At 56.1% G+C, this 128,998-nt stretch overlaps 7 protein-coding genes across 36 annotated transcripts; 4 read left to right on the top strand and 3 right to left on the bottom strand.

Annotated features, from left to right (window-relative positions):
• Positions 1-7,728: 7,728 nt before the first annotated feature.
• On the bottom strand, positions 7,729-12,809 carry PTGES2 (prostaglandin E synthase 2). 2 transcript variants are annotated; one of them, XM_046022343.1, is made up of 7 exons: positions 12,508-12,809; positions 11,127-11,262; positions 10,371-10,429; positions 9,867-10,016; positions 9,394-9,594; positions 8,936-9,053; positions 7,729-8,292 (listed from the first exon to the last, which is right to left on the bottom strand). In XM_046022343.1, the coding sequence occupies exons 4-7, from the start codon at positions 9,977-9,979 to the stop codon at positions 8,170-8,172; spliced, it is 555 nt and encodes a 184-aa protein (XP_045878299.1). In that variant the 5' UTR covers positions 9,980-10,016; positions 10,371-10,429; positions 11,127-11,262; positions 12,508-12,809; the 3' UTR covers positions 7,729-8,169. The 2 variants fall into 2 exon arrangements, with proteins under 2 accessions (XP_045878299.1, XP_045878300.1); XM_046022344.1 differs by having other exon boundaries at positions 11,127-11,324; positions 12,508-12,808.
• An 884-nt stretch (positions 12,810-13,693) lies between these two features.
• On the top strand, positions 13,694-26,687 carry LCN2 (lipocalin 2). Its single transcript, XM_046023450.1, has 8 exons — positions 13,694-13,927; positions 23,033-23,216; positions 23,771-23,907; positions 25,101-25,180; positions 25,314-25,433; positions 25,672-25,773; positions 26,454-26,487; positions 26,611-26,687. The coding sequence occupies exons 2-7, from the start codon at positions 23,079-23,081 to the stop codon at positions 26,474-26,476; spliced, it is 600 nt and encodes a 199-aa protein (XP_045879406.1). The 5' UTR covers positions 13,694-13,927; positions 23,033-23,078; the 3' UTR covers positions 26,477-26,487; positions 26,611-26,687.
• A 3,940-nt stretch (positions 26,688-30,627) lies between these two features.
• BBLN (bublin coiled coil protein) lies at positions 30,628-34,033 on the top strand. Its single transcript, XM_046022704.1, has 2 exons — positions 30,628-30,849; positions 33,563-34,033. The coding sequence occupies exons 1-2, from the start codon at positions 30,771-30,773 to the stop codon at positions 33,733-33,735; spliced, it is 252 nt and encodes an 83-aa protein (XP_045878660.1). The 5' UTR covers positions 30,628-30,770; the 3' UTR covers positions 33,736-34,033.
• CIZ1 (CDKN1A interacting zinc finger protein 1) lies at positions 31,385-50,994 on the bottom strand. Of its 9 annotated transcripts, XM_046022702.1 has the most exons (19): positions 50,837-50,994; positions 50,225-50,342; positions 49,871-49,986; positions 47,779-47,850; positions 46,003-46,232; positions 43,736-43,829; positions 43,440-43,548; positions 42,775-42,946; positions 42,372-42,555; positions 42,052-42,170; positions 41,264-41,461; positions 40,441-40,565; positions 38,277-38,364; positions 37,872-37,985; positions 37,524-37,679; positions 35,965-36,034; positions 35,633-35,754; positions 35,137-35,292; positions 31,391-32,615 (listed from the first exon to the last, which is right to left on the bottom strand). In XM_046022702.1, the coding sequence occupies exons 2-19, from the start codon at positions 50,335-50,337 to the stop codon at positions 32,520-32,522; spliced, it is 2,334 nt and encodes a 777-aa protein (XP_045878658.1). In that variant the 5' UTR covers positions 50,338-50,342; positions 50,837-50,994; the 3' UTR covers positions 31,391-32,519. The 9 variants fall into 9 exon arrangements, with proteins under 9 accessions (XP_045878656.1, XP_045878658.1, XP_045878651.1 ...); XM_046022700.1 differs by having other exon boundaries at positions 31,385-32,615; positions 42,133-42,170; positions 42,372-42,946; XM_046022695.1 differs by having other exon boundaries at positions 42,372-42,946; positions 43,736-43,814.
• A 4,839-nt stretch (positions 50,995-55,833) lies between these two features.
• DNM1 (dynamin 1) lies at positions 55,834-101,668 on the top strand. 15 transcript variants are annotated; one of them, XM_046022582.1, is made up of 23 exons: positions 55,834-56,089; positions 70,206-70,279; positions 70,572-70,721; positions 71,002-71,205; positions 71,414-71,512; positions 71,609-71,769; positions 72,690-72,832; positions 72,958-73,093; positions 73,278-73,345; positions 74,463-74,601; positions 82,979-83,065; positions 86,131-86,201; positions 86,410-86,461; positions 86,667-86,678; positions 89,209-89,322; positions 93,261-93,370; positions 94,012-94,123; positions 94,560-94,571; positions 94,928-95,098; positions 96,374-96,615; positions 96,983-97,198; positions 99,485-99,521; positions 101,072-101,157. In XM_046022582.1, the coding sequence occupies exons 1-22, from the start codon at positions 55,929-55,931 to the stop codon at positions 99,504-99,506; spliced, it is 2,556 nt and encodes an 851-aa protein (XP_045878538.1). In that variant the 5' UTR covers positions 55,834-55,928; the 3' UTR covers positions 99,507-99,521; positions 101,072-101,157. The 15 variants fall into 15 exon arrangements, 10 of the variants coding, with proteins under 10 accessions (XP_045878538.1, XP_045878530.1, XP_045878534.1 ...); XM_046022580.1 differs by lacking the exon at positions 74,463-74,601 and adding an exon at positions 76,219-76,357 and having other exon boundaries at positions 55,835-56,089; XM_046022583.1 differs by lacking the exons at positions 74,463-74,601; positions 101,072-101,157 and adding exons at positions 76,219-76,357; positions 100,388-100,416 and having other exon boundaries at positions 55,835-56,089.
• A 692-nt stretch (positions 101,669-102,360) lies between these two features.
• GOLGA2 (golgin A2) lies at positions 102,361-120,715 on the bottom strand. 7 transcript variants are annotated; one of them, XR_006820757.1, is made up of 29 exons: positions 120,590-120,714; positions 119,603-119,813; positions 118,502-118,621; positions 117,301-117,381; positions 114,404-114,520; positions 114,102-114,145; positions 113,919-113,982; positions 113,246-113,302; positions 112,970-113,050; positions 112,130-112,168; positions 111,780-111,842; positions 111,599-111,692; positions 111,394-111,500; positions 110,373-110,431; positions 109,942-110,083; positions 108,541-108,630; positions 108,326-108,433; positions 108,034-108,121; positions 107,355-107,692; positions 106,999-107,112; positions 106,314-106,559; positions 106,148-106,223; positions 105,834-105,922; positions 105,317-105,532; positions 105,117-105,219; positions 104,882-104,988; positions 104,648-104,801; positions 104,118-104,540; positions 102,361-103,360 (listed from the first exon to the last, which is right to left on the bottom strand). XR_006820757.1 is itself a non-coding variant. In XM_046022470.1 (28 exons), the coding sequence occupies exons 2-28, from the start codon at positions 119,681-119,683 to the stop codon at positions 104,317-104,319; spliced, it is 3,102 nt and encodes a 1,033-aa protein (XP_045878426.1). In that variant the 5' UTR covers positions 119,684-119,813; positions 120,590-120,714; the 3' UTR covers positions 103,157-104,316. The 7 variants fall into 7 exon arrangements, 4 of the variants coding, with proteins under 4 accessions (XP_045878426.1, XP_045878428.1, XP_045878427.1 ...); XR_006820755.1 differs by having other exon boundaries at positions 103,157-103,360; positions 103,608-104,540; XR_006820756.1 differs by having other exon boundaries at positions 103,157-103,810.
• SWI5 (SWI5 homologous recombination repair protein) lies at positions 119,833-126,156 on the top strand. The gene is made up of 6 exons (XM_046021799.1): positions 119,833-119,881; positions 120,010-120,118; positions 120,414-120,462; positions 122,347-122,468; positions 124,160-124,254; positions 125,816-126,156. Exons 1-6 carry the CDS (start codon positions 119,833-119,835, stop codon positions 125,878-125,880), a joined length of 489 nt encoding a protein of 162 aa, XP_045877755.1. The 3' UTR covers positions 125,881-126,156.
• The last annotated feature ends 2,842 nt before the right edge of the window (positions 126,157-128,998 follow it).

Genomic DNA, 128,998 nt, shown 5'->3' with positions numbered 1-128,998 from the left:
GCTGCCCTCCCCAGCCTCACCGGTGCACGTGCACACTTAGGGATGTTATAGGGTCCCACCAGTCATTCTTTTTTTGTTTTTAAAGATTTTATTTATTGGGGCACCTGGGTGGCTCAGTGGGTTAAAGCCTCTGCCTTCGGCTCGGGTCATGATCTCGGGATCCTGGGATCGAGCCCCACATCGGGCTCTCTGCTCCGCAAGGAGCCTGCTTCCTCCTCTCTCTCTGCCTGCCTCTCTGCCTGCTTGTGATTTCTGTCTGTCAAATGAATAAAATATTAAAAAAAAAAAAGATTTTATTTATTTACTTGAGAGAGCAAGAGTGCATGAGTCAAGAGAAGGCCAGAGAGAGATGGAGAAGCAGGCTCCCCGCGGAGCAAGGAGCCCGATGGCGGGGCTCCATCCCAGGATCCTGGGATCATGAACTGAGCCTGAGGCAGATGCCCAACGGACTGAGCCACCCAGGCGCCCACAACCTGCATTCTTGATTTGCTTTCTGCCTGTCTCCCCCAGAGAGGGTGAAGCCCTCTGGGGCAGCGAATGCGTTTGCGGTGTCCCTCCAGCACTTAACAACGGTGCGGGGTGCCTTTTCATTAACTGTATACACTCTGTCCCCTGATGGCCCCAAGTACCACAGGTCAGGGCAGCAGGGGGTAGTAGGAAGCAGCTTGGGGAACCCACCAGGGGGCTGCGGCACTCAGAAGCTGTGGGGAGACCCAGAAGTGTGCTCAGTTTGAAACTGGTACGTATACCATTTGTGCGGGGTCAAAGAGCGTCCCCTCAAAATTCATGTCCCCGGGAACCTCAGAATGTGGGCTCCACCTGGAAAGAGGCTTTTGCAGGTGTGATCAAGTTAAAGTGAGGTCACGCTGAATTACCGTGAGCCCCAAGTCCAATAGGTGGTGTCCTAGAACAGAGGACTTTGGACCGAAATGCCCGGAAGAGAGAGACAGGAAAGGCCATGTGACCACGGGGCCGAGAAACGCCAGGGATTGCAGGGGGCCACCCAAAGCAAGGGGAGTGGCAAGAAGTTTCTCCCTCAGATTGTCCAGAAAGACCCAACGTCACCAACACCTGGATCCCAGATTTAGGCCCTCTTGAACGATGAGAGTGAAATTTTGTCTTTCAGGGTCACTAAGTTTATGGTGATTTGTTAATGGCCGCCTGGGCCACCACCCCTGCCTCCCCTGCCCTGGAAACTAACACGCCACCTGCTTGAGCTGGTCATTGCCAGGGTAACAGGCAGAAACAATTTCCCAATGATCAGGGCTTGCCAAATAGACCCCTTTACCCCAAGCCTACTCTCCCAACCGTCCCGTAGTACCGCAGGCAGAGTTATGCCCCCTCCCAAAGATGTCCCTGTCCTAATCCCCAGAACCTGTGAATTAGGTTACGCGGCACAGGGCAACGAAGCTTGCTACTCAGCTGACCTTAAAAGAGGGAGATTATCCTGGATTATCCCGATGGGCCCCAGGTAATCACATGGGTCCTTCAGTGGGGGGAGACCGAGCAGGGAGAGCCAAGCAGAAGGCGGGGGAAGGGCTCAGCCTGAGAAGGGCTCAGCCTGAGAAGGGCTCAGCCTGAGGTCACTGGCTCTGAAGATGGGAGGAGGCCACAAGTCAAGGAATGTGGGTGGCCCCTAGGAGCTGGAAGAGATGAATGGATTCTCCACCGAGAGTCTGTAGGAGGAACACAGCGCTGTTGACACCTTGATTTTAGCCTAGTAAGATGCACATGAGGCTTCCGACCTCCAGAACTGTTAAGATAGTAATTTTGTATGGGGACACTGGAAGTCCCTGCCCCAGTGTGGCTGAGGTGTGGCCTTGGGCAACTCACACCACCTCTCTGAACCTGTTTGTCCATTAGACGAAGAAAAGACTTTCCTGGGACGACGTTAGTGGGAATGAAGGGCACCTGGACGGTTTGGGCGACGGAGCCTGTGACTCTGGATCTCAGGGTAGTGAGTTCATTGGGTGTAAAGATCACTTAAAAATAAAATCTCTCTTTTTTTTAAAAAAGATTTTATTTATTTATTTAACAAAGAGAGAGACAGCAAACAGGGGGAACACAAGCAGGGGGAGTGGGAGAGGGAGAAGCAGGCTTCCTGCTGAGCAGGGTCCCAGGACCCTGGAATCATGACCGAAGCGAAGGCAGGTGCTTAACAACTGAGCTACCCAGGCGCCCCTTAAAAATAAAATCTTTAAAAGAAGAATGTGGGGTGCCTGGGCGGCTCAGTCTGTTAAGCATCCAGTTCTTGGTTTCGGCCTAGGTCATGGTCTCGGGGATGTGAGATCAAACCCCGCATCCGGCTCTGAGCTCAGGGTGGGTCTGCTTGTCCCTCCCCCACTCCCATGTGCACACTCTCTCTCAAATTAAAAAAAAAAAAGGAATGTGAGGCATAAATTATTTTTTAAAAAGTTGGAATGGAATGTAAAATTGTGTGTCCACTATACTCAAATTTAAAAAATAGTAAGTTGTTTTTTTTTTTAAAGATTTTATTTATTTATTTGACAGTCAGAAATCACAAGTAGGCAGAGATAGAGGGGGAAGCAGGCTCCCCACTGAGCAGGGAGCCTGATGCGGGGCTCCATCCCAGGACCCCGGAATCATGACCTGAGCCGAAGGCAGAGGCCTTAACCCACTGAGCCATCCAGGTGCCCCCAAAATAGTAAGTTTTTTAAAACGTCAAAATGAGAAAGGAAATTGAAAGGACTGGTCCTCAAAAACCAGCTCCCCTTCCCCGAACCAGGATTGCAAACACACAGGAATTTCACGGTCAGTGCTTGTCATTCTAGCCTCCAGTTTGAGGAAGCTTGTGCACGCCGGGGGTCTCCAACCGGGGGTTTGGGGTGGGGGAGCCCTTTGTGCTGCTCGATCAGGCAAATCCTCTTTGTGTCTCTTTCCTGAAGCTAGGCCCTTCCATCTCTAATCCTGAGGGCACCAGCTGGGGCACGGCACACACAGGACTTAGCTTAGCCCTCAGAAGATGAAGGATGGGTTCCTGCCATCGTGACCCCATTTTTCAGGTGAGGAAACTGAGGTGGGGGCCGGGGGAAGTGACTTGCCCAGGGTCTCACCGTGAGTAGGTGACAGGGCCTGAAATGCAGATCAGCAGACCCCTGGGCTTTGTTGGGGCCGCCCACCAGGAGGCCCAGGAGACAGGGACCAGGCTTCCACCCACCTGTGAGGACTTTTACCCGGGAGTAGGAGCTTTTTGCCTCGACCCAGGCAGGTGACACCTGGTGCCTGGCTACTCTCCAGGGCTGGGAGGCCACAGAGAGCCTGGGAAGCATTGGGCAGGCCTGTGCTTGAATCCTGGCACCTGGCTATGTGATTCTGGACAAATCTCCTGCCTCTCTGAGCCTCCTCGAGACGGGCACAGTACCTTCCTGACGGGCTCAGCGAGGAAAGCATTTGTCTGGGTTCATACAAAGGCTAAGTAAATGTTGAACTGAGATTCAAACCAGTTTTGTTGACTCTGAAGCCATGTTCTCAACCTTGGCTCCCAGCTGCCCCCTCGCCCCCCCTCCTCCCCCTCCGCCGGTCCTGATCTCACTGGTCTGAGCAGATTGGAATGTAGGGGAAGGAAATGGGGAGCCCCTGTATGTGGGGCCCAAAGGCCTAGCCGTGAACCTTGGTCCCTGCCCTCCAGTGCTGACGAGGAAACTGAAGCAAACCAGCAAGGACCGGTCACACCAGCTATAAGGGCTGGCCAGGGCCAGCTACAATGGGGTAGGCCAGGCAAGAACCCAGCATGAGTAAACTGAGGACAGAGAGGGCCAGAGGCCTGTCCTCTGAGGGGGTAGGACAGACCTGGGGCCTCCTGCTGGCAGTTTCCTGGAACAGCGGCTGGCCACGGCAGCCACCAGCCATCTCTTTTGACCATTTGCTGTGGCCCATCCACACGGCCCCTTATCTCCCCACAGCACTTGTGGATGCTGACGAGAGAGGGGGCGGGTCCCGCCCTTGCTGGCCAGGGTGGGGCACCCCCTCTGTACCAAAGAGCCCAGCCCCACCCCTCAATTTCCAGAGGTGGAAACTGACAGGACAAGGGACTCACCAGGGGTCACTAGACCCCTGTCTCGGATTCTCTTCCCCAAGCACACTGGCTTCAGTCATGTGTGTTGGTGTCCTACGACTGCTGTCCCACAAACGTGGTATCTTTTTTTTTTTTTTTTTAATTTGAGAGAGAGAGAGAGAATAAGAGAGAGAGAGCATGAGAAGAGAGAGGTCAGTGGGAGAAGCAGACTCCCTACTGAGCATGGAGCCCAATGTGGGACTGGATCCTGGGACTCCAGGATCATGACCTCAGCTGAAGGCAGTCGCTTAACCAACTGAGCCACCCAGGCCCCCACAAACGTGGTATCTTAAGACATATCTATTCCCTTCCAGTGCTAGAGGCTGGAGGTCCGAATTCAGTTTCATTGAGCTGAGATCAAGGGGTCCTCTGGGCTGGTTCCTTCCAGAGGCCCCTGAGGACAGGCCATCTCCTCGCCCCTCTGGGTTCTGGAGGCATTCGTATTTCTGGGACCTTTCTCAAACTCTCCCAGCCACTGCTTCTCATCTTCTCCTCTGGAATCATCCCTCCCTCTTACAAGGGATTGTGATTATGTTGGGCTTTTTAATTTTATTTATTTACAGGTGCCTGGGTGGCTCAGTCATTGGGCGTCTGCCTTCAGCTCAGGTCGTGATCCCAGGGTCCTGGGATCGAGCCCCACATCAGGCTCCCTACTCAGTAGGGAGCCTGCTTCTCCCTCTCCCACTTCCCCTGCTTGTGTTCCCTCTCTCACTGTGTCTCTCTCCATCAAATAAATAAATAAAATCTCTTTAAAAATATTTTATTTATTTATTTGAGAGACAGAGCATGAGCAGGGGAGAGGGAGAAGCAGGCTCCCTACTGAGCAAGGAATCCGACGTGGGGCTCAGTCCCAGAACCCTGGGATCATGACCTGAGCCGAAGGCAGACGCTCAACCAACTGAGCCACCCAGACATCCCACACAATCTAAATTTTTATTTAAAAAAAGGAAAAACTTACCTAGAGAGAGGGAGGAGCAATAAGACACTGTTAAGACACTGGATGCTAAGGATGCCCGGGTGGCTCAGTCGGTTGGGCATCTGCCTTTGGCTCGGGTCATGATTCCAGGGTCCTGGGATCGAGTCCCAGATCAGGCTCCCTGCTCAGTGGAGAGCTTGCTTTTCCCTCTGCCCCTACTTGTATTCTCTCTCTCTGTCAAATAAATAAAACAAACATTTCTTTAAAAAATACATATATGCACTATAATCTGCATAAAAAAGAATCTGCAAGGCTGTACTCCAAAAACCTTTAAGTGGTTGTATCTCTAGGTTGGTGAGGCTGTAATTGGCATCATCTTTCTGCTTATCTGAAAGTTCATGCACAATAAATAATTATTGGCATAATCAAAATGAAGCTTTAAAATTTAACAACCTAACAAACAGAAAAAATCAGACCAGAATCTTCCCAATTCTTGAAGCCCCAGCTTTGTCTTGCCCTCCCCAGGGAAACCTCCCTGACTCCCAGGGCAGAAGGCTCTCGCTGTTCTCACAACTGCTGTCTTCTTGTTTCTTGGAGCTCTTGACCATGAGCTCTGGGAGCCTGGTTGGGAACAGAGCAGGGAGTGTGTTCTGAGGACAACAGACCCCACCAGCTGCATAAGACACCCATCACATGTCAACCGTGCACATCGACTCTGTGCAGTCTTTCCGTCACCGACCACACCAACCCACTAAGGTTATCTGATTTCCAAGAGCTTGCCCAGGGGTGAGCAAAGATGGGGCTTGCCCAAGGTCACAGCAGGTATTGGTGTGGTTCTCACCTCTGGCCTTCCGCTGTCATCAAGGCCACAGGCACATGCCCTGATCTGAGCACGACCGAAAAATGGGGCAGAGGTTCTTGCCTTTCGGCCAAGAGGTGTGGCTTTTCCTGCCTGCCCATTTTCGGACCCTTACCTGCTAAACCCATTTTACGGATGGGCAATTAGAGTCCCTAAAGAACAAAGATTGTCCAGACAAGCTGCAATGCTGAAGTTGGTCACAAGGTGGCAACATGAGGCGGTTGTTTCGCGGTCCCTACTGCCCTCTAGCGGTTATAGGAAAATACACCTAGGGGCTGGTCCAGCAACATGTGGGGAAACTGAGGCAGGGTTGTCCCCTGGGATGGAGGAGGGGGAAGCACACTCAGTCGCTGTCCCATGGTGGCCTTGGGTTGACTAGCCATTCTCCAGCCCCACCTGGGAGCAGGTCTAGCTAGCACAGTCCTTGGGCTTTTCATCACAAGTGACCATTCACTGGAGGAGGGTGTAGAGGGTGCAGCCGAGTGCCTTTCTGCCTGCAACAGCCCCAGGGAAAAAGCCCCAGTCAGGAGTCAGGTGCGTGTCCCCTGCCATGGCTCAGCCACCAACAGCTCTGTCTCTGCAAAATGCAGAGACAGAAGAAAACCTCAGCCTGTGAACACAGGGAGAAGGTAGGTGGCTGGGAGCTGGGGCCCCGCCTGCACCTGGACCTCCTTAGCCAGACCAGGCCTCAGTGGGGAAGGCCAGGGGCTGGGAACCACAGTCGCTGGACTGAGCAAGAGGAGCCTAATGTTTGGAAGTGGCGGTCTTGGTTTCTCCTGCCATCAGGCCTTAAGTCCTGAAAGGCCTTTGCTCCAGGGACCAGGAGTGGCCTGTGGCCCAGTTCCTATGCTGCTGAGGGAGGCTCTGGGACCAGGACTTGAGGCCTGATTCGGGGGACTGCATTCTGGACACGCTGGTGCTCCCCCTGGCTGGGCCGCTGGGCCATGCTCATCCATGTGTCCCGTGAGGAACGAGCCAGCGCGGACAGAAGCGGGTGATGAGAATGAGAACAAGCAGGTAGCGGGCTGGCTCTGCAGGAGAAACTGAGGCTGCTGCTTCCGAATGTTAGGCTGTTGGCCTCCAGCGTGCTCACCAGGCTTCTACTTTATTTGAATGTCTGCCATCACCGGGAGCATGAATTATTTTTATGTCTTAAAAAAAATGAAGTAATATTTTCAGACTCTCGAGAGGTCTGGGGGAATGGGAGAGAGCGGCGAGGAGAATTGGCCCACTGGCCACCTGTTGGGCCTCTGGAGACCATCTAAGGGAGCTGGGGGAATGGGAACACCCGATCCTGGGTGCTCTGCTCAGGACAGCTCCACTCAGAGCCCCCACCTCGCTCCCAGAGCTGGCTTTTCCCTGTCCCAGAGTCTCCATCCCCAGGCCTGGGACTGAAGCCCAGGTGCCCACCTGCTTCACAGGTTCCGAGGTTCTGGAACCCTGCTCCCCTGACCCAGGAGCAGGACTGGAGCCAGTCCAGCCCCTGCTCTGAGCTGGGCCTCCTTCTCCATACTTGACCCGCATGTCATGCTCAAACCCTCACACTCTCCCCTTGAGGTGGAGGCTATCATTATGCCCATTTCACGGAGGAGGACGCGGAGCCTCAGAGAGGGGCATCACGACCCAGAGTCCCAGAGCCAGTGAGGGCCTGCGTCCTGGGACATCTCAGGCCTCCCCGCTGCTTATCCTGTGGTGCGGTCCCGGGGTCCCTGTGACACAAAGCCTGCCAAGTACTTCTCCCCAGGCCCGACACCCAGTCAGCACCGGACAAACTAGTTACCACCAGGGCGGGTTGGGGCCTCAGTCCGGAGCCTTGCTCACCAGCAGTCCCGCACGGGACCCTCCACGCCCCACCACAGCGCCATGAACGGAGCAGCAAACGTTTTCTTTATTGCAAACGTGACACACAGTCCCAGGGGCACCTGGGAAGAGCCGGGACCAGGAAGAGCCAGAGATGAAACCCTTCATAAACCAGAATATTCCTCCTTCCCTTGTCCAGGGCGGGAGCCTGAGCCAATTCCCACCCCAAGGTGTGGACACAGAAGGCCACAGAAAATCACAGAGAAGGGGGCAGGCTTCTGTGCCCCTCAAGGGACTGTGGGCAGATATCAAGGCTGGCTTTTGTCCCCCAGTGTCCCAGGGCTACAGCAGGTGCTCAGTGCTAGAAGCCAAGGAGCTGGAGGGGCGGAGGGTGGGAGGGCGAGAGGCACAAAGATCCCATCCCCCACCCACCGCACAGCATCAGTCGCTGACCCAGTGGTCCTGGTCCCCGGCAGCCGGCGGCTTCTGCTGTGTCCCACCACTCCGGGGACACTCAGGTCACTGGGGGGCCTCAGCAATGGCTTTCTCCATCCGCAGGTACCAGGGCTTGATGCGGGTGTGACACATCAGATCGTCGAAAGCCTCCAGGCCCTCCATCACGCGCAGCACGCCGTACACTGCCTGCGGGAGGCCACAGCGGGGCGTCCACATCTGCCCTCCGCCAGCTGTGCGCCCTGGGGCCCGGCACCTCCCCTCTCTGAGAGGGCTCACTAGACGGCCAATTGTGCACATGGGGCTCAGAGTGAAATGTGGGGGGTTTCTGTAGGTTTTGTCTGCCGTGCATCCACTCCCCCATCTGGGCGACAAACCCCACCTCTAGAATTTCCTTCGGGAAAACATCCTGCCCCACTCTCGGGTCCTGAGATCTGAGGAGAGGCGACCCCACCACCCAGCTCTAAGACCCAGATCTGGCAATCAACATATCCCATCCCAGCTCGAAGGACTGCTTCGGGGCTGGGCATTCAAGCCAGGCCAACAAGACACTGTCCCAGGACTTTTGCTGGGTGCAAGCAGCTCCAACGGGTTGAGATGTAACAGATGAGCCCGAGCCCTGGTAATACCACTTGGATCCCTGGATCCAGCTGGGCCTGAAGCCAGCCCCTCCCCCGAACCTGTCAGTGATGTGAAGCAAGACAGTTCCTTGGATGGAGCCAGGTGCCTCCAGAGCAGGAGAGCTGTGAGACTAGGTATTGCCTCCATGTGGGCTTCCTCTGCCCAGACAGGCCCGTCTAGTCTGGGCAGTCCCTGCCACCACCAGACTCACCAGATCAGCCAGGTTCGGCTTCTGGCCCCCCATGAAGGGCCGGTCCTTGCCCACGGCTGCCACCCACTTGTTGGCAGCCTCATAGAGGTCCTCACGAACGTCATCCTGAAGGTGGTGCCTGGTGAGGAAGGGGGAGTCCATTAGGGAAACTCCAACCCTTGGCCCAGGTGGGGAAAACGGGAAGGCTAGGGGGCCAGGTCCACTCCCCTAAGGGACATCACACCTGCAAAAATCACTTATCATCCTCCCCAGTCAGAGAGGCCATGACCAAAGGAAGACAAGAGACCCAATCCCAGAGAAAGCAACAGGAGGCATGGAACAGACCCCCAGGCCAGTCTGCTTCCCCTGGGGAGGCGGAGGCAATTGGGAGTTCTGGCTGCGGGTCCTGGCGTGGCATAGACTAGGGGCTCGGGGACAGCAGGCCCCCCAGGCACACACGCGCTCTTGAGTCCCATCACCTGCTCTTGAGCCGCTTGCTGATGAGGTACATGGCCGCCGCACCCATGTACTTGGCCACAGCACCCTCCACTGCCCCGAACTTGCCCTCCCTGACGATGTAATCGAAAGAGGCCAGGGCCTCAGCAGGGGTGCGGTACACGTTGGGGGAGATCAGGTGCACCAGCCAGTCATCCGCCCACTGCCGCCACTTCATCTCCTCCCTGTGGGCAAGACAGGGGGGACAGAGGGCAGGTAGGCTGGGTGGGCTACCGAAGCCGGGGCCTGGGAGGCGCGGGAGCAGGGGCACTGTCTAGACCGCGCAGCGTATGGATGGGAAGCCGAGGCCGGAGCAGCCCTGGCCATAGCCCCAGCTCTCCTGGTCTCCCCACCCTGCTCCCCCATCTCAGTGTCTCACTGAGCCCGTCTTCCCTCATCCCACCTCCAGAAGACCCTGCCCCCTCCACCTCCCGGAACCTGCCCCCGCCTCACTTACGTCCTGGCCTCCTGCCCACCATACATGCGCTGGGCCTCCTTCTCATCCAGCATGAGCCAGTACTTGTTACAGAATTCCGTCACCTCCTTCCCCTGGTCGTTCACAGCCTTCATGGGTGGATAATAGGTGATGATGTCTTCCAGGGGCTGCCTTTGGGAGACAGCCAGAGTCTCATCCCAACCAATTCTTCCTCTCGGAGGCCAGGTCATTGCCTGCTCAGCATGGACATCTACCCTGACCTGAGCCGGCGCCGGAGGGGAACCTGGACCAACCCCCCAAAGCTTCCCGCCCTCTTCTGGGAGCCAGAGGGGGTCCTGCAGCAAGAGGGCCTTGGGGCAAATACAGAAGCATCTCCCTGACAGAGGGAGACGTGCAGAGCTGGGGGGGGGTGCGGCTCAGAGTAGAATGCCCACCCTGCTCCCCTGGGGGAACCCGGGTGAGGCCTCCTGGGAGATAAAAGGCATGAAATGCAACGCCAGCCCAGGCCTCCGAGGGGCTCCTTACCCCGACACCAGGTAGGTCTTGAGAGCGCTGATGATGACAGAGGAATCATTCAGTTGTTGCTGGAGGACGAGAGGTTAAGTTGGGGGAGTGGGTCCTGGAGCCACCAGCAGGATCACTAGGGCTCTTTTAAAATAAACATGCAGGCATCCCAGGAAACTGGTCCAGGGGAACCCTGGCATTGTTTGTCCATCCCTGGGGGTTCATCCCCAAAACTGATGCCCATGGAGCTTTCCCCGCCCCACAGGACCTAGTCCCACCCTTCCACTCCCCACCCCCACCGCTGCCCAGGCCCATCCTGAGTAAGAGAGGCCCAAGTGTGGCTAATGGGAAGGAGGGTGTGGGGAGGACCTAAAGTCTGGGCCCTGACCACTCACCTGCCTGGCCTCCCGGGCACTGAGGGGCAGGATGGGCTCTAGAAGCTACAAACTAGGAGCCAAGCACGGGCCAAGCATTCCCTACCACCTGAGAGTATGGCCTTCTGTTGATTAATGAAGAAGCAAGCCCAGAGAGGCTAAGTGACTGGCTCCCAGTCATGTAACCAGTGAGCGGCAGAGCCCCACCTTGAGCCCGGAGCACCCTGATTTCAGAGCTCACACGGTTGAACTCTGGGATGCTCAGCCTCCCTTGGGCCCAGCTGGTTCATAACCCACAGCAAGGTCCAAAGAGCCCACACTGTTCCAGAGTTGCAGAGCAGGGCCTGCCTAGGGGGTACTCCAGGACAACCCGGGCTGGGGGCGGTCGCTCCCTGAGGCTCACCAAGCTCTCTCCTTCCTGGGCCAGCAGGATGGGCACCTTCCTGTAGGAAGAGAACTTGATCTCGGCCCTGCGCACGGGGTTCACTTCTACCACCTGGTAGGGCAGGGCGTGGAAGTCGAGGAAGGCGCGGACCTTGCTGCAGAAGGGACACGTTTTGTACTGGTAGAGGGTCAGCTGCAGGCGGCTGGGCAGGGAGAGCTGGGCGGGGAGCAGAGGGAGGGGCTTCTGAGGCCTGGTGCCCAAGCCCCACCCCCAAGCAAACTTCTCCCAGGGGAGACTTCTAGGAGGAGGCTGAGAACATCAGGAGGAATGGGGGTAGGTGGCAGAGAGAAAGGGAGACACAGGGAGGTGGGGAGCAGACCCGGGCAGTGGACGGTCCATCCTCAAGCGCCCATACAGCATCCACCTCAGGCAGGAATTATGGGTAGGATGAATCTTCCGGTCTTTGATGAATATCAGACAGACCCCTCTCCTCTCCCTCCTGGTCCAAGAGGACAACACACACACACACACACACACACACACACACACACACACACACACACCCCACCCCACCCCCTGCCGGCCCCAGGTGGGCTACCCAAGATGCAGAGCAATTGTTTCAACCTGGAGTGCCCACCCAAACTTCCTCAACCCAAGGGACCCTCTGGGTGAGGGGCTGGAGCCCAGCCTTTGCCAGAGTGGGATCAACCTCAAATCTCCAAGGCGGGGAGGGCCTGGATCTGCATGTTCAGCAGGTGAATGAGCCTTAGGGACGCTCACTGCGTATTAAAAGCCAGAGCAGCAGCCCCCTCCCTCACTGTTCAGATGGGACACTGAGGCTGGACCACATCGGGTGGGCAGAGAGATACAGAGAACTCCACTCCCTCCTATCACCCTGTTTCCCTGAGCCCAGGAAAGGGGCACCTGGGCCACAACCCAGCTAAGGGACACCTCCCTGCACCTCTCTATCTCAGGGCCTGGAATCTAAGGGTTATCGGTTCCCTAAAAATACTGAAACTAATAAACAAACGCACAACCTTATGATCTGAAGATGGTGGGAGGGTTTAGGGAAAGTTTATTACTTTCCAAACGACAAAATGTTTAGAAAGTAATGAAGCAGGCTTGCTTTTCCTTTCTTGTAATCTCCAAATCTTCCCATTAAAAAGTCTAAAAACACGTTAGAAAATGACTTTACGACAAAGTCAACAATTCTAGTTGGCAGGCAACAGCGGCGACCCCATTGCACAGATGAGGACACTAAGTGCTCAGATTTAAATCCAAGTCACTTGCCCAAGGTCACGGACGGACGGAAGAGGTGATACCTGACCCCGCCAGAAGTCCTCAAGTTCGGCGCAGACCGCAGCACCCCTACCCGCGGCTCGGTGCGGCCCGGGCTTACCTGCGCGGCAGAGCGCTGGGCGCGGAGGTCCTGGGCGCGCAGGTGCCACCGCGCCGTGTGGTACAGCCCCAGGACGCCCCCCAGGGCCAGCGCCGCCGCCCCCAGCAGCCGCGGGCTGCCCTTGCGGGCTGTGGCCGCGGGGCCTGGGCCTCCCGCCGCTCCCGCGAAGCCGGCCCGACTCTGCGCGGGGAGTCCCGACGGAAGGCGACCGCCCAGCCTCCAGGCCAGAGCGTGCCCGACCGGCCACAGCGCCCGTGCAGCCTGGGCCATGTTCGCTTCGCCGGTGCCGCGGGCGGGCGCGCAAAACGAAGACGGCGGGGAATCAGGTTTCCCTTAAAGGGGCGGGTCTCCATCGTCCGAGGGTTGCTAGGGGTGACAGTGACGCCGAGCGGGGAAGAACTTCCCCGGAGGAACTTGAGCGTGCATCCTGGGCGCCCGGTTTCCACGCACCCGTGAGAGCCACAGAAACACACTCTGGGATGTCTGGGAGTCGCTAAATGCCGGCTTCTGAACATGAGTTATAACCCTTCTCGGTGGTGACCCGGGGCCGAACGCAGGAACTCGTCGTGAGGACTTTGGGTCCCAGCGTCGTCCGAAATGTGTGTTTATTAACTTCTACCTCATGCAAGAGATTGAATCCTGAAGGGTGTCACAAAAAGGGTCACTGCACTGGGTCCAGGAGGTCCACACCTGGTGCCTGCGACTCGGGCTCTTTCTGCCCTCCCGCGCCGCTGCACCGTTTCTTCTGTGCCCCGAACCATAAAATTTTCCATACACACTAGGGGCCTTAGAGACCACGTGTCTCAGATTTCAACCACGCGGAGGCGCTGGCTCGCTGGCTAGCAGGTGTCCAGCGGCAGGATGGGCAGAGAGGAGCTGTCAGGCTGCCCCGCCCCTCTGCCGGGCTTGCTCGCCGTAGCTGAGGGCCCAGGTCCCCAGCGCCTAGGCTGCGCGGCGGGCAGTCCCGGATGGCCCCTCCCGGAGGCCCGGAAAGGAGCGGGGCTCGGATAGTAGGCGGAGATCCAAAGACAGGTCAGGATGTGGGCAGGGAGGGGCGGAGTCTGACGGCGGGGCGGGGCAGAGCTGGGCTCGCAGGAGAGAGCGCGAGAGCTGGGCTGCCTTCGGGACAGAGTTCCGGGTGTGGTGGGCGGAGCCTGACGGGGCGGGGCGGGGCTTGCGTCGGGCGGATCCCGCGTTCCGGTGGCATTCCTCCTCCCGGTTCCACTCGGAGCGCTCCGCGTACTATCCGCCGCCTCCACTTTCCGCCCGACGCCGGCTGTCAGTGCGACGGTCGCCGCGGTCCACCGTCGCGCTGACATCGCGGCAACCGAGCCCGCAAAGCCGGACCCTAATAACGGGGACCTGGGCATGCAGGTGGAGGCGGGCGCGGAAGGAGAGGACAACGGCTTCGGGGAAGCAGGTGGTCTGGAGAGTGGAGGGAGGGATGCTGCTGATGCGACCTTTGCTTTTTTTAGGGCTGCCCTCCTGGAAAGGGGAAGCGGGGCCGGGCTGGGGGCTTGGAACCCTCCCACCCCTCGCCCCCCGTAGATTGCAGCTGCAGGTGACGCCCGGTGGTTCAGGGCGAGCACCTCCGAGTGGGTCCCTGGAAACCGCAACCGGAGAACTGCGGGCAACCGACCGCGTTTTGCAGATGGGGAAACTGAGGCCGCTTCAAGATCACTCGCCCTTTTGGCATTTACTCCAGCCACTTACTGCAGCCCCTGTGGAGACGGAGGCTCCTGAGGGGATGGGGCGGGTGGACCGTTTTGGCTCAGCAAGAGGGGCTGTCTGGGTGGGAGAAGCCGCCCTGCCAAGTCTGCACTCCAGCCACCTTTGCTGGTGTGACCCGGAGCCTTGGCGAATGTGACCTGCTTACAGAGCAGCCTGTTGCCTGCCCAGCACAGGGTGGGGAGTGTAGGGAGGGATATGGAAAGAGAAGCATCAGCTGTTTTTCACCTTTTCCAGCCTGTTTCCATATCTGTAAAATAAGACTAATGATTAGTGTCTCCTGCATTGCGATGTGTCAGGATTTAATGGAAAAATGAATGAATGGGGAGAGGCTGGAGGCTAGAGAGGCTTGTACCCTAGAGACTCGTATTTTTTGCACACCCGGCATCTGCTCCACCTCTGCCAAATAGAGAATGGAAACCCAGTGACCAGCACCTCCACCAAAATACTTGGCAGAATTTTCGTTTGGTCCTCTTGGTCAAGACTAGGCAGGATGTTAGGGCAGGCTCACTGCCCTTGACCCCTATACTGCTGCTTTCTTCATTCATTCATTACAGCCCCCTGTTTCTGGATAGCATTGAGCAAAGAGCCCTGCTTAATGCCCAGGGGACCTCAGCGTTTGGATTTGATATTCCTTTTCTATCTTTGTTTCTATTTTCTTAATTTCTGCACTCCGTATTCTCGTTCTGGTGGTGTTTTTTGTTTGTTTGTTTTTTGGTTTCTGGGTTTTTTTTTTTTTTTTTTGCATTTATTTTATGGTTCCTTTTCTAAACCTTTACTCAGGACACGTCGCTCATTCCTTTGCAGCCTTTCCGTGTTCTAAAGCACACGCTTAAGACTGCGCACATGCCATGTTTGTTGTGACCCCAGCTGGGGATTCAAGCTCAGCTTCATGCTACATCTGGCTGACAGAAGGAGCACTCTTCAAAACGGCCAGGCTGCTGTTCAGCCAGGATTGCTTTTTCTCTTTTTTTTAAGACTTTATTTATTCATTTGAGAGAGAGGGAGAGCACAAAGGGAGAGTGAGAGGAAGAAGCAGACTTCCTAATGAGCAGAGAACCCAACGTGGGACTGGATCCCAGGACGATGCTAGGACCCCAGGACGCTGAGATCATGACCTGAGCCATCCAGGCACCCCACAAGATTGCTTTGTTTCTTTATTACTACTTTTTTAAAATGTCTTAATGGTTAATGTACTAATGTCTGATTTTCAAAGTGTATAAATTAAATGTGTACATTACACTTCAAAAGCGAACAAAACAAATCTTGGTATAGCCCAGATTTTTTTTCCTTTCTTGAAGACTGACAGCATTCTAATTCCTGATTCATAATCTGACACAGTGCCTTCAGTTTTCAACTTTCTATGAGAAGAAGAAAATTATTCTCACAACTCACCAGTATTTTAATAGTAGAAGGCAAATATTCAAAACTAATGATTGGTCTTTCGCTTCATTTTCTTCTTTTTTTTTTTTTTTTTGATCTTATCTTTGCCTCTTCTTATTGGACCTTTTAAATGAGTTGGGATTTGGGGGCGCCTGGGTGGTTCAGTGGATTAAAGCCTCTGCCTTCTGCCCAGGTCATGATCCCAGGGTCCTGGCTCTCTGCTTGACGGGGAGCCTGCTTCCTCCTCCCACTCTGCCTGCCTCTCTGCCTACTTGTGATCTGTGTCTGTCAAATAAATAAATAAAATATTTTAAGAAAAAATGAGTTGGGATTTGGACAGGAGGAGGTCATCCCAGATTATCCAGATGGGCCGTGCCTGTCATCACAAGTGTGCTCCTTAGAGAGGCAAGTGAGGTCACACACATAGAGGAGAAGGGGATGTGAAGACAGGCAGGTTGGAGCAGACGGGCCACAAGGCAACGAAAGCCAGCAGCCAGCAGAAGCTGGAAGAGGCAAGGAACAATCACCTAGAACATCTGGAGGGAGAGTGACCTTGCCCGCACCTTGATTTTGGCACAGTGAACTTCTAATTTTTGACTTTGGGTCTTCAGAATGTGTTAATTTCAGCCAAAAAGTTTGTAGTGATTTGTGGCAGTAATTTGATGATTTAGGAAATAGTCTTTCCGGAAGATGCTAAAAGTAGGAAATTCACTGTTCAGAGAGGGCGCTCTGGAGAGGTCAAGGGTGTGGCTGATCAGGGGACCTAAGGATATGGAGGACGAGGTGGACCAAGACAAAGGTCTCCAGAGAGGTACAGAGGAGACAGCCCAAGATGGTGAGATCCAGCAGTCTGGGGAGGTAGCTATCTCAGCCTGTAACAGAATACCACAGACTAAATGGCTTATAAACAACAGAAATTTGTTTCTCATGCATCATAGGGAATATAGTCCATGATATAGCATGAGACAGAAGGAGGCTACACTTGGGGCAAAACATAACCAGAAACTGAATCACTGTGTTGTACACCTGAAACTCATGTAACATGGCGTATCAACTGTACTCAAATAGAAGTTGTTTTAATCTATTTCTCACAGTTCTGGAGGCTGGGAAGTCCAAGGTCAAGGCGCTGGCAGATTCACTGTCTGGCAAGCCCCCGATTCCTGGTTCGTAGGTGGCTGTTGTCTCGCTATCCTCACATGGGGGAAAGGGTGAGGGGGGTCTCCAGGGTCTCTTATAAAGGCACTAATCTTTATGAGGGCTGCACTCTCATTATCTAATCGCCTCCAAAAAGTACCCCCCCTGCAAATACTACTGCCCTGAGAATTAGCTTTCAACCTAGGAGTGGGGGGGGTGGGGGAGTGTGACAGAAACCTTCAGCCCAGGACTCAGGGACCATAGAACAAGGAACCATGGGACAGTCCAGTCCTGGCAGACCTGGCCGAGCAATGAGGGAGGGACACTTGCAGCTGCACTGACCTAGGGGGAGGCCAGTGTCCACCCAAGACCTAAAGGACCCTGGGCCCAGAGAGAGGCACCCAGACCTGTGCCCTGTGTCCTCTGGCCTCTGTAGAGGGCTTGGTGCATGCTCTCGGCATTTCCTCCACCCCCTCACCTGCCTCCTGGCCCCTCACCCCACTCTCCATTGGTCCAAGTTGGCCCCTTCTCCTCATGAAGCTGGACACACTCTCCCTTTGGGGCCTGACCTCATCCTTTGCCTGTCATAGCCTGTCTTATGACCCCCTCCCCCAGGGAAAGGCTCAGTCACAGACCATAGCTCATGTGAAATAAGCCCAGGGTGAGAGGAAGAGCCACTGTGACCCCAACCTGGCATGAACGGGGAGGGGCAGAAGGGCTGGAGCCCTATACTTCTAGGAGGACTTCAAAGGAGCCTGAGTACCTCTCAGATATCTGTACTCTTTTCACCTTTCCAGAACCCATTCCCCTGCCCCCTGGACTGGGCACTCTCCTGGTGGTCCTGGGTTCCCAGGGTGCAAAGGAGAATCAGTCTTTTTTTTTTTTTTTTTTTTAAGATTTTTTATTTATTTAACGGAGAGAAAGAGATCACAAGCAGAGTGAGAGGGGGAAGCAGGCTCCTCACTGAGCAGAGAGCCTGATGCAGGGCTTGATCCCAGGACCCTGAGATCATGGCCTGAGCTGATGGCAGAGGCTTAACCCATTGAGCCACCCAGGCGCCCCAAGGAGAATCAGTCTTTTGGGAGAGCCAGACTAGTCCTCTCACGCAAGCCACTTTGGATGGTGTCCCTCAGAGGCCCAGCCAAGGGCCTGGCGGGCAGGGCTCATGGGGGTGCTTGACTAGGAGTGGTCAAGGTGTAGATGCTCTTTCCTGGGGTGCTCAGGGCTGCAGCCCAGGCAGGAAGGGTGCAGAGCTGGGAGGAGCCGGGTCTTGGCTAGCACCAGGACCCTGCCAGGTAGAGGTGTCTCCTGCCCAGCCCCACAGGAGCCCAGTATCTACCCACTAACTGTCAGAAGCCTGGTGCCCACGGCAGGCCCTGCCCAGAGCAGTGGCCTCCAGTCCCCACTGAGGTCATCATGGCCCTTTTAGCCTGCACAGGAGCCCAGGCTCCAGAGTGAGAGGCAGGGGCACCCAGCTAGGAGGCATGCTTGGGCCAGGTACCTGAGGGCCAGACTGAGGTGGAAGCCCTGGGCCCAGGTCTCATATGGCAAGGCCTGCTGCCCCCTGCCCAGTGGGCCCAAAGGACATTTGCAGAAGGAGGAACCCAGTGGGTGCTTGTGGGAGGGATAGGGAGGGGCTGCCTTTTAGAGCTTTTCCATAGGCAGGGTCCCAACCAGATGGAAGGGGCAGGAACCAGCAGATCCTTGAGGCCCCGTTGTAAGCCCTAGCATGACAGATGGGGGGCCTGGGGATTGGAAAGCTGCTTCTGGAAACTAGAGACTCAAGCCAAGGCTCTGGACAAGCAGACCTTCCTCCTCCAGGGTGTTTGGACCCACAGTGGCCAAGGAAGGCTCGTCTCTGGACACCAAGAGTTCCTGCAGCAGGGATTGGTCTCCTGGAGGCGTCCCCCCAGCACTCAGGGGGACCATGGTGTGGACCTGCTGTTTGGACTCTAGCCAACTCCAAGGGCTCCAGGGTAGACAGGACCCTGAAGGCCACAATGCTCACTCATTTGAGTCCATAACACATCACACAGAAGCCTTGGGGCCAAGTCCCTCCTGGGAGAAGCCAGGGCTGGGGCCTTCCAAGTCCTGCTCTGGACTTTCATTTGACACAAGGAGAGAGACAGTGAGAGAGGGAACACAAGCAGGGGGAGTGGGACAGGGAGAAACAGGCTTCCCACCAGGCAGGGAGCTTGATATAGGGCTCGATCCCACGACCCCACGACCCTGGAATCATGACCTGAGCCAAAGGCAGATGCTTAACGACTGAGCCACCCAGGTGCCCCTGTCCCCTTCACTCTTACCCTTCCCTCAGCTTCTGAGCTGGGCCACCAGAGGGGAGAGATAGCTAGGCTAGGAAGGGCCGACGAGGTGGCGATCACCAGTCGTCCGCTGAGGCCAAGTCCACACAGAGATAAGAATAGACAGATAAGGCCCAGACCCGCCTGGAGCCGGCACCCGGAGAAGACTGGGTTTGCTTAGAAGCTCCGAGTCGGCCTCAGGTAGAGACGCCGCCCTGTGTGCGTGCCCAGCCTCTGTTAAACAACACAGATTGGGCTGAGTAATTTAAAACATCAAACTGGATTTATGTACAACTCATGAATCAGGCAGCACCCCATCTAGCAAAAAGAATGGAGCTTTGTTGAGCTGCAGAGAAGGAAAGGTTTTTAAAGGTAGAGAAGGAACAGAAAAAAGGAAACTATTATCAAGGAATCCATTGTTTTAGGCAAGGTCACCCACGTAAGGGAAATGGAAGGGATCTGTCAGTAAATTTCCTGGTGCTGGGCTGCCTGGGTGGCTCAGTCGTTAAGCATCTGCCTTTGGCTCAGCTCATGATCCTAGGGTCCTCGGATCGAGCCCCACATCAGGCTACCTACTCAGCAGGAAGCCTGCTTCTCCCTCTCCCCCTCCCCCCCCCCCTTGTGTTCCCTCTCTCGCTGTGTCTTTCTCTGTCAAATAAATAAATAATCTTTAAAAAATAATTTTTCATGGTGCTGACCTGGAAATTCCATGTGGACTGGTCAAAGGTTACATGGGGCGGGGGGCGGTGCAGGGGGGTCAGAGCTACGGTTGGGTTAGGCCTTAGGTCTTGGCTTTGCTGATGTAGGGCCCTTAACATAAGTGAGTCCATCTTGGGCCTGTGGTTTTCCTTTCAACACCTCACAGCATCTGCAATGCAGCTGTCTTTACGGAGGGAAAATCTGGCAAGGGTGGGGCGGGCAAGGGTGGGCAGCTCCTCACCGAGTCAGGATTCAACTAGGGGCCCCTGAGCCGGGCCTTCTCCCTTCTTGCAACTGGCTCTGGTTCTCTCAGGCTCCAGACCTGGCCCTAACCCCTCCCCACCTCATACCCTCATGAGCAGGAGTGTGAATTCGTACCAAAGGAGCGTTGGCCATGCTACCTCATGACTTCTCAAGTCTAGAATATTCTGTCCAGTGGTAGGCTCTGCCTGTCCGTCTCCCTCTGATCCGGCAGTCCCAGCAAACTCAAAGATAACCTTTTAAGGTCAAAGGGAGGAGCAGGGATGACAGAGGTGAGAGGTGGCCCCTGGTGACTCCAGGGGGCACGTGGTCTTTGGTGGCAACATCATTTCCCCAAAGCTTTGCTCATCCTCACTTTCTGCTTTTTCATCACCCTGAGAGGCCTGAGTAGGCGGGGGGTTTTCTGGGGGCCTTTTTGGCATCAGGGAGGTAGAGGCTACCCTGACTCCCCATCTCAGGACCCCCTGAGTCCCTTCCCTCGGGGTCTACCACCCAAAGCCCAGACTAGGGGAGCTGGTTCCCCTGTAGCAGCTAGAAAAGCCAAGGAGGCCCCGGAAGTCATCTGAGGCCAGTGAGCCCTCGGTTCCGCCTCAGGCCAGGCGGCTCTTCTGGTGACTTCTAGGAGACACCACCCAGGGGCTAGGACCCTGCACTGCCTCCCGTTGGACAACCAGGCTCCCATGAGGAACCTGCTTCCCTCCAGGACAAAGCTGGGATCATCCGTGGCAGAAAGAGTCCCGGGGGCCCAGGCCTAGGCCCCTGGGCTCCACAGCCCAAGACTGTGGCCAGAGCCAGCAGATGGTATCGATGGTCTCTCAAGAACGAGGCCGAGTCCTTGCACGCACTGTGACCCAAAGTACCTGGTGTCCAGAGCAGCAGGGTAGAGAGCCCACTGTGGGCCCCAGCCCACTTGCTTCACCCAGTGCAAGGCCATGTCCTTCATTGTCCCCCCACCGGGATGGAGCTGGGACTGCTGCCCCAGAGCCCTGCTTTGTCAAGCTGTCTCATTTGCAGCAGCCAGGCCCAGCTTGGGGGTCTCTGTCCCCTGGGCCTACAGGAGGGGCCAAGTCCCTTAGGGATCAACTGAGGTCCAGGGCCACCTCTGCCAGCTGGGGAGCCGCAGACTCACCATGAGAACACTGCCTAGTGGGCCTTCATTGGAGAAAGGGTATCTCACCCCAGGCCAGGCCCTGGTGTGGGGTCCCTGGGAGGGCCAGGATCTGGGTCGATGAGCGCAGGGTACGTGCATTCTGTCCTTCCCTGCCAGGAAGGTCCACTTTCAGCTGCCTCCCCTCCCCTGGAGGGAAACCAGGAAGCAGTGATGGGGTTTTGGAATATAAGTGAGGTTCAGTGGGGACCAATGACCAAGAAAGAATTCTTGAGGGCACCTGGGTGGTTTGGTCAGTTAAGCGTCTGCCTTGGGCTCAGGTCATGATCCCAGAATCCTGGAATCAAAGCCACACTGGGCTCCCTGTTCAGCAGGGAGTCTCTTTCTCTGCCCCTCTCCTGGTTGGTGCTTTCTCTGTCTTTCTCTCTCTCGCTCGCTCATTCTCTTTCTCTCTCTCAAATAAATAAATAAAAAAATAATTTTTGGAAAGAATTTTTGAGACGTCTTTGATGCAAAATGATGTTTTATTAAAGCGCAGGGACAGAAGCCTTGGGCAGAAAAAGCTGCCACCCCAGGGTTGTGAGCGGTGACTAATTATATACTTGGGAGTTGTGCAGGGGTAAAGAGGAGGGAGATTTCTAAAGGATTTTCCTAGTTAAAGAAGACTCACAAGATACTGCCTTTGTCGGGGCGCCTGGGTGACTCAGTGGGTTAAAGCCTCTCCCTTCGGCTCAGGTCATGATCCCACAGGCTCCTGGGATCGAGCCCCGCATCGTTCTCGGTTCTCTGCTCAGCAGGGAGCCTGCTTCCTTCTCTCTCTGCCTGCCTCTCTGCCTACTTGTGATCTCTGTCTGTCAAATAAATAAATAAATAAAATCTTTCCAAAAAAAAAAAAAAGATACTGCCTTTGTCAAGTTAAGGTTGTTTCTCCCTCTAGCAAGATATTAATACGAGGGTAGTTGGGAGCCTCCTGGAGGAGCATACGCTCCACCCACTTCAAGCATCTGTCAATGGGCTGCAGCCTATAAGGACATTTTTTTTTTTTAAGATTTTACTTATTTATTTGAGAGAGAGAGCGCGCAAGAGGGAGCACAAGCAGGAGGAGCAACAGAGGGAGAGGGAGAAGCAGGCTCTCCGGTGAGCAGAGAGCCCCACCCCGCCAGGCTTCGTCCCATGTCTCCAAGATCATGACCTGAGCCAAAGGCAGACACTTCACCGACTGAGCCACCCTGGCGCCCCTTTATAAGGACATTTCATTGTATCTACATTTCCTTCTGGAAGCTAGGTTGACAGAAATGCTTTGTTCCTGCAGATTGCTAAGACATTTGTAAACTGAGGGAGATTCACTTCTTGCAGGATTGTGATCTCTCTAAGTTAACTGTTTTTCCTTTCCTTAGCTTTGGGGCATCCAGGAACCCCTGAGGAATGTCACATATGGGGGGTGGGTTGTGGGGAGTCAGCTTGCCTTCTGTTTTCCCTCATCAGTGCTACAGTCTGTTGGCGCGAGGCACTGTCTGGTTTCATCAGGTGCGGGAAAGGGCCTCTCTGCGCTTACCCCACCCTGGACTTGAGCTGAGTCGAGACTCCTAGAGGTCAGGGATGACAGCTTGTCCAGATAGGAGACAGTGGATCACACACAAAGGATTCCTTGTCCCTGGCAGAGATGTGGAGCTCTGGGGAATGCCCCTCCCCCCAACCCTGGCCGTCCTGCCCCTCACCTTGCATAATCCTGACCTGGGGGAAAGGGACCAAGAGCTTGCCCAATGTTTCAGCCTGAGTTGCTGGCAACTGCCTCACCCTTCCTGGATTTGGCAAAGGATAAATTCGCTCCACCCTGGCGTGAGCCACTGGTCAGGGGACCATAAATAGGGTCCCCGGGGCAGCCTTCTCACTAGCTTCTCCTCCTTAGCTGCTGTCCGGCTGTCCAGCACGCCAGTTTCCTAAGCCCTGAAGTCATGGCCCTTGGTCTCCTGTCTCTGGGCCTCGTCCTGCTGGGGGCCCTGCAGGCTCAGGCCCAGGACCTCCTCGTAAGTCCGATCCCAGCCCCACCTCTGGTCAAGATCCCCCTGCAGCCCGACTTCCAGGAGGACCAGGTAAGGGGCCTAGAGGGGCAGCTGCAGGGGGGCGCCTCAGAGTGTGAACAGAGTGGGGAGAGGCAGAGTCTTCGGGAGCGTGTCAGGGCCGGATGGGCTCAGGCTTCAGCTCAGCCCACCCTCGGGTCCCTTGATGGAAGACACACCCCACACCCCCGTCCCCACCCCAACTTCGCTGACAAGAGAGTCACCTGAGCGGAACTTGCCAGGTCCACGATCCCTTCCGTAATCCCCACAGTCCTTGCAAGGTGGGGACATCTTCAGGCCCTCTGCATGATAAGGAAACAGGATCAGGGACTTTAGCGGGCCCCTTGCCAAGGGTCACGCTGTCCCTACCAGACTCAGGGCTCCCTCCTGGCTGGGGTCCCCCCAACTCCTGTGGCTGCATCAGCGCAGGCCTGTGTGGCCAGTCAGGGTCCCCGCTGCCCAGCTCCTGGCTCCCAGTCAGACTGTCTAGAGGTACCTGCAGGGACAGAGCAGCGGGGCGGGGGGTGGGGCGCCCAGGGGGTCGTTCCTGGGCTCCACATATCACCGGCCACCCCTCCCCGCCGTAGTTCCAGGGAAAATGGTACGTCATAGGCATAGCAGGGAACTCGATTAACGCCACAAGAAGAGCCCAGTTCAAGATGTACACCACCACATACGAGCTGAAGGACGACCACAGCTACAACGTCACCTCTACCCTGATCCGGTGAGACCCACCACCTGCTGGGTGGGGGAGGGGGAGTGCGGCAGGGACGCCCCGGGGGTCTGAGAGGCAGACTGATGCAAAGCCAAGCGATGACTGACTGAAGCTGAAAGGTGGACATTCATCCTACCGTTGGGTACCACATTCCCCCCCTACCCCCGCATTCATCCCCTCCTTCATTCTCTAGATCAGCATTTATTGGTCACTTCAGCGCGGACACACAGACAGTACTGGGGATGGACGCAGACAGCCCTAGGGAAACGGGAGTGGAGAGAGCAGGGGCATCCTCGAGTGGGAGGAGGAGGGTCACTCGAGCCAGCCTGGAATCCCACCCAGGGCTACATCAAGGCATCCAGACAGGTGGTGTCTAGGCTGGGCCTCGAGGAAGTACCAGCTCCTTCAGGAGATCATCACGGGGCTGCCCTGAGCCGGAGCTGACCGAGCAGCCCGGAGAGGGGCGGTGGCCGCAGGGCAGGGTCCTCAGACACCAGTACCAAACGGATCTGGTGACAAGCAGGTGTGGCTGCAGCAGGGAGAAGAATGAGGGAGGCTGGTCAGTCCCAGGCCGGAGATGACCAGGATGGGGGCAGATGAGGACTTAGAGAAGGGAGCCAGGAATTACCCAGCTCCTGTGGACCTCTGGCTCTGGAACTTGGGGGACGGGACTGGAGCACTTGTGGAGAAAGGAACAGAAGAAGGGCAGGTTTGGGGAGATGAGCTCTGGGGTGCCAGGGTACCCGATGGGATGCCCGTGAGAGGGCAGGGTCGGCCCAAGAGCTAAGGGCATCCTTGGCATCAACAGACTGTAGGCTTCGGAGCGTGAATCCCCCAGGAGACTCTACGGCAGGAAGCTGTAAGATAAGAGGGATGCGTTCAGCGGGGAAGAGCCAGACCCACTGGTGCAGGGTGGCCGCGGGCCTCCTGTGGCCAGGTGGGCTGCCACCTTTTTTAAAAAATATTTTATCTATTAGAGAGAGAGAGAGCGTGTGTGCACACACGTGCAAGCAGGGGCGGGGACAGAGGGAGAGAGGATCTCAAGCAGCCTGTGCTGAGCACAGAGCCGGACTGGGGGCTCCATCCCAGGATCCAGAGATCAGGACCTGAGCCAAAATCAAGAGTCAGACGCTTCACTGACTGAGCCCTGCGGGCGCTGGACTGTCGCCCTCTTACCCACCACCCATCTCTTGTTTTCACAGGAACGAGAGCTGTGACCACTGGATCAGAACTTTCGTCCCAAGTCTCCAGCCCGGCCAGTTCACTTTGGGCGACATCAAGAGTGAGTCCTGAGCGGGGCAGGTCTCCACGGGGCACAGACGCCATCCTGGCGGGGGAGGGGGGGAGGCTGGGGAGGAAAAACGATGCCGGCCCCCCGACCAGGGCGGGCTGACCCCCTCACGGCCACGCTGCAGGTCATGCCGGGGTGCAGAGCTACACCGTGCGGGTCATGATGACCAACTACAACCAGTTCGCCATGGTGTTCTTCAAGAAAGTTCACGACAACCAGGAGTTCTTCAAGATCACCCTCTACGGTAGGTCCTCTCCTACCGTCCCCTGGGACCACGCTCCCGTTCATGCTGGGGGTGAAGACACCCATCCCACCCAGGCCCCAAAGTCCCCTTTACTCTGAGCCCCTGGGAGGTGGGAGCGGGGTCTTCCCGCGGGCCTGTCCCCACCCCTCCCGTGAGGAAGGGCTCTGAGGCCTCATTCACAAGTTCAAGACTATTTATGGAGTGTTTGCCTGCCACTCACTGGCCATCTTGACTGCAGGGAGGACCAAGCAGCTGAGCACCGATCTGAAGGAGTATTTCACCCGCTTTGCCAAATCCCTGGGCCTCACCGATAACCACATCATCTTCCCTATCCCCATTGGTAATTGTCAGCTACGGAGAGGAAAAGGGGACATGGGGGACTGTCCGGGTCTAATGTTGCCTCACAAGGGAAAGGGGACGCGGGGAGACTCAGGCCCCTGTTGCCATCACTGGAGACCCTGGGAGCCACTTTGGGTTCATGGAAGACCCTGCCACGCCCAGGGGTCTGTGGGGCACCCAGCAGGGTGCGTCCCAAGGGTTCCTCCCTGACAGAGAACCCGGGTCCAAGTTTCCCATCTCCTTGCCTGGCCACCTTCCCCCCGCCCAGGTCTGCTTGTCCTGGGCTGGTTCCCCCTTGGCCTTGGGGCTTGCTCACTACTGACTTGGGAGGTGCTCAGGGGGCCTGGCCTGGACAGGCGCCTCCCCAAGGCTGCGGGGTGGTCAGGACTCAGCAGAGATACACACAGAAGTTCTGGTGCCCAAGCAGCCATGTGGCTGGGCCTTAATGTCCACCTCTGGAGAATGGGGGTCACCCAGGTCTGTTTGTCCTCTGGCTTCTCTCCTCATCCCCTGCCCCCATCATCCACCCCTCTGCTGTATCATCCTTGAAGGGAACTCCCAGATCTTCTGTGGCTGGGCCAGGCAGGGGCCCAGGGCATCCCAGGGGAAGTATAGGGGCCCTGGAGGTCAGGGATTCCCCCCATACACCTCTGCCCATGCTGACCACTCTATCCCCCGCAGACGAGTGCATTGATGATGAGTGAACGAGCATGCGGTGAGTACGGCCCAGGAAGAAGGGACTGATGGGAGCCATAGTGCAGCGGGGGAGGGTCCCAGGCCTGCCTTTGTCCCCCGCCCAGCACTGCTGCCCTCTTTATTCCCATGACCCTCTTTCTAGGTGCCTTCTGTCCCCACTCCATCAACCTCACGCCGACCTCTGCCTGGGGCACTGCCCAGCTGTCCCCACCAACCTGGACACCAAGAGAGAGCCGGGAGACCCTTCTCACTGCACAGCCCACCCGCTGCTCCCCAGGCTGCCCTTCTGATGGAACCCTTCCTTGCTTGCTAAATAAACACATGTCCCCAGTTCCCGAGTCTGTGCTCCTTGACCCCTGGGCCGTCTGAGAGGGAGAAGAGCAAAGGGTGGGCTCCTATTAGCATCACTCCCAGCGACGTGGTCCCCAGAGAGGGCTGGGGACGGCAGAAACAGAGTCCAGCTCTGACCAACACTTGCAGCTCCCAACTCCGGGCCCAGACACAGCCCCAGCAGCAGCCCCCACTGACCCCCGCCTCCCAGCACACTGATGGGGCACGTCTCATACCCACGTTCAGCCACCTGCAGCAGGGCCAGGGAGCTGCGGGGGTTTGGGGGGACTGAGTGCTATCACACACTTCACCAGGGCCCTGTAGATCCTGGAAGACTGCAGCCAGGGTGGGGGTGCACAGCGGATAGGGCAGAAGCGTGTCCAGCTTGAGGCCGTGCCAGGCACAGAGGGCCACTGGAGGTGGTTGTCTTTCCCTCTGCCAACCCCCCTATGGGTCCACTGGTGGGTGGCAGTGTCCACGCTAACCCCATTCCCAGTGCTGTCCCTCCCCTACATCCCACCTCTGTGATGACCTTTGGATCACCAAGGTCAGGGCCAGGCGAGGCAAAGAGGAGAATATGCTGCCAGGAAACCAGATTCCAGAAGCCTTGAGGGCTCCAGGCCTATACCCAGCACTTGGCTGGGCCTGTGTGTGGGGCCTGACCATCCCCTGTCCACCCCTGTGTGTCTGCATCACACCATATGGTAAACTTGAACTCCCTCCCTGGCTTCTTCTGCCCTTGCAAGGTCAAAGGCCAGAGGCGGTGAGGTTCTGAAGAAACCCAGGCATTCCAGAGACTTGCACACTTACCCTTGAGCGGGGTGGGTGGTGGGGAGGGTGGGATAGTGGGGAAATACTGGAGCTCTGAGCAGTCCCAGACTCAGCCCAAGGCAGCAAGACAGGCCTGAGACCCAGGCCCACCAGATAGGCTGCAGCCTTACAAGTCTGGATCAGGGGGTGCTTGGGTGGCTTAGTTGGTTAAGTGTCTGCCTTCTACTTAGGTCATGATCTCAGATTCCTGGGATCAAGCCCTTAATAAAACCCAGCACAGATTCAGCTCAGGTCATGATCCCAGGGTCTGGGATCAAGCCCCGTATCAGGCTCTCTGCTCAGCAGGAAGCCTGCTTCCCTTCCTCTCTCTCTGCCTGCCTCTCTGCCTACTTGTGATCTCTGTCTGTCAAATAAATAAATAAAAATCTTCAGTAAAACCTGGCACAGAGCCCCATGGGGCTCTCCGCTCAGCAGGGAGTCTGCTTCTCCCTCTCCCTCTGTGTTTTCTCTCTCTCTCTCTCTCTCTCATTCTCAAAACAAAACAAAGAAAACAATGGTCTGGGTCAGTTTCCAGGAAGAGACCAGCTTGCTGCAGCCTTGGCTGAGGGAGGAAGGATGGAGGCTCTCCCCAAGCACAGAAAGACCCACACGGAGAAGGGCACCCAAGGGACAGCTGGCCAGACCCCACTAGCTGGCCGAGGGGGTGGGAAGCCAACCCCGGCAGGCCTGGTGCTGGGGCTCCACTTTGGGCAACAGAGACCGTTTCTTTGTTTTGGCCCAAGCCATGCAGCCTCCTGGCATCACGTGCACCTGCTGGGTCTTTCAGGATCAAACTCAGGCCACAAATGGGCTTTGTGTTTCTTCCTGGAGTCACTGGGTTTTTAATCAGTTTCCTGTTACTGCTATAATAGATTATCACACACTGGCATCTTATTTTTTTTTAAGATTTTATTTATTTATTTGACAGAGAGAGATCACAAGTAGGCAGAGAGGCAGGCAGAGAGAGAAAGGAGAAAGCAGGCTCCCCACAGAGCAGGGAGCCCGATGTGGGGCTCCATCGCAGGACCTTGGGATCATGACCTGAGCCAAAGGCAGAGGCTTTAACCCACTGAACCACCCAGGCGCCCCCACACGCTGGCACCTTAAGACAATATACATTTATTTTCTTACAGTTCTGGAGGCCAAAATTCTGAAATCACTTTCACTAGCTAAAAGCAAAGGGTCAGCAGGGCTGTGCTTCCTCCAGAGGCTCTTGGGGGAGAGTCCCCGTCTTTGCCTTGGGGTTCGTTCTTCCTTCTTTAAGATAGCAGTGAGGCATCTCCGAATCTCTCTCTTTGCTGAGGTCCTCACGTGGCCTTCTTTCTTGTTTGCAGTCAAATTTCCCTTGGCATCCCTCTCTCTAGGGACACTTATGAATTACACTTAGGGCCCACCTGGATCCAAGGTAACCTCCCCATCCCAGAATACCTTCTGTAATCACATCAGCTCCCGCCCTTTTTCCAAATAAGGTATTGTTCTTAGGTTCCAAGGATTACGATCCAGATATCTTTGGGGGCAGACCACTACACTGAGTTCAGAGAGGGAATCATGGCAGGGCTAATGAGACGGGGACACAGAGGGGTACAAGGACTGCAGAGGCAGGGCAGCACCAGAGCACATCCCTTTCCCTCATCAGGGCTGGATGGAGTAGGTCACTGTTTGTCCTGTGGTCTGGTTTACCCGCCTTGACCATGGCAGTGAGGTGGGCGGAGGGAGAGGCCTTCCGTGGGACCCCAGCACTGAACCACACTTGAGCGAGCCTGGGGCACCTGCTGCGACTGACCGTGAGGTATGCAGATCTGTGCGGATCTGTGAGTGCCGAGGTTTGTTTCTGAGAAACTACGTGACTTTCTGAGGGTTTGTCTGATCCTTCCCCTGTGCCCTAGAGTCTGCGTGTTTCTCCCCTGGTCTAGACATCGAGTCAGGTCCCATTGATCTCATGTGTGATTTCACATTTAAGAGGAAAACATGTGTCTGTGTTTTTGTTTGGGTGTCTCGTGCCTACAGGGATAAATGTGTTTGGATTACATCGGCACATCCACACCAGTGACCTGTGTTTCTGCCCTGTCTCTGCAGACCTGTGTGCCACGCTCGGATACAGGTGTTTCTACGCCGGTCAGGGCTCACGGGGCTTTGCTTTCTTGGTTGGTGAAATGCCGTGGTCCTAAGGAGGGCCTCTAAGCCACCTGCCGAAGGTGGATGCCCAGGCCTCTTGCTTTCTCAGCCCGGCTTACTGGTTCAAGGCAGTCCTCACCTCCATTCCACCTGGGTCTGGGGGGAGAAGGCGGGGCTGCCAGTGTGCAAGTCAGTGGAGGCACGAATGGCAGGCTGTGGACAGGGGGATATGCTGGGACATACCCAGGTCCGACCGCTATCCCAAGGATGCTCTGCCCGCAGGAAGCATGAGACCAGCACCGGGCAGCTAGAGGGACAGGACTCCCAGTAAGTGAGTCAGCCAGACCCCTGGCCAGGATAATACCTCTGGGTCCAGCTCAGTGGCTTGGGGGGTGACTTTGGGCAGGTCTCCCTTTCTCACCAGGTTAAAGGGGTGGGGGATGATGGCGGCTGGGCCAACCTTCTCCTGAAGCCACGCGCAGCATTGTGCCACACACACGGTGACTCTCACTGAGTCTGTGAACCTAAATCTTCCGAAGTCATAGGGAGCCTTAGAGACAACGCGTTTCAGATTTCGCCCACTCGGAGGCGCCGGCTCGCCAGCCCGCAGGGCCCCAGCGCAGGCCGAGCGGAGCGGAGGGGCCGGGGTGCCCGCCTCCTTCTCCCGGGCTCCAGGCCTCTTCCACCATGTAGGCTTCTGGGCTGGCAGCCCGGGATGACCCCGCCCCATGGCCGGGAGGGGGCGGGGATAGGGGCGGGGCGCGACTGTGAGGCAGGGAGGGGGCGGGACTCGGGGCGTGGGGGCGGAGTCTGACGGCGGGCAGAGCCGCCGTTCTGGCGGTGGGGCGGGGAGGGGGCGGAGCTCGCGCCGCGAGGTTCCGGCCTTGGGGGCGGGGCCCCGGCCGCCCCGCCGCGTTCCGCGGTGCTGTTCCACTCTTCCGGCCTCGCGTTCCATCCGGCGCCTCCACCTTCCGCCCGGCGCCGGCTGTCGGCGCGAGGGTCGCTGGGTTCCACCGTCGTGCGGCCCTCGCGGCGCCCGAACCCACAATGTCGGGCCCCAACGGGGACCTGGGCATGTCGGTGGAGGCGGGCGCGGAAGGCGAGGACGACGGCTTCGGGGAAGCAGGTGACCAAGGGCGGGCTGCTGAAGCGACATTTGCTTTCTCAGGGCTGCGGTCCTGGAAAGGGGAAGCGGGGCCGCGCTAGGGGGTTGGAAGGGACCGCAGAATCCTCCTACTCCTCGCCTCTGGTGCTGCGGCTGCAGGCGGCGGCGGGGGGGTTCAGGGCGAGCACCTGCGAGTGGGTCCCTGGAAACCGCAGCACCAGAGAACTGCGGGCAGCCGGCCCCGTTTTACAGATGGGGAAGCTGAGGCCGCTTCGGGATCATTCTCCCTTTTGGCATTTGCTCCAGCCGCATCCTGTAGCCCCTGGGGAGACGGAGACTCCTGTGGGGATGGGGCGGGTGGTCCATCTTGGGTTAGAGGGAGGGTCTGTCTGGGTGGGCGAACCCGCCCTGCTGAGTCAGCATCTCCAGCCACCTTTGCTGGTGTGACCCGGAGCCTTGGCGAATGTGACCTGCTTACAGAGCAGCCTGTTGCCTGCCCGGTACTGCGGGGGAGGGGGCAGAGAGAGACCCATCAGCTCCCTCTCATCTTGGGGAGCCTCAGTTTCCCCGTCTGTTAAATAAGGCTAATGATTGGTGTCTCCTGCATTGAGAGGTGTCAGGATGAAATGAAGCAGAAACAAAATGGAAAATAGTTAATAGGATCGAAGCATGCAGGTGTTTCGTGAGTGGTTATTTTTCTCTTTAGTGTAATAAAGATTGGTTTCTCAAGTTGAAGGGCAGGACTTAGTAAATGTGAGATAAGTATGCAGTCTGCTTTTTGTTTTGACTAACAGCTTTATTGAGCTCTAATTCACATATTATACAATGTATCCATTTAAATTGTACATGTCTGGGTTTTAGGATGTTCAGAATCATGCATTCATCACAGTAATTTCAGAACACTTTGATCACCTGGGAACTGCGTTTAATAAAGAGGGAGAGGACCTCCCACAAGTAAGTAGTAGGCTGGCTGGTTTGCCCTGGGCGCTGCAGGTGAACAGCAGCCAGATGTGTAAAAGGAAGCCTGCAGTGGCAGTGAGAGCCTTCAGGAAAAGCCGCTTAGGTGTCACACTGAGTGGGTATTGGCAGATTCATGGGACTTAGTGCAGTGGGGAGGTGGCTGTCCCAGGCAGAAGGCAAAGGCTTAGCACCGGGCAGTGCCCTTGACACAGATAAAGCCTGGCCCCAGTGGTGTGGGGACACCACCTGCCTGTGTCTCTTGACACAGAATGTGCAGTGTTGATAATAATGACTATCTACTAAGTACTTGCTGTGGCCAGACCCTGTCTGAGTTCTTAATACATTGGAATCCTCACAACCTGGTCCTCATTCCCGTCCCAAAAAGACGCAGTCACTTGCTGGGGTGGAGCAGAGCGGGGACTGAAATCCAGGTGCCCTGCTCCCTCTGAAATCTTGGCTGTGCCACCAACCAGCTCGCCAGCTGGATAGGTCCCTTCCTTCTTGGGCCTCAGTTTTCCCATCGGTACCACAAGGGGCTCGGACTCTACAATCCAGGAGGGACTTTCCAGGACTGTCCTCTGTGAGGTGTACCAGCTTCGGGCGATGGTGCTCTTGCCCCAGAATGCACACTTGCACCCATATCCCAGACACGCTCCTCCAGCCCTGGCCTTTTCCAGACACTGCCAGCAGCTTCCCTCTTTGTCCCAGGCTGGCAGCTGAGTGTGTCTGAGTCACAGGGCTGGCTCCGAACTGGGTCCGCAGTGGGCACAGGCCCAGATCTTGGATCCTAAGGGACACTGTGCTGCTGAGAGGCAGGTCAGGAGTGGCTGTGGAGGAAGGGGTGGTGGTTTCTGGTGGAGACCAGGGAAGGCTTCTTAGAAGAGGAGGCGTTTTGAGCTGGTCCTTGAATGACTTGTGGTTGAGGCATTCTGAGTGGCAGAGACAGGTGAGCAAAGGCAGAAAGGCTAGAAGGTCAGAGGCTTTGTTCACTCATCCATCCATCCATTCAGCTAGTGATTACTGTGTGACCATGAGGGCACCAGGGAGACAGCAGGGAACACAAGACCATTCCCTGTCTCACAAGCTCTCCAGAGGTGAGGGCCATGGGGGTGTGTGGAGGACAAGGGGATCAGGAATAGAGGTCCGGTCCGATCCCGTCTGGGGAATTGAGAAAGCTCCCTGTGGCCACATCCATGCTGAGACATGAAGGTTGAGAGGGACTCATCCAAGAGGAGAGGGGAAGGGAAGACAGGAGGACGCATTGCAGGCAGAGGCAACAGCATGTTCAGGGGGCGGGAGGTGGGTAGAGACGGGTGAGAGGAAAGGAAAGCGCATGGGAGGCGGGGCTGGAGGGGGCGGGACTCGGGGCGGGGCCTTGGAGTCTGGGCGGGGTTAGGGAGCCTCGGAAGAGCTGGAGAGTAGGGCTCTAGCGTAGATTGGCTGATTGGGAAGGTGGGCCCTGGCCTCTAGGCAGTTGATGAAGGAAGTGGAGAGGAGACTTGGCACCTGGCAGGACTTATCGGGCAGGACACTGTCTGGCTGACTTACCCCTGCGCACCCTAACCCTAGGGGCTGGCTAGGGGCTCTAATAATACCACTAAGGTATTATTTCTTTTCACTTTTGGTATCCACCCATTTTCCAGATGGTGACACAGAGGGTCAGAAAGGAGTAGGGACTTGCCCAAAGCCCTTTTGTCCCGCAGCAGGGGGACAGTTAGGGGGAAGGTGTCTATGAGCCCTGAGGAGACCGGGCTCTCTTTTCTCTTCCTCCCAGAATATGCTGCCATCAACTCCATGTTGGACCAGATCAACTCCTGTCTAGACCACCTAGAGGAGAAGAACGACCACCTCCACGCCCGCCTCCAGGAGCTGCTTGAGTCCAACCGGCAGACACGCCTTGAGTTCCAGCAGCAGCTCGGGGAGGCCCCTAGTGATGCCAGTTCCTAGGTTCTGGGAGCCCCCAGCCGGCCCCAACCCTGCCTCCCTGGGTGAGACTCTGGCCTGGGCACTCACCACCTGGCTTAGATACCTTCTCAAGAGCTGGCCTACTGGTGGGTCTGCCTGCCTCCGTCACCCTTCCGGTATACCCCTTGGCATGCCTGGGCCAGACCCCACCACCCGACATCCCCTTCTGGGGTCAGACGTGGGCCCACAACCCAGCCGCCTTGCCTGCCTGCCAAGTTCCAGGGCACTTCCCACTCTACCCGGGCCTTGAGCGTCCACATTAAATGGGTCTCCGACACCACTGTGCCTCTCCTCTGTATCCTGGGTGAGGAATTCACGGGCCCCCAGAGGTGACTGGTGACTCACGGGCCTGCTGGTAGGGCAGGGGTTCTTGGCCTTCTTGTTATTTCTGGACGCAGAGGGAGCAGGTGAGGCAGGGCTTCCTTCCTACCTGGTGCCCTCCTGGACAGCAGTGGATTCCCCAGCCCAGCTGAGACAGCATGGGACATGCTGTGTGACCCTGTGGATACACTCAACTTCTCTGGGTTCTAGGGCCTTTTACTAAGACAGCTAACGCCTATTCATGCTGTGTAACCTCACAGCTGGCCAATCACGGGGTTGGTCTGGTTGTCCACCTCTAAGGGTTTTTTCCCAAATGGGGAAGTAGCAGCACTAAAGAACCAGCCCTGGGCCCCATTCGCTGAGGAATTCATCTTAGAGTCACCTGACAAGGGTGGGCCCTGCTGTTGAGCCACAAACTCAGAACCAGAGGACAGGAAGGCCCCCCACTCCTGCGCTCCAGAGTCCCCCCTGGAGGGAGAGGCCAGCGCAGGGGTCCAGAACCCAGGCCCAGGGCAAATTATAGCCACTCATCAGATGTATGATCTCTGGCAAGTCATTTGACTTTGCTAGGCGTCAGTTTTTTCACCTGTAATTTGGGAACCACAGTAAGACCTACCCCCCAGGGCTCCTGTGAGGATTAAAGGAGATCTGAGTTGAAATGAGATCGGAAGGTGAAGGTACTTCCCTAGCCCTGATGACCCCACTAGAGAGGGAAACAGGCTGTGAGAGATAAAGTGCCTTGTGACCCCAGAGGCCCTGCTTAGGGAGCCTGTCTGGCCTTCCGGCTCGGCCACTAGAGAGGGTGGGTGCCGGCTGAGAGCAGGCTGGGGTGCTCCCTTCCCCCGTCCACCCAGACGGAAGGGCTGGTGGCTACTGCACAGCCAGATGACCTTCTTTTATTCGACTTTCAGTAAAAACACCATGTCAAAATTTCTACACAAGACTTCTGTAAAGCGTGGCGGACCCCGACCCAGACGGGGTGGGCGTGAGGCGCTCCCTCCATCAGGGTTTGAGGCGTGTTGAGCGCCGCGGGAGTGGGGGCGGAGGGGGTTGGGCTGTCACCTTGCTGGGGGTTTTCGCTGAGTCCTGGGTGCTGGGCTGGGTGGATGTGCGGCCGCCAGAAGTGAACAGAGCCGTCAAGGCGTTGCGGGCATTGATCGCACACCGGCGGCTCACGGGCCTGCTGGTAGGGCTGGGGTTCTTGGCCTTCTTGTATTTCTGGACACAGAAGGTACAGATAAGGCAGGGCCTGTCCCCAACCTGGTATGCTCCCTGCCAGCAGCTGCCTCCCCAGCCTGGCCGAGACTGCATGGGACATGCTGTGACTGCGTGTGTGTGTGTGTGTGTGTGTGTGTGTGTGTGTGAGAGAGAGAGAGACACCCCCCATACGGTGCTCTCAGCCTCCTGGGGCCAGAGCTCTGGCATTAACAGCCTGACCCTCAGCTCCCCCCAGAATAGGGCCTCCTGGGGGGTGTGCCCGCAGGTGGAGGCCAAGCGCAGGACGAAGGTGGCTGCTGGCCCTGCTGGGTGGGCAGGCGGGGCAGGAGGCCCCGCTCACCTGCAGGTTCTCGAAGTGGGCCAAGGACTTGCAGTGGGAGAGCTGTGCCCCCGAGTTGCTGTGGTAGAACTTGTGGCAGATGCGGCAGATGTAGCCCATCACAGGCACCAGGAAGTCCACACCTGTGGGACAGCAGCGTCCAGGGACTCACCCCACTAAGCCAACCCGGCGGCCGTCCCTCTCTAGGGCCCCATATGCTCGTCCACCCTCCAGGTGTGAGGAGAGAAGAGGACAAGGGGAGAGGCCGCCTGGCCAGGATGCTGTGGCTGGGATCTGGGGGCCGGTCCTGGGGGCCTCAGCTCCTGCAGGTGGGGTCGGGGTCAGGGTCTTACCGTATGCGGTATTGGGGCTATAGGTCTCTGAGCCTTTCCACTCCTCTATGGATATATCTCTGGACCTCACCTAGAAATATGCAAGTGTGGGCCTTGGTTCCAGCTTCCTCTGCGCTCCTCCCACACGCTGGTGGGGCCTGGTTTCCACCCATGCTCCTCAACACCACCCCCTTAATTCCCGGGAGGATATCCAGGAGGTTGTGGGTGGCATTCTCTGAGCCTTTGCACACGCTGATCCTGCCAGAGTGTCCTTCCCAATCTATAATTTTTGAGTTTAGCCCAATCAGTCCCCTCCTCCAGGAAGCCCTCCTGCTTCCACAGTGACCATAATCCATGCCAGGTGTGCCCGACATATCATGAGTGTCCTCTCTGAATCCCTGTGGTTCACCCATTTTACGTAAGAAGAAACTGAGGTCCAGGCACAGTAACTCACTTGTCCAGGGTTCACAGAGGAGCAGGGTAGGTAACCCTGGTAAGCCCTAAGCCCTGGATACACTGTTAGCCATGAGCCTCTGCCAGCTCCCTGAATTCCAGATGTTGCAGTGACCTCAGTCCCGGGGGGCTGGGTTTCAGGCGATCAAGGACCCCTCATCTCACCTGCTGGACACGAGCCCCTTCCAGCCAAGGCCCCTTCCGACTCCAGGCGCACAGCCCCACCATGCTTGGTAGTGCCCCCCTCCCCTTACCAGGCAAACAAATGTGCCTTCGGAGAGTGACAACCACTCCCCTTTGCCTGGGCTTTGACCCACCTTCACAGCCTGAGCTGGGACTCCAGAACTGGGGCTCAGAGAAGCCAAGGGGCTTGCCTCAGGTCACACCACTGCTGGTCGCATGTTACAAAGTGGCCTCACCCCAAACCCACTTGGGGCTGAAGTCTGCCCTCGCAACCGACCGTCCACAGCCCCTCCACGATGCCCCTCTGGCCGCCCCTCTCCATTCCGGCCTGCAACGGGCAAGCTCTGAGCAGGCAGGGGCCTTGATCCCCATGTCGGGCCACATCCAGCACCAGGGCCTGGCTCAGAGCAGCTGCTTTTCATTTCTTACACGAAAAGAACCCCAGCTCCTCCAGGTCCTTGCTTGTTATGAGCACAGGCTCTGGAGCCTCGCTTCCTGGCATCCAAGTCGGTGAGATTCAGCTAGGAATGTGCTTGGTACACACCTGGCATATAATAAATGCTTGGTACACACCTGGCATAAAATAAATGCTCGGTGTTGACTGCTACTACTGTCATCATCCTCATCTCACGCTGACCCTTCCTGTGTACCCCGCATAGTTCTCTCCGGTGCCCTTATGGCCTGAGATGCCCTCTCCCTCCCTCAACACAGGTCCAGATTTCAGCCAGGCTTCGAGGTCCTGTTGCCAGCCACCCCGTGGTCCTCACGATGTGTGTTTGCACCTAGTCGTATGGAATACAGTCCTGTTCATACTAAATCATGGCATGTGTTAGTGCCTACAAATACCAGCACTGCGCCCCTGGCCTCTGGGAGGAGGGTGAGGTCCCACCTGGTCTGGGAGTCTTGTCTCCAGCCTGCCTCCCACGTCCCCCCACCCCAAGCACCTGTTTGCAGAATTCCTCCTCAACCTCGATCTCTTCTTCCTCGTCGTCATCGTCGTCCTCCTCCTCCTCTTCATCACCCTCAAAGCAGCCCACGGCATCCACTGTGATGAAGTGGTCCTCATCCTGGCCGGCCGTCTCCTTCTCGAGCATCTTCAGCTGCCCAGGGGAATGGGCCAGGGCTCAGGTCGGCTCTGGGCGGCCGAGGTGCCACCCCGTCCCCAGCCCTGAGAGCCCCAATCCCTCTGGACTTGCCGAGTTCAGACTGAGCTAAACCTCAGCCCGCTGTGTGGCCTCGGCCAAGGCTCTGGGCCTCTCTGGGCTCATGTCCTCCGAGGGAGCTGGGGTTACCTCCTTGGCTTTGTCCTTGTGTCCCTGGGACTTCACGTGCTCCACAAACTTGCGGGGGGTCTTGAAATAGCGGTTGCAAATGGTGCAGAAAGGTCTCAGGGAGTGCTTGGCGATCTGATGAAAGGAGGGCAGGCCAAGTGGGTGGCGGGCAGTGTCCCCAGCGGCAGCCAGACTCTGCCCAGGGACACCTCCTCACCCACCTGCAGGCCGCCACCTGTGGCATCAGCTGGCTGTGCTCCGCCCCTTCCCCAGAACATGGGCACACATCCCCCTCCCCGTGCCATGGGCTTCCAGCAGGTGGCAACAGAGAACAGAGATAGGGCAGGGCGAGAGAGGAGCTGCCAGAGGACCCCCACGAGCCTTGTGGCTGGGAGACAGCATTGTGGGCGCCCTCGCAGCTCAGACCTTGTGGTCCTGCGTCCTGCGGTGCTGGATCAGGTCCCCCATGTAGTAGAGCTGACAGGTGTTACACCAGCGCCTCGGCGGGGGCTCTCTGAATGGTGACAAACAGAACGAGTGTGACAGTGCCCTTGTTGGGAGGACAGCCACCCCCAGGATGCGCCATAAATGTAACGCAACTCCAACACGACGTGTTTTTGGAAACTTAACAACGGTTCCGAGATGCATCTGGAAAAATACTTAGACAAGAACAATAACCACGGGAGCTGGGCGGGGAGAGATTGAGAAGCATCTGGGACACCAGGAGGCCAGCAGGATGGTGACAGACCTGAGCCTACCTGGCCCTGACAGTTCAGATGCCCTGTCCTTCCTGGAGCTGTTCTTGGCCACCCCCACCCACCGCCCCCCCCCCCCGCCCCCGTAAGCCAGACTCCCTTCTGGTACCCCCGAGAGCCACTACCACAGCATTTCCTACAGCAGACAGGGAGGACCTGATCCCTTCTCTGCCTCCGCTGGACTGTGGCGAGCTCTGGGAGGCCAAGAACTCCCACTGCAGGATCCCAGGGCCAGGCACGGGATCAGCCCCGAGTTTCTGACTGTGTTGGACGAAGGAAGGACAGGCAGCCTACTGGAAGGACTCTGTGTGGCCTTGGGGCCCCTGGTCAGGCTTCAAGGGGCGACATCATCAGGAGATGGTTCGGTGAGTTTCCTGACCCTAAAGCCTGTTTGCAGGATGGGCCACATCTTTCTAGTTTCCTTGTGTCCACAAGATAGGTTTTTATATAACTGAGCTCATTCTGCAAATGCTGATTGGAATCCTGTTTTTGTTTTTTTTTTTTAAGATTTTATTTATTTATTTGACAGGCAGAGATCACAAGTAGGCAGAGAGGCAGGCAGAGAGAGAGAGGAAGGGAAGCAGGCTCCCTGCTGAGCAGAGAGCCTGATGCGGGGCTCGATCCCAGGGCCCTGGGACCACAACCTGAGCTGAAGGCAGAGGCTTTTACCCACTGAGCCACCCAGGTGCCCCTGGAACCCTGTTCTAACCTGACGTTTCCAGTCTCCTGAATTCCCTGCTACTGTCCTGCTTAGGAACCGTTCCACCACGTGGACGAGCCTGAGCTAACCATCCCGCAGCAGTGGGGATCTGCCACTCTTTCCAAAGAAAATTCTTCAACCTGACAATCCTCTGCAAGGAACGTCTTCAGGAGTCACCGTTCTTCTGTATTTATGATTACTTCACCCAAGAGAATTCCTGGGTCCCCTCCCTGAGCAGGGGGAGGTTTAAGCTCAAGAATGTGCTATACGTCATGTGGGGAAGTTCTTCTCAAAGTGAGAACCACCTAATGGAGAAGCCGCTGCCTCAGAGAGAGCGCTCTGTCACCCAGGGCATGCAAGCCGCAAGCTCTGAGCTGTGACCCTCAGCTCCCAGCAGAGTCCCCAGCCACCGCCTTGGGGCCCGTCCAGCCCACGATGGGGTTGGATTCGGCCTCCCTAGGTTTTGTTTCATTTTGATTCTGAACTAGCTGCTAACATTCCGAAATTGGGAGACTTCACGTGCAAAGCTGGGTTTCTAGATTCTCCGGAACAATCAGGAGACCTGAGGCGTAGGGGCGGCTTTCCTGTGAGACAGAGCCCATGCCCCCCAGCATGGCCCGAGGCGGCGCTGACCTGCTTCTCCCCTTCCCATAGGCCTCTGTGACTGCCCACAGAGTGGTGAAAGGTCTCCCAGCGTCTACCAGGCCTCCTCAGCCCATGAGCTAGTCCTGGACTCCACAAGGGCTCCTATTTTGGACCAGTGATGCACCCATGACAATGAAAGGGGGAGATGGAGGGTAGCTGTGCCCAGCACCTATGCCAAGGAACCAGGGCTCTGTGCCATGACCCACTTCCTTCCCATGTGGGTGGTCACACTGTTCCCGCCTGGGTGGCACCTTAAGAGACTATCTAGTTCATGAATTCTTGCACTGTACCCTTCACCAGGCCATTTTACAGATGAGGAAAACTGAGGTCCATGGGTAAACAGTTAACGGTGTGAAGAGGCCTCTGGCGGTGAATAATACTGAACCCAAAGGGAGACCTTGCAGATGGTGGACTCAGGGCCCCCCCCAATCGGCCTGGCCTGCAAGGCCGTCCACCCCCCAGAATGGAGCCTGCGAGATCCCCCACTCACTCGTCTTCTCTCTCCAGCACATCCCGGGGCACGGGCAGCAGGGACAGGAGGCAGGCCTGGCTCGTGTGCTGGAGCTCCCCGAGCCGCTGCTGGTGCTGGGCCCCCGACATGTGGTTCTGGAACTCCTACGGTGGGATAAAGAGTGAGCCCGGGATAGGTGGGGGAGGGCGGGGCCCGACCTCAGCTTCATGGTCATCCCGCTGTCACCACCACCGCCACTGAGGCCCGTTTTTCTTACAACAGCCCCGCGGGGGCCAGAGCATGATGGCGAACAGAGGCGCCGAGTGAGCACACAGCAGCCGGGGCTTCGGCGGCTCCCCCTGGGCACTGTGTGAGCCCCTCAGAGACAAGCAGCAGTCAGACTGATCTCCAGACCCCACGGCTCTGCTCAGGATGACACGGGCAAGCAGTCACAACAATACAAGCATAGTGCCGTTAAGGCTACTATGCTCGCTCTGGGCTGGGCCGGCCGGGGGCTCTGGACTTCAAGGTCAAGTCACCGAGTCTTCAGAGCCCCCCAGCAAGGTGGGTTCTCGATGTTTCTTCATCTGATACACATGGGAACGGAGGCACACGGAGGGGAGTCTGCCCTCCGGCGTCTACACGGCTAGCCAGGGCTGATTCAGACCTGGCCTGCTGGACCTGCAGATCCTAACTTCTTGGCTGGTCAGGAAATGTCTCCAGAGCAGATACACAGCTGCCGTGGACGGCGCTCACGGCGCTCATGGGGCCGCTCGGGCAAGGCCGCCTGGCCTGGGCACGCCCTGCAGACACCCCCGCCCTGGCCCCTGGAAGCCCCCTCCCCGGGCCCTGCGTGCAGTACCTGCTGGCTGCCACAGTTGGCCTTGCAGAGGTAGCAGAAGAACTGGAGGGTCTGCCTGGAAGGTGTGCTGGCGGCGGCTGGGGCAGCGGACGCGGAGTCGCCAGCGCGGGGCACGGGGGCGATGGGGACGGTGCTGAAGGCCCGGCTGTCGCTGCTCTGCAGGATGGTGACCTTCAGGGAGCCCCCGGCACCCCACACCTGCACCGGGAGCAGGGGCAAGAGCTACCACCGGCGGGGCACCTGTGATGGGCCAGGCCCCCCACGCTCCGGCACCTTGCCGGAACCTTCCTGACAGCCCGCTTCACAGATGGGGAAACTGAGGCACTGAGCTGGTAGGTGACTGTCCAGGTTCACAGAGCTAGGGAGTACCACAGCCAGGACTCGGCCCTAAGCCCACCCTGCCCCGCCCTCCCGTGACAGATGGAGAAATGGAGGCCCAGAGAAGGAACCGGGTTCGGCCGCAGTGACACCCTGAGGCAGAGCTGGAACCCGAACTGCATGCACAGGTGTCGGCTCTGTGCTCTCTCCCCTGGAGCAACGTTGCCCCCTGTGAGGGGACCAAAGGGTCCGGTGTGGGGACAAGCAGGTTGGAAGGGACTTGTCCCAAGTACCTCCGGTTCTTCAGAGCAAAGGCATGGGAAGGCAACGCAGCCACAGTCAAAGACAGTCTGCTCTGCCCAGGGCCCATGGTGATGGGGAAACAGGAGGGGCCGGGGGGTGGGGGTGGAAGGCCCTGCCGCTGCTGGGCCCCCTGGTCCCCGAGCAGCCCCAGCAGCACACCAACCCACCCCTAGCATCTCTCTCGCTCTTTTTTCACATTCTCCCACATCCAGGCCACCGGTCAACTCGTCCTGGCTCTCCACGCTGACCTGGGCGCCCCCCGGCTCTGGCGAGGTCTTCTCCGGGCCTGAAATGATAGATGGGTCCATCTCCCACCAGCTGATGGACCTGGGATTGATAGCCCCCTTCTCTACCCACGGCCAGGCCCTTGAAACCTCTGGTGGGGACAGCCCCAGCCCTGGTCACGACACAGGGCGCCAGGGGAGGAGCCAAGGGTCCGGGCAAGGCTGTCCCATGCTGGGGGAACCGGGCGCCAGGGCTCACTTACCGGCTGCAGTCTCTCTCTTATCCGGCGGCGACTCCGGTGCCACGGAACGAACCGGAACCGGCGCCGCCTCCGGTGTGGGCACGGACACCCGTGGCGGGGGCTGAGGCCGTCTCTCAGTCTGGTCTGGCGGCTGCCCCACCGATGGTGCTGGAGGATGCCCCCGTGGCTGATCCGGGGTCTGGACCTGAGGATACGTCTGCGTCTGTGCCTGCTTCTGCAGCTGGGGCTGCGCCTGCCCCGGGGGCTGGGAAGGTGCCTGGGGCTGCACCTGTTTCTGCAGTCCCGCCCCCTCCCACTCCTGCAGCGGCCCCACGTGCTCCGAAGAGGTCTGCGTCTGCGCCTGCTTCTGCGGTTGGCGCCTCGTGTCCACGGGGGGTGTCAGTGGCGGCGTCTGTGGCTGCACCTGGGCCTGGATCTGCAGAACCCGTGGCTGGAATCGTGGCAACACTCGGGCTTCCGGTGACTCCGGCAATAGCTCAGGTGTCTGTGTCTGCTTTGGTGCCGTGGTGCGGGCCCGAGGCGGGACCTTCGCCTGCAGCTGCCCGGGGGGGCCCTTCTCTGTGGGCAACTCTGAGCTAGAGAGGATCAAAAGATAGCTTCCAGCGTCTCCCAGCTGACCCTTTAGGGCCTTCTCAAAAAGGCCAAGATCCAAGTTCAGTCCTAGTTCTAGCACGTACAAGCGGGGCATTCTGGGAAGGGCCTGCCTAAATAAATTGGGAGGATCACTCAGCCCCACCTCCCACAATCTGCTAAAATGAATCCAAGGCCCTATAAAGCCGTCCACCCTCTGCCCACTTGGAGGTCCCAGATGCATATGTTCACTGGTCCAACCCAGCCACCTCCAGGTGGCTCAGTCCCAGGGAAGACACCAGAGACTCTGGCCAGGGGCCTTCCCAAGTGAGATACAGAACTGGGTTTGACCTTCCTCCAAGCCAGATGCCAAGGCCCTTTTCTTCCTCCAGCTCCCTGAAGGGTCCTGACTCCCCCCCCAATGCCCCTCACCCCCAACCTTTGCAAGAATGAGGGTATAGGTCCCTTGGGCCTGGGCAGGTTTTCAGCATCGGTTACCTCTTTGACCTCTTAGCCGGTGGCTCAGCTGCCTCGCAAGACTCGGGGGTGGGTGCTAGAGTGCGCTTCTCCTTCGTGATGTCATCTGGGCAGGGTGGGGAGCCTTGGTCTGGAACGGAGGGCAGAGGAGTGACTGCCAATGCCGTGTAGAGCAGAGGCTAGCTCCGAGAGATGGGGCCTGGGCTCCCCCTGCGCCAAGAGGCCTGCTTCCCAGGTCTGCCTGGGAAGGCACGGACCCTGCACCCACCTGCCCCAACCCGTGGCCCCTCCAAAGCCCAGCAGCCTCCCTCCCTTACCTTTTGGCGTGTTTGTTCGGGACTCGACAGCTTCCTCAGACCCCTCTGGGGGGTCTGACTCGTCTTCCACGGGCGTGGTCTGAGAAGAAGAATCCTGCTTCCTTTCAGAAACTGGTTCTGATATCTGCCGCCCACCCCTGTAAGCACACCCTCTCCCGACAGCAGAAGTGATGGTCCCCTAGGGGATGAAGCGGCCTGGGGACCTCTGGTGGGCCGGGTCCAGAGGAGCCTACAGATGATCCCAAGCACCCCAGGAATCGTCTCTGGGGGGGTCCATCTAGCTGCCTGGCTGTTCACCCAGATTTGGGGGATACAGAGGGGGCCCTCCCAACTCCGCAAGCATCTTCTCCACGAAGCAACCACAAGGATCCTTCTAAAATGCAAACTTGATTGTGGCTTTTGCCCCTTTCAGTCTGAAATCCTTCTCTGACTCTAGAGTAATCCTTCCTTACCCAAGCCCAAAACCACCACCCAGTCTGACCTCTGCCCCACCCCTCACCCTCTCTAGGTCCACACTGGCCTTCTCTCTGGTTCCCCAAAGTCCTAGGCTTCTTCCTGCCCCAGGCCCTCACCCACTCAAAGGTACTTCTTACAGGAAGCCCTCTTGACCCCAGGGCAGACCCTTCATATGGGTTCCCAGAGAAGCCTGGGCTTCCTTTTTGTGACTTTTTCCAAAGTCTTAATTCATCGGTGGGAATATTATTTGCACGAATGTCTCACCCCTGCTGCTGCCTTCTGCCTGGACCTCCCCAGCCTAAGACCTCCTGGAGGGTCAGGCCAGATGTGCCACTGGCACCAGGGAGGCCCCTAGAGGACTCACAGATGTTTGCTAAATAAATGCATGGCTCCAGCCGGTCCCGGGCACTCCAGTAAGCCCCAGGAGCCTGCCTGCAGCCTCCCGCCTTCCTAAGCCCGAGGAACTAGCGCCGAGCGGAAACGAGCACCATATCAGGACTTCGGCCCTTCAGAAACCATCTGACTCTCATCCCGCACAACAGGCGCGTTGCTGGCCTGCAAGTCAGGAGACCTGGGCTCCGGGTCTGTGCAACCCAGGGCAGCCTCCACCCCACTCCCTGAGCCTCAGTTTCCCCAGATGTAAAACGAGTGGCGGGAGCACTAGACAAGAAGACCATGGGAGGACAGGCCCCAACTGGCAGGCTGGAGGCTGGGACCCTTCTCTGGAGGGAGACGCCTCACCTCCAGATGTGGGCTGGCCTCAGGGTAGCCCAAAAGTGGGGGGGGGGTGCCATGCCTGCCCTGGAATGTTCTCAAGAGCATGCTGTGTGTGAGGAGCTGCTGGGACACTCAGGGACAGGACAGTCCCAGAGAAGTTATCCCCTCATAAGTCTCCTTGACTCTCTCTGCTTATGTCAGGGAGAGCCTCCTCTGATACCCTTCTGCCCCCCACCCCATCCCCCAACAAGGCTCAAGGAGCTTGGGGTACAGTTCCAGAACCTTCGGATGGCAACAGTGTAGAGTTTAGGGTTTCGTAACATTGTTTTACCCCCCCCCCCCCATTACCTTTCTTTTACTTGCACCGACAGCAATTAATTTAGATTGTTTTTGGAATTTCAGGTAGTGACATGTTTCCTTGTTATATAAATGTAATGGAGAAGGTAATTCATTTAAAGCTAGGCCCCCACCCCAGGTGCCTGACTTTTCAGCTCTCCAAATGTCGCCAGTCAAACTGACATACAGGTTTTGAAGACTAGGTACAAAAGACCAAGGAATATAAAATGCCTCTTTCATTTTTTAAATATTGATTAAAGGCTGAAATGATAATATTTTTTTTTCCATACTGGGTTCACTAAAATCTGTCGGTAAAATTAATTTCACCAGTTTGTTTTTCCTTGGTTAATGTGATTACGAGAGAAATGTAAATTCCATATATGGCTCATCTTTTCTTTCTACAGGGCAGCGTGGATTTACTGAGAACCATTAAAGGGCACCTCAAACTGCTAGAGTGTTCTATGTCATTTGTGCCTCCGTGTGTTTGCAAAAGAGAGAAACATTAGGTCAATTAAGGTTGCATTTGGATATGGAAAACATCGCATCCATTGGATGTGGAAAACAGCGCATCAGAGGTTCACGGATATCTGAAATTTGGGAAACCCTCAACGAGGCCAACTTACGCCCCTCTTTTTACATATGGGGAAACTGAGGACCAGACTGAGCCTGGTGGGTGCAGCTGGGCTGATGCCCAGGTATGACCTTCCCGCTGCCATCCCCGCTCTCAGCACCACCAACCCCCATCGGCCATCACTTACCTTGCGATGGGGGGTGCTGGAGGTAGGGGTGCGGACCTGTTTCTGGGGAGTCCGCCCTGAAAGGTTGATCTGGGAGGGGTTCATGGGGACCCCGACAGGAGGGGGACCCAGCAAGGACTGCCGAGTGGCTTGAGGGAAGAACTGCTGTAGATTCGGGGTAGCCAGCTGCGGGGGAGTGAGGCTGGGGGGCGTCAGGTTCGGGGTCGCCAGGCTATAGCCACGGAGGTTACCTGCGGGCAGGAAGAGGGGAGAAGGGTTACAACGCTGTCGGAGGCCAGGGTCAGGCGTCAGCCCCCCAAAGCAACATGGAAACAACACAGATGACTTTAAATAGGGACCCTTCCCATGCAACAGCAGCCAGGGGAGAGAGGTGAGAACCGAAGGCCCACTCCCACCTTGGGCACTGGTGGTAAGGGGGCTTTAGGGCTGGTTTTCTGCTCAAGCTGAGGAGGAGAGGGACACCCTGATCAGCTTGTGCGCCCCCCCCACAACCCCACTCCCTCCAGCATGCTTTAGGGCACACCTTAAGGTGTGTGAGACCCAGCACAGTACCCCTAGGGAGAACCAGTGGTCCCTGGAATAATAAGACATTATCCTATCCCACCCACCCTCCATCAAAAGTCTACTGGGAACCAGGCACTCCCTAAGCACTTTGCACGCACGGCCTCGGTCACTCGGCCCAGCCACCCCTCAGGGTGGGTGTTATGGTCTCTACCAATGACAAAACAGACACAGAGTAGAGGTGTAGCTTGCCCAGGGTCTCTGCTCATTCTGCCTCCAATCCTCTCCACCTGTTTAAATCCTTCCATAGCTCCCTGCTGCTTGGAAAGGAGCCCATTCCTCACCTTACGGGGGTCTGGCCCTGCCCTCCTCCCACACCTCCTTTCTTGCCGTTCTCCCCACGCATGCACACTACACTCCAGCCATATGTTTCTGTGCGTCCCTCAGCAAGCCTGGTTCTTTCCCGCCTCTGGGCCTTTGCATATACTGTTCCTTCTGCCTGGACTTTCCTGCTCTGACTACCTCCGGTCATCCTTCAGATCTCCTGTGGTGTTTATCCGCTGAGAGGTCTTCTCAGATCCGCTGTGTGTGCCCAGAGGCGCCAGCTTCCCTGTCCTGGGACCAACTGCACAATTTTCTTGTCTGCTTCCCACCACCCAACCACCCTGGGAACTCCTATAAGGGCAAGCACCTCATCTAACTCAGAGGCCCAGTGCTCAGGAAGTTCGAGCGTAAGCGACAATTCGAATCCTTGCTCCAAAGCTGGGATAGGAAGCATAGGGGTTGAGGACATGGGTCAAATGTGCTGTCACATCTAGTTCAAGTCCTATAGACCAAGCTCTGTGACCTTGAGCAAATCACTTCCCCCTTCTCAGCCTCAGTTCCCTCATCTGTACAATGGGATAATAATAGTGCTTGACCCGTGGTTTTATGAGGATTCACTGAGATATACAAGTGTGCCTGGGATCCAGGAAGTGTTCAATTACATTGACTTAAAACAAATACAGGTACACACATGTGCAGAGAGAATGCCAACCGGCTATTAAAAACAGTAAGACCAAGAGATCTCAAAGATCTAAAAGAAAAATGGACAAAGGACATGGACAAGTCACAAAAAGAAATATGAATGTTTAACAAACAAATAAAAAACGTTCGACTGAACTAGCACTCCAAGAAACGTAAATTAAAATATTAATGATGTAGCTTTTTTTGCCAACCAAGTTAGTAAATCATGTATATATACATATATATATATATATAAAAAGCATATAATACCCAGTGTTGCTGTGGGCATGGTGAGACCGGTACTGTCATACGTGGCTGGTGGCATTGCAAACTGGTCCAGTCCTTTGGGAAAGCAAGTTGGCAATACTTATCAAGAGCCATAAAACATCTGTCCCCCGACATAGCTTTTCTACTTTTCGGAATACATTCTAAGAAAATCGTCTCAAACATGACATTCGGCCCCGTGTTATTTAAAACAGAGAAAAAAAGAAAAAGAAAAAAAGGGGGGGGTTGGGGAGAAAAAGGAAGCAGCTGAGTTTAGGTACATAAGGACTTGCCCTCCAGTAGAACACGAACAGCTGTTAAAAAATAAATTTTGGGGCGCCTGGGTGGCTCAGTGGGTTAAGCCGCTGCCTTCGGCTCGGGTCATGATCTCAGGGTCCTGGGATCGAGTCCCGCATCGGGCTCTCTGCTCGGCAGCGAGCCTGCTTCCCTCCCTCTCTCTCTGCCTGCCTCTCTGTCTACTTGTGATCTCTCTCTGTCAAATAAATAAATAAAATCTTTTAAATAAATAAATAAATTTTGGGGGTGCCTGGGTGGCTCAGTCAGTTAAGCAGCTGCCTTTGACTCAGGTCACGATCCTGGGGTCCTGAGATCGAGCCCCGCATAGGGATCTGCTTCTCCCTCTCCCTCTGCTGCTCCCCCTGCTCATGCTCTCTTTCTCTGTCAAATAAATAAATAAAACCTTAAGTAATAATAATAATAATAATAATTTTTACAAAGACTGTCAAATCATCTGGTGAATGATCATGCCATTCTAGTCCAGGAAAAAGAAGATACATTTTGAAGATTTCATTTGAATGAATGAAATGAAGATTTCATTTCCATGTCAGTAACCAACCACTATCATATACAGATACCCAAGTTTGGGCCTAGAAAAAAATTGGGAGGAAATACACCCAACCCGTGACAGGTGTTTTTTGTTTTTGTTTTCCTTCAAGAGGTGAGTGAATCTATCTATGACAATTTGGGTTTCCTTATCCTCTAAAAATAATTTTTTTTCATTTTTGTTTGACGAGTGTGACTTTTAAAATGGGAAAGAAAAGGGGGGACATATATGTGTATACATCGTGGGTCCCTGTGTGTGCTTTTGTCTCTCCACCTATCCATTGATCATTTATAAATCAATTCCAGCACCTTCCATGACTGTGTGGCAGGGCTGGGAGTGACAACCAACACATCTTCCAACCTGGCAGCGTACCCCACTGAATGGCAGGACAGCCTAGGATCTAAGAACATAGCTCTGTAGCAAGACCTGGGCTCTAACTCTCCCTCTAATCCATACCTACTCCCTGTGTGACCGTGGGCACATGATTCCTCTCCAGGAATCAGTTTTTTCATCTGTAAAATGGGGATCATGAGTGTATCTTCCTCCACCCCCCACCCCCAGGGCTGTCAGCAGAGCGGAGGAATTGTGTTTGTAAAGGTCTCAGCACAGTGCACCACCCAGAAGGACACAGCAAGCCACAGCTACCGTGCAGGAGGGGCTGAGTCTGAACAGAAGCTTGCCCCAGGTCACTGGGGTCCTAAGATTAATACTGAACGGGCTCAGATATCTGGAGCAGCTTCTTAAAGGAAGAGCTGCGAGACTGCTCTCCACATGGGGAAACTGAGACAAGGGCACAGGCCTACTACATAAGGCTAGAGACACCCACATGGAGATCTAGGGGGTCAGAAGGCTCAGGCCTTAATCTAGCTGCATGACCCTGGGCAAACAGCTTCCCCCAGGTCTGGACCTCAGCCTCCTCATCTGTCAAATGGGATGCAGGGGAGAGTGGTCCAAAGAGATCTTTTTCTCCATCATCTCATCTAATCCGAATGGGAGCGAGTTTGTGCTGAGGACTGACCACAGAGCCAGCACCACGGCCAAGGGCACGCCTTTGCCATCAGATAGACCCATGTCCCGCTGAGCAACTCTGGGACTACCTGCAGCCTCTGAGTCCTCAGCTGCGGACTAGGACACTGAGGGTAGCTCCCTCTCAGAGTTGGCGTGTGGATTTGCTGAGGCTCGGTGCCAGTGGGGATGCTGGGGATGCAACGTGGGCACCAGCATGAGGATGCAGTGAGAAGGGGCCGGTCCTACCTTGCAACTGCTGCAAAAGCAAAGCTCTCTGTAGCACAGAGCCACTGAGGAGGGAGGCGGAGTTGGCACCTTGGAGATTCAGAAGCTGCTGCTGCGGCTGCTGCTGGGGAAGCCCCCTGTGTGTTGGAAGTGGGGGGGTCAGAGGGCTTTGGGGGCGTCAGACCCTCCCTCTTCCCTCACCTCCATTTCCTGCCCCTGTCTACCGCAGCCACGGGAACCTCTCAAGGTGGGAACTGACGGCTTCCGGGGCTGAGACAGGGGTGTCCCTGGGAGAAAGGGCTGGGATGGGGTTTCCACGAGGGGGGTTCTGAGTGCCAGGGCTGAAGCCACCCACCCCTCCGGAGGGGAGCTCACCGGCTGACGGCCATGGGCAGCGGGGCTTGCGGGGGGGACTGCTGGAGCAGCTGCTGGAGCTGGAGGAGCTGCTGCTGCTGGAGTTGCTGCTGCTGGAGCTGCTGGTTGAACATGGTGGCTGAAAGAGGGACACGGAGTAAGGCAGGACCCCTGAGTCCACGCCTACCCACCCCCGCCCACGGCCCTGAAACACCTGCCCGCTGAGCTTCACCGCCACATCCCAGTCCTGCCAAAAGCATGCCGCATTCGCACCCCGATGCTTTCGATACCCCTACCCCACCCCCGCCACTTTCCCGCAAATCCTGCCTACTGTCCTTCCCTCGAACGCCCAACCCCGCCCGCCATCTCCCCCACTCCCAGGGCTCGGTCCTCCCGGGGGCGTCCGACCCAAATGCACATGCCCCGCCCCCAGCCTTTCTCGCGCCGTCACTGCCCGATGCCAGCCCCTCTGCACACCGCCAACCCACCCGCGTGCCTTTGTGTCAATAACAGCACCCCCAGCCTTTCACTTTGGCCTCCGAACAAAGTGAGAGGAAGGCTTCCCTCCCCCACTCCGCTAACCCTTCCTCTGCAGATCCAGCCAGCATTACACATCAAATCCGGTCACCCCACCTGCCCGCGATGCTCGCAGCCTCCATCCAGGTGGCCCCTAAGCCTTCCGGGCGTCCCCCAGTCGCGCTCGGGCCACGCACGTCGCTTCCCCGAACCCCCTCCGCAGTCGCCCCGCCTCCACTGGCAGAACCCGCTGGGCTGCTGGAGCCCGCAGCTCCCCCCCGGCCTGGCCTCTTGAAAAGCTGGTCTGCGGACCGGACCGTCGCAGCGCCCTCTGGAGGACCGGAGGACCCGGTGCCGCTAGCCGGGCAGCGAAGTCCTGCCCCGCGTTCTGGTCTCGCTGCGGGGAAGGCGCCCGCTTACCCGGCGGCTCGGCTGCGACCCGCACGGCTGGGGGCTGCCAGGGGGCCCTAGGCGGTGCAGACCCTCCTCCCCGCGTCCTCTGCCCCGGGAACCGGCGGTTCCGAGCCCGAGGTCCGTCTGTCTTCCGGAGAGGTCTGTCGTCTGCCGGGGACATCACGGGCGACTTCGAGAAGGACTGTCCCCAACCGACCTCCCCGTGACCGCCAGTGTCCCGCGATCCGGGGGCCCCGCGCGGGGCTGGGGTGGGAGGGGCCGTGCAGCCGGCCTCGGCACATTCGGGGACCGAGACCCGGCGAGAGGGTGACAGGCACAGCGGACAGGAGAATTTGCCCTCGAGGCGGGTGGGGATGTCCGACTCAAGGTGTTTCTTCGATTTGACTCGGGAGGGGGTGAGGAGGGCTGAGTTCCATTATGAAAAACGGCGCTCATCCTGAGCCTGAAACTGTCCTGCCCCAAGGACTCTTTAATGACGACTCGGTCCCTCATTCCGGTGCCCTTCTCCTTGGTCCCCACATGGAGTCACTGAGCCAAACAACCCTCGGCTCTAAGCAGCGATCTCTTTTCCTTTTTCTGTTACCTAAAACCGTCCCTACAGGTAACAACAACCCGGGGCAATGGACTTCTTCTGCACTAAGCGCCGCTTTTGCGGAGGGCACGGCGCACGGTGGCGCTAGAGGCAAGCGGATTGGAGGCGGGTCCCGCGCGCTGGGCCGCGGAGGCCGGAGTGAGTGAACCAATCCCTGCAGTCGTGTGACGAGCGCAGCCCTAAAAGCTCGGGACCCGCTCCGCTGCAGACCCGGGCGGCGGCACCGGCTAATTCCGCCTGGGTTTAGAGGCGCGAAGGTGCTCAGCGTGGCCACCGCGCCAGGCAGGGGCCGGAGTCAGTAGGACTGCCCTTGGGTGGAAGGGCAGCCTGGACCGTGGGAGCTTTGAAGGCCTGGTCTTGGGTATAATTCATCCCGAAGGGCAGGGAGCGCTAGGGCAGGGTGTCTAGGGAAGAGTGTGACGGCATCACCTCCGCCCGGCTTAGAAAACCCATTCTGGTGAGAACCAAGACTTCTGTGTGCTTGGACCTAGTTGGGACGCCTAAGCTATCTTAACTCCCTTCTAGCTAGGGGACCCGAGCCCCCTGGGGAGTCCTCTCTGAGCCGGTCTATAAAATGGGTGTTCCCTCCCTGGATGCGTGTGAAGATAATATCACGTAATGCTAAGCGCTGGCACTTGGCACTGAGTGAGCTTAGCAAATTGCCAAAGTAAAAAACAAACAAACTAAAAATAATGCTCATGCCCGTGATCCTGTGTTGATTCATCTTTCGGAAAAGCAATCTGCAAATTCTCTATCAAGACTCTTGAACGCGTTCTGCCCTTTGACCTGGTAGTTCCGCTTGTAGGCAATGTGCCCACGAAAATAATCAGGAGACTTTTTAAAGGCAGCAGGTCATTCATGGAAACATTATTCATAATGGTTGTCTGGAAAGTAATCAACTTCTGGAACAGCTAAGTAAATCATGGTGTCTACCTCTGAAGGAGTAGCACACAGCCATGAGAAATTAGGCTTTCAAAGGTTATGCAAACACCCACGATATGATGTGAAGTGAACTCAGCGGGTTACAAAATTGCCCACACAATTATGATCCTAGTTTTAGAAAAAACAAATATATGTGTGTAGTGGGCTCGTTAGGGGGGGAGGGGTCACTTTCCTTTTTTCAATTTGCTGTAATCAGTTTGGATGACTTTATCATGGGGAGGGAATGGAACATTTTTTAGAATGTATAGGACTTTGTCCTGACTCCTTGAAGGCAAGACAAGATAATGGCTGGTAACTTGTTGGGGACACTGTTGGGGCGAGACTCATGTTAATTGCTCTTAACCAATCTCTTGCTGGCAAAGGCCCCCAATGTTCAGATGGAAAAGAGATGCCCCGTCTCTTTGCATCTGAAATGAAGTCTGAGGCTGTAGCATTACCTGGAGGCCTCTTACTTGCCTCTAATTTGAGCTGCACCTTTATCACGTAATGAACTCTTATGCTGATGTAGGTCTACCTCCAGACCTACTCTGCTCCAGGATTCTGCCCGTCTCTTCCTGTGATGCTACTACATAGCGTGATTATTACAGTTTGGAAATATATTTTAATGCCTGATAGTAAAAGCCCCCAACATTTTCATGCTTTAAAAAAAAAAAAAATCTCTTGCCAATTCCCAATTATGTAAATAAAATTTTTTCCAGATAAATTGCGGAATGATTTTGTTAACCCCTTCCTCCCACCCCCACCAAATCTCAAGCTGCATATAATGATATATATTGGAGCTTCTTCTGCTCGGATGCACATAAGAATCTCCTGGGGCTCTTGGTTCTTGTTAAATGCAGGTTGTGAGCCAGCAGGCCGTGAGCAGAGTCTGAGATTCTACATCTTTTTTTTTTTAAGATATTTATTTATTTGACACAGAGAGAGCACAAGCATGGGGGTTGGGGAGAAGGCTCCCTACTGCGCAGAGGGCCTGAGGCGGGGCTCGATCCCAGGACCCTGGGACCATGACCTGAGCTGAAGGCAGATGCTTAACCTACTGAGCCACCCAGGTGCCCCGAGATTCCACGTTTCTGGCAAACTTCAGATGATGTCCAAGCTGCTGGTCTGGTACCAGACCTATAGGATGATTCCATTTCTGTAAAAACAAAATGAAACAAAACGAATATATAGAGGACTAACCAGAGAATAAACACCATAAAAGCTATAAATAGTGTTTATCTGTGGGTGGGAGGATGACCAGGAGCTTTCAAATGCTGGGTAAAGCCTGACTTTTACAGTAAGTTTCACTACTGTAATTAGGAAAAACAATCCAGCTGGATGGCGCCCCTCTGGGCAAACATCTGCAAACCGCACCCCTTCCCCAAATTAATGGCTCCACTCCAGGCTTCATCTCTGCCCTCTCTGGTTCTCAGAGCATAATAAAGGGGCCGGGTATAAGTAGCTGCTCAGGCAGTGTGCTGTGGGTAGCTCAGGCTCCAGGTGCCTGGAGGGCTCAATCAGTTGGTTTAATTAAATTCTCCTGAGCACCAAGCCAAGGCCAGGTCCCTGACAGGGATTCCAATCTCTCATCATCCCCATTACCCAGATTAGAAAACTGAGGCTCAGAGACAGGAAGGGACATGGATCACCCAGCTTGACCAAAGCCCAGGGCCTGCTCATTTTCCCCTGCCTGCCTGGAAAATCCCCCGCCCCCAGATGTCCACGTGGGTAACTCCCCAACTTCCTTTAGGTCTCTGTTCACATTTTTACCAGAATCCCACTCTCACTGCGCTAAACAAAGTGCAACACTACCCCCGCCCCAACCTTCCCCAGCTTTCTTGCTTTCCAAAGCACCCATCACCATCTGACAGAATCCTATTTATTGGCTCGTTGGTGCTTTGTTCCTCTTTTTCCACATATGGATATAAGCCACATATGGATAAGGACTTTGTCCATTTTTCTCACTGTTTTATCGCTGGGGTTGAGCATAGGGTCTGGCTCAGGTAATACACACTAAACTGGTGAGTGAATGGTGGTCTCTGATTCCCAGGACACTCACTGCTCTCCCAGCAGTCCTCCCCCACCCCCACATTCACATATAGAGTGACCCCCCCGATGCCCAGCAGCACAGGGTAAGCTGGCCTCTCTTTTCTAGCCTCCTTGTGGGGAGTCCAAATTAGGTTCCTCAGAATCAGAGGTGGGTGGCTAGGCCTGGGGCCCACGGTCTCTCCATGTGAACGGGATACATAGGGTAGGGCTATAGGAGTCCTGGATTCGAATTCCAGTTTTACCACCACCTTAATGGGTTGAGGCAAAGACTGACACTCTCTAGGACAAAAGTCCCAACTCTCCCAAGAAGGCCTTCCACAGTCACGGCCCTGGCCCTTCCTGTTCATTCAGCCTTGGCTGTGATCTGCCTGTGACTGGCTCCTTCTCATCATCTAGGTCTCTTCTCAAATGTCACCTCCTCAGAGAACCACCCACCTCCTCCCGGGCTAAATGGACCGTTTGCACGCACACAGGTACCTCTCTTCACACCTGTTTACCTCTTCCATCACCGTTAGTGTAAACTGTTTTCACTTTTATGATTTCATGTACCTGTTTCTTCATTTACTGTCTGTCTCCACCACCCCAGTGCAAGAGCTGAGGGTCATGTTCACTGCTGTATCTCCACTGCTTACAACAGGGGCTGGCTTATAGTAGCTGCTCAATAAATATTTCTTGAATTAATGTTCTGTTCTGTCTCCTTCTAGAAACAGGGAAACTGAGGCCCAAAGGCGGGAAGGACATGCCACCATGAGTAAGCGTCAGAACCTAGAGCAGAAGGCAGCGAGGCCGAGGCCGGGCAGAACTCCAGGACAGGAGACGTGACCTTGAAGGAGACCCATCTCTCTCCAAGCCTCAGTTTCCTCATCTGTAAGATGGAGACAGCCATGACCACTAGCCGAGAGGTCCAGTACTAGGGGTGAAACCTTGCCCATTTCCAGGAACGATAGCTGCAGTGCAGCATCTGAGCCCCCCAAACGCGGCTCAAGCGCCCCGAAAGCCGCAGATGGAGAAAACTACAATCCCCATAGTGCCGTAGGGAGCACCTGCGCACGACGGCCCGCCCGCAGAGCCGGGGGCGCCCTCTGGCGGCATCCTGGCGCAGAGCTCCGCTCGGCTCACGGAGGGGCGGGGGGTCCGCGGCGCAGACAGTCGGAGCGCCCCGCTGCAGCGGCGGAGCCGAAGCCGGGAGCCGGAGCGGCGGCCGGATCGCAGCCCGCGGGGCCCGCCGCAGCCATGGGCAACCGCGGCATGGAGGATCTCATCCCGCTGGTTAACCGGCTGCAGGACGCCTTCTCCGCTATCGGCCAGAACGCGGACCTCGACCTGCCGCAGATTGCCGTGGTGGGCGGCCAGAGCGCCGGCAAGAGCTCGGTGCTCGAGAATTTCGTAGGCAGGTAGGAGCGGCGCGCCCCGGAGCGCGGACTGCCCCCAGCCCGGGTGCCCGGGCCTCCGCCCCCGGCCCGGACGGCGCCGCGACCTCGAAGCCCTTGGCGCTGCCCCCGCGGGCGGCGCGCCCCCCGCCTGCAGCCAGACGGAGGGTGCCCCCCCAACCCCGAGACCCCCTCAGGGAAGGCAGCGCCCCCCGCTCGTCCTCAAACGTCGTCAAACCACCGGCTACGGTATCACGCCCCCCTCCTCCTCCGCCACATCCCTTAGGGAAGACCGCGCTCTGCTAAGAGACCCTGGCGAGGGGTCCCCCCCTCCCCCAGTATAGGCACCAGGGGGGCCTGCATTACTCAGCGCCTCCCTTCGGCTCCCGCGTCCCTCGGAGCCGGCAGCACCCCAAGGGCAGTGCTACCCAGCCCTAGGCTCCACGGAGGACAGCGCCCTCCCCCATGAGGATCCCTGGGCCGTGGCTAGGGACCCCCCCCCCCCAAGCTGTGTCCCTGAGAGAGGACACAGCCCCCGGACTTCGAGAACCAGGCACAGCCTCCCCCCTCACACACACACACCTCTGCAGCTCCCGCCGCCATCCGTGCGCAGCGCGGCGGCGGAGGGGGGAGGTTGGGGGGGTGCTGCAGGACCAGGAGGGGGTTGGCGGCGAGACCGCTTCTGATCCTCTTGCGAGCCGCCGGCCCCTGGCTCCGCTGCCGCCCCTGGGTGGGGCGGGGGGGGCGCCTGCCACCGTCGCTCTCCCCCCGGGCCTGGCAGAGGGATCGTAATGGAGGGAGAAGGCGGCGGAGGGCAGAGATGACTAAGACAGTGAAGCAGGATGGCGAGGAGGGGGGAGCCATTTGCACAACCTAATCCCCCTCCTGTCTCTGATCCCCCAGGGCGCTGGGAGGGCCAGGTGGCAGGGAGTGGGGGACAACCGCAAAGACAAAAGGTCCCCGGTTTAGGGGGGCAGGTGGGGTCGTGACCCCCCCCCAGGATCCCCAGGGAAAATGGAGGCAGGGGTGGCTTTTTGGTTCTGAGTAGAGGATGGCACCCTCCTGGGAGCGGGATGGGGGCCTCCCCACGCCCTCCCTCACCTTCTTCAAAAACCCTAGCTTTCTCCCAGGGACCTTTGCTGCTAAGGAAGTCCTGGCATGTGAGAGAGGGAAGCGAGGCCCCTCCTCCCTCAGAGAGACCGCAGTTCTGAGGGGACAACCTGGGTCCAAGCCAGGTTCTGCTGTGAAGACTCAGGAGAGTCACTTGCCCTCTCTGAGCCTGTTTCCCCACCTCTATTAAGGACAGTTTCACTGGATGGTTGTTCCTACCCCTCAGATGACCTGGGAAACCCAGTGCCAACCCTGGGACTGGAGCAGTGTATCTGGGAGATGTTGGAAAGCCACCGTGGGGGCGGCTGGGCCCATCTGGTCAGCAGCGGGGGAGGCCGTCTGTCTCTTGGGGATGGGCTCCCATAGAGCCCCCCTCCTGCTCACGTGACCTTCAGAGCTGCAGAGACAAACAGGCAAGAGATACACAGATGGGCCCCTTCCCCGTGGCCCAGCAGTCAGGGTGAGGGGGTGGTGGGGACTTTGGACACAGCAAAGCCCAGAGGCCTTAGTGCTTTAAGAAACACCCACAGAAATGTGGCACTTTACAGTGTACAAACCACATTCCTACCTTTCGTCTGTAGAACATTCGCTGAAAGCCTGCTTATTCCGGGCTGTGTGCTCTGGGCAGGAAGCATGGAGTAGGCGGAGGGGTGGGAAGGTGACCATATCCCCCCACCCCACCCCTGCTGAGCCCTTCTCAGGTGCCCCATACCATTCTCTCCAGGAGGGCCCACAGCAGCTTCATGAGGCAGGTACCATGATGTCCATCCTGGAGCTAAGAGAAGAGACCCCAAGGTTAGACCCCTTGCCCAAAGTCCCCCAGCCAGGAAGGACAGCATCTATTAGAGTCCAAAGCTCAGTTTCCTAATCTCAGTCTTGAGAGCCTCTGAGAGCCAGGCCCTGAACAGGGACATGCAGGTGCATGGGCCTCCATCTTCCCCATCTGTAGAATGGGACCATAGACCATTGCTGCCCTACCTGCCTGACCAGGCAGTGCTGGGCTCCAGGGAGTTTATGGGTGTAAACACCCTTTTGTAAACACACGAGAGGCAGCTGTTGGTGATCAGTTAGGCTTGGGGACCCATGTGTGCCAGGGCCAACCCAGCCCCCGTCTTCCTGGAGATCATGTCCAGCTATGGCAGGTGCCAGCAAGTAGGCAATACAGCAGGCCAGCGCGGCCACTGCTGAACTGGCCTCCTGTTAGCTTGTTGAGTGGAGCAAGATGTGGACCGTACCCCCTGAGGCCCGGGTACAGGGGCCTCTAACAGTGGCCCTGTGGGAGGATGTGCGGGGTGTCCAGGTGCGAGCCCAGGGCAGATGAGGGGGGCTTGGCCTGAGGTGGGGGCATGGTAGGAAAGTGTTATTTGATCCCCATAAAAGCTAGTGAGGAGGCCAGGGCTGGGGCACCTGGAGGGAGTTCAGTCGGGGCCCTAGCCAGCCCTACCTGTTCCCTCATGGGATCCTGACCTCTCCGCCTAGGCCTGGGTCCCTAGACCCGTGAGCATGGAAACAGCCGTTCCGTCTCCATCTCCTGGGGCTTCCCAGGAGCCAACCCCCCAGGGAGAGGAAGTGGAAAAATACACCATAGGGAGCAGAGGCTGCCCCGGGCCAGCCTGGGCTCCTGGGCACCCCCGGACGGCCCTGTGGTCGGCTCTGCGGCGGAAGTGGTACAGCAGCTGTCCGGGACCCTGCTAGGACTTGTCTGGATCGATGTTCCCTCTTCATCCCCCTTTTACAGAAGGGAAAACTGAGGCTAATTCATTTAATTATTCGGACATTCGTGGAGTGTCCACAGTGTCACAGCGCTGGAGAGTCTAGGTTAGAAAAGACAAAACCTTTGCATTCCACCGGGGGGAAACTCTGAAATGGTAAACCCAGGAGCCTGTGTATGAAGAAGACAATGAGAGAATGGGGGTCAGTCCTGTGGAAGGGGAAAAGGAAGGTCAGCAATTGTTTCTAGGAAGGAGTAGCGTCTGAGAGGAGAAGCCATGGGACTGAGATGCATTCTAGGTGGAGGGAACTGTTTGTGCAAAGGCCCTGGGGCAGTAACAAATTTGGCTTGTTCAAAGAACAGAAAGGAGACCCTGTGGCTGGTGTTTGGTGGGCAAGGGCGACATGACATCAGAGAGGCAGCCAGGGGTTGGATCTACAAGCCCCTGAGGCTCTGATGAGTAGTTGTGTTGATTTTCATTTCTGCCAGAAGCTTTTCAGGAGTGGAGCTCCTTGAGCGGATTCCAGCAAGTTGAGTTGGGGAGGGGGCGGGGGGGGGGGGGGCAGGTGAGGAGGCTGCTCCAGTGCGCAGGCGCCGAGGGGGGACGGGCCAGGGCTTTCACAGCAGGAGGAGGAGAACGGTGGGGTTCAGGGTACATTTTGGAGGAAAGTCCCACATGACGTGTGGTGGATGGTATGTGCCGGGTGAGAGGAAAGGGACTCGAGGATGACGTCAGTGTCTTCGATTCTGGGTGGGTGTTGGTGCCGTTACCAGAGGACAGCAGGAGCAGGTTTGGGGGGCGGGGGCAGGACCAGGAGCTCGATTTTGAGCATGTTGAGCCTGAAGTGTAAGGTGGGCAGTGTGGCAATGCCAGCCGGAAGCTCAGGGGAAGGCGGGCTGGAAGTCAATTTGGAACTCACCCATCGCCCAAGGGGTGGGATTTAAACCCATGGGAGTAGATGAGATCATCTCGGGGTGAGTGTAGACAGAGGAGTGTGGGCAGGGCCCCAGGATACCCCAGCATTTTGTGAGTAGATGCCTGCTACCCTAGGCCACCCTCCTTTGTCTGCCCCGGGCTCTGCCCACTCCCCTCGACACCTGTCCGGGACCAAGAGTGGGGTGTCCAGGGACAAGCTCTCAGGCTTTGCCCTCCCTCCGCCCACTCTGGTGCCCAGTAGGCTGATAAATGGGTAGTGCCCACCCTCCCTGCCCTCCTGGGCCCTGGGGAGGCGAAGGCCAGTGAGAATGTGGCAGAGGGGCTGAGAGCTTGGGCTCCGGAATCCGACCTGGGTTCTTAGCTCAGCCCTGCCACTTCCAGGCTGAGTGACCTTGGGCATGTTTCTGAAACCCTGCTCAGCTCCTATTTCCTCATCTGTAAAATGGGGATAATAATAGAACCTCCCTCGTGGGATGGTGCTGGGTGTCGAGATAATGCCCACGAAACACTGGGGGGAGGCCTTGCAGAGGTGATGTGCCGGGTCTGTTCCGCCTGGACAGAGGGCAGGCTGGGAGGCAGCTGGGGCGCGAGTGGTGGCAGGGGGCCTGCTGAGCGTGCCTCTGCCCAAAGCCCAGGGCGGGGGATCTTGAGAGGCAAGGTTTTGGGTTTCCCTAGCGACTCTGCCTACCCCCGCTCAGGCTCCCTGCCTCCTTGCCTCCTATCAATTTCCTTGTCCCTTCCTCCATGTTCTCATCCCAGCATGGTCTTGGTACCAGTCTATGGCCTCTGAGAGCCCCTCTCTTGGTCATCCCCAGGCCCTCCAGTGGGGGACAGCCCACCGTTACTAAGCTCTCATCCTCTGAATGCTTTGGGATACATCTGAGTGGTTCCAATTCCCAGATTTGGAGACTGAGGCCAAAGGGGATTAGGCGGTAGCCTGAGACATCCTAGGTGGAAAATCACTGACTGTGGAGGGGGCAGAAGGGACTGACATTAGCTTCGCACTTGCAGCGTACCAGCCCCTGAGGATGCAGCCATGAGCCAGTAGGACACATTCCCACTCTCAGGGGGCTCACAGCTGAGCAGGACAGACAGACACTAAATCACACCAAGAGCCCTTTTGTTGTGTATTTGAAGCAGGGTATAGGGAGCCTTCTTTTGAAAAGAGGGGTGTCATCAGGGGGGGCCAGAGAAGGCCCCCCCCTGAGGAGGTGGCATTTGAGGCTGGACCTTAGCAAGAAAGGGACCCAGTCAGGCAAAGGAGTGAACACACCCCAGGTACAGGGTCCCATCTGAGCCAAGGCCCAAGGAGGGAAGGAGCCCAGTGGGTTAGAGAACCCAGACAAAAGACAGTGTAACCGAGCGACGAGTGGAGGCCCCAGGGAGACCAGGAAGGTGACGAGGCACCCCAGCAGCCCCTCAGCGGCCACCCGCACCCAGAGAGCCGACTCCCCGCCAGGCAGCCACCCTGCTCCAGTTTCTGAGCGCTCAGAGCCAGCACCTGCCGCGTGCCGAACACACGTCCACACCCAGACTCACGTGCTCAACCCAGGCCAGAGAACATCTTTTCCAAACCCCCGCCCCATCCAGGGGCCCCAAGGAGTCGGGAATGAAAGGTGACTCTGGCAGACAGCATCTGATCCAAGCTCCAATAGAATCGAGTTTCCCTGACCTTGGCTGGGGTTACAGGGTCAGAAACTCCAGGAAGGTCAGGGAGGGGGGAGGAGGGGGTGCATGGGCAGAAATGGAGGCCCACGTGCCTGATGTCTAAATATTCTAGTTATAAATCAAGCTAAGGGATCGCTGAACACAATGCATTCTGCTCTCCCGCCTTGGCAAACTCACTTTCATAACAACCTGGCAGACTGGGTTTGAATTTAGAATTTCAAACTCAGAGTTCCGTGCCGGGGTGTGGCGTTGCGGGGACAGGTGGCCCCTCTCCCCAGGCTGCCCCTGTCTCTTCTTACTCCAGCCTGCACCAGAAGGGGGATCCTGGCCTCACATGCAGACAACCCGCCCTCACATCTGAGCTCCAGCCTGGTGCCAGAAAGGACCCCCACCCCCATCCCCCACTTGGCAGGGCAGAAGCCTGGAGGAGGGCTCGAGACCGAGAGGGAATTCCAGAACACTCAAGTGTGGCCTAGGAAGGGTGCATAAGCTCCAGCTGGGCACTGACCCTTGGCCCCTGGGGACCCCTTGCTCTAGAGATCCAAAGAGGGACCCCTAAAGTGTGGGGCAGGGGTTCTGATTCCCCATGTCCAAGGGCAGTGCTGATTATTATTTTCTTGGAACCAACAAACTGTTGGTTGGAGGAACAGACTCTCATCCCCCGCTTTCAGGTGGTGAGATGGCTCAGAGAGGGTAGGCACCTGTCCGAAGTCCCACAGCAACGGACTGGGTACCGGCCCCCCGCCTCTGTGTCAATTCCTCTTCACCCCCACCCACGTGTACATGTATGACACCCCTCAGCTTCTCCTCCACTCTCCCCGGTTGTCTCTCTGGACTCTGACCCCTTCCCGGCGTGAAATCTAGCTAAGGACCAAGAGCAGTGCGGGGATGGCCAAAACCGTTGCAGGCACCAGGAAAAATGACTCCTGGTCTTGGAAGGTGTTCAAGGCAGCTTCCTAAATGGCATCTGCCCACTGCCCTGGCCGAAGGCTCTGGCACCAACCTCCCCTCCTAGGTTATCCTCTCCATGCGAGTCAGGCCCGGCCCTGTGGATCCTGCCCTCCATCCGCCCTCCTCTCTGTTCCCCAGCTGCCCCACCTCTGTCTTAGCTCCTGGGGCAGCCTTCTCTCATGCCCACAACCCGTTCTCCACCTGACAGATCGGAGTCTGTCTGTGGCCTCCCAGTCTGACCTCCCCCGCGGGTCTGCCCAAGTGTCTTGCAGTTCAAGGAAAAAATGCCCCCCTCCCCCACCCTCCTGGTATATGCTGTCCTCATCTTCACCATGCCCTCCTCTCCCTCCTTCTCTGGCTCATCCTCCAAGTCTCATGTCAGCCGACACCTCCTCCAGGATGCCTTCCCTGATCACCCTCTCCCCCTATGACCTAACCCTCAGCATGTGGAGTAGGGCTCAGTTTTCTCCCAGGACAAGGGGCTGCAGAGGAAGAGAGAGGCCAAAGCCTTGGGCGGAGGGGTCCCCGCAGACAGCAGCTCCAATTACAGTTCCTTTTTTTTTTTTTTTTTTAATTTTAAACCACAGTTACTTTTAGCATTTCACCTGTTTATTAGTGCTTCCCTTGCATCACTCCAGCTCAGAGGCATCTGGTGGAGCCCAGGGAAATGAGGCCACCAGGCAGGATGCGGAGAAAAATCTCAGCGGGAGAATGCACATTCCCCTCTGACCGAGTCCCAAATCTGGAGGAACGCGATGCTCAGTAGCACACACAGGGCACCTCGCCACAGGCGGGCACCCTCCGTTGGAGCCTCCCACAGCCAGGATCTCAGGGCATCCCCTCAGCAGCCCTAGGAGGGAGCTGCTGGCTTGTGTCCTCTTTCCCTAGCGGGGAAACTGAGGTTGGGAGCAGGGAAATCATTCAGTGGTGGAGCTGAGATTCTTTTGCCTCGAGCTACTGGTGGTAAGAACTGAACATCCGGGTATAGCTCGGTGTTCATTGACTTGGGAGACGCCCCTGATGAGCTGTTAGGCAAACAGAGCCGCTGCAGGAGTGTGGACTGGAGCCCAGTGAGTGTGTGGGCACGTGAGGGATCCCTGACCTCGTCTCTCGTCACACCAGCCTCACACAGCCCCACAAGGATCAATCAAGAGGATTAAGTTGGGGGTGGTTGCACCTGGGAGGCTCAGGTCATGATGATGATGCCAGAGTCCTGGGATCGAGCCTCGCGTGGGGCTTCCTGCTCAGCAGGGAGACTGCTTTTCTCTTTGCCTCTGCCTGCCACTCTGCCTGCTTGTGCTCTCTCTCTCTCTCTCTGACAAATAAATAAATTTTTAAAAATCTTTTAAAAAAGAATTATTTTTTTAAATTTTTTTAAAGGTTTTTTTTTTTTTTTAATTTGACAGAGATCACAAGTAGGCAGAGAGGCAGGCAGAGAGAGAGGAGGAAGCAGGCTCCCCACTGAGCGGAGAGCCCGATGTGGGGCTCGATCCCAGGACCCTGAGATCATGACCTGAGCCGAAGGCAGAGGCTTTAACCCACTGAGCCACCCAGGCTCCCCTAAAAAAAAGAATTATTAAAAAAATAAAATCTTAAAAAAAAGGATGCAGATTTCTTTTTCTTTTTTTTTTTTTTAAGATTTTATTTATTTGACAGAGATCACAAGTAGGCAGAGAGGCAGGCAGAGAGAGAGGAGGAAGCAGGCTCCCTGCTGAGCAGAGTGGGACTTGATCCCAGGACCCTGGGATCATGACCTGAGCCGAAGGCAGAGACCTTAACCCACTGAGCCACCCAGGCGCCCAGGATGCAGATTTCTTAAGCAGCTTTATTTACATGCCATAAAATTCACCTGTTTTCGGTGCACAGCTCAATGATTTTTAGTGCATTTACAGAGTTGTGCAACCATCATCACAGTCTAATTTTAAAACCCTTCCAGCACCCCAAAAAGAAGCCTCGTGATGATGCGGATTTTCAAGCAGAGCCTCTGACCAGCAGTCAGTGAGCCCTCAGTGTTCGCCGTGATTATTATTGAAAATGATAAAATGTTTACAATGGTGGTCCCAGGTTTTGGGATGATCATGGTTTTTTTTAAATTTTTAAATGTTTTGTGTATTTTCCGAGTATGTTTTCAAAGGGAGAACATATGATTTTTACAAGCAGGAGGCAAAAGAGAAATCTATTTCCATCTTGAAAATAGAAAGTCATCAACACTTGCAAGGGAGGGGGGAAAGAAGGAAGGAAGGAAGGAGGGAAGGATAAGGAGGAAGGAAAGATCATCGCTTTTCTTTAGTCGGGAAAATGGTTTGCTGAGGAGAAAGTGTGCACTCGGAGTCCAGAGCCCTGGGTGCTCTCCTACGCACTCACCAACTTGCGCTATGACCTTGGGCAACACTTCTCTGCCTTGTGCCTCATTTCCACACCAGTACAATGAGGGTGATGGTGGAAAAACTAGAGGAGCTTTCCTTCAATTTTTTTTAAAGATTTTATTTATTTGAGATAGAGAGACTGTGCGAGCACAGAGGGAGAGGGAAAAGCAGACTCCCCGCTGAGAGGGGAGCCCGATGCTGGACTCGATCCCAGAACCCTGGGATCATGACCCAAGCCAAAGACAGACGATTAACTGACTGAGCCACCCAGGCACCCCAAGGAGCTCACCTTCAAATCATTCTCTTGGCCAGCAGGGCTGCCCTAAGGGCCAGCTACATGCCCTGCTCCATGCTGGGTACTGGGGCCACTGTGGTCAAGAGAACCAGCCCAGTCCCTGCTCTCAGGACATCAGAGCATCCGGGGAAGCCAGGCCAGGACTGCCTTGAAATATTCCAACCTCAGCTGGAAATGCATGGGCTTGTGTGGTGTGGGCATGCCTGGGGCCTCCTGGGGCAGCGGGAACAGAGAGGGACTTGTTGCCTGGAGGCCACCTCACCTCCTCCCCACTGTATTTCTTGGCCTACCCCCTCCCTTGCCTCCACCCCAGCCCTGTGCTTCAGAGGGCACCTCAGGGCCTGCCTGCCTCCCTTGCCTTCCGCTTTCAGGGGCAAGATTTGGCTGGAATTATCCTGGCGCACCCGCCTGCTCTTCCGGCTGGCTCCCAGGGGACCCCCCTCCTTCCAACTCCCTCCCTGCTGCATCGTCTGGTGGGAGCCCAGCCTGTGTTCTCAGCTTTGCTCAGCAAGTTATGTTCTTTATAATTGTAACAGCTACCCCTTCTTCAGGCATTGAGATATGCGAGCCTCATGGTAACCCATTTTACTGATGTGGAAACTGAGGCTCAGAGAGGTATGGCCACCTGTCCACAGCCACACAGCTCCTGAGTGGCAGCTCTGACATTCAACACCAGGCCTGTCTGACCTCAGAGCCCAGGAAACAGGAGACTTAGAAGGAAGGTGGCTGCTGGGTGCGAGCCAGACCAAGCCGGCTGCTCACTGATGTTACTTGTGTTCAACAGGACCTGGGAGGCAGGGTCCCTGAGCTCTGGCTCCAGATCTCAGGTCCTAGAGTAGAGTAGGGGAGGGTCACTCTGGGCCTTCGGTGCACTCTCTCCAGACCCCTCTGGGTAGGATGGTGTCAATTCAGACAGAGAGCATGTGGCCCTTGGAGGCCTGGAGAGATGTTTACTTCATCCTCCCTCTGCCTCAGGTTTGAAAGCGCCTCTGCAGATGGCAAGGCAAGGCCTCCTCGGGAAACCACCATCTGTCCAGAAGGAGTAGGGAGAGCTGGCAGGCCACCATGCACCCCTCCCACATGGCTCCTGGGGCTGGTGGGCCCAGCACACTCTTCTCCGTCCTCCCTCAGCCTAAGCAGGAGCTGGGTGGGAGGTGTGGGGGGGGCACTGGCTGGGGGCCAGGCTGGGCTGAACCCCCACTTTAACAGAGCGCCGTGTGTCCAGGTGGAAGGCAGGAGCCGTGGAGGGGTCCAGCCATGCTCTGTCCCTTGAGTGTTGCCTGAGGACCTACCAAGGGCCAGGCCTGGGGTGAGCCTGGGAATCCAGGAGGGAGCCAGGATTCAGTCTGGACGTGTGAACCAGCCAGTGTTCTTTGCTGCCTACCCAGGCGTGGGGCTGGGCCCCTCTCAGCCACCTCTCCCATCACAGCTCCCTGTGCCTCTCTGGGCGTCTGTCCCCTCCTCTAGACAGCGATGGAAGAATGACATGGCCTCTGAAAGCTTCTCCTCCTCGTGTGCCTCATTTGCATCTAACCTTTCATGGTCAGAATCTCGAGGTCCGGGTCAGTGCCCGGAGGAGGCAGGCAGAGCGTTCTGTGGGATCTCGCATTCCCTGCTGAAATTTGGGTACTCTCCTAGAGAGGGGGCTGAGCACCCTGGGCAGCCCCCTGGAGGTGCTGAGCGCCTACTAGGTACCAGGCCCAGGCTAAGCTCTTTGCATGAAAAGCTTCCGCCCGCCTTCTTGCAGCCCACATGTGGTCGTGGCTGATGCCCGGTTTCTATGATGCTGGTTCGCCGCTGAAGGTTTTGAGGCCAAGAGAGTGAAGCGCCTTGGCCAGACTGCAGAATGGCTTTAAGGTGGGATTTGAACCCAGGGCCTGTGCCTGGCCTTGGCTCCTAACCAAGGGAATGTGAAAGTGACATGGGGGGGGGGGTCATGTTTAAAAATCAGGTTCCCTCTCCCCTACCCCTGTCCCACTAAATCCTAACCCAGCATATCCGAGCAACATGCATTTTTTTTTTTAAGATTTTATTTATTTATTTGACAGAGAGATCACAAGTAGGCAGAGAGGCAGGCAGAGAGAGAAGCAGGCTCCCTGCTGAGCAGAGAGCCCGATGCGGGGCTCGATCCCAGGACCCTGAGATCATGACCTGAGCCGAAGGCAGCAGCTTAATCCACTGAGCCACCCAGGCGCCCCGCAACATGCATTTTTTTAAAAGATTTTATTTATTTATTTGACAGAGATCACAAGTAGGCAGAGAGGGAGGGGGAAGCAGGCTCCCCACTGAGCAGAGAGCCCGATGCGGGGCTCGATCCCAGGACCCTAAGATCAGGACCTGAGCTGAAGGCAGAAGCTTAACCCACTGAGCCACCCAGGCGCCCCAAGAAACATGCATTTTAATAAACTCCCCTGCGGGCCTCATGAGGGCCTTGCTCTGAGAACCTGTGCCGTGACAGAGATGGGACCTTTCCCCACCCAGGCGCCCCCATCACCGCCCTGGTCCTGAAGATCCTGGTCTGAGGAAGGGACCTTTCCCCACTCAGGCGCCCCCATCACCACCCTGGCCCTGGAGATGGCCCTGGCCCTGGTCTGAGGAAGGGGTCTACTCCCACACATAGCCCTGCTCCTCTAATCTCTGCTTCCCATAAGCTGCTTGTCCTTTAAGTAGCCCTGGGGAACCAGTGACTTGGGCCTGTCCAGCCTGGCCCAGGCCCCTAGCCACCCCTTCAGCTGGGCCCTGGGCTCCCCATACCCTCTCTGCAGCATCTCATTGGCCTTCAACCTGCAGGTCTGCTGGGGCTGAGCCGGCCTGTCTGTGCAGGGAGGGGGGCTCTCAGGGAAGGTCCATGTCTCTGCGTGGGGGGCTTTCTGTGGGGAGTCCCATCCTTCCCAGCCCCTCCTATAGTTTCCATGGCAACTGCTGTTGCCATGGTATTGCTGGGTGAGGAGCTGGTTGGGGAAAAGGGTGGACCCCAGGCCCCCATGCCCACCCGAGCCTCTGTGAGAACAGATGTCCTATCAACACAGCTCTGGGGGTTCCCAAATACTAGACAGTCACCCCCAGAGGAGTGAGTAAAGGATGGGAGGGTTAGAGACAGGAACTGCCTCACCACCATCCCCCGCCCCCCCAACCCACCCTCCGGTTAATCCCCTCCTTATCTCCCTTGGAGCACGTGTCACACGGCATTGCATTATCTGTTTACTTGTCTGTCTCTCCCTCTGCACTGTGAGCTCCTCCTCCGGGTAGGGAGCTGTCTGACTCATCACATCGCATCCCCCGGGCCCAGCACAGGGCCTGGCACAGAGCAGCTGCTTCCAAATCCGTCCGAGACGGAATGTAATTGAATTACATAAAAAGCCAATTCTGGCTTTTTGGGTTGAAAGAGGAGCAGATTTCGACAGGAAACTTCCCAGTCTCTGGGGCCCCACAGGCCCTTGGCTTTGAATCCGAGCTCGGCCGTGCCCATCTGGGTGACCTTGGACAAGTCACTTCACCTCTGAGCCTCGGTGGCTTCATCTGTAAAATGACCGTTCCCATGTCAGGGCCCTGTTTTGAGGGCCAGGGGATTCAGTCAGCATTTATCCTGTACCTCTTACATGCTAAGCCTTGGGCTAGACAGTGGGATCCAGCGGTGGGCAGAAAGATGCTGGGCCTGCCCTTCTGAAGCTCCGTCTTGCAGAAATGAAAAGTGCTTGCCTAGCACCTGGAAATGATGAATAAAGGCAGGATTTGTCATCCTTCTCCTTCTCCATAGAAGTAGCTGACTCCTCCCTGTTGGCCTCTCATCTCCCCAGAGGAGGGGCGGGGCAGGAAGAAGTCTCCCCAGGACCCAAGAGAAGGCCTTGAACCCAGGAGCTTGGGCCTACTCTGTTGTGCCTGGGACCCCCTGGCCGGGGAGTGCGGGGGTCAGGGCGGCACAGGAAGTTGTGTGGTTCAGGTCAGGCTCTGGGCTGGGGGTGGGAGACCTGGGTTCTTCTCAGGCTCCGTCCAAGTCCTGTAGGAGCTTGAATGTCTCTTCCCCTTCTTGGGCCTCCATGTGCCTCTCCGTGAATGAGATGGCCAGCTGGATCCCTCTGGTCCCTAGGCTGTAGCCCGCTCCCCGCTTTCCTATGTCCTGGGGATCCCATGACTGCAGTTCTGACCGCCTGGGCGCTGAAGGGACCTCCGCCCTCAGGCTTGCGCCGGCCTGGGTGGGGCCATGGGTGGGGGTGGCTATGAGAAGCGCTGACAGGACAGAGAATCAGCACCCACAAGGGCTAGCCAGAAGGAGGGCTGAGGTTGACATTGGCACAAGCAGATAGTTGGGGTATAGACATCAGGTCTGGGCCAGTGACTCGGGGACCCCCTCAGGTCCCGTCTTTCAGAGACTGGGTCTGCACGGGACTGAAGCACAGGGAGCTCTCCCAGCAGTCAAACAGATCTGCGTCGGGAGCCGGCTCTGCTGGATACCAACCGCGCAGCCTGAACACCTCTGAGCCTCAGTCTCCTCATCTGGAAAATGGGGATAATAACAGCACCTGTCTCACAAGGCTGTTGGGTGGAGTGCATGAGATACTGCCCACAAGGAGCCTGGTGTGCAGCAGGCACTTGAAGAAGCCTGAATTCCCTTGCCTCCTTCCCCCCATCCCCCCTCAGCCTCAGCCTCAGCCGGATGGGGCCCCCAGGGAAGGGGAAGTGAGATGCTGCCCTTCCCCCACAGCGGAAGGGAGAGGAGAAGGTGCAGCTCCATTTCCTTGAGACCCACTCTGTGACCACTGGGCGCTTGGGCATGCAGGGCACCCCACGCCACAGTCGAATGGCGGTGACTGGGTCGGCAGAGGGACTTCTTGTTGGCCCAGAACCAACACAGAGCATAGCCGAGAGAGATCTGGGGGTTATTGGTCTCCTGGCAGTTGATATGCATGAATCTGTGACCCAGGGTACTGGTGGGGGGTCCTTTCTACCTTTCTTGGATGCCTTCTCCCCTGAAACCCCTTGGACTAAGGTGTGGTGGGCACTTTGGAAAAGCACTGGGACTCCCCAGTGGCAGGACAGATGCCCCCAGGACAGAGGGAACCTATTCAGGCCCTGACCCTCCTCTCGCTCCCACCTCATTGCAGGGACTTCCTGCCCCGAGGGTCAGGCATCGTCACCCGACGCCCCCTGGTCCTGCAGCTGGTCAATGCCACCACAGGTACGCGCTCCGCCAGCAGCCCCGACCCGGCCTCTCCGGCCTCCCCACTCTATCCCCAAAGAGCGGTCCCGCCTAGCCCCCGAACTTGCTTGCTATGTGCCTTTGGCTCTGGATTCCCCGTCTGGAAGTGGGGATAAAAATGCATAACGGAGACTGTGGTGGTGTTGTGGGGAGGGAGGGGAGAGAAGGCAGTGTTTGGGGGGTTGTGCAGTGGAAGATGGGACCCGGGTGGGTTCCAGATTAAGATGCTTACCCCTCCACCGTTCTTCCCCAACTCCCCGTTCTGGGGCAGAATATGCTGAATTCCTGCACTGCAAGGGGAAGAAATTCACCGACTTCGAGGAGGTGCGCCTGGAGATCGAGGCTGAGACCGACCGGGTCACTGGCACTAACAAGGGCATCTCCCCGGTGCCCATCAACCTCCGCGTCTACTCGCCGCACGGTGAGGAGACGTGGCCCCGCCCCGGGCCTCCTGGCTCCGCCCCCACAGGACCCCACTCCTCTGCCCATCCTACCCCAAACTCCACCCCGCCATGGCTCCGCCCACCGCTGGCCACGCCTTGCACGGCCCCTCTCCCCTGGCTTCAGCCCCGTGTTTCCCTAATCCCGTCCACCTGCCGCCGGCTCCCGAGCGGATCCTCTCTAGCCGGCCCCGTTCCTTAATCCGCCCGCCCACCGCCACGCCCCTCGCCTTGAGCCCGCCCTCTCGCCACCTTGTCCAGTGCTGAACCTGACACTGGTGGACCTGCCCGGAATGACCAAGGTCCCGGTGGGGGACCAACCTCCTGACATCGAGTTCCAGATCCGGGACATGCTCATGCAGTTTGTCACCAAGGAGAACTGCCTCATCCTGGCTGTGTCCCCGGCCAACTCCGACCTGGCCAACTCTGATGCTCTCAAGGTTGCCAAGGAGGTGGACCCCCAGGGTAGGTTCCTGAGGGCAGCAGAAGGGCAAGGCCCTGGCGCTCTACGTTCAGGGCCAGGAGGAGCCACTCTGAAGAGTAAAGGAGGGAGGCGGCGGGTGAGGGAGGGTATGGGTAGGGAGATGGGCGGAGGGGGTGGTCGCGCAGTGCACGGGGTCTCAGGTGGGAGGGCGAGTGCAGGTGCAGATGAGCCTCTCCTGCGGCCCCCCAGGCCAGCGCACCATCGGGGTCATCACCAAGCTGGATCTGATGGACGAGGGCACAGACGCCCGTGATGTGCTGGAGAACAAGCTTCTCCCCCTGCGCAGAGGTAGGCAGGCCCCTCCCCTAACCTGCTGCTCTGCCCCTCTCCTTCACCCGACCCTGCGCAAGGCTGCTCGCCCCTGACCTCTACCGCCTTCCACAGGCTACATAGGGGTGGTGAACCGGAGCCAGAAGGACATTGATGGCAAGAAGGACATCACGGCCGCTTTGGCCGCTGAGCGCAAGTTCTTCCTCTCGCACCCATCCTACCGCCACTTGGCGGACCGCATGGGGACACCCTACCTGCAGAAGGTCCTCAACCAGGTGAGAGCTCAGGCCTGGGGAAAGCAGCACGGGGGCAGAACCAGTCAAATGTGAGGGTGACCCACAGAGGAGTCCTCCTCGTGGGTGTGATGAGGATGGGAGGGAGCGGGGAAGGGCATGTGGCATAGCGGCGGCCCTGGGGACTTGGAGCCCCACAGACCTGACACTCCGGCTCTCTGAACTTGAGAATTATCCTGCGGGAGGCCGAAACTCAGAGGGGAAGAGGGGTTAGCCCTCCAGCCATCCCTGCCCAGAAACATTTTATTTGGCCCTCATGGTGTCTAGAAATCAGGTAATTTCAAATAAAAATCTAGACTCCCGCTTCTATTGAAATTTGCATGGGGCGCCTGGCTGGCTCAGTTGGTAGAGCCTGTACTCTCCATCTCAGGGTTGTAAGTTGGAGCCCCACAGTGGGCGTAGAGATTATGTAAAAATAAGATCTTTAGGGGCACCTGGGTGGCTCAGTTGCTTAGGCGGCTGCCCTCAGCTCAGGTCATGATCCTGGAGCCCCAGGATCGAGTCCCGTGTGTCCGGCTCCCTGCTCTGTGGGGAGTCTGCTTCTCCCTCTGACCCTCCCCCCTCATTCTCTCTTTCAAATAAATAAAATGTTAAAAATAAAATAAAATCTTTAAGAGAAAGAGGGAGGAAGGAAAGAAGGAAAGAAAATTGCGTTGTTCACTCATGAATTCAGTTCTTATATCCACTGTATGCCAGGCCCCGGCCCCAGAGGCTTTGCTTCTGGTGGGCAGGGCAGTGGTGGGCAGGGTCATGGCTGCCTTCTGCCGCTTCCAACCTCACCACATCCACAGGTGCCCTGGCATCCTGGCCCCTGCTTGACCCTCCGGGTATCTGCATTTGTGACCATGGCCTTAACCCCTGCCTCATTCTGCTCCCCCCCCCCGCCCCCCGCCCGCCCCCAGCAACTGACCAACCACATCCGGGACACACTGCCGGGGCTTCGGAACAAGCTGCAGAGCCAGCTCCTGTCCATAGAGAAGGAGGTGGAGGAGTACAAGAACTTCCGACCTGATGACCCAGCGCGCAAGACCAAGGCCCTGCTGCAGTGAGGCCCGCCCCGACTTCTGACTCCCCAGCACGGAGCCGCCCCTCAGCACAGGGCTCCCCCAGGGCTCCCTCCACAAGGCGGCTGCAGCCCCCTCACGCCATCCCACTCTCTCCACCCCCCAGGATGGTCCAGCAGTTTGCCGTGGACTTTGAGAAGCGCATTGAGGGCTCAGGGGACCAGATCGACACCTATGAATTGTCAGGAGGAGCCCGCATCAACCGGATCTTCCATGAACGCTTCCCCTTTGAGCTAGTCAAGGTAGGACAGTCTCCCCGGGCTCGGGGGTGGGGCGCGTTTGCTTAGGACTACTCACCCTACCCCTGCCCAGGACTTTCACGAATACGTTTGCTGACCTGGCGACAGCCCTGGGAGGAGGGCATGGGTCTTGGCCTTCCGGGAAGCAGGAAGGCCCTGACCAGCAATCGCCTGCTCTCCTACACAGATGGAATTTGATGAGAAGGAACTCCGAAGGGAGATCAGCTACGCCATCAAGAATATCCATGGCATTAGGCACGTATTGGGACCGGGGAAGGGGGCTGAGCCCTGGAAGGCAGGGTGTCTGGTGCCAAGGCACAGGGAGAGAAGTGAGCCGCCCTCAGGAAGGACCAAAAGCCCTAGTCCCCGGTCCCCTCCACCCTTTCTGGCTCCCAGCTCAAGTAGGCTCGAGCTGGGGGAGGTGGACTGGAGGCATGGGCCACCCCCTCCCTGCAACTTGCTGTCCTCCTTTGCTGTCCCTGGAACCAGGGCCTGCAGGCTGCACCAGCTGGGCAGAGCCCAGGACATAGGTGGTTGGGGAAGCATCCTCCAGGCTTGGACCCCCTGCCCATCCTCAGGATGAGACAGCCTCCCCCAGTCCTCTCCAGGAGGTGCCAAACCACTGGGGAGGGCCTGGGATGGAGCCGCTAGTAAAGGTCTGTGTCCTTTTAGGATGGGACAGGGGCTCTCGACCCTCCAGACCCTCCCGTAGAGTCATTAGCCCCAAGTGGGCCCCAGTCCACCTCACTTCCCTCCTTCTAGCCAGCCCCATGGCCTTTGGAACAGGAAAGGGGACTGTACAAAGGACTGTTCCTTAAAAGCTTAGCCCCCCTTCAAGGACCCAGACCCACACTGTTCATTCAACAAGAAAATGTAAAGCACCTGCTATGTGAGAGGCAGTGAGCGAGACCAAAATATCCCTGCATTTAAGCAGGTTCAATTCCAAGGTTTGGCATGGAAATTACAGACTGATAACTGCATTGGCCATGACACAGGGGGAAAAAAAAAATCTCTCTCCTGATCTTAAAATAAAATGTTTTATCCCCAGAAAGGCTCTTAAAGAGAACCCAGTTTGGCAGTTTTCATACCATTTCTGGCCATAGCACCTTTTGTACGAACAGAATTTTCAGAGGAAGCAGGACATTCATGACAATTATAAGCAGACCTTGTCTTGCCCCCAAAGAGCATCAGTGGAAAGTCCCTCATCAGAATCCCTCCCGCCCGTTTTACAGATGAGAACACTGACGCCCAGAGAGGGGAAGTGGGAGGACCCCAAGGGCAGAGTTCAGGGGGTCGGGCGGGGCCCTGGCCTGGCACTCCTCGCAGGAGCTGGCCTGTGACACTGTGCCCTTCTCCCGCTCCGGGCGTTCAGAACGGGGCTCTTTACCCCAGACATGGCCTTTGAGACCATTGTGAAAAAGCAGGTGAAGAAGATCCGAGAACCGTGTCTCAAGTGTGTGGACATGGTTATCTCGGAGCTAATCAGCACGGTTAGACAGTGCACCAAGAAGGTAACCCGGTGGCCCGGGCCAGCCCCCCCCCCACCTCTGCCCCCCTCCTGCACCGCTGCCAGGCGCTCCTTCCCCCACATCCCCCACCACCTCCTCGGTAGCATGTACAGACCTCGACGGGGTGGGGGAGGCAGGTCACCATGGACCAAGATAGGGGGCCTCTCTGAGGGGGCCTTAACCACCCCCTGGTCCCCAGACGCAGGGATTAGACATTGATAAGACAGGTGTGATGGCGACTGTTCATCCTCCAAGCCCACCAAGAACTCCCCCAGCTCAGGAAGAACAGGCCTGGAGGGACCCTGAGTCCTCTTTCGGCTTTGGGGGTCCCGTTTGGGGGCTCGCGGGACCCCACAGACAGGTGAGATACAGGGCCTTCTTGGGTGCTGCTCTGGGGGTCTGGATGGCTAGAGGGGTGCAGAGGACCCGGGTCTAGCAGGTGCCCTGACTCCCCACTGTCTTTCATCCTCCCCATTCTCACCCCAGCCTCACTCAGGACTCTCACTCAGGACCTTCCCCTTTTCTTCCATCCACATCCAACCTTCCAGGCACAGAGCCCTCTTCCATCTGTTACGTCATCTGAGCTTCACAGAACCTCCCAAGGAGGACAGGGCAGGGAGGATGGCGCCCATGTCACAGCAGGAAAACTGAGGCTTAGGAGATCAAGTGACTTGTCCAAGGTCATATAAGTTAGTAGGTGGCAGAGATATTACTCGAAACCAAGGCTTTGGACTCCAAATCCAGTACTTCTTTGATTCCACGCTCAGCCTCCCTTCCTTCCCTCTCCCCACTGCTGCCCTGGCCCCTTTCTACCACCACTTCCACTCTTCCTGTCTTTCCTCTTCTCTCTTTCTGTCTTTCCCAGCTGAGTTCCTCCAGACCCTTTTGGAGGAGAGGCAAAGGATGCCCCTTGTGGAGAAAGGGAAGGGCAGGAGTAGAACAGAGAGCTGGAGAGTGGAGGTCAGGCAGCTACGCTGCAACTCCAGGAGGCATCATCTGCACCATGGTCTATGCAAATGGAGCCCCCTGGAGTTGTGCAGTGCACAGCCTGGGCAGTTGGATGCAGCGATCCTGGTGGAGGTAGGGAATCATGCTAGGTTTTGGAGCCAGGATGAAGTGAATGCAGGAGGTACTGGCAAACCTTGAATTGAACAGTACGGGTGGGTGGCGTCCTGGCCTGGGACCCTTAGGAGGACCCAAAGGCTGTGACAAAGATAGCATTGGAAAAGACAGAGAGGGCTGGCTCAGTGTAGCTGAGGAGTAGGGGTTGGGGGGGGAGCCCCAAGCCCTGGGGAGAGGATCTAAACTCAGTAAGGGGCCTTGTTTGGAGCAGGGGTTGGTCCCTCAGAAGCCCCCCACCCCATACGCACAGAGTCTTGGGAGATACTTGGCAGCACCTGGGAGGTGCCGACCCCGGGTGGCGGGAGGGAGGGCCGGTCCCACGCTCACATTGTCTTCTGTTCTCTCTCTCTTTCTCTGTGTCGGTGTCTCTCTCTCTTCCCCCATGCCCGTGCCATCCTCCACTCCTGACTCCTGGCTCTGCTTGGCTTTCACTCCCTTCCTTCTCCCCACCTGCCCACGGCTGCTCCTCCTGTCCTGTCCCCTCCTCCCTGGGTGCAGGACGGGCCTCTTCACACCTGACCTCGCTTTTGAAGCCACAGTGAAAAAGCAGGTGCAGAAGCTCAAAGAGCCCAGTATCAAGTGTGTGGATATGGTAGTCAGTGAGCTCACGGCCACCATCAGAAAGTGTAGCGAAAAGGTATGACGGACGCCAGGGCGGGGCTGGGCCTGGCTGTCCCTTCCTCATGGCCATGGCCTCCCATGGGCAGAACCATCTGCTGAGCAGGCCTGACAGCCTCTTACCCACATGGACCCAGACGCCTGTGCTGCCGGGTGACTCTGGGCCCTTAGGTTTCGTGCCAGCCTATAACCCTGGGTCTGCTTACACTTACGATCCTTTTAGGCCCCCATCGCTGCTAGAAGACTTTGCTCCAACCCGAGCATCCTCAGTGGTCCCTTTTCACTAAGAATGACAGTGGTGACCACGATGAGAAGGGGACGGCTGATATTTGTTAAGCAGCTATTATGGGCCAAGCACTGAGCTAAGTGCTCATCTTTGTTAACTGACTTAAGCCTCCCAACAACCCTGAGAAGTGGGTAATATTATCCCCATTTTACAGATGAATCAACCAAGTCTCAGAAAAGAAGAGCAGAGTGGGATTCAGAGTTAGGGAAGCGGTGGGGGCGGGGGGTGGGGGGAATAGATCTGGGATCCAGGCCTCCTGGGGTGGGGGAAGCCAGCCCAGTTCCTCAAAACCAGTTGCCTTAAAGCATCTGGGATTACTCACTTTATGGTAATCCATATGCATTCGACAGGGCCAGCCTCTTTTGGGTCTGTGACCTTTTTAAAGGCCTTCTTCCTATTTGTCTACTTTTGGGCATTCTGAGGATTTTTAGCCAGGTCGTCCGAAGGCAGTTCTTCCCGGGGGGAGTGCACGAGAATCAGGTGCCTGGGGGAGCCTTTCCAGGATTCCAGTGCCCCTGCCCGGCAAAGCTGATTCAGAATCTCCAGGAGAGCCCAGCCTCTCCTATATTTGGAAAAGCTCTCTATGCTGGGCGGTGGGCACTTCTGCCTTAACTTTATGTTGCAAGTAAGTTTCACAGGTTTCGTGGCTCGTGCGTAATCTGTCACGTGCACACCTTTCCTTATCCTGTCTCACTTTGCCCACTTATGGGGACAGTAAGCAAATTAGCATCCACGCCGTGCCTTTTCCAGGTGCAATAAAACCTGGGCCGGACTCCCCACTGGGTTAGTACTGACCGTGGCATCTGGGTCACTGTCCCACTGCCCCCTGAGTACTCGGCCACACAATCTTACTTTTGTTACACTTGAAAAAACACCGAGTTTATCTTAAACTGCCTCAAATCTCTTTACAAACGAAGATGAGATATAACTACATTATTTTTTAACTTTGGCTTTTCATTATGAAAACTAATACCTTCTCAATTCTAAACACTGGGGAAATGACAAAGCTTAAAAAGGCAGCAACCCTCCCTTCCCGGGAAGCCACTACTGAGATTTTTGTATGTTTCTTGCAAGTATACGCCTTTTAAAAAAAAAATTGAAATGACCAGTTTTGATTTTGTTCTGATCGTACACAATTGTGACAAAAATACTCGAACAGTACAGAGAAAGCAAAGTCCCTATAATCTTTATCTAAAGATAAAGACTATTAGCTTCCTAACTAATTACAAATATACGCCAGTTTTAACCTAAATGGGATCATACTATATACACACTGATTTTGGAACTCTCTTTTACTGAGCAATATGTAATGGAATCCTTTACATAATTGCAAGATCTACCCTTGACTGCTGAATCATAGTCCACTGTAGAAATATGCCTTGATCTATATATCCAGTATCCTACTGACATTGCCATTGTTTCAAGCTTTTTTCTCTTTTATAAACAGTGCTGCAGTGACCAACCTTACAAATGTATTTATAGTACGTATCCTGCTGTTTCTTTTTTTTTTAAGATTTTATTTATTTATTTGACAGACAGAGATCACAAGTAGGCAGAGAGGTAGGCAGAGAGAGAGGGGGGGAAGCAGGCTTCCTGCTGAACAGAGAGCCGGATGTGGGGCTCGATCCCAGGACCCCGGGATCATGACCTGAGCCAAAGGCAGAGAGGCTCAACCCACTGAGCCACCCAGTTGTCCTTGTTTCCTTTTTTTTTTTTTAATAATTTTTAAAAAAGATTTTATTTGTTTATTTGACAGAGAGAGGGAGAGAGAGAGAGAGCACAAGTAGGCAGAGCGGCAGGCAGAGGGAGAGGGAGAAGCAGGCTCTCTGCTGAGCAGGGAGCCCAATGCGGGGCTTGATGCCAGCACCCTGGGATTATGACCTGAGCCGAAGGCCACCGCCTAACTACTGAGCCACCAAGGCACCCCTATTCTGCTTCTTCTTTTTTCTAGAAAGACAATGGCCAGTCAGTGGGTATGAACATTCATGATTTGGGTAACTTCCCCACTTCCCCAACATTGCCCTATTCCTCCTAATTTTTTTTTCCTTGTCCTTTTCCCCCTAAGGGTTATTTATTTATTTTGAGAGTGGGGGAAGGGACAGAGGGAGAGAGAAAAAAAAAAAAAAATCCCAAGCAGGGGAACCTGAGTGGCTCAGGTAGTTAAGCATCTGCCTTCGGCCCAGATCATAATCCCAGAGTCCTAGGATCAAGCTCCATGTTGGGCTTCCTGCTCTGCGGGGAGCCTGCTTCTCCCTTTCCCTGCCACTTCCCCTGCTTGTATGCTCGCGTGCGCACACGCTCTCGCTCTCTCTCTCTGTATTAAATAAATACATAAAATCTTAAAAAAAGAAAGAAAGAAATCCCAAGCAGACGCCCTGCTGAGTGCAGAGCCTGACATGGGGCTCAGTCTCATGACCCTGAGACCATGACCTGAGCAGAAATCACAAATTGGGCCTTTAACTGACTGAGCCACTTGGGCACTCCCTTCAAATCTTTTTCTATACATAGGGTTATTTTCCCTGTTAGGTAGCCCCCACTGTGAATATATTAGCATCCTGCTTTTTCTTTTAGTAACACACATTGGGGGGGTATGTTACATAGTCTACATAAAACTTTTTTAGTGGTTGCGTGATATTCAACTGAACTGATTTGTCATGATTTATGTAACATGTAGTACATGTTTTCCTATTGGTGAACATTTTTTTTTTAAGATTTATTTATTTTAGAGAGAGAAAGACCACGAGCAGGAGGGGCAGAGGGAGAGAAAGAATCTCGAGCAGACTCCACGCTCGGCGTGGAGCCTGATGTAGGGTTCAATCTCATGACCCTGAGATCAGGACCTGAGTCAAAACCAAGAGTCAAATGCTTAACCCACTGCACCACCCAGGCCACTTAAATTATCTCTGGTTTTTCAATATTATAAATAATCTGGCAATGAACATCCTTAGTAATCTCTACACTCAACATGGGGCTTGAACTCATCACCCCAAGATCAAGAGTCACACACTCGGGCGCCTGGGTGGCTCAGTGGGTTAAGCCGCTGCCTTCAGCTCAGGTCATGATCTCAGGATCCTGGGATCGAGTCCCGCATCGGGCTCTCTGCTCAGCGGAGAGCCTGCTTCCCTTCCTCTCTCTCTGCCTGCCTGTCTTGTGATTTCTCTCTGTCAAATAAATAAATAAAATCTTTAAAAAAAAAAAAAAAAAAAAGAGTCACACACCCTACCGACTGAGCCAGCCCGGCCCCTGAACATCTTTGCCTATACAAAAATCCTCTTTCTCTACGATTTTTTCCTTAGGATAGATTCTTAGAAAACTGATTACTAGAATCAAACACTTAAAAACTATGAAACAATCTGCGAAATTGCATTCCAAAGGAAAGCAGTAATTATCATAAATGGTAACATTTTGGAAACAACCCAGATATCCATCAAGAGGGGATCGATTATGTAAAGTATCACGCAGTCAGTGGCAGACGATAGCTATTAAAAGGGCAAGGCATATTTATTTCCATTCACATGTCCCTCCTCAGTGTACTGTGGGAAAGAGCAGGTTTCAAAAGACAATATAGTATTGGGGGGAGGAAATAGTATGTGTGAATAATAAAATCCCGAAGGCATAGTCATCACATTGCTAACCATTATGTTAAGAGAGGCAAGGAGAATAGGAGGTTTTCCATTTCTACTTCGCAAATTTTAGTCTTGCAGTGAGTCTAGATTTTTGTCAGCAGGAATATTGATTACCAAAACTTTAAAAAAGAAAGCTTATAAATTATTTCCAAAAAATAATGTTGCCTTTTGATGTATTTAATGAGTAGTAATGATTTTTTTTTTCTCTACATGACAAAACTTCACCCATCTTCTTTATTTTTTTTCTTCCCCAAGTCTTTTTAAGTTTACCCAGGCACCTCCCAGAAGCTTCTAAATAGTCCATTCTAACTCTTCCCCGGCCTGCTGGGATTACAGCTTTCCTCTGGATGAAATCTGGAGTTTAATGTCACCCATGGGGTGTGCTGCTTAATCCTCCCAAGGACGCTATGAGGGAAGGTGCTGTTACTGCCCCATTTTCCACAAAGAGAAACTGAGGATCAGGAAGGTTGCAGTCACTTTCCTAGGGAGAGTTGGCGGGGTAGGGGCTGGCTTTGAAACAAGAGTCATGTGGCTCCTGGGCCTGCGTCCTTGACCACTCACTCATGGACTCCAAGCTGACCGCCCCACTAAGCCAAGGACTGGGAGGGAAATGTTCCATTTTAAAAACTGGCTAAAAGTCCTGGAAAGGCTCAGAGACAGCCAGAATGGAAAAAGATGCTCAAAGGGAACAGAACTTCTCAAAGAGGCTGAGGCTGCCCTGTCATGTGTGACACATGGAAAATTTGACAAATGTAACATCCAGAACCAGCGGGAGAATTGGTCATGTTCTTTAGCAAATTGCTCCCCTTTCCCTCCTTGCCCACCTCCCCCCTCCAACACACCCCCCCTCCCGCCATAGCCCTGCCCTGGGAGGAAGCACGTGGGACCACCTCAGAGGTGGTGACTCAGTCCTGAATGTCTACCCCAAGTTGGAGACTTCAAGGACTACAGCCCCTCCTTGGGCCTCATGGGGCAGTGGGTCCACCAGGCCCATCCAGCCAGTGTTTGTTTTGAAGCCCCCGGTCTCGCGCTATGTCTCCCCCCAAGGTCCCTTGTGTTTGGCCACATCAGCTACACCTTGGCATAGCCATGGGATGATCGGGGGTGAAGGGGGAGGATGAACCATCTCTCACGTCTGCCTCTCCTGGGCATCCAGGGTGCCACTTTCTTCCCCATCCTTCTGCCTTTCCCATGCCCCTCGCCCCATCTCCTTGGCCGCCATCTTGCTCTCAGGATCATGACCTGTAACCCAGGCACACTAACCTCCAGGTCTCTTCCCACATAGGGGGTTTCACCTGAGGGGCCTGACCCAGGCATGGGAAGAAGGATAGGACTGGTTCAAGATTTGCCGGACCCAGGTCCACGTGACCACCAAGTGGGGAGGGCAGGCCAGCAGGACTTGAAGTTCCTGTGGGTGGTCTCCCCGTCATTCAGCTCAGCGAGGCCCCCTCCCCAAGGAAGAGCTGGTTTCATGAGCCGGAGGGGCTGGTGTCTACTCACCCTGGCAAGGAAGGCAAAGACATCCATTCTTCATTCATTTTCTCATTCCTTCAACCTGCCCTCTCTGAGCCGTGGCTGTGTGCCTGGCCTGCCCCTGCTGCAGGGCAATGGCATTCCAGTTGTGGGGAAGGGAGCCACAGAGAGGCCCCTACACCAGCTCTTGGGGGTGGTCAGGGCGGGCTTCCTGGAGGAGGTGGCATGCAACAGTCTTGAAGGAGAATGAAGCAATGTGGGCTTTGTCCGGAGTCCGGCTGAGATGAGGGTAGAGTTCATAGGAAGAGGGAGGAGGGTTTCGAGGAACTTCCCCTTACTCTGCCTCAGTTGATAAAAACTGGAGGGAAATTGGTACTGGTGAGCTCCTATCCCAAAGAAGTGAAATAAAGATAAGTTGGCTGGGCAGATGCCACTGGGGATTACGGTGCCAGGCCGGGGCATGCAAAGGGAGGCAAAACCGGGTGGATTGTACCAAGAGGGCCTGGGGTCCAGCTAGGCCCCCGCGGGGTACTGCTCATGCTGCTGGGACGCGATTCCTCATGCCCCACTCCCACCCCATGCCCTCGCATGCCTTACCTTTGGCTCCTGCATGTCCTGTATGTGCCTGCTGGTCTCCCCCACCCCCTCCCTCAGCTCTGACAAGGGCTATTGGCTGTCCCCAGCCTGACTCAGGAGGCCAGCTGGCACCTCGGGCCCTGCCCTCCCCAGATTCTTCCTGGACAGGAATCTCGAGGCTGTTCTCTGCCTGATTCCCCTCCTGACTGTCCCTCCAAGCCTTTGGGAGGACAAGGGTTAGCTCTGGGGGTCAATGAAAGCTTTGGGAGCAAACGCCCCCCCTCCTCCCCGCCCCAGAAGCCTCCATCCTATAGTCTGTTTCCAAGATGGCTGCCACCAAGATGGCTGCCACCAAGATGGCGGAGAAGGCTGGGCCCCATGGCATTTCTGCCCATGGGAACTGCCCTCCCCACGAAGGTGCCCAAGTAGGCCAGTGGAGAGGGCCTGGAACCCCAAAGACCCTTGAATTGCCATTTGGAACCCACACTTGAGGGAAAGGGTGGCCATGGCTTGGTGCCTTCAGCTTCCTGGGACCCCAGGCCTCTCTTCCCCTCATCTCAGGCCTTCTGTGTGTCCTGCCACCCCATGCCCCCGGATCCCTGGATTCTGGTGGGGTGGGGGTGCTCCCCGCCAGTGCCCCCCTGTGTACGTGGCTCTCTCCCCTCCCACCCCTCCCCAGCTGCAGCAGTATCCCCGGCTGCGGGAGGAGATGGAGCGCATCGTGACCACCCACATTCGGGAGCGTGAGGGTCGCACCAAGGAGCAGGTGAGCCCTCGGCACTCTGGTGCCTGCCCCCCCGCCCCCAGCCCTCCTCCTCCTTCCTATTTGCCTCTGTCTCAGTCTCCTTTACTCATTCTCACCTCATACTCTCTGCTTCTCTAAGTTTTTTATTGTGGTTGAATATATATAACATAAATTTTGCCATTTTCACCACTTTTCAGTGTGGGTTCAGTGGCGTGAAGCACATTCACGGGTTGTGTGACCATCACCCCGGCCTCCAGAACATTTTCCTTCTCCCCAAACGAAGTTCTGTGCCATTAAACAGTGACTCTCCAGCCCCTGCCTCCCCCCAGCCCCTGGCAACCACTGATCTCCTTTGTGTTTCCGTGAATTTGACAACCCTAGAGACCTCATATACGTGGAAACTTACAGCAATTGTCCTTTTGTGTCTGGCTTATTTCACTTAGCGTGGTTTGGGCAAAGTCCAGCTAGACCAGACCAGGTGTCACAGTTCCCTTCTTTAAAAAAAAAAAAAAAAATTAATTCAATTAATTAACATATAGTGTATTATTAGTTTCAGAGGTAGAGGTCAGTGATTCATTGGTTGTATATAACACCCAGGGCTCATTACATCTGTGCCCTCGTTAATGCCCCTCACCCAGTTACCCCATCCCTACACCCCCCTCCCTTCCAGCAACCCTCAGTTCGTTTCCTATGATTAAGAGTCTCTTATGGTTTGTCTCCCTCTCTGATTTCTTCTTGTTTTATTTTTCTCTCCCTTCCCCTATGCGCTTCTGTTTTGTGTCTTAAATTTCACACATGAGTGAAATAATTTAATAATTGTCTTTCTCTGGTTTGACTCATTTCGCTTAGCATAATAACCTCTAGTTCCATCCATCTCGTTGCAAATGGCCAGGTTTCATTTTTGACGACTACATAATATTCCTGTGTGTGTGTGTGTGTGTGTGTGTGTGTGTGTGTGTGTGTCCCACATCTTCTTTATCCATTCATCTGTTGATGGACATTGGGTCTCTTTCCATAGTTAAGCTATTGTGGACATTGCTGCTATGAACATTGGGGTGCAGGTGCCCCTTCTGAATTCCCTTCCTTTTTAAGGACTACCTGAATGATATTCCATTGCCCAAGTAGACTTTTATTTAGTCATTTATCAGATATCCATTCCTTCGTTCAGAAACATAGTCACTGAATGCTGCCTCTGAGGTGGGAGGAGCAGACGAGCCTGCCTCCTCGTAGCCCACACGAGGCCCATAGACAAGTCCTCCTACTTGTACATCTCTCTGTCATCCTTCTGTCTGTACCCACCCCTGGCTCCCAATTCCTAGCCTCCATACTAACATGCCCCTTCCCCATGACGGTGCTGTCCCCAGTCGTTCACATCTTTGTTCGGATGTTGTGTTTTTGAATCCTCATTGATCTCTTCAATTACAAAAGTGATAAATAATAAAATATTCAATCGGTATAAAAGTAATTAAATTACAGGTAAAGTGTTCTTTCATTCACTCTTCCCTACCCCCGGTTCCTCCCACAAAATAACCATTATTAACAGTTTGGTGTGTTCCCTTCAAGGCCCAAGCATTTTGTTTTAAGATCTTACTTATTGGGATGTCTGGGGGACTCAGTCGGTTAAGCTTCTGCCTTCTGCTCAGATCATGATCTCAGGGTCCCGGAATTGAGCCCCGCATTGGACTCCCTGCTCAGTGAGGGGTCTGCTTGTTCCTCTACCCTTCCCCCCACCCACCTCTTGCACTCTCTCTCTTAAATAAATAAGATCTTTTGAAAAAAGTTTTAAAAATAATTAAAAAGTCCAAACAAGATCCTGCCATATATTTTCCACTTTTAAAAAAAGATCTTATTTATTGATTTGAGAGAGAGAGCGAGAAAGAGCACAAGTCAGGGGCAGGGGCACAGGGAGAGGGACAAACAGACTCCCTACTCAGTGGGGAGCCAGACCTGGAGCTCCATCCCAGGACCCTGGGATCGTGACCTGAGCTGAAGTCAGCCACTTAACCAACTGAACCACCCAGGTGCCCCTCGGCATTTTTTCCCGAGACATATACACATTCCAGTTTCCATTTTAATCTCCAATAACCGCAGTCCCGCTGTGTGTCTTGCCTTTTTTTCTCTGAAGATAATTGTCGTCGCTCACATCTGTTGAGCACCCATTACATGTCAGACATGTGAGCCGCCTCATTTCATCGTCCCTTCGTCGCTCCTAGGATGCAGACACATTTCATCTGCGGAACTGGAGGCTCAGTGAGCACAGGCATATTATGGGGAGCAGTGGGGCTTGGGTCTAACCCCGGCCGTGTGCATCAGGAACGTTCCTCTGGCCACAACTCAGTTACAAATCCCACCACTCTTCCTCATTTACGAAGGGAACCTTCCAGCGCCGGAACCTAGAAACTGTCCTCATTCTTTTGAATATTGTAGAATGCTTCATTGTTCAGAGGATGCCATAATTTATTTCATCTTTTGATGACCATTAGCTTGTTTCCAGTTTTTCTCCATTACAAACTACACCACACCGAACACCCTTGTATACACATAGCTTCGCTCACTTGGGTGAGTTTATCTATGAGACCTACAATATATATTATATATACAGTTCTAGCAGTGAATATGTGCATTTTAATATTGTTAAATGTTGCCCGATAACCCTCCAAGATTGTGGCCCTGATTTGCACTTCCTCCAACAGTATATGAAAATCCACCTTCCCACAATCGTGGCCGCCCTGGTCATTACCAATATTTATTATTAATTTGATAGGTTATAAAAGGCTCTCATTGTTTTAACTTAGATTTCATTATTAATGAGGGTGAACATTTTTTACATATCCTTATATACTATATGCATTTTCTCTATGGATTACCCATTCGTGTTCTCTGGCTAATTTGATTTGTGTGGCGTGTCTCTTTCCTTTATTGACTCGTAGGAACTCTTTATCTATTATGGATCCTATTATTGAAGACTTTGTTGATTTATTTTGGGTTCTATATGTGCTATAAGTATGTTTCTTCCAGCCCTTCATGCATTTTAAAACGCTGCCATTTTTTTTCCCCCTTGCCTGCCAACCTGTGTATCCTCGAAGGTCATGCTCCTCATCGACATTGAGCTGGCTTACATGAACACCAATCATGAGGACTTCATAGGCTTTGCCAAGTGAGTGCTCCTTAGGCAGAGAAGGCAATACCTCCTCTGTGTGTGTCTGTGTGTGCGTGTGTGTGCGTGTGTGTGTGTGTGTGTGTGTGTGTGTAGGACCCAGGCCTTCTGGGTTAACCCTCTGGGCCCAGTGCCCACTACGCAGTGGCACTGAAGTTAGGCCTCTTGAGAAAAGAAATTCTGAAACCTTTCCCCCTCTCCCTGCCAGTGCTCAGCAGAGGAGCAACCAGATGAACAAGAAGAAGGCTTCAGGGAACCAGGTGAGTGAACCCCAGTGCCCCAGCCGGAGGGATGGAGGGTGCCGGATGGACGCCAAGCTCTGAGAGCCCCCTCCCCCGAGGGGAAGGGTCCCACGGGGGCCAAGGAGCCTGTCAGCTGCCAGCCACAAGCCTCCCACTCTGCCTCAGTAACCCTCTCTCCTCTCTCCCGATGCTTCTCGTGGTTGCTATGGTTACCTCTTTGCAGGATGAGATTCTGGTGAGTACCAGGACTGGGGCTCTTGGCTTACGTAGTGAAGGGGAGGAGGGGGCCCATCTGTAGTGGGGAGCACAGGGGGCAGAAGGGCACTCTTTGGCTTGAGCTGCTTGCACACACCAGCACGTTGTGTCCACATGTGCTCGTAGTCCAGAGGCGAGGAGGCCCAGTCATTCACGGAGTCCCATCAACCTGCCCATCAGCGCACATGAGCTCAGCACCTACTTCAGGCAGAGGGAGACCGTGTGGGCCGGGTGGGTGAAAATGGCTGGCAGGGACACTCAGTAGGTCCTCCTCAGATATCTGGTGGATGGATGGATGGATGGACGGACGGACGGACGGATGGATGGATGGACGGACGGATGGATGGATGGTAGGTAACCATCTCTACCGGAGAGTTGAGTAAAGAGATGAATGAATGTCAAGAGAGAAGTCCCTCCTCCCCCATTCTCTCCTTCCGATCTCTGTTGAAAACACCATTTCTCCCCTCACATGAGCCATTGTCTGGAATTTTCCAGAGGCTGCAGTTTCTTTATAACAATCTAGGTGTTTGTGTGACTATTGGCTTCATACGTGTTTCTTTCTCAAACCCCGTGAGGGGAAGGACTGGGTCTCTCTTGTCCATCAGCAAATTCTCCACCCTACAGGCCAGTGCCTGGCACATAGTAGGTGCTCAGTAGAATGAAGGCATTAATGAGTGTGATATCCCAGGGCAATTCAGTTCAGCAAACACCCAGTGATGCCTATACTGGGCTGGCCCCCTGACAGGGGTCAGATTCCAGCCCTGCCCCCTGGGGACCTGAGTCTGCAGTCAGGACCCAGGCAGGGTGGGGATTGGAGGAGTAGAGGTTCCTGGTGCAGGGGCTCTAGAAGGGGTCTTGGCAGAGCTGGGGGCGGCCAAGGGAGGGTGAAGGCTGCAAGTCAGAGCAGGGAGTAGCTGACAAGGTCTGCTGATCAGATCTTGGGGTGCCAGGCCATGGTATTTGGACTGAGTTCCAAAGACAGTGATAAGACACTGAGGGGATCCTCACCAGACCTGGACAGGATGAGAGAGGGACCATGGGGCACCTGGCTGTCATGTTTCTGTGAATGGCAAAGGCAACTGCTCAGCTCCTGATCCACTCTCGCTTGGGTTCTCTGCAAGGTCTGGGGGAGGCCAGAGGGTCAAGGAGGGCTCCAGGGGGGCTTCAAGGGCCTCAGAAGCAGGCCTGACCACAGACAACATTCCTGCCAACCCCAGGTTCCTCGTCCTCAGCCCTTCTCTGGATGCTCAGAGGAGCCAGGGAGGTCAGCGCTTGGGGGAGGGAGCTCTTTCTCTATGACCCACCCCGGGGGTCGAGTCAGTGGCCTTGCCCTTGGAGCAGAATCTACAGGCCCTGTCTTCGGTGGTGGCTCAGGATGGTCTTGAGGACAGCTGCTTCCTGCCGTGGAAACAGATCTTTGCCTTTTACTCTGGGCTCCCCAGGGAGGAAGGGGCCTGTTCCATTCATGCTCAGTCCTTTACCCTGATCCCACTCCCTACCACCCCACTCCTATCCCTGCCTTGGGGCCAAAGACCCCTAGAACCCCACTACCGTAGCCCATGCCACAAATATTGATTGATTGATTTGCTTACTGTCTGCCAGGCACACTGCAAGGTGCTGGGATATACCAGTGAGCAAGAGAGTTCATAATTTTTTTTTTTAATTTTATTTATTTATTTGACAGATAGAGATCACAAGCAGGGAGAGAGGCAGGCGTAGAGAGAGAGAGAGAGAGGAGGAGGAAGCAGGCCCCCTGCCAAGCAGAGAGCCCGATGCGGGGCTCGATCCCAGGACCCTGGGATCATGACCTGAGCGAAAGGCAGAGGCTTAACCCACTGAGCCACCCAGGTGCCCCGAGAGTTCATAATTTAACAAGACCAGCTGACATCAGCAGATAATCTCTCTCTCTCTCACACACACACACACACGCACAACTTTGAAATCTCACCCATTGTCATAGAAGAAGACTTAAGGGAGTTATAAAAGACTACAAGACTATAATGGGGGTCCAGACATACTGGGGGCCAAGGAGGGCCTGCCTGAGCATGGGACTTCTGAGCTGATACCCAGAGCGTGAAGAGGAATTTGGCAGACCAACAGGAGGGAAGTGCTTTCTAGGCAGAGACAGCAGCAGCGCGTATAAAGTCCCTGAGGTCAGGAACAAGTCTTAGCATAAGGTGGATCTTAAGCTACCAAGACATTCAGTGCTGTCTTGCCCAGTTGGCTCCCGAAACTCTGCTTGCACACTTTGAGAGGTGGGGAGCTCACCCCCTATCAGATGGCTCTGTCAGAAGGCTGTTTATCCCGAGCTGACCTCTGCTTTTCTCCACCTTCCAGTCTGTTGCCCTGTAGTTCAAACCACAGCAGGTCTGACCCACACCCTCCCTGCCCGGCCAGGCCTCCTAGAGCTAGAGGAGGGGTAGGATTTTGAGTGGCTTTCTTTGCCTACCCCATCGTCCACAGGGAATCCTGGCCTCTGCCCACTGACCTCCTGCCCTCTCACCCTCCAGGTCATCCGGAAGGGCTGGCTGACCATCAATAATATTGGCATCATGAAAGGGGGCTCCAAGGAGTACTGGTTTGTGCTGACTGCTGAGAATCTGTCCTGGTACAAGGACGATGAGGTGAGTAAAGGGCCTTTGGTCATCAAGGGCTTCAGCTGGGGCCAGAGTCAGGCTCAGACACTACCAAGGGCTTGGAGGAGCTCAGGCCACCCAATGAACAGGGTTTTTCTTAAATCCCATCAGAGACCCTTGGGCGGAAGTGGGCTGCAAGGGTCAGACTCAGGCAATCCTAGGAGTTCGTCCCGGCTGGACAGAGAAGGCGGCTTGGCAGGAGCGGGGGGCCTGGGACTGAGCGCCCTGAAGAGGGTGGGCAGGGGTGCTGGGCGCCCCTCCCTGACCCCGCCAGCCCTGTGGACTTCCTGTTTTCCTGCTCCAGGGTGGGCCGCCTCCCCCGTGGCCCCCGCAGGCCTATGACACACACATATCCAGCTGCCAGACACCCTGTTAACCCCAGCACCCTAGTCCCCCAGACTCCAGCGGTGCAAGGGAGGTGCCCCAGATGCCTCCAGGCCAAGGGGCCGGGACCACTGGGGCCCTGCAGAGACTCCACACCAATCCCCTCCCTGACCACAGGGGCACGCAGAACCCCTGCCACTTCCCTCCCTCGCTGCCGGTCTCCTTTAAGAATGAGTCTATTTGGCTTCCACATCTGGATTCCAGAGGTGACCAGAGAGACTAGGGAGGGCTTGGGGTGTGTGTGTGTGGGGGGGGGGGAACTTGTGGTAATGAACTCCAGCTGGTCACAGAGTGGGGGAGGGGACCTTCTTCCTGAGGAAGCCTTCGGAGGAGAGGGTGCTCTCAGTGGGGAAGTGGGGCTGGGGTGGGGGCTGGGATTTTGGTCTCTGAGCTCCCTCCCTGATCCCTGCCCCCTCCAAGTCGCCCTGGGCAAGCCCCCCCCCCCCCCCCGCTTCCCCATCTTGGGCTGGGCCCTCCGTCGTCACTGGCGGGGACGCCAAGCCATCTGGACCTCATTACCCCAACCCTGGCCTCTCCCTGAGCATGGGGCCCCTGGAAGGGATGGAGTGTGTGAGGTGGTGTGACGTGGGGGCGGGGCGGTTCGCTTCCTGCTCTGTTGCTCAGGCGGGCTGCCTAGACCCCTTGTGGGCTGGGGGTGCTGACTCCTGGGCCCAGAACTCCTGGTCCTCTTATGTCCCAAGGTCCTCATGCGTGGGGCCAGGGGACAGTGTGGCCTGGGACTGGGGGCTTCACTGCCCGGGAATGTATCCAAGAGGGGCCCCGTCCTTGGGTGGCAGGGTCTTTTTGAGCTTCGTGTGTACGTTGGGGTGGGGCCGTGTGTGGGGCGCAGTGGGGGTGGGCAGTGAGGGCCGGGAGGTGGGGTGTGTGAGGCTGGTGGATGCTGGGGAGGGCGTTGGAGGAGAGTGTTTGGGGCATAAGCGTCTAGGTGTGGTCGCGGGAAGACTGCGTGTGCCTGAGCCCCGTGTGGAAGGGAGGGTGTATGGATGTGCTCAGGATGGAAGGACGGGAGCAAGCCGGTGTCCCCTGGTGAGGGTGTGTGTGTGTGCGCACACGTGTGTGCCCCTGGGATGTGCAAGTGTGCTTGGGGGCAGGAGTGTGTGGTTTGAGTTTGGGTGTGGGAATGTACATGCCTGAGTTGTCGGGGTGTGCATGTCGAGTTGTTGAGTGTGTGCGTGTGTACGTGTGTGTGTGTGTGTGTGTGATGTGAGTGGATTTTTGCACTAGGCCAGCTTGCGGACATGGAGGTGGTCTGGCCTGCAGAGAGAATGGTCTGTCCCCCTCTCTCCCCAGCCGCCAGCCCTCTGGTCTTTGGGACTTGGGTGGCCCTCTGGGCAGACAGGAAGCTGCCTGTATCCCCAGTCCTCATTTCCCCCCCTTCTTCTCAGGCTTCCTCCGCCACCCATCAGCACCCCCTTCCCATCTCACAGCAGGGTGCCTCCTTCCCCCTGCACCTCCTCCCAGCACTCCCTTTGCGCCCCCGCCCCCCCCCCCCCCCCGCCAACCCCCTGCCCCGTCTCCCGGTTCCGGTTCTGGGTTGGTGGGTGGGGGTCGGTCCAGCTCTCCAGTGGCGGCGCCGAGGGTCTAACCCAGCCCAGCCTAACCAATGTGCAGACTACTGTACAATTTGGGAGTCCTGAACAGATAGTCTAAACACTGGGTAGACGGAGTGGAGGTGTCCTCTGGTGCATCCAGGCAGCAGTGTCTGTCCGTCGGGTGGGAGCTTCAGCCCCATGTCCTGGAGATCCAAGGCCCCCAGCCCCAGCCCAGCCAGCCCGTGGTCCCCTCTCCGCTCCCGACTCCCCTTCTGCCTCCTTTGACGTGGCAGGGGTGAGCGGGAGCTTCGGCTGGGAAGGAGGGGCCTGGGGAGGGGGCCGGCCAGCAGGAAGGGAGGGGTGGGGGGAGGAGGCCGCTCCTACCTAGAGTCCAACCCCAGAGTGCAGGGCGGGTGGTGGCGGGGCCTCCCTCGAACGCTTCCAGATGTTCTCTGGCCGCGTGTGCAACTTCCTCCTCTCCTCCCCCAGCCGCCCTCTGGGGCTCCCGGCCACCCGCCTGGCATAAAGAAGGCTTTATGTGGCCGGATGGGCCAGGCGGGTGTGGGGGGCAGAAGGAGGTGGGCAGGATGGCGCCAAGACTGGGGAGCAGGGTCCTCTTCAACCCAGCACCCCCCCCCAACCCCTCTCCCCGGCCCAACCTGAGATCCTGGATGAGCTTCATGCCCAAGCCTTGAGTCCCTGAGATCTACACAGGCATCCCCTGACCACAGCACGGGTCCTGGCGTGTGGGCACGCAGGGTACCAGCAGCGGAAACCCTTCTCCTCCCAGAGCCCCATCCAAGTGTGCACGCAGGCCTGGCTCCCATGTGCCCATCCAAGATACACAGATACATGTTTACGGCATGACCAGAGAAAACAGGACCAACACGTAAAAGAAAGGGGGCCTGGAACAAAGAAAATATGGCGAGGGTGAGCCAAAATATATGCCAAACTTTCTAGGGAGTGAGCTGTCTAGTTTGGCCTTATTGCTTCTTATGGTAATGAGTTCCCTGTCACTGGGGGTGTGCAGATGGCACGGGAGCGATTCCTTGTCTGGGACAGACATGTCTGTCCTCCCAGACGACTACAGATCAATGAAGCGTGTTTGACGCATGCAGCAAACCATCCGCGTACAAACACGTGCGCCCACAGTGTGCCCCGCAGGCACGCTCCATACAAAGACAGATGTTTACGGCTGCCACACACACCTATGAGAGTGAGCACGCATCCACCTTGACACACAAACATGCTCACCAGGACCCACGGCCATGCTGGGCATCTCCTCGGGCACACATGCACACACACACACGCCTGGGCAACACAGACAGGCGGGCGCACATACACGCGGGTCACAGGGTCCTTGCTCAGGCGGGCACGTGTTTGCACAAGCACACAACTGCACACGTGTTGCACACACAGACAGACCATCTCCAGGCTTGTGCTGTGCCCCTGATTGCTAACACATGGGCGGCCGGGGGCGGATGGTGTGGGCTGAGCCAGCCCTTTGAAGCTGCTGGAGCTGGTGGCCCCCCCTCACTGTCTCCACAGTCAGGAAATGAAGTCAGCAGCTTAGCCAAAGCAGGTCTCGTTGGCCAGGCGGGCGGGGGGGGGGGTGCGGGAGAGGCTTGAGTGTGAAGTCCCTGCCTGGGGGCTGGCCTGGATGGTATCCAGGGCTTGCTTGGGGTGGGACTGGGCACCCCCCTCAGTCTCGCCACCCTGCACTCTCGGGCTCTGGCACATAGGCAGGGGTGGTGGGAATGTCTTGAATGCCGTTGGGAATGAGAGGCGCCCGGCAGGCCCCAGGCTCTGTGGCCAGGCTTTCTTCAGACAGCACCCATGCCGTGCATGGCACGCAGGTGCCCCCGAAGCCGCTCTGGGGCCCCACAGCCCCAGCCTGCCCCGCCCCGCCACATAGGAAACCCTCTTGGGTTGTGAGGCGTAGCAGGGAGCAGTGCTGACTTCGCGCACCGCTCCCACCTCTCTCCGCAGGAGAAAGAGAAGAAGTACATGCTCTCCGTGGACAACCTGAAGCTACGGGATGTGGAGAAAGGGTTCATGTCAAGCAAGCACATCTTTGCCCTCTTCAACACTGAGCAGAGGTGGGTCCCCAGACTGCGAGCCCCCAACCACCCTCACTGAGCAGGAAGGACAGGGACCTGCCCCGAGCCCCACGGCAAGTCATTCCTTTGACAGATATTTGGTTGGTCACTGGCTGAGTTCCTGCTCTGCCAGGGCCGGGAATCAAAGAAGAGCCCTTCAGGCCTGATCCCTTCTTGCTGCTCAGTGTCCAGTCGGGTCGGTGACAGTACCGGGCCTCTCCCCTCCCAAGCCAGGGCCGACTCCCGCGGGCTTCCCCTTACTCGAGATGAGGGATCAGTAGAGCTTCCGTCAGAGAGGTCCCCAGGAAGGCAGGGGGAGCCAATGGGTACTGCATGGTCAGGGGTGCCCCTCTTATGAGGGCTCATCTCCCCCCCTTTTTTTAGTCCCTTTCTAATAGAACATTTGACTGCTAATTTCACTGAATCCTCACGGCAGGAGCCGTTTTATTAACCTATCTTCCACGCGAGGAAACTGAAGCTTGGAAGGAGAGGGGACTTGCCCAGGGTCACACAGCTGGGAAATGAGAAAGCCAGGCCTGGACCCCAGGCGCGATGCCTCCAATCTGTGCATGCCCTTAACCACCTGCGTGAATGGGTTTCGCGACTTCTCCCCTCCCCCCCCCACCTGCCCCATCCTGCAGAAATGTCTACAAGGATTATCGGCAGCTGGAGCTGGCCTGTGAGACACAGGAGGAGGTGGACAGCTGGAAGGCCTCCTTCCTGAGGGCTGGCGTGTATCCTGAGCGCGTTGGGGTGAGTGGTGGGGCGGCGGGGGGCAAGCGACTTCCCATAGGGGGCCCTGGGTCACCATCCTCAGGAATATCATGTCACGGTTCTGAGCGCTGCTGGGGCTCCGCGATAGCATGGATCCTCCCCTTATCTGCGCTGGCATGGGATCAGAGTGAAGCCTTCCTCCCGTCCTCCAAAGCCGGTTTTTCGTGACCCTCTGCCACAGAATGGCACTTCCTGCATCCCCTTCGTATCGCGGTGGCTTTTCGTGGCCACCTCCACTTTCCTCCTCTCTTTCACCGTGGCGATGTCTACAGTTGCCCTAGGGTTGGGGTACAGTGCCCTGGGTTCACTTGCCTTTTCCTCTGTGTGTGTGTGTGTGTCTGCTTCGGCTGTGCTTGCCGGTGGCGGCGGTGGTGGCGGTGTCATGACCTCTGTGGCTTTGTGGTGGCCCTCCCAGGACAAGGAGAAAGTGAGTGTGCCCCTCCCTCGCCCCCTACCAGGTGTCTCCCGCCTGGCAGCAGCTCTGGCCAGCTCTTTAGCATTGGGTCGCGGGGCCCTGCCATGGACCCAGGAAGGTCTTTCCTAATTGATGGACTGGGAAACTGAGGCAAATTCTAGGCACTGGACTGAGAGCCGAGATAAGGCTGAATGAGAGTCTGGGATCCTAAGAGGCACTGGGGTGGGTAGAGTGCAGACGCAATATGTTTGGGGGAGCCGGTGTCTGTTCTCTGTCCAGGCACCCTTGGAGGGGCCGAGACCCTGGGGGTGCCTGGAACCTGGCTGCGAGGGCCCCGCCACCCTGATGCCCTCTCTTCTCAATGGCAGGCCAGCGAGACTGAGGAGAATGGCTCAGACAGTTTCATGCACTCCATGGACCCGCAGCTAGAGAGGCAGGTGGAGACCATCCGGAACCTGGTGGACTCATACATGGCCATTGTGAACAAGACCGTACGGGACCTCATGCCGAAGACCATCATGCATCTCATGATCAACAATGTAGGTGCAAACCCTTCATGACCGGGGGTGCTCTCTGGGGACCAGGGAGGCAGTGGCCAGGCTGACCTGGGGGAGGCAGAGGCCAGTCCCTGGGGATCAGGTCTTGCGAGGTAGATATACGGCCACACCAGAGCTGTCCAAAAGAAATATAATGTGAGCTTTGTACATTATATTGTAGAGTCACATACCCAAATTGTTCCAAACATGCTTAAATGTTTCCCAAAAGGAACCAGGAATCACATCTTTAGGGAACTCCCAGACCATGTTTTGATATGCACGCCCTGCCGAATGGCTTAATGAAAAAGCCTGGCCCCCAGAGAATGAAAACTGTGCTTGAATCCTGGTTTTGCCACAAATTCTATTTGACTTTCAGTAAACTACCCTCTCTGAGCCTCTTTCCCTATATGTAAAAATATGGATAATAATAGAGTTGAGAAGTAAAGGAATATAAAGCAGAACAACACGGTGCCTGGCACATAGTAGGTGCTCAGCGTACATGTTTGTAGTGAATAAGGGAGACACAGGCCTATGGCGTAAAAACCTCAGCGCCTCTCCATGAATATCCAGGACCAGGGCCAGGTAGCACCACCAAGAATAAGGAATATATTAACCCACCACTTACAGAGACACATTTCTCCCAATCCAGGCACGACCTGACACCTGTTACTCAAGGGCTCAGAAAATTTTAAACTGTCGGGGTGCCTGGGTGGCTCAGTGGGTTAAAGCCTCTGCCTTCGGCTCAGGTCATGATCCCAGGGTCCTGGGATGGAGCCCCGCATCAGGCTTTCTGCTCAGCAGGGAGCCTGCTTCCCTTCCTCTCTCTCTGACTACCTCTCTGCCTACTTGTGATCTCTGTCTGTCAAAAAAGTAAATAAAATCTTTAAAAAAAAAAAAAAGAAAATTTTAAACTGTCATCTACCTTACTTTGGTCCCCTGGAGTGCACAAGTCCTTGGCAATGGTGTAACTAACTACCCCATTTTATAGATAGGGAAACTGAGGCTGAGACAAAGCTGAGTAACTAGGTGTCCTGGTTGCCTGATAGGCCCTGAGTGCCTTCCCATATCTATGACCTTGGACAGGTCACTTTTCCTCTCTGGACCAACTGAGAAAAGGGCAAGGAGGGAGGAGGGGAAGCAGGGTGAGATGCCCGAGTTCAGGCGGTGGCAAAGCCAGGACCCGGGGAGCTCCCAGCCCAGCATGCGGTCCTCGCGAGGGGCGGCCAGAGTGGTACAGGCGTCAGATCCCAGCCCGTCCTTCTCTTCACGTGCCCGCAGACGAAGGAATTCATCTTCTCGGAGCTGCTGGCCAACCTGTACTCATGCGGGGACCAGAACACGCTGATGGAGGAGTCGGCGGAGCAGGCGCAGCGGCGCGACGAGATGCTGCGCATGTACCACGCACTGAAGGAGGCGCTCAGCATCATCGGCGATATCAACACGACCACTGTCAGCACGCCCATGCCCCCGCCCGTGGACGACTCCTGGCTGCAGGTGCAGAGCGTACCGGCCGGACGCAGGTACCAGGGCCGGCCCCCACGGCCCCAAAGCCCCCCAGCCCGGGGCCCGCGGGAGGAGGGCCGGGACCGGGCAGTGGCGCGCCCGCGTCACCGGAACGGCTCCCACCTGGAGCAGGGGGCGGGGCTTAGAGATGGGCGGGGCTTGTTGCGGGGCGGGGCTTGCCGTGAAGCGCTGGCTGCGGGGCTGGGTGGAGCTGGAACTTTGGAGGCACCGGAGGCGGGGCTTAAACTCCGGGAGCAAGTAGGATGCGGTGGGGCGGGGCTTCCGCGCATGGGCGTGGCCGGCGCTGGGCTGGGGCGGGGCCTCAGGGTGGGGCGGAGCAGCTCATCTCTCCCCTCCTTGTCTTCTGCGCCCTGTCGCACGCAGGTCACCCACGTCCAGCCCCACGCCGCAGCGCCGAGCCCCCGCCGTGCCCCCAGCCCGGCCCGGGTCGCGGGGCCCTGCTCCTGGGCCTCCGCCTGCTGGGTCCGCCCTGGGGGGGGCGCCCCCCGTGCCCTCCAGGCCGGGGGCTTCCCCTGACCCCTTCGGCCCTCCCCCCCAGGTGCCCTCGCGCCCCAACCGCGCCCCGCCCGGGGTCCCCAGGTGAGTAGGGGCTGAATACGGTGGGAGAGACCACCGGGCGGGCGTAGCTGGGAGGGAGGTGTGGCCAGAACTGGCCCTCTCCATCCAGGGCGCTCCGACGTGGGTGGAGGAGCCACAGGACTAGTGGCCGAGGGCTTGCGGAGCCTGCCCCCCAGGGAGCGCTGAGTCCCGCAGGTGGTCCTTTCTGGGGAGGGGGCCGTGGGACTCATCCCACCTGCCCCCTTCTTTCCAGCACTTGCATGGCGCTTCCCTTCCTTTTCCCTTCTCTCTCCCACACGTTGCATTCCTCCTCCTTTCTCCTGGCTCTCCTCCTTCTCCATTCTGTTCTCAGTTCCTCTCTCCCAGCCCCTTGTGACCTACCTCAGGTCTGGGGAACTCTGAACCCAGATCCTCTCCAGATGTGGAGTTTTTCCACTTACATTCAGGGCTACTCTGAGTCCTGACTCTTTGAGCTGTCCCAGGGGGTGCCTGGCCTCTGGTCCACAGGAACAGAGGCCAGGCTCTGACTGACCAGCAAGGTGTGTGATGTGTGTGTGGGCGTGCACACGAGTGTGAGTGTAAGAATGGCATCCAGGCACGGACTAGGATACGGAGCGGCTGGGAAAGGGGCCTGGGAGCCATGGGGCAGTCTAATGGCTTTCTTCTATGGCTCTGCCTCTGGCCCTGCCTGGCCTGGACCAACATGGTGGGTGCTGGGCAGGAGTGGGTGAAGCCTGCCCCGTTCCCAGAGATTTCCAAGGAAAAGGCTTCTGCTTCCTCCCCTGGATTTGCCTCTTAATTCATGACCCTTTTTCAAGGAAGCTCATTCTGATATCTCAGTCCCTGTTTCCACTGGCCACGGCCCTTGAGGAAGAACACATCAGACCAGTAGCATCTACTTGTGTTTCCAGATGGCTGGAGGGGTAGGGCCTAGCCTTCGTGGGTCTAGCCTCCATAACCCAAAGGAAGCTGAGATGGGACTTGCTTCCACGGAGATCTGATGACCAAAGCAGATGGGATAAAGCAGGCAGTGAGGTATTGGTCAAGAGCACGGGATTAGAGTCCAGAAGTTCTGGTTCATCCTGGGCTTTAGGCAAGTCACTTTCCCTTCCAGGCCCTCAGTTTCCCTTCTACCACATGGTATTTAACATTCTGCCTTTCTCCCAGGGCTGGTGTGAGGATCAAGGGAGACAGTGACTATAGAGAAGCCGCATGAATTGCAAATGTGGCCATAGGAACGCTTTGCTAACTTCCCTCGTGAGTTCAGATTCTTTTTTTTTTTTTTTAAGATTTTATTTATTTATTTGACAGACAGAGTTCACAAGCAGGCAGAGAGGCAGGCAGAGAGAGAGGGGGAAGAAGGCTCCCCGAGGAGCACAGAGACCGATGCGGGGCTCGATCCCAGGACCCTGGGATCATGACCTGAACCGAAGGCAGAGGCTTTAACCCACTGAGCCTTAAGGGTATTTGACATGCCCAGGTCTGCGCTGAGGGGTGACATATGGAAAGAGGAAGATTTGGCGCCTGCTCTAACTCCGGTCTTGGTAACACTCGAGAAACACCTGGCAAGTCCCGCCCCTGCCTGGGGGAAGAGAACAGTCTGGGAGGCTTCAAGACAGATTGACCCGGGGGAGGACTGGGGGCTGATGGAGATGAGACTCAGGTGATGAGGAGTCAGGGACTTCTGGGTACGGAGTGGCGGTGTGGTGCGGGCGAAGGTTTAGCATGGGATGCATTGAGGAGAGCAGCTGGCCAGAGAAGAGCGCAGATAGAAGGAGGAAGAATAAGAGGTTGCTCTGGGTACGGTGGGGCAGGCTGCAGAACCTTAAAAGGTCACAGAAGAGTTTATCTTCTTGGGACTCAATGCTGTGGGGACTAGGCAGCCATGGAAGGTTCTCGGGCAGAGAGATGGCCACTGGACCCTAAGAAAGCAAGACCTGTCCCTTATGGGAGCGTTGCAGGGGGCCCTCTGAGCATGAGTGTGCAGGGAGCTGGTGCAAATGCCTCCTGTGTATGGGCGAGCTTCTGTGTTGTGACTCAGCCCACGCGTGTGCTTCAGTGTGCCGAGTGGTTGCATGCCCCAGATCCGTGCTGCACGCGCCGGCCAGTGAGGGTGCTGGGCAGCGGGAGGTGGAGGAGGTGTGTGCGTGTTGTTCGTGCGCATGTGTGTCAGCGTGTGCATGCGGGGCCGTGGGGCCTCCCAGCATGTGTGTGCACGCCCGGGCGTGTGCGTGTGCGTGGCCCCGCCCCCAGGCCTGCCACCTCCGTGTGTGTGAACTGCCATGTTGATTTCGTGCTGTCTTTCAGAATCACTATCAGTGACCCCTGAGGAGCGTCAGCCACGGTAGGTGCACACACGCCTCTCTGCCCGCTGCATGAACGGTGTGTCTGCCCCCCGCTGCACCAGCTCCATACTGGGGGGCACACCTGGGACCTCAGAGCCAGGCTCCCCTCCCTCTCCCTTCTGCAGCTCCAGACTTATTCTTTCCTCTTTCTGTCCTCGCTGCCAGCTGGCTCTCTCACCTCCCTCACCGCGAGCCTCGGGACTCAGTGCCACTCACCTCCATGGCTGAGCCTGGGGAGCTCTTGGGACAGGCTCCGCGCCCAAGCTGGCAGTCACGGGTGCTCTCGGGAGCCATCAGAGAGGGCAGAGAGCTCATGGTTGACGGTGTAGAACCAGGGAACTTGGAGGGGCTTGTGCGTGGGTCGGACTTAGCCAGCCAGAGGCCTTGGAACTTCGTCCTGGGGGTCCCACACTCGCTCCCCAGTCGGAGCCGTGCTGTCGGGGCAAGGCAGAGGAGGGCCCGGCCGCACCTCCTCTTTCGTGCCGGCCGATGAGCAGCCATCGGGGGCGAAGGCTCTGGTTGGTTGCTGCTTTCTGAAAGCTGGAGGGCCCTGGGCACAGCTCACAGGTGAGGCAGGGTCACACAGGCCGTCTCCCTCCCTCCTTGGTGTTGTCATGAAAGCATGACAAACAACAGTGTCCTCCGCCCCGGTGAAGCACCATAGCTAGCCCACAGGCTCGTGGGCCCGGGGCCTGGTGCTCCTGGGGTGACCTACGCTTTTCAGCCAAGGGGACCACAGTGTCTGCCGACCTAGGCAAATCAGCTTCTCTGAGTCCCACTCTGGCTGGGCTGCATAGTCACCCAGTGACCCATCTGCCACTCTGTCCCTGCCGCTGACTCTTGCCCTTCTGCTTTTCCCCAGCAGGAAGGGCCCAGCCTCACCTACGCGACCTGTGGTCCCCCGACCAGCTGAGGCTCCCCTCTTAGACTTATAAGCCTGTGGCCGCTGGCATCCGGCTTACCTGACCTCCCTGCCTCCCCAGGGTCCCTTCTGAGGACTCTGGGCTTTCTGCCCACCCAGAGGGGCCTCCCGTGCTCTCTCCAGCCATCCTTTTAGCTTTGCCCTCCTGGTTCAAACAGTGTTCTTTCTCCTCCTGTCTCCCTCCGTGAGGACCAGTGGCTGTGGCCTGGGGCTTGCGACCCCACACTCCGAGGCTAGGGATGGCTCCGGGCCAGTACGTTGGAAGACGGGTGGGATGGGGGTCGAGGGAAGGCAGGGGGCGCCGAGCATGTGCCTGGAGCCGTGGGTGCACTGCCTGGTGGTGTATGAGAGACCAGCGTGCGTGGCAGGGGGAGCGCCGCCCCGGCCTCCCCCCACCCCCAAGACCCCTGGGAAGCTGTGGCCCCCCCACCCACCTCCAGGTCCTCCCGCCTTCCCTTTCTCTCTCCTCCATTCCAGAACCCTCGTCCACACCCTCAGCTTCATCTTCTCCCCCTACCTCCCCACACCCCCCCCCCACCCCTGCCCCACCGGGCTTGGCTGCCCTTGCCTTACCACTTCTCTCCCTCCTTCTCTCCGTTCTCTCTTTGCTTTCTCTCCAACTGCCAGCCGATCGGGTCAGGCAAGTCCATCCCGTCCTGAGAGCCCCAGGCCCCCCTTCGACCTCTAGCCAGATCCCTCTATTCCTCGGAGACCTCCCTTTCCAAGCCTGCCTGGACGGCTGGTCTGTGACTGGACAGTGGCTCCCCAGCCCCAAAGCCTCCCCCTTCATCTGTGACTTAGTCTGTCGTAGTGGTGAGCTGACACATCCGGGCGTGATGGTGTGGTGAAAACTTGTGCCCCTCTGTGGTATTGCTCCTACCCCGTTCTATAAATAACTATAAATACTCATATACACACACACACACACACACACACACATATGGCCGCCACAGCCTCGCCTCTAGTGTTGGCCATCAATCATCGTGCTGTCCGTGAGGAGTCTTGTGGCCTAACCACCAGGGAACCCTGTCACCCTGACGTCCCCCTCTCCAAGGTGTGCCACCTCTGATGAGCCTCCCTGTCATGCCCCGCCTGTGGACAGCCACTTTTCCGTCCCTCCCCCGCCCGAGCCCGGGGGGCGCTGTCCCCGCAGCTGTGTGGCTCTCTACCACCGGTCTTGCTGTCTCTTGGCTGAGAATAAAACCCATTTCTGGACGATGGGAAGCTGCCCTCTGTTGGTTTATGTTCTTTGTGGAGTTCAGGGGAAGGGGAAGGCTTAAACACTGGGACACAGAGGTGGGGAAGGGCCCAGCCGTTGCTAGGGTGCCGTAAGGAGTGGCGAAAAAAGGTCCCATCCTTTGCAAGCCCTATTGGGAAAGCACCTGGCCGGGCGGGGGATGGGGGCTGTGGTTCAAGCGTTCTCATCCTGGGAAGCCAGCTCTGCCCACTGCAGGGCAGGGGCACCCTTCAGCCTGGAGGAAGGAAGGGGGCCCTGGCACGCACTGCGGACGGACAGGACAACAGGCCACCAGAGGGGCAGGGTGATGGGACGGAAACTACCTGAACTGGAAGGCATCACTCTTGCGTGCTGGGACCCTGTTGTCCCTCCCCAGGATTAGATCAGGCTTCTGAGCCTCAGGGCCTCTGACCCTCTGGGCCATTAGGACAGCGGTGCCCCCTTAAGAGTCCCAGGGAAGGGCCCCTGGGATCCCCCAGGCTTCCCCCAGCAGCATGGGGGTGAGACAGGCCTGGCCCCATCTCTAACAGCTCCGCTCAGCCTCAGACACCCTGGGGCTTCACACAATCTGGAAGCCTGCTCTCCGCTGGCAGATCTGCTCCCTGTCCCGTGCCCGCCGCGCACACCCCAGCACCTGGTGGCCAGGGACTGGAAACAGGCACACTCAAGGGCGGAGCAGTATGGCTAAATCCGTTTATTTATTCCCAAATAAAAAGCAAACAGGAGTCGAATCACCTGGGCTAAACCCCGTCCCCGCCTCCTTATGGTCTTCCTTTGTCCTGTTACGCTATTAATAAATAAGTTTCCCCATTTCCCGGATACTGTTAACCTCTGCCCCGTTCGTCAGCTCCAACCTCTATGATACAGGGGGTGCTGCGTCCCCAGAATATACAAAATATTACACAAGTACAGTATAATACACTGAGGAGGGAGCCCACCCCGCCACCAGCTTAGGGCTTTGCCTGGCCTCAGAGAGGCCCGGGAGAGTACTGCCCGGTCGTCAAGCTGGACAGGGGGGCACTTGTGCCCCAAAGTGCCTCTGAATAGAGGATGCATGAGCCCCTCTGAATGACGGACTGCTTGGTGGGGGTGAGGAGGTCACCAGGGAACCCCTGCTCCCCAAGAGATGGAGCCTCTGGCTCTGTGTTTTTCTGGAACCACGAAGCGTCCAGATATAGAGACACAGCTCTGGCCTAGGTGACAAGGGGGTCTGCACCTATTTGTTTCTCCCCATTAGGGGGCTTTTTTTTTTATTCTTTTCTTTTTTTTTTTTCAATTTTTTTTTTTTTTTTTTAAGGGGGCTTTTCATACTCCTAAATAAACTCTTTAGCTTATTGAGCCTCTGGCTCTGTGTTTTTCTGGAACCACGAAGCGTCCAGATATAGAGATACAGCTCTGGCCTAGGTGGCAAGGGGGTCTGCACCTATTTGTTTCTCTCCATTAGGGTTTTTTTTTTTTTTTAATTCTTTTTTTCATTTATTTTTCTTTTTTTCTTTTTTTTAATTTTTTTTCTTTTTTTAATTTTTTTTCTTTTTTATTTAATTTTTTTTAAGGGGGCTTTTCATACTCCTAAATAAACTATTTAACTTATTGAGCCTCTGGTTCTTTGTTTTTCTGGAACCACGAAGCGTCCAGATATAGAGACACAGCTCTGGCCTAGGTGGCAAGGGGGTCTGCACCTATTTGTTTCTCTCCATTAGGGTTTTTTTTTTTTTAATTCTTTTTTCCTTTTTTTAAATTTTTTTTCTTTTTTTTTAATTCTTTTTTTCTTTTTTTTAATTTTTTTTCTTTTTTATTTAATTTTTTTTAAGGGGGCTTTTCATACTCCTAAATAAACTATTTAACTTATTGAGCCTCTGGCTCTGTTTTTCTGGAACCACGAAGCGTCCAGATATAAAAATACAGCTCTGGCAAGGGAGTCTGCACCTATTTGTTTCTCCCCATTAGGGGGCTTTCTTTTTTTTTATTCTTTTCTTTTTTTTTTTTATTATTTTTTTTTTTTTAAAGGGGGCTTTTCATACTCCTAAATAAACTAACTTACTGAGCCTCTGGCTCTTTGTTTTTCTGGAACCACGAAGCGTCCAGATATAGAGACACAGCTCTGGCCTAGGTGGCAAGGGGGTCTGCACCTATTTGTTTCTCTCCATTACGGTTGTTTTTTTTTTTAATTCTTTTTTTCTTTTTTTTCTTTTTTTTCTTTTTTTATTTTTTTTAAATTCTTTTTTTCTTTTTTTAATTTTTTTTTAATTTTTTTTAATTCTTTTTTTCTTTTTTTTAATTTTTTTTCTTTTTTATTTAATTTTTTTTAAGGGGGCTTTTCATACTCCTAAATAAACTCTTTAGCTTATTGAGCCTCTGGCTCTGTGTTTTTCTGGAACCACGAAGCGTCCAGATATAGAGATACAGCTCTGGCCTAGGTGACAAGGGGGTCTGCACCTATTTGTTTCTCCCCATTAGGGGGCTAATCATACCCCTTTTTCTAGGGGTTCTATCTTGCTAGTGTAGGGAAAAAAAGGTACCTGGGAAGGAAGGATAGGGTGGCGGGGACATGGGAAGGAAGGACAGGGTGGCGGGGACAGGGTGAGGGCAGAGCCCCCAGCCCCATTGCTTCAAATGTTGCTTGTTGGTGACGGGCTTAGATCACCATGATCTTCACCTCGTCGTTGTCATCAGCCCGGTAGAAGAAAGGGATGCAGGGGTTGTCGCCCAAGCCTGGGCGTTCCTGGGTGTTCTGCATCTCCCGCAGCAGCTGTATGATCTGCTGTGCAGTGGGGTTCTCGGAGGCACTGCGGCCCGGCAGGGCCTCCCCCTGGGGAGGTGCCGCGCTCTCCTTGTTGGCCAGGTTCACCTCTTGAATATCTTTCGGGGCGGGGTGGGGAGGGGGGAGAGAGGCAGGGCTCTGAGTGCCGTGCCAGCTCTCCCCACCCCCGCCCCCCAAACCACCCGCCCCTGAGGGTTCTACTCACCGGCCTGGCCATCGGCATCGCCAAGCTCTCGGGATGGGGGTGCCGCAGCAGGCTCCCCAGCAGGGTTCTGGGCAGCGGCCAGGTACTTGCCCTGCCATTTGTTGCGCTCGCCAACGAGGCGAAGCACCAGGTCCTGCAGCTCCAGCAGCTTCACCTGGAGGGAGAGGGGCTGAGCACCCTCGCGAGCCCCACCTCCGCCCCGCCCTACTCCTGGGGCTGCTCAGGGTCCCCCACCTTCATTTCCTCCTTGTCCTGAGCCAGCCGGCTAATGTACTCCTCCTTCTCCCGGTGCCGCTCCTTGAGCACGGCCCTCTGACTCTGGTAGAGGGCAATGTACTCTCCTGCGGGCAGAGGGGCGCATGCTCAGGCTGGGGCGGGGGGCGGGGGGGGGGGGAGGCAGAGCTCCTCCGTGCCGGACACGACCCTGACTCCTCCCTGACACGACCCTGGCACCGGCCCTGCCGCTCACCAATAGTGTCGGTCTCTCCAGAAAGCTGGATGCAGCGATGTTCCAGCTCATCGACCCGCTCCTTCAGATCCGCCTTCTCCTGGATGAGGGCCGTGAAGCGGCCCTGCAGGCAGAGGAGTCAGGGGTCAGGGTCTGGCAGCGGCCTGGGGGGAGCCCCCCACCCTGCCAGGCTGAGCTGGAGCCCGAGGAGAGGCGCTCACCTGCAACTTGTCCATTGCCTCCTGGAGGGCCTGGTGGGTCTCCACAGGCACACTGTCGCCCCTGCTCCCGGGGGCCTTGTCACCTGCCTCCTGCTCTTGGCCGGGGGCCACCAGGTGAGCCAGGTGCTGGCAACGCAGCCTCTGCTGCTTCAGCTGCCTGCGCAGCCGGGCCTGCTCTTCCTCGGCGCCGGCTAAGGCCGAGTTAAAAAATGCCACCTGCGGGCAAGACGTGCAGGTGTGCTTTCGTGGGGGGGGGCCTGCTGCTCAGGATGAGCAGAGAGGGCAGGTGGGTGGCGGGAGCTCCTCCTCTGCCGGCCTCTCCCAGCAGGCACAAGCTCGGGCTTCAAGGATGGAGCGACAGCTGACAGCTGGCTCCCAGGGGTGTCGGGGGTCAAGAGAAGTCGAGGGAGGGAGGCGGAGCAGGAGGTAAGGAGGGTGCCCCCGTGTGTGGGGGGACCACAAAGGGAAGCACGAAGCGGGTCAGGGAAGGAAGGAGCAACAATGGGGGCCCGCTCACCATGGCTTCTTGGCTATCCAGGCCCTCCGGCATGCTCAGCTTTGGACAGGCAGCCGCCTCGTCCTTCTCCTCACCATCCAGTCCGTCTCCTGTCGGGGCAGCCAGTGGGAGGTGGTCCTCAGACAACCCAGCAGGGGAGGTGGAGTGGGCCGGGCAGGAAAGCTTGGGGTGGGCTCTGGCCCGCCTCCCTGTGTGACCTTGGGCCAGCCCGTCTCCCCGAAGGAGATGGAATTGCTGTCCTAAAGGTCCCTTCATACACTAAAGTTGCCCTCCTCCCTGGGCTCTGTCCTCCTCCCCTGGGCACTCCCACCTACCTTCCTCAGGCATAGCCATGAGGCTCAGCTGGGCCTGGAGCTGCTGGTTCTGCTGGGTGGCAGCTTCCAGGCGTCCCTGAGGGGCCAGAAAAGAGTGAGGAGGGACACAGAGGTGGCAGGCCCTCCCCTTGGGGACCCAGCCCTCAAGCCCTCGAACGCCCTTCACCTGGGTCTCCTCTAACTCTTGGCGGGCCTTCTCGGCCGCCACCTTGACCTCAATATCCTCGTTCTGCAGCCGGTCCATGAGCTGGGTCTGCACCAGGACCTGCCTCTGCAGCAGCTCCTTGTCCGAAGCCAGTTGCTGGTAGGCAGCCGCGTGCTGCTGGTAGGCCGCCGCATACTGCCGCAGGTGGCTCGCGTAATGGTCCCGCTGCCGCTGCAGGCTCTCGGCCTCCCGGCTCTTCAGCTCCACCTGCAGGAAGACCCCGGAACTGAGAGACTTCCGAGCCCAGGCTGGGGAAGTCAGGTGTGGGGGGTAGGAGAGGGCTTGCTAATCTCCCTTTTAGACTGAGGACACCGAGGCCCCGAGGTGAGAAGCAGAATAGTGACCAGTGGAACTAGGGGCGGCACCCAGGGCCGAATCCGAGAAGCTGCCCTCGACACACAGTCTCTTGCTCTCTGGTTAAAGGGACTGGGGGCTCTAGCCAGGGCGACGACCTTCGGACTCAGGGCTACCCACTTCGTAAAGTCAGAGAACGGGGAGCAACAAGGAGCCCTTGCCACAGGCAGGCTGGGAAGGACCCTGGAGTTCTGTGCCCCCACCTCCCCCACCAGGCTGGAGCTGCCTCGTCCTGGCCAAGCCTCCCACCGCCCTCCAGGTTGGTGTCTGTCCACCAGGGCACAGGGCTTACTGTCTCCTTCAGCTCCCCCAGCTTCTCCTGCAGCTGGCCCAGCCTCTTGGCCAGCTCATTCTTGATATGTTGTTCTGTCTGCATTGCAGTCGTAACCTCCATGTTCTCGTTGGACTGGACAGAGGGGAAGAGTCAGCGGCCACCCAGGGCAGCCGGGGGCCCCCAGAACATGACATCTGCCTCCCGTGGCTCATCTGAGCAGGGCTCTCTGGCTCACAGTGTGCCTTCACGGGGACTGTGTCACATGGGGTCCTTACCCCCCCAACCCCATTTTATGGCTGGGAAACAGAGGCCCAAAGGGGTTCGGTGTCCCGCCCTGCACCAAAGGGCTTGGCCAGGGAGGGGCTACTGCACACCAGCTTGACGAAGCCGTCCTGCAGCTCAGCCAGCTGCTCCTTGAGCTCGCGGTTCTGGGACAGCGCGCGGCTGATGGTGGTGCGGTCGCTCTGCATGGTCTCCAGGATCTTCTTGCGCTCCTCAGCCTGGTCCCCCCAGCACTCGGCGGCGCGCTCCAGCTCCAGCAGCCGCTGCTCCTGCTCCTGGTTCAGGCGACTCAGACCTTCGTTGTCCTTTACCTGGGCCTGTAGCTGCCCCGCCAGGATCTCCAGTTCCTTCTGTAGTTGCTCGGCCTCCATCTGCAGCCGCTGCTCCTCCTCCGAGGGCCCGGCTGGGGGCTCTGGGGCTGGAGGCACCACTGGGGGGAGAGGGGGGGTGCGCGGTAGGGGCCTCTCACTTCTGTGCCTTCCGAAACCCCTCTGCTTGGTTCCCAGCTCCTCCCTGGGCCTCGTCACCCCAAACCTGGGCTTCCTGGCTGACGGTGCCCTCACACTCATGGGACAGGCTGTCTTTCTAGACCCTTTCGGATAGAGTTCTTTAGGTTTTTGTTCTCAAGACAACTCTGGCTGATTGCCAGCGGGCACTGCACCCAGCCTGGCCAACGCCTGGTATAGACCCTCCTTCCCTCGGCCACTCCAAGGCACCCTGACCAGCCCTCTGCCACCAATCCTGCTCCCAGATCGTCCAGCCCCGGCTTACCTAGCTGGTTCTTCAGTTCGGCCACGCTGGCCTCCAGTTCCTGCACCTGACTCGCACTGTGCTCCTTCTCTTCCCGAAGTTTGTGCACCTGCCCAAAGCACAGGGGAGGGGCACGTGGGGGGCGGGAAGGGAGGGCCAGTGCCCTCTCTCCCACCACCGCACCCCTGTAAAAACGACACAGCCATCTTGGGCTGCCCACAGCAAGTGACAGGATTCCCATTTTACTGAAGCCCGGGAAAGACCAAGTAACCTGTCTAAGGTGGGGGGGGCGGTGTTGAAGGTCGCATCTCACCTGTTCGGACATTTGCCGCATCTTGTCCTGCCAGAAAGCACTATCTTCTTTCAGATTCTCCGCATAACGGTCTCTTTCAAATTGCAGTTGCTTCAGTAAATCGCTCAGCTGCAGGGCGAGGCAGAGAAGGTAGCAGGGGCTGTCCCTGAGCCTCACCAGCTCCTGGGCACCTGGGCTCATCCTCCTTCCACCCGCCTTGGTCTGCCAGGCCTCACCTGCTCCACACGGGCCTCCAGGCGTGCCCGCTCTTCTAGGGCCTGCTGTAACTCCTGGCTGCTATCGTGGGGTTTCGATTCACTAGAAAACTGGAGCATGAAAGACGAGGAGGTTAGATGTGGGGAGCCCACGCTGTACCACGCGAACCGCCCCCCCACAGCAAAAGGATCTGAGCTGGGGTAATGTACGAACTGGGATAACGTTAACGACTTGGGATAGACAAAGATCTCTGTGCTTACGTTGTTAGGACTGTACCCAGAGGCTTTCTGAAACTAAATATTCACCGTTCCTCTAGCTCCCAGGACCCCCCGGGACCTGATGTGTATCCTTCCAGATCCTTTCCTGGCTATAGTGAATAAGGCTACAAACCGGTCCAGGGGTGGTCGGGTCACAGAGTCCAGGTGTCCACCAACTTCAGGGCAACCTCAAGGCCTCACTTTCTATCTCTAGCAGGCTGCTTATTAGACTGCGCATCACAGGAACGGGCCACAGAGGTGACATTCCATTAACACTTGCTGAATGGATGGGGAGCCAGATGGATGGATGGGTACAGAGCTCTGTCTGCTGCCCAGGCTAGACCCAACTGGAGACTCCTGTTCCGCTCTGGGGGACTGACCATAAGAGGAGTCCTAACAGATCAGGTCCCAACCAGGAGAAAGCAATCAGAAGGGTAACAGACCACATGAGCCCCAGCGGGTCTGTGTAGCTTGGAAAAGATGAGGGAGCCGCAAGGAATCTGTACACAGGCTCCCCACCCCCCAGTATCAGAAGGTCTGTCTTGGGAAAGAGACGAGATTTTTCCTGTGTTGATCGGGAGGGAAGAGAGCCCCAACGAGGGAAGCGACTTGAAGGCAGAGTATGGCTCAGTGTGAAGAAACCCTGACCGAGGGGAGCCTCTGACCCTGGTGGCCCGCCCTCCACGAGGAGGCAGGAGGACTCACGGGCTAGCCTTGTGCCTGGCACCTATGCAACAATGGTTTGCACCCAGGACACTTTGAGAAACTAAATAAAAAAATCCCTGAGAGGGGCGCCTGGGTGGCTCAGTGGGATAAAGCCTCTGCCTTCAGCTCAGGTCATGAACCCCGGGTCCCGGGATCGAGCCCCGCATTGGGCTCTCTGCTCGGTGGGGAGTCTGCCTCCCCCCTCTCTGTCTCTGCCTGCCTCTCTGCCTACTTGTGATCTCTGTCAACTAAATAAATAAAATCTTTAAAAAAAAAAAAATCCCTGAGATTCTGATTCCACAGATCTGGGCTGGGCCCCGATGTGTAGAGTTTGATCAATGTTTGGAGCAGGATTCTACCGCGGGACCAGAACAAGGATGCCGACCTTGCAGCTCGTGGTTGCAGGAGGCCCGCAACCCCGACGGGTGGGGCTCGGGCTCCCTGCAGCTACAGCCTTACCTGCTGCAGCAGAAGCTCCGACATCTCCAGCTTCTTCTGCAGCTCCTCCATCTTGAGCTGCATGCCCGCCTTCTCGTTCACCAACACCCGAAGCTTCTCTTCCAGTTCCGAGTTTTGCTCCTTCAGGTCCTCAGTGTTTTTGCTGTGGCCACAGGCAGCGAGGAAAGACGTGAGTGCAGAACAGAAAGGAGCCCTCTGGTGATCAACCCGCCACACTTGCCACAGAGCCACGGAACAGGGGCATCGGAAGGGACCCCGGGGCACGAGAGTCCCCAGGGGCAGGCCAGAGAGAAGACCTGAGTGGCCTGAGGCCATGGCCTGCGTCGGTGGCACTGCTGGGCCCAGAGCCCGGCTCTGTACCTGTCCAAAGCCAGCCAACCCCCTCCCCCGGCTCCTGCACCCCTCCCGCTGCCAGCCCCCCGCCATCCTACTTGTTCTTGTATAACTCCAGCTTTAGGGCATCTCGCTCTTTGGTTAGGTCCTTGTTGTGCTGCGAACACAGAAAGGCGAGGTCAGGTGTGGCGGCCAGGGGGAGGGTGCACCAGGCAGACTACCAGCAGCCCTAACCACACCACAGCCACCCTTGACGTTTTGTTCGAAGCCTTTCCAAGCCCACGCTTCCATTTGCCGCGGCCAAGAGCTTGGGAAGGGCGGGACAGATTCACAGCTGGCCAGCGGAGGCCCAGACACTGCCCGTCACAAAGAGCTTCATGACTGACCCTTCCCCAAGGGCACCGGCAGGCACCAGGCTAAGGATCGTGTTCAAGCCTCACGACCACTGCATGGGGCAGGCCTGGCTCTGTCTGTCTTATAGGTGAGCACAGAGTGTCACAGGTGAAGTCGACTGCCTGCGATCCCTGACAGAGTGGGAATTAAACACCCAGTCTGTCTGACTCTTCAACCACATTTCCTCCCTGCGGTGGGGGAGCAGATACAAGGAGTGGAATTAAATCTGCACTGTGATCTGTCTCCTTTTTGAATGTTCTAGTCATAGGCCCAGCACTCAGAAGGCACAGAGGTGACGGGTCCTCCCAGCTACCCTGATCCTCTCCCTGGGTTTTTATAAATCATTTCACACACCTTCTATTACACCTTCCTCCACAAATGGTAACATAAGTAAAAGTGCTGTCCTGAATAAATAAATAAAATCTTTTTTTAAAAAGAGGGGGCGGGGCGCCTGGGTGGCTCAGTGGGTTAACGCCTCTGCCTTCAGCTCAGGTCATGATCCCAGGGTCCTGGGATCGAGCCCCACATCGGGCTCTCTGCTCTGCAGGGAGCCTGCTTCCCTTCCTCTCTCTCTGCCAGCCTCTCTGTCTACTTGTGATCTCTACCTGTCAAATAAATAAATAAAATCTTTAAAAAAATACACTCCATCTTGTGGAAGGGACCTTTGGGCCCCTCCCCTGCCAGGGAAGCAGCACCTCGAGTGGACGGGTCCGACGATGGACTCACCCTCTCCACCTGTTTCTGCTGCGTGGAGACGGCAGACAGGGTGCGCTCCAGTTCTCCGATGCGCTGGCGGGAAGACTGAAGACGACTAGCAAGATCTTCAGATTCTCCTGGAATGACAGAGTTCAAAATGGAACCCAGGAAGAAATCCCACCCAAGGCCCACCAACATGTGAGGCTGGGGGATGGGAGGACGCCTGGACTCCCACCTGCTTTTTGCCTGGCTGCCTGCTGGGTATGCGCCAAGGCTGTCTGTAATTCAGTCTTCTCAGACACCAGAATTCCTATGGTCTGGATATGAACCTTCGGGAGAGAAGGAAGAATGGCGCTGAAGAGGAGGGAAGGAAGCATTTCCTTCGGGGGCGGGAGGAAGACCACGGCTCCACGCACCTGCAGTTGCTCCCTCAGAGAGCCCTGCTCCTTGGCAAGCTTCTGCTCAAACTCTTTCTTTTCCTGCAGGAAGGACACAATATGGCTGACTGGAAGGAGGCAGAGATGAAACCGGAAAGGACGTGCTCCCAGAATGCCACCGATGGCCCAGGACAGCCTCAACAACGTGGCCAGATCCTGGGGGGCTGAGGGGCGCTGGAGAGGGACCAGGGCGTGGGGAAGGGGTAGGGGACGAGGGGGCCTTTTATTCCTCCAGGCTGGAATCAGACCAAGATGAGCATGGGCCTCTACACTTGAACCCTCCCCAAACCCATCTGCCACGTGACCAGTAGACAAAGAAATCACGTTACTTTTTCCAGTTGGTCCAAAGATTCCTGGTTTTGTTGTTTCTGTGGGGAGAGTCGAAGAAAGGTAACTCAGTCTGTCAGCCTTTGCTACCCTCCCCACACCAAGATGGAGGATGGGCAGGGGCTGGGAATGGGTTTTAAGGGGCAAGTTCACAGGGAGATGAACAGACACACTGTCCTCAAGCTCCCAAGGAAAGAGACTTTGGGTCTCAGGTGGCTTTGCTCAAGTGAGAGTCTGGATCCAGATGCCCGTGAAAGGACAGGGACCTGAACGTCTAGAAATGGGAGCTGAGAAGTGAGAGACTACCCTTCCGACAGCCTGTGGTTGGTGGGGGGTGGGGGGCGGTGCATTCATTCAACAAATATTTACTGAGCACACCTCCCCCCCAGGCCAGGTTCTGTTGAATGAGAAGGCCCTGATTTACCGAACTAAAAGGGACCTCGGCCACCTCTAATTCTACCTCCTGGGGACCCTGAAGCCCAGAGAGGAGAGATGACTGGTCTGAGTTGAAAGATGGAGCAAATGAGGGGCTGAGTCAGGGCCAGAGCACACGGGTCAAGCCAGTGCTTCCTCTGGGAAGCAAGAGCCCCCGGGGCAAGTACGGGGAGGGCTCAAGCAGGGGTGTCTGGAGAACAGAGAGGAGGCGAAGAAGGCAGCCACAGAGAGCCATGCTGCATGCTCCGTGCTCCAGGGTCCCTCCAACGGAGACTTAGGCCCCCGGGCACCCCATTCTCCCCTGGAACCAGGGGCCCCGGCCCCCAGTCCCTTTCTTCAGGGCCCCAGGGAGAAACTGGAGCCCCAGAGTGGCAGCGTGGAACCAGGGGACCCCACTGGACTCTTACCAATTCTTCTATCTTGTTACTGAGTTGTTTGTTTGTTAGATTGCTGGAGTCCAGGGCTAGTGATAGCTCTTGGTACCGGCTCTGAGGCGCATGCAGAGGAGGAGGAGGAGGGAGAGGAGGAGGATGGGGGCAGGGAGAGGTAGAGAGAGCAGTCATTAGGGTTGGGGGCTGTCTGGGTCATCTCAGCGGCAGCGGGGCACCCAGCCCCCGCCGTGGGAGGTGGGGTGGGGGGGGCTGGCCTGCAGGGTCACTGGGCCACGGTCCAGACCCACTTACCTCCAGATCCTTCATATTAGCAGATGACAGGCCCTCTCCATTGATGTAGGATGAAGACTAGGAGGCATGAAACGGCGGAAATGCAGGCGTGCTCTGCCCCCCACCCCTTCCCTAACCCTCCGATTCCCCGACCTGCCCATCAGCTGCAAACTGTTCTGTCTAAGCCCTTTGTGCCAACTCCTTCTGGTTCTTATCTCCCCCTCCGTGGTCCCCTCCCAGGGGGCTCTCATTCTGTGCTTCCAGTGGAGGGATCAAAGGATGTAACCAGTTTCCAGGTCCAACCCCTTCAGTTTGGGGAGCTTCAAAGAGGACTCAAAGGGGCCCCTGAGTGGCTCAGTCCATTAAGCAGCTGCATTGGGCTCAGCTCATGATCCCAGGGTCCTGGGATCAAGTCCCGCATCGGGCTCCCTGCTCAGTGGGGAGTCTGCCTCTCCCTCTCCCACTCCCCCTGCTTGTGTTCCCTCTCTCTCTGTACCAAATAATTCAATAAAATCTTTTAAAAAATTAAAAAAAAAAAAAAGAGGACTCAGAGGAGTCATGCCGAGCTGAACACTGCCCAGCAAGCTAGCTGCTCCCGGGCTCTTCCCTCCCTCTTGGGAGCCTCTACCCCGGTTTCTTTCTGTCACGTTCCCCACCATCTACCCTCTCCCTTGGGTTTCAAGTTCTGGGGTACCTCAGACACAAGACCATTGAGCTGCTGAGAGAGTTGTCGCAGGCTCTCAGTAGATGACAGACATCTGGGGAAAAACATGGAAGTCAGGGGTGCAGGAGGTTCAATGGGAAAGAGGGGGTGGCGGGCAGTAGCCTGCCCGACTCCCTCGGCCTAGGGGCTGCTGGCCCCATAGGAGATACTCACTCATTTTCATCCATAAGTAAAGGGCCATTTTCTGCATCATGACTCTGTTCAGGAAGAAACACATGAGGTTGTTACTCAGCTGCTCGAGAAGACCACCCAGGGGCGGGGTGGGGAGGCCACCTGCCAGCTTCCCAAACTTCAAGGAAAGACCTGGTCTCAGCCTCCCCCACCTCAGTCCTCCAGGAGGAACCAAGCTACCTGAAGAAAGGGGAAGAGGACCCAAAGCAGGTCCAGTCCTCTGAGGAGGAGGAGTGGGGGGTGGACACAGAGTGGGGCGGCAGGCGGCGGGGCAAGGCACAAACCTGAACTGACGCCATGCCAGTAACACAAGGGGAACTAGCACAAGGCGAAGGGACACCATTAGGTGCCACGATGTCATCAACAGTTGGTGTGGCAGGAGTGGTGTGGTCTTTGGACACCTGTCACAGAACAGAGCAGGGGGTTAGGGGGCCATGCGGGTAAGAAGGCGCCCGGCTGCCATGGATGCGGGGGTGCGGAGCGAGCAGGACAGGGGTTGCTGGGGTAGGAGGGACGGTCACACATGCTGGGAGCCACTGTGGAGCGCGGCTGTGACTCGCCCGAGCTGAGGGCGGCTCTGTAGCCTTCTGGACGGCCAAAGCTCCAAGCGGGGTCTGCGCGACCTCCTTCCTGAAAGTGGGGGCCTTATTCTCCATGGAGCTCGGCAAGGGACAGTATCAGGTTTTTGACCTGTGGCAGCCACAGCAGGTGGAGGACAGGGGTGCCCAGTCAGGAGAAGGAAGGCACTGCTCTTCAGGAATGCCAGAGTGACCCTCATCCTGGGCCCCTGGCAAGCAGAGGGACGTGGTCAACCACTATCTGCTTCCTTCCTCTCTGCTCTCTTCTCCCTTCCCCTCTCCTACCCCCCGCTACTGGCTCTATCTGCCCAGTTCGGGACTTTTCTAGGAAAGAAGCTACCAAACTCGAAGCCTCACCCTACTCCTGCAGGTAAAAAAGAAAAACATGGCCACTAGGCCCACCCCAACCTCCTAGCTCCGAAACAACTACCCAACTGAGAACCGCATGAGAAGCCAGAGCTAAGAGGTCTACGCTCTGACTCCTGGTACCTGGAGAACAATCTTGGGACTGGGGACAAAGAGCCATGAAGAAACTGCTCCCTCTTCCCCACCTGGACCCACCCAGCCTCTTTCTGGGCTCAGGCGTGACATCTGGCTCTACAGATCTAATGTCTGATGAGGTGCAAAAATGAGCAGAGAGGTGGGGAAGATGGCTGCCAAGCTCGAGTTTGAAGAGGGGAGCACATTAGGGAGCCAAGGGCTGGCCAGCGGGGCCGGCGCCGGGAGGAAGAGAGACCCAGGGCTGGATGTTCTCTGGACATCAGCCCTCACCTCTGAAAAGTCAACTCTACTGCCCTCCTTAGAGCTAGTGATGCAGAGCCGGGGAGCTGAGGATGAATCAAGCAATTTGTGGGTTTACTGTCCGGGCTGTGACCTTTGACCCTGAAACCTCACGTTGCCTTGCCAACCTGTCAACAGAATCTCCCAGGTAACACCAAGGGCTCAGGAGCTGGCCCGGCTTCAGACTCTGGGGGAGGTGGGCACTTCTAATCCTGGGCCCTGGCAAGCTCTGGGTGCCTCCTGGCATCCTGGGGTCCCATGGATCCCTAGCACTAGACCCAAGAATGTTCAGAGAAGGAATAAAAGTGATTTTCTGAGGACTTAAATATATGTAACATGACACTTTTATGATCAACCAAGATATTTCACAATTTTAGGTCTTAGAGCAAAAGTATGGAGTATTTAAAAAAATCACTCTCCACTCCCCCAACGGTCCTGTTCCATTAAAATTTTATTTCTTCATGAGTCCCCATTTCTGGAAATGCTATCAGCTCTGTCCAGGATCCTATAACCACAAGCCTGCGTTGCAGGAACAAAAAACTTAAGTGGGAAATGGCCACGGAGACAGAAAGGATTTAAAAACCACAAAAAGGGTTTTTTCTGGGTCTTCATTTCCAGGACAACAGGGGGGTGCGGGCACAGGTTCTTAGAACTCAGTGCAAATACCAGCTTCAAGAGTCCTCTAGGCCAGGGCTCCCTTCCCTGTGCCCCTCAGCAGCTCCTCTGAGCCCACAAGGTGAGTCAAAGCACCTGGACAGACCCGATCCCCCGGGTGTCAGCGGTCCCAGTGAGTGAAAGGCTCTCACACCAGCACCCAGGGCTCTGTCCCCACCCTCTGCCCATGCCCATCTCTTGCAGGACCTGGCCGAATTTCAGCCCTACTGCCCTGGCCTGGGCGGTGCCCCAGGACAAAGTGCGAACATCATGTCCAGAGAACCCACCAAGGCTCCCTCTCTAGGCAACGCTCTGTGAGCTCATAATACTGGTTGTTACCTGGATCCCTCTCTCCCTCTGCCCAGAACTCCCACTTCCCCTCCCTCTCCGTCTGGATAAATGCTACCCACCTGTAATCTTCAAACCGGTCTTGAGTCCATTTACAACAAACCTCACCCTTAGCTGTGGGCACTTGAAACATTGCCACATTCTACCTTTGCTTCTTGCGGTAGGGTCGGCCTCCGTCAGTCCACATTCGACCTAGTTTACCTCTTTTCTGGAGCGCCTAGCCAACCGCCTCCCCTAGCAAGGGTCCACTGAACACACAGCCAAGTGTCCAGCTGATTTTTAAAAGAGAACAAGGGCAGGATATCCTGTCGCTTATGACCTCGAACCTTGTAACCGTAATGTACGCTCCCCCTTTCCCCCTTTGTCTTAAACCCTACAGTTACTCTCAACCCAAAATGGATTCATCCAGTTCAAAGAGAGTACAAACTGCTACACAGTCTGTTGGGTCTTTTGGGGACAGGTGCCCAAAGGGCAAGCCCGAAGGTTTGCTTTTATTTAATCTCTCCGAGTCTGACATGCCGCTGGGTATTCATACCCAAGGCTCGAAAAGCCCAGATCCCACGCACCTGCTCAGGAAGCTTTCCCAAATTACCTCTAAATGTCAAGGTGTGTCTCACCTTCTTCAAGATGATAAAAGATGAGGGGCAAGGGAAACAACCCAACCAACCAAGCAGGGGGAAAAAGCAGACGTGAACAGGCTGAGGGTTAATGAAAGCAACACAAAATAAGCCAGAGGCATAGCCTCCCCCAAACCAGAGAAGCCTTGGGGCATGCACAGCCAGGAGAAAGCAAGCCAGACAGGAAGCTTGGCACTGCCTCACCTGCCACTTGTCCAATGGGGGGAGTGCTACCCCATTGGAGCGGTTAAGGTCGGACACCAGCACCTTCAGGATGTCCTGAATCTACAGGAGGCGAGAAGGGAGAAACAAGGGCAAGGGGAGAGAGAAAAGTGGCTTAGAGAGAGGTGAGAGAGTCAGGGAAGGAAGAAGGGAAGAGAGAAGGGAACAAATCCATGGCCTGGGCCGCTTTCCCAAACGGCCACCGGCTGCCTTGCTGGAGACAGAAATCAAGGTACACAAAGGGAAGAGTCCCCTGAACTAGACAGAGAATGCAGTCACTGGCCCGATGTAGCAGTTTTCTTAATACACTCATGAGACCCGCTCCTCAGGCCCAGGATGCTGGGGACGAATCTGACAGGAATGCCCATTCGAAAAATCAGACTTCTGAGGAAGGGTTCGCTTGAACAAAGGGGGTTCCAGCTAGAAGTCTGAAAGGTATGGATCTGCTCCAACAATATCATCTTACAGATGAGGCCACTGGACCCAGGGGAGGAAGTGATTTTCCTGAGGTCACCCAGCAAGCTGGTGGCAAAGACGGACTCCAAAGTCAATGTCACCTAACCCAAGTGCTTGGGCCCCTCCTCGCTCCATCCTGGGCCTCTTTCGGTGCTTCCTAAAGGGACAGTGTGACGGCATATGGCTGCTCTCACCGCACGGCTTCCCGTTTGAGGCCGGGGATGAGGAAAGTCACCAGATCAGTGCATCAAATACCACTACCCTTTAGCAAATCTTTACCCTGCACCAGGCCCTCTAGCAGGCCTGGGTGGCTCAGTGAGTTAAATGGGCGGCTCTTGATTTCTTTCTCCTCGAGTTACGATCTCAGGGTCCCAGGATGGAGCTCCACGTCAGGCTCTGCGCTCAGCCGGAAGTCCACTTGAGGATTTTATCCCTCTCCCTCTCTTTTTGTCCCCCCACCCCCACCCCGCTCTCTCTCTCTCAAACAAATAAATCTTTAAAAAAAAAAAAAATCAACCATCTCATTCCAGTGCCGCAAGTGTACGTAAGATAACATTACCCCAATCTTAGTGATGTGGAAATATACCCCTAGCAGGGACATTATCTCTGGCAAAGGGAGAGTTAGGACTCAAACCTGTACCTGACACTTCTTCCACAAACTTAACCACCACCCGCTACTCCCCTTGCAGCACCCCGGGTCCCAGGAGTCTGGCGAGCCAATACTCACCTCAGGGGAGTGACAACTATCAGAAGCTGTTGTTTCTGAGCAACTCCCATTTTTGATCTTCCGTTTTTTCTTTACTCCTGCAGGAGTACCTGGGCTGTTCCTCTGCTGGTACTCCCTCAACTGCAGAAAAGAAAAGCAGTGAGAACTCTAAGCTCCTATATTCACACCCAACTCCCAATATAGGAGGATATCGTAAACTTTGTAGTTTACGATATCCTCCTATATTCGCCATCTGATTTAATGCCCTCGACAGCCCTACAAGGTATTTTAATTCTCAGTGACCGCAGAAATGGAATGATAACATGGCATTATAAAGGGGGGGAGCAATAATGGAATTTAAACCTAGTCTTCTGACTCTGAGTTCTGGGGGTATGCCAGATTTAAAATTCAGATTTAAAATGTGAAAGTCTTTCTGGACAGTATAAACCTAGGAGGAAACCATACCAAAGAAAACACATTCTCCCCCATTGACACAAGGTGTTAACAACGTTCCCTGATCACTTAAGTCAGTGTGTAAGGATGGGGTACAGTCTTAGAGTAAGGGCTCCTGAAGCCTCTCCCACCTAGGTCCCATAGTCCCCAGTCCCCTTGAAGCTGGATATTTGTGCCGCGACCCGAGAAACCGGAAAGGGTATGAAAACACTGGGGGCCTGGGTAGTAAGATCAAACACCGGGCTCGTGGCGCTAATGACAGTTCCGAGGGGGATTGTGACGTAACTACATTCCACTCCTCCCTACCGACGCCCGAGTCGCCGCTCCGCGGTGGGGGAGGGGAAAGCAAGGCCGGGACCGAGGTCCTCCGAGACCCGGACCGGCCAGGGGAGTCCGGTCCTCTGGTTCTGGGTGGCAGAAGGCGAGGGCCAAGCCCAGAGCGAGGATCCCGGGGGTCACCGGCCCAAAGTCACCCAGGGGCGACGGGCGAGGGCGGGGGCTGGGCTGCCGGGGGGCGGGACTGGCTGAGAAGACTTTGGGTGGGGGAGCGCCAAGGGGCGCCGAGGGGCTCGCCCTGTGTGCCTCAGGGGCAGCACAGACTCTGGCCACGGCCCGGCCGTCGGAGAGGCCTTTGGCTGGGTCAGGGAGCCGCGACCCGGCACATTTTACCTTTTTCTTGGCAGCTGCCAATTTGCTCTGTCGGGTTTCTTCCGACATCCCGGTACGGGGGGAGGGAAGGGGGGGCCACATCACCAAATCCCGTCAACCACTGCGGAACAGCTTCCGCTGGTCAAAGCTCCGGTGTGCGACTGAGCCAGAAAAGGCGGGACCCGGAGCTTCTAGGCAACAGCTGGGTGGGCGTGGCCCCAATACTTGAATCCTATTGGCCGGAGAGAAAGATGAAAGGAAAGGGGGCGTGGTCAGACCGCCGCGGGCCCCAAGGGAGAGGTGGAGTCACAATGAAAGCTGCGCGCGCAGTCGCTGTCCCCGCCCACCTCGAGGGAGGGGCGGGGCTTGAGCTGGCAGGGTGCGCGCGCACATCTCCCTATCTGACCGTTCCCGGCCTCCGTCATAAGATTCCAAATACCTGGCTGGCCTGAGGGGCTGCTCTCCCGCCCTCGCCCTGGACCCTCCTGCACTACATACTCCTCCGAGACGGGGGCCTCGGACCCCAGGGCTCCGGAGGTGGGCAGGGAGCGGAGGGCAGGGCGAAAGGGCATCCCTTCATAGTCCCCTTCCGGACTCCCCATGGCCCTGCCCCAGACTCTCTCGTCCCAGAGATCACTTCCGGAAACCCCCATCTGGCCCTCCACACCCTCCCCCTCTCAGAGTCTCCCCTTCCTTGAGGATCCCTACCCTGATACCGGACCGTAACTAACCCCTTTCCCAACTCCTAACCTCCCACACCACCCACACACCCCTTTCCACCCAGAGCCGACTCTAGGCTCAATCAACATTTTTCCCTCGGATTCCTCTCCAGGACTCAGCCAGGACTTTCCAAAAGTTGCCGCGGGACCTTCCGATCCCCTGTGAGTATGCCTATGCACCCCTCCCTTCTCACCCTCCACCGTGGAAGTCAGTGCTGCTCCCAGCCCCGCCTCTATCCCCAACAGTAGCTGATCCACCCCAGCCCTCTTCAAACCTCCCCCAGCAGACCTTGTTCTGCTGAGAAACTCCAGGTCATTTCTCAGTCCTTCCCCTTCTCTTCCTCTCTGCCCACCAAGCGTCAAAGCAGCAGCCCTGTCCTGGCGTTTGCTAGTGATACCACAGGCTCTCCCAACGGGCTCTGCCTCTCCTCCTTGCTGACAGCACCACAAGTGGTTGGTTTTGAAAACACCAACATCCCCTCCCTCACCTGTTCCGCCCCACACAGAAACCACTCTCATTCCCTCAGAGGCACGTGCTCTCTCCCGCCTTTGTTGTTTGGTTATACGGTCCCTTTCTGGAATAATCTCCTTCCAGCTCTTGAGCAAGGTGATGCCTGCTTATCCTTTAGAGTTGAGGTCCCCCAGAGAAGCCTCACCCCCACTTCTGACTCAGCCCAGTTGCTGAGACACTCCCTTCGCACACTGCACTTCCCCTTAAAAGCTCTTTTCAGGCTTGTCATTAGTTGATTAATTATTTGTCATTCACCCATTCATCTGACACGTTTTTTGGTTTTGTTTTTTAAAGATTTTATTTATATATTTGTCAGAGAGAGCACAAGCAGGCAGTGGGAGAGGGGGAAGCAGGCTCCCTGCCGAGCAGGGAGCCCAAAGTGGGGCTCGATCCCAGGACCCTGGGATCATGACCTGAGACAAAGGCAGATACTTAACCAACTGAGCCACCCAGGTGTCCCTGACACGTTTTATTGAGTGTCTACTATGTGCCAGGCCCTATTGGGGACACAGTGAACAAAACACTGTCCCTACACTCCAGGGGCATAAGGCTGACAGTGAACCAGAATATTATTAATGAAATGTATATGTCAAGTGGTGAGGGTTGTTATAAAATATCAGGACAAAAGAATAGTGAGCCATTGAGGAGTGACCATTTTAGGCAGGGTGGTCCGCAAAGGCCTTCCTGATGAAATGTCAGTAGAGCTTTAAATGGAGATATCTGGAGGAAAAACATAATTATTTAGGGGCAGAGAGGGCCAAGACGAACTGCAGCCCCGGGGAAGGGGATTGTTACCCAATGGAATTATAAGCCCGGTGACATCACAGACTTGAGCATCTGAGGTCTGATTCGGGGCCAGCATGGGCCCTTTAATTAGGACTAGATGTGGCTAGGACTGAAAGAAAAACCCCAAATAATGGTGGCCTAAACCCAGGCCTCTGTCTTGTTCCACTGCACCTTCAACATGGTTCTACCTCGTGGCCCAAAACACTGTTCGGCTCTTTGATTACATCCACATCCCAGCCAGCAGGGAGGAGGAAGACAGGCCAGAGAAAGGCGTCCCCTCTCGCTGGAAGGACAATTCCCAGACGTTGCATACATAATTTCTTTTTTTTTTTTTTTTTTTTTTTTAAATTTTTTTTTAAAGATTTTATTTATTTATTTGAGAGAGAGAGAGAAACCATGAGAGGGGAGAGGTCAGAGGGAGAAGCAGACTCCCCGCCGAGCAGGGAGCCTGATGTGGGGGACTCGATCCTGGCACTCCAGGATCATGACCTGAGCCGAAGGCAGTTGCTTAACCAACTGAGCCACCCAGGTGCCCCCGCATACATAATTTCTGATTAACCTGCACTTGCCAGAGCTTGGAGGGCTGGCTACATCTAATTCCAAGGGCAGCAGGGCAATGTAATCTTATTAGGGGGTGAGGGGTGTTGGTCACCAAGCCGAAGGTGGGGCGGTGGTTGTTGAAAACAACGTGTAGATTCTGAATTGTGGATAATGGGTCACTCTGGCTAATGACTTTGTGTGCCACTCAGCGGCCATCTCCCAAGTCTGGCCAGGCTGATGGGGCTGGCGAGGAGTCTCTGCACCTTGACATTCAGAAAATGAAGGAAAAGAGGGACCTGCTGGACAAGGAGATCGTCCAGTTAATATCTGAGTAAGTCTCTTTGGGTTCCTCAGCATGCTTAAGATAACTTTTAACCCCGGGCCCGGTAACTGAAACCCCTCCACACTAGCTTAGTGTAAAACCAGGACTGTGTCCTGTGGAGGGATTCAGTGTATCTCAGCAGCCTCTCTCAGGTAGGGTGTGGTCAGACCCAGGAGGAGGAGGGACAAGGGAGTGGAAAGCTGTCCAGAGCAGAGGTTATCGCTGTCTCCGTCCATCTCTGTCTCTGCTTCTGGCCTTTCTCTGCTTCTGTCTGCACACCACCTCCATTCTCTCTCTGCAGGTGGGCTCTCCAGGGCTTGGGGGAAGCTGGCTCTTCCCCAACTCCTGGACTTTCTCACGCCCCTCGCTCCAGCCATGTGGCACAGACTGAGCAGCCTTGGAATGTGCATTTCACGCAGGAGGGGATCTGACTAGCCACCCATGTGCCCATCTGTGAATCCCCCTGCGGTGGCCAGGGTCACATAGCACCAGTGTGGCTGGGAACTGCTCCCTCAGGGCACAGGGAGATTTGCCTCCTGAGGGCAGGGTCTGTCTTGTCCATAGTAGGTCCTTAGTGAACATTTGTGGTTTTTTGTTTTTTTAAGATTTTATTTATTTACATGACAGACAGAGATCACAAGTAGGCCGAGAGAGAGGGGGAAAGCAGGCTTCCTGCTGAGCAGAGCCCCCGATGCAGGGCTCGATCCCAGGACCCCGAGATCATGACCTGAGCCGAAGGCAGAGGCTTAACCTACTGAGCCACCCAGGCGCCCCTTGTGTGTGTGTTTTTTTAAGATCTTATTTATTTGCCAGAGAGAGAGAGTACAAGCAGGGGGAGTGGCAGAGGGAGAAGCAGACTCTCCACTGAACACGGAGCCTGATGCAGGGCTGGATTCCAGGACCATGAGATCAGGATCTGGGCCAAAGGCAAACATTTAACCAACTGAGCCACCCAGGCATCCTGTGAATGGTAATTAAATAGATGCCTTGTGGGACAGCTGATGGCTCAGTCAGTTAAGCATCTGCCTTCAGCTCAGGTCTTGATCTCAGGGTCCTGGGATCCAGTCCTGTGCCAGCTCCTTGCTCAGTGGGGAGCCTGCTTCTCCCTCTGCATGCTGCTCCCCCTGCTCCTGTGCTCGCTTGCTCTCTGACCAATACATAAATAAAATCTTTAAATAGATGCCTTGTTACTCTCTGAACCTTGGATCCTCCTTAGCTTTCTTTTTTTTTTAATTTAATAAAGACTTATTTATTTATCTGTCAGAGAGATCAAGAGAACACAAACGGAGACAGTGGCAGGCAGAGGGAGAGGTAGGCTCCTCACTGAGCAGGGAGCCTGACGCAGGACTGGATCCTAGGACCCTGGGATCGTGACCCAAGCTGAAGGCAGATGCTTAACCAACCGAGCCACCCACGTGTCCCTCTCCTCAGCTTTCTTTTTTCTTTTCTTTTTTTTTTTTTTTTAAGATTTTATTTATTTATTGGACACAGAGAGAGATCACAAGTAGGCAGAGAGGCAGGCAGAGGGGGAAGCAGGCTCCCCGCGGAGCAGAGAGCCCGATGCGGGGCTGGATATCAGGACCCTGAGATCATGACCTGAGCCGAAGGTAGAGGCTTAACCCACTGAGCCACCCGAGAGCCCCTCTCCTCAGCTTTCTTAAAGATCGTCTCTCTCTCTCTCTCTCCACCCCTCACCCCAGAGGCTACAGTGTGGATGAACTGGAGGACCACATCTCCCAGCTCCACGAGTACAATGACATCAAAGATGTAGGCCAGCTGCTGCTAGGCAAACTAGGTGAGCAACAGGACCCCAGAGCGGCACCAGGGCTCGGAGGGAAGGAGTCTGCATGCCCCCGGGTGTCTGGATTTTGCTCCTGGGCCCTCTAACTTACCAGCCTTCCTATCCTCCTCAGCTGGCCCCCTCCCCAAATGCCCCATGCAGCTGTATAGCTCTTGCAGGAGTCCCTGGGGTTTCTTCCCTGAAGTGTAGAGCCCGCTTCAGTGCCCCAGGCAGGTCTGAACATGAACCTGCCTACCTGCTAGATTGAGGGCTGTGGGTCCCAGTCTTCTGGGGCCTACTCAACCTTAAGCGGCTGACTTGCTCCAGAGGCAGAAGATTACAGAAGGGGGACTCTGTGACTTCGAGGAGTATTTTGTTCTTCCTTGAGCACAGTCTGACTCTCCAGAGAGCTCGGCCACGGCACAGACTGTGTGCCTGGGTTGGTTAGGACAGTCCACTTTGGAAGCAAGCGAAGGCATGGATGGCCTCACTCCGGTCTCCTGGCTGGGGTCGGTGGGCACTCCAGCGTTCAGCAGCCAGTGACTGTGCGGGACAGGGTGCGGGGCTGGAACGTCTGCCTGGTCACTGCGGGAGTTTAGCACTTCCTGTAGAATTGCCCATCGGCATCCAGGAGTCTGTGGTGGGGAGGGCTTCTCTGTTCCGGTGGGGGACTGGGTCCCAAGGAAGGAAAGGGGACAACAGGAGGAGGGAAATACAGATGGAGAAAGGAGGGTGATCAGGCCCCAAGGAGAGAGGGAGGTGAGGGGACTGTAGCCTGGTGGTTAAGCGCATCAGCTTTTGGGAGATGGAACCCAGCTTGAGACCCGTCTTTCCCGGCCTGGGACCTGGAGAGGACAGAGCAGCCTCTCCTCTGAGGTGACGTTTACTGAGTACCTGCTCTGCGCTGCTCTGCAGGGTGTGGGGCACCCTAGCAAACCAGACACTTAAAAGACCCCGTTCTCATGTGACTTATGTTTTGGTATTGGGGGAGGGGTGGGGAGCGGTCAGTAAGTAAAGGAACACAAACAAAGGAATTATAAAATGTGTTAATTGTTACGAGGGAAACAAAGGCCAGAGATGGAGAAGAATATGGAGGTTTGAACAGGGTGGCAGGTAGGGAGGAGCTAAGGCGGTCAGGGAAGCCCTCTCAGGAGCCCCCTTCCCCTGGGAGGAAGAAAGGGTCTTTGAGGGACCAGGAGGAATGGCACCACCAAATGGCCAGGGCATGACCCATGGGCCAGGCTAAGGAGTGAGGGTTTTCAGCAGTCCCCAGGTGCGATGTAAATATAAATTTGCCTTTTTAGCAGGTGGCTGTAGCTGCTCTGTGGGGAGTCCTGGGGTGTGCTTCGTTTGACTCCTCTGTGAAGTGGGGTAAGGGTTCAGTAAGTCTAGTTGGAGGTGAACACGCAGGGCCCACAGTGGTAGGGTCTGGAAGGAGTAGCAAGAGGATATGTCAGCCACCTAGGGGAGCAGGGGGGAGGTCCAGGAGTGGGTCCTGGGTAGGTCAGACCTTTGGCCATTCTCCTTTCCACTCCTCCCAAGCAACATGCGTTCTTTCTTCTTTCTTTCCTTTCAGCCGTGATCCGAGGTGTCACCACCAAAGAACTGTATCCAGAATTTGGCCTGGATGTGAATGACTGAGCCAAGGCTCACAGCCCTTTGTCCACAGCCCAGTGAGACAGGCAGATTTGAACATGAGAGGCCGTGAGAGCCCAGCACCCACAGGCTTCCCAGCAAGGAAGTGTCAAAAGCCGTTTCTAGAGAACTCAGTCTGAGTCAGGGGGGAGCCCAGACAAGAGCTAGACAGCAAAGAGCTGTTCCCTGCTCCCAAGTTTCCTGAAATGTCCCCAAGATACATCTATGTGTGTGTGTCTCCCATTTGTAAATAAACATACAAGCAATCTGCGTGCGAATCTATACAGTGAGTCCCTCTCCCCTGGTAGCCCCCTCATCTTCCTCAGGAGAAAGAGAGCCTGCCTTGGATTGTACCAAGCACGGTGCTGAGCACCTTAACGTTCGTTATCTCTAATGCCTTAGTCCATCACATGAGAAATGAATATCGCTACCCCCCCCATACAGATGAGGAAATTGAGGCTCAGAGAAGCAAAGTGACTTACCCAAGGTCACACAGCCAGTAAGTGGCAGAGCAGAGATTCAAGCATAAGTCTCATTCTGAAGCTTACGGTATGCAATACAGCTTTTCTGGGTTGGGGGCCAGGCAGGGAGGAGCTGAGCGTGAGGCAGTGACGAACCTTCCCTTGTGCGTCCCATCTTCACAAGGAAGGTTCCAGTCCCGACTACAGTCCTCTACCACGGTGGGGCAAGCTGTTGCTTCTCCCTTGTGTCTTGCTTGTCCTGATCCACCAGCACCGGCAGAAGGAAGACGAGTGTTGCAAGTTCCCGGTGCAATCCAGAATGTCAGGATTTCACACTGGACCCGCCAAGAGTTCTGACTGTTCCAGCTGCTCAGCCGGCTGTCCCTGCTGGACGACATCTTGAGATCGTCAGTGTGATAGCAGAGCTTGAGGGCAGGCCGCCATGAGGTGAAGGAAGCACAGTTTCTAAAAACCGGCCGTGTGAGTCAGGCCTGGGTGTGGGTTCCAGCTCTGCCAGCCGAGGAGCCGAGTGATCACAGCCACTGACTTGGCCTCTATGAGCAGAAATCACAGTAGTACCATATGCGGCGAGCCGTTAGCATGAGCTGCCTCAGCAAACAACCCCACATCTCCGCGGCTGAGCACAAGAAAGTCTACTGACCATCCAGTCTGATGAAGGTCTGGGACCCACCCCACCCCCGCTGCATTTTAGGGCTTCACCGCCGGAATCCACAGCAGGGAGCGGAGACAAGGAGAAGACACGTCAAGTCTGAATCGACCCGTCCCCCTATCAGCAGCCATCACTCCTCTCTCAGACAGTTGTCCAGAACTAGCCACGGGGCCCAGACCCACCAAGGGAGACCGGGACTGGGAAAGGAAGGTGAGCACTTGGATATGGGGCAGGGACTGGCTGCCCTCTGAGCCCCATGTTCCTAGTTGCCGGTGCCCCGTCCTCGCTCCTCAGTGGCTGGCCTGACCCGTGCCTGTGCCCCGGCCCCCTCCAGGTGGCAGACACGTTCACACATTCATTTCAGATGCATGCCCTCCTTGATGACCATGAGAGCCAGAGCGCTTTCCCATTTGGGGTCATTTCTTGCCATTTCCTGCACCGTCACGTCATTGTGTCCACAGGTTTTCACAACCACCTGACACCAGACAGCTCCCATCATCCTCCTCACTTTGTAAAAGAGGAAACTGAGGCTCAGTGAGTGGAAGCAACTTGTCAAAGTCACACAGTGGCCAAGCAGGAACAAGAGCCCCGGTCTGAGGGCGCCTGGGTGGCTCAGTGGGTTAAGCCATTGCCTTCCGCTCAGGTGATCTCAGGCTCCTGGGATCGAGCCCCGCATTGGGCTCTTTGCTCAGCAGGGAGCCTGCTTCTCTCTCTCTGGCTGCCTCTCTGCCTACTTGTGATCTTTCTCTGTCAAATAAATAAAATAAAAAAAAAAAACAAAAACCTGGAGTTCCAGATGCCCTCCTCTGGGAATCTTCTCCAGGCCAGTCACGTGACTCCCATTTAAAAGAAAAAAAAAAGAGCCCCGGTCTGTCTGGCTCCAGACGCCGGCCTTCTGACCCGGGCCCCACACTGTGAGGCCTTCACGGGCTCTCTTCCCAGCCTGGGTGCCCTCTGAGGACAAGACTGTCAGATGCATCTCGAGTGACAACTGCCGTGCCTGCCGTAAGTGACAACTTACGTACGTCCGTAAGTACTTGCCTACCGAATGTCACCCTGATCCCAACCTCTAAGTCCTGAGGGAGAGCTGGTGATCTAACTGGAGATGGGGTCAGGCTTTCGGAGTCTCTCACATGTCTGAAATCCTACACAGCTGTCCCCTCACTTTTCCCTTGCAGCTTCTTGGGCCACATCACCTTCCGGTGTAGGAGGAGCAAGAGAGGTCAGCAGCCAGGCTCAGGGGGGAGGAGGGAAGTCTCAGGAGGAGAGGCCCCCACCTGCAGGTTCCCCCCCCACCTCGCCCCATTTTCTGCACTCAGACAGCTGGCTTGTCATATCTCTGTCCACACTGTGTCTCTCTGTAACAGGAGCTGGGAGCCACAGCCTCCGGGTCTCTGCCTGCCATGCAGTGTTCACCTGCCAGCAGAAGTCAGGGGTCTAAGAAATGACAATGTAGTTCGATCAAAGGCTGTTGTGGGTCCCAGGAACACATGTGAAGAGCACCTAACCAGTTTGGAACACTGGGGAAATGTCACAGGGTAGAGACACCCATGCATGTACTGGGAGTCAGTCAGACAAGAACATGGATGAGGATTCCAGGAGGAGAAATGACATTGACAGAGGTCCTGAGGCAGAGATCTTGGTGGACCCAGGACGGGTACTGGGCACTCAGTCTGCTTGGACAGCGATTAGAGACAATTTGCTGACTATTTACTTGGACTCTTGGTGCAGATGGGACCCTACCCCAGATACAGTGTAACCCCAGCTCTGCATTTGGGGCTGATCTGTTTTTGCAGGGAGATGGGTATAGTTTTTATTTTCTGTAACTCACATTTCATGATCTAACTCCTACGGTTTGAAAAAAATCCAATGAAGACATTAGCTCCAATGAAGACATTAAAAGAAGACACATAGGGGGTACCTGGTGAGCTCATTCAGAAAAGGGTGCAACTCTTGATCTCGGGGTTCATGTGTTTGAGCCCCATGTGGAGCA

The sequence above is a fragment of the Meles meles genome, chromosome 11 (genome assembly GCF_922984935.1).
Source record: "Meles meles chromosome 11, mMelMel3.1 paternal haplotype, whole genome shotgun sequence".
NCBI lineage: Eukaryota > Metazoa > Chordata > Mammalia > Carnivora > Mustelidae > Meles > Meles meles.
Note: the sequence above shows the minus strand (reverse complement) of the source record. Positions and strands in the feature narration are given on the sequence as shown.

What these genes read in the sequence shown, in the direction of transcription:
- PTGES2 (XM_046022344.1), bottom strand. Translation starts at nt 12,777, where the DNA reads ATGGCCCAGGCTGCACGGGCGCTGTGGCCGGTCGGGCACGCTCTGGCC. An exon ending in CCCAGGAAGGAGAGAGCTTG is followed by an intron (nt 10,430 to 11,126) that starts GTGAGCCTCAGG and finishes CTCGTCCTCCAG; the next exon opens with CAACAACTGAATGATTCCTC. An exon ending in AGCAAGCGGCTCAAGAGCAG is followed by an intron (nt 9,054 to 9,393) that starts GTGATGGGACTC and finishes CTTCCTCACCAG; the next exon opens with GCACCACCTTCAGGATGACG.
- LCN2 (XM_046023450.1), top strand. Translation starts at nt 23,079, where the DNA reads ATGGCCCTTGGTCTCCTGTCTCTGGGCCTCGTCCTGCTGGGGGCCCTG. An exon ending in CACTTTGGGCGACATCAAGA is followed by an intron (nt 25,181 to 25,313) that starts GTGAGTCCTGAG and finishes GCCACGCTGCAG; the next exon opens with GTCATGCCGGGGTGCAGAGC. An exon ending in CATCTTCCCTATCCCCATTG is followed by an intron (nt 25,774 to 26,453) that starts GTAATTGTCAGC and finishes TATCCCCCGCAG; the next exon opens with ACGAGTGCATTGATGATGAG.
- BBLN (XM_046022704.1), top strand. Translation starts at nt 30,771, where the DNA reads ATGTCGGGCCCCAACGGGGACCTGGGCATGTCGGTGGAGGCGGGCGCG. An exon ending in CGACGGCTTCGGGGAAGCAG is followed by an intron (nt 30,850 to 33,562) that starts GTGACCAAGGGC and finishes TCTTCCTCCCAG; the next exon opens with AATATGCTGCCATCAACTCC.
- CIZ1 (XM_046022694.1), bottom strand. Translation starts at nt 50,337, where the DNA reads ATGTTCAACCAGCAGCTCCAGCAGCAGCAACTCCAGCAGCAGCAGCTC. An exon ending in CATGCCCACAGCAACACTGG is followed by an intron (nt 46,233 to 47,778) that starts GTATTATATGCT and finishes TCCTGCCCGCAG; the next exon opens with GTAACCTCCGTGGCTATAGC. An exon ending in ACAAGGACAAAGCCAAGGAG is followed by an intron (nt 37,680 to 37,871) that starts GTAACCCCAGCT and finishes TCCCCTGGGCAG; the next exon opens with CTGAAGATGCTCGAGAAGGA.
- DNM1 (XM_046022574.1), top strand. Translation starts at nt 55,929, where the DNA reads ATGGGCAACCGCGGCATGGAGGATCTCATCCCGCTGGTTAACCGGCTG. An exon ending in TCAGAAAGTGTAGCGAAAAG is followed by an intron (nt 76,358 to 82,978) that starts GTATGACGGACG and finishes ACCCCTCCCCAG; the next exon opens with CTGCAGCAGTATCCCCGGCT. An exon ending in CTCTTCAACACTGAGCAGAG is followed by an intron (nt 93,371 to 94,011) that starts GTGGGTCCCCAG and finishes CCCATCCTGCAG; the next exon opens with AAATGTCTACAAGGATTATC.
- GOLGA2 (XM_046022470.1), bottom strand. Translation starts at nt 119,683, where the DNA reads ATGTGGCCCCCCCTTCCCTCCCCCCGTACCGGGATGTCGGAAGAAACC. An exon ending in CTGGAGTTATACAAGAACAA is followed by an intron (nt 110,084 to 110,372) that starts GTAGGATGGCGG and finishes CTGTGGCCACAG; the next exon opens with CAAAAACACTGAGGACCTGA. An exon ending in AGGACAAGGAGGAAATGAAG is followed by an intron (nt 104,802 to 104,881) that starts GTGGGGGACCCT and finishes CTCTCCCTCCAG; the next exon opens with GTGAAGCTGCTGGAGCTGCA.
- SWI5 (XM_046021799.1), top strand. Translation starts at nt 119,833, where the DNA reads ATGAAAGGAAAGGGGGCGTGGTCAGACCGCCGCGGGCCCCAAGGGAGA. An exon ending in CGGACCCCAGGGCTCCGGAG is followed by an intron (nt 120,119 to 120,413) that starts GTGGGCAGGGAG and finishes ATTCCTCTCCAG; the next exon opens with GACTCAGCCAGGACTTTCCA. An exon ending in GCGGGACCTTCCGATCCCCT is followed by an intron (nt 120,463 to 122,346) that starts GTGAGTATGCCT and finishes TGTGCCACTCAG; the next exon opens with CGGCCATCTCCCAAGTCTGG.